Consider the following 144,179-nt stretch of genomic DNA (forward strand, 5'->3'; position numbering starts at 1 on the left):
TATACCTATAATACGCGCTACGTCGTCGTAAGAATAATGCGATTGCAACATCTTACATAAATATAAACATCTAGCGATAATAGGAAGCATTTCAAGTCGCCAATGTGCCCAAATTCTAACAAAACTTTCCGGTAAGCATTGCCCAGAGGAATATACAAGGCATGTCGCATGGCATCATGGGTACATGAGGGGATTGGCCGGCACAAACCATGTAGGTAGACTAATCCCCTGAGAGCGGAAATATTCCGCATTGCCGAATTAACGGCTTATGACTCCCCAGAGAGTAAATAAACTACCGATCAAGTAGAACAAAAGATCGCAATGTTTATGAATATGACATCACCCGTGATATTTGTAGAGCAATCACCGATTGACAGTCAGTTCACACGTACCTCAAGTAAGGTATCTTTCATATGGAAATGATTTCGAACCTACAGCGTTTGTGCCGGGGAATCTTGGCATGTAATTTCTCTGCATTTGCAGGAAAACTGCAGTTTAGTATTGAGTGCACAGTTAATTACAATTTCGCGGTTTTTTTCTCTTCTAAGGACTGTCGAAGTATTTGCAGCTTGTGAGATGAGTAGAGTAGAAAGAATAGTAATTCTCTTTTAAACGTAGGAAAAAAACAATGATAATTCAAATTGCTCTTGGGAAAAATCCATGGTTGAGGGTTACACAGTAGTGTATACTCCTTTACATTATGCAGAAGGTAGTCTGTTGACCCCCAACTTTTTGTCATCAAATAGGCATCAATTCAAGCAAAAATGCAAAAAATTGTTGAGAAATATTAAAAATGTTAAGAATTTATAAAAGTGTTAATGGATTTTTCGAGTGCAGAATCAAAAATGCTTAATGATTTAAAGTAATTCATTTTTTGTGACTGTAAAAATAAAAGGCAGAGCGTACTACTTTATGAATTATGAACGAAGTACAGGTAATAGGTTTCATGAATAAATGCAATCAATAATGAAATCGTTCCATATTTTTGTTCAAATCCGATTAATAGAGCCCGTGAGACAAAATTTTATGACATTAATAACTTAAAAGTCCAGAAAAAAATTTGTATGTGAATGTTTCAATATTTTATGATTAGAAAACTAGTTCTGTGACCTCAAGACAATATTCGCTCAATTTTCTGAACACTTATTTACCTTTCGTGACAATAAAGGTTAAAAAAATAAATTTAGTGTAACAATCATTCCTAATAGAATATTTAACTATGGATAATGGTATATAAAATTCGTTAAAATAACAGATAATAGCACAAATTTATTTATTAAACTTGATAACAATATTTTGATTAAACTTGATCTGTGTTAAGGTAGAATTCGCCTCGGGGACAGATATTCGGACTCTCAAACTTTTATAGTTCTTTTCTGATCTACCACTTGTGGGAGGAGGTTTCATTTTAAAGCTCTTTGTGTAAGAAAACTTTTCACCGCCTTAGTTTTTCGAAATTCGAAAATTTTATTTTTCTCCATAGAGTTAACACAGGGATGGCGGCCATTTTGCATTTTAAATATCGGTAAATCTTGAGTTATGTGTTTCTCCTGTACCAAAATTTGCTCGGTGACCCCCGATTTTTATTCTTAATTTTGAAGGAGAATGGTTGAAAGATTCCTCAAGGAAAGTTTGAGCAAAAGTTTTTAAGTCTTTTACTTTCGAGGCGCATACTACCTTAAAGGCACAAAGTCGCTACGTCTTCAAATTATTTCGGTTATCTTGTTTCAAGTGAGCAACTCATGTTGTTCTGCTCACTTAAACATGATAAACCGTGAGTTGTATTAAAGCTCTCTTCTTTCTATACCTGCTAGTACGCACAACAATGAAAACTTCGATGACATAATTTATGGTACATACCGGAAATCATGCCATCAGTATATTTACCCGTTATTTGTGTACACAAGGCGTAAGTAGAGCTCTGGTGATTGCTAAGTCCACATGTTCCAGTAAGCAGAACAGCTCTTCACACGAAACAAACATAACCGAACAAATTTGCAAAGATGGCCGCGACTTTGTTCCTTCAAAAGAGACTTGTAAATCAAGTAAAAGGTACAGTAAGAACCTGTTGCTTCTATTAAGGTAGTTTGCGCCTTGAAAGTGAAACACTTGAACTTTTGCTCAATCCTTGTTCAAGCAAAATTTCAACCACTTTGTTTCAAAATCAAGAATAAAATCGGGGGAGGCGGGGGGGGGGAGTCACTGTGCAAATTTTGGTACTAGAGAAACAAATTACATTTGAAATCCAAAATGGCCACCTCTATGGCCATCTCTATGGGGAAAAATAAATTTCCCGATTTTCACAAAACCCAACTGGTGAAAACGTTATTTACTCCATAAGCTTTAACATGAACGGTCCCCACAAGTGGTAGGCCGAAAGAATACTGTAAGTTTGAGAGTCCGAATATACCTGTCCTTGAGGCGAGTTATACAGATTCTACCTCAAGATAACCAGCCAGAATGCGTGTACACGATGTTAACCACACAGATGCCTAGCAAGGTTTATCACGGTTTTAAAGCCTATGAGATAACATAAGCACATTTTGTTCCGTCAACTTCCAGAGGTCAATAACCCTGCGAACTTCTCTCGACCTGAAAACGACCCTTTTGTGACTTTATTGAATAGTTTCAGCTCCAGCATTACTTTCATATAGTTTTTCAAATGTGCAAAATGCAAATGAAATGAGCTGCTTGCAGGCGAATTGCTAACGATGATCTCTCCAAACCATAACTTGCCACATTATCCTCTAACAGAATGAGTACTCACGTGTTTCACCGTTTTTTTTTATCATGATTGTGATCAGGTGATACGCTTCAGTACTTGTATTTTGAGTAATTAATATTTCATCGGTTTCGAAAACACAAGACCACGGTACAAAAATAAAACGACGCAAACAGGGACACTCTCCCTTGGACAAGGTAGACGTGTGGTGTGTTTTCTCATAATACTCATAACATTTATATTTCGATTGTTGTTTGCACTATGGAAACCAATTATGATGTCAATTAATACCTTTTGCCCACCTTCCAAAGTGATGTTTTTTTTCCCCCTAACAACGTGGGCCAGATGGCATGCTTCTCAAGCGTTGCTAAAACTTCCGCATTCGAGATCAGACCTGGTGGTCACGTGACTGCCTACATCACCCCCGCAGACCTGCGCACAGTAGCACCCTTTCAGTCTGTATTGAGGAGGGGAACCAGAGCGGAGGTCTTTTAAGGAATACGTCACAGTGACTGCACCTTGTGTGTTACCGCTCAGGACATACATACCACGTGGCAGCTCAGATTTGCGGATTTTTTGCCCTCCAAGGTAAGCAACAAACTCCTCGATTTTTTCACTTCTGAGCGTGTTTTGTAGGTTGTCTGCGCAACAAGGTTTTTTACCGTTTGCTCAAAATCTGCCTCTCTGTTCCGCCATTCACGGTTGAATGTAGCAGCATCTCGGCGAATGAAAGACCACAAACCGAAAGTGCATCTTTATGTTTTTTGCGAATATAGTATCGACATCTCATGCGGTTTCCTAAACCTTAAAAATTTGAACTGCTCCGTTTGTATAAGCACTTTTCCTCTGTCAACTTCGAAAATTCTAAACAAAGTTGTCACTATAAACTAACTCTCTTTATTGACATGACTATATATGTTGGTTTAAAAAATTAACAATCCAACGATTTTAAGGTATGTGTGAACGATGACTTTTTTTAGGAAAGTCATCAGAGATGACTTATTGATTGGCGTGGCTTGCATAATTAAAAGTACGTATGTCCACTTTTGATTTTACCTATCGAATTAGCTAATGCATTAAGTCTTTCACAGAAACGAATCTAATATCACGACGATTCAGAAATTAAAATCGCCAGGATCGTGTTAGATTTGTTCTCAAAAACTTACTTTGCTCGCGCTCACGGGCTGTGACGGTCACGACGCATGAAAAAATGCGAAGATTATTTATTAAAATGAGAGATTAAATCATCGCGAACATTCGGGTCATAACTAATTGCATTTAAATGAGCAATGCGAAGAAGAGCTAGCGTTACAGAAACGTAAACAAAGGACACTGGACTGTGATACTCATAGCATGGTCTATATCAGTTCCAAAGAATATAGTTTGGTGGACGTCAAGCATTTGCATACCTGTCTAATCATCATTTTGTCGACCAGAGTAATCTGCGTGACTGCCCGAAGCGGTTATTCGCGAAACTACAATTACGTTATACTGCATGTGTGTGTGTGGCCAAACCGTGTTGAGTAATCTTCTTGACAGCCGCTGTAACGTCGACAAGTCCCAGCGGGTAGACACGTTCAGCCTGCAAACCGAAAGTGCAATATTTTCTGTTTTATATGTGAGCAATATGAACAGTTACTGTATTCGGCCAGGTGCGTATGTTCCATATGCTTCATGTTTCATAAATACAAATAATTTCAAAACTCCATCTAAGCCGTATGTCGAAATCCGTGTTCATTTCTAAGTGAAAATAACTTCCGCATCGCATATCAGATGAACGTGAATTTTCCCTGCTGATATTTTTGTAGTGAATTGCAACGGAAGCAGTTGCCAACGCAAAAATATTTTAATGGAAAACCTTAGAACATGATATTGCTTTTTTTACGAATGGCCAACAGCTGTAACGTAACGTTCCAAATTATTTTTGTTTTGGTGACGTTATCGCTATGAAACACCGCAGTTTCACTTCATCTCCTCGAGGGTGTGTCGTTGATGTGCAGCGTTCACCTTCCCACGAAGGCAAGCTCGTGAGTCACGCTTGGCTTATCGCTGTTACAAGAGTGTCTCTGGTCAAGTGGTCAAGTACGGACTTGAAAATCACATTTTTAAAAGAGGTATACATTCTGCCATGCACAAATACACAAGGAATAATTGCAGCTATTAAACCGAGCATAGCAGGGGACTCCCGACGCCATGGAGGTGGACCGCTGCGAGTCAACACAAGATCATGGCAATTTATCACAATACAGACTGGCTACTTACCAGGTAATCAAGTCTACACGGATACATATATCAATACAGAATTTCCTCGACGCGGGAAATTAATTAGCAATGGGTATTATTCGTTGACACGACTACCTGTTTCTCACTATAAATCGTGTTAGGCCATGATAAAAAAAAATTCAATTGGTGATGTTGATGTCATCATACCCAGTCTATGTTTTAAATATGCACAACCAGGCATTTCCGCCCGACCCTATCAGACTATCAGACAATGATAGCTCCCACCTGCTCACGAAACACGCATACGCATTCCCACTGCACAGTGGACACATGTTGAGCTTGCAAGATTTGGGAAATGAATTCTAATTTTCACATAATAACAAGAAAAAGGGGAAGAGTTTTCGTACTAACAGCAAATTTTTTTTTGCTTCATCGCGGTGACTTTTCGAGTAATTTAACAGATGTTACAAGATTATATTACGGTAAATGAGGAAAGGACGAAAGGTGTGGTTTTTAATTACTGACGATTAACACGAGAGAGAGAGAGAGAGAGAGAGAGAGAGAGAGAGAGAGAGAGAGAGAGAGAGAGAGAGAGAGAGAGAGAGAGAGAGAGAGAGAGAGAGAGAGAGAGAGACCTATTTGGAAACTTTCAAAATTTAATATATCTGTTGCAAAACAATTTTTTGAATTCCACACGATTGGCACACCCTAGCATGGTTCCGTTTGTTGCTATGGAAATAAGAACGATTCATAATTGAGAGTAGTGTAGCTCAGTGACAAGCTGAAAGATTGATGAGACACACGGGCAAAGCGATAATTGAGTCACGTCACAAGAACGCGTGTGCCTGGCGGCTCCTTTTTCTCTTCAGTGCACCCGCCCTCTTGGTGTTTCTGTCTGGCATGGTGTATATTTCGCAGCGTTCACGATACGTCGACTGGAGATACATTTTGGTTCCATGGGTTCGGTTCACGACAGATGCTTACGATCAGCGGATCAATGCCGACGGCGCGTCATATGCCGACGACTGATGAAACATACACTCTGTTCAAAGAATTCACTCATGTTATATTTGAATTTAGGAGGCCGCCAGTACCCGACTCATACTGGTTACTTATCATTTCCCATTTATTATGCAATACTGTCGGATCTGATTGCACGACCACAATGCATCAGTTTACAGGGAGCCTCCATTGCAACCAAGCAACGCGATATCTTATAATTCAACTTTAACGAAGAACGGGGCAATTGATCGCCTGCCGTCTTGAATCTGACAAGGAGTTAAGCAGACGGTACTACTTTCAACGACAAAAAGTTAATTAAATTTCAACATTATTCAAATCAACATAAACAGTTAATCTATGGACTTACAGACATATTAAAAGGCGATCCAACATATAAATATATTCTTCCAAGATGAGTTGATAAGGTACTTAATTGAGAAGTAAATAACCCACGTAGGTATTTAATTCCATTTTCTACCTTATTACTTGTCGAGATGTGCAATAAGTATTCAATAGGGATCACACGCCTTAGCTCGTAACGAGATTGTTGACACCTTTAACATGAGACGATAAATCATACTGTAGCGCGGTACCCGGGGAAACAGTCCGTCAGTTTTCCAAGCGACATGTATACACATGCGCAACTGTGTATGTGTGTAGGGGTTGGATGGTAGGGGCATTCGGTTGCTCCAAGCAATCTCAGAGGCCTTACGTGGTGGTCGTGTCGGATGAGAAGCAACGCATGCGTACACCAAATACACACATGCGCGCGCGCGCGCGCACACACACACACACGCACACAGGCGTGCGTACACACACACGCAAGGAAGTGAGATTTCAAGACGTAAAACCATTCAAATATATGTAATACCCTGCGTTACCGTAATTTGCCAACAAACCACGGCAGAAACTAAGACCCTGGCTGCATATCTGTTGCTGAGGTCTTTTATACCCAAGAAAGGCAAAGAATAAACTGTGTTATATTATCAGACTGAGATTCCCCGTTTCTCATGACTTTAGCTAGCCGGGTAATTTTGTTTCTTTTTCATTTTTCTGAATAGTTCCACCAACGAAAACCTCGGCTGAGATACTTACCCGTCGCTTGAAAAGGTGTACGCGCACAATTAACTTTGTGGTTTCGGATCTGTTTTTTTCCCCAAACGAATCTATTTTTGCAGTTCATAATTTCAATATGCGCAGAAGGGAAGTTCATCATATTTTGATCAACTGGCGATTAAATCTATTCAGCTGAGATTAAACAATTATTGACAGTTATTTGTCAAACAGACATTGTTGTTCTTAGAGTTTTCTCCTAAATATTTACCCATGGGAACATTTAAAAAGAACTCTGTTGTCACTTCATAAAATCATTGTACTTTCATTCTGTCGGGAATTACATTGGGTTGCGCTTTACATGTGTACCTGTGGGGTTTTTATGGGTTTATGCACACCTACAGGGCCGTCCACGGCATCATTGACCACCCACCAAAACAGACAGCGAGTTTCAGCGAACCTATCGGGGCTTACAGTACCGATTTGGCTCTTCTAGTATTTGCGACGAGTCTCGTCTCGGATTTGCTAACAATGATATCTGTACCAAAACATACCACACGTGTACAAGACCGCCTCGAGGCTCGGTCGTCTTCGTGCACGCTTCGGCCGTCCTCGGGCACTTGACTTCAGCTTGTATAGCCTCGAAATGGGGGAAGGTCGAGGGACTTTTGAAAACGATTAGTACTGACACGCCGAATACCTCGCGACCCTGCGAATGTTGACCTTCAATAGGTCATAATTTTCTCATTAAATATTAAAATTCCACGCTCTTCGAATGAACTCAAGTATCATAAAACTGCCGATGGTATTTCAAAGCAACCGCCAAATATTTTTGTCGAGGCACAAAGTCGTACGACTTCACCAAGGTGCTCCCGCCTACAGCAATTCACTTTGGCGGGATGGAGTGTTATCATCATCCCGCCATGCAGAATGGGTGTCACGTGACTGACAATATTCATAATTAACGCACTTCTCGCGGGTCGCATAGAAGCGGTGACTTATTTGCTCCTTGAGTAGTTTTATTTCTGGCGGGAGAAACAGTTCACAGGTTTCATTTATTGGAAAAAGAGTTGATAAAGAGGAAAAGGAAGATGTAGAGAAAGTCACAGGGCGGGAAGACGAATTGTCCTTCTAGATTTCTTTCTGCGTGTCTTTCTTTTTTCGGGACGATTCACTACCTTAATGAGGCTTTTGCCTCTGGCTTTCTATAGAGTCGAAAGCACACTTTAATTAGGATTAATTTGATCGACGGAATATATACAATGAGAACAAACGTCAAACTTATGCTCCGTGCCCATGGGACGAATATTTTACATGTATGATACCGTTAATCATGGGCAGCCACGGGTTCGTTTTGATCCCAGCCGAGTCGCGCGGCTTTCATAAAGTTCGCTTTCAATCGCGCATCGTTTGATGGACTCGGTCCCGGGCAATTCTATAGACCCTTGGCATTTCGGGGGTTTCTTTGAAGCTGTGCTCCGGTCACGCTTATAGTGGCTGTGTTTACGGTTGGTTTGTTTGTATCCATGGTGACGGACTCGGCCCGGGTTTGCGTAAGTGTGTGTGAAGTTAACAAATAGTGCGAAATCGATGAGATGGTCAGGTACATCATTCTCACAAGTCCAAAAACTCTATCTTTATGAGTCATGAACAAACAGAAACATAAAAAAGACAAACAACAAAATCGCAACACTGCATTGCATTGTATAAGTTAAACGTTGGCTATGAAGAACATCCGGGTCATGAAAAAGAATGGCAGTTTTCCTATGATATGTACTCGGTCGCCCAATCCAGTTCCCTCTTAAGGTACTAGTAGTATACGCCTCGAAAGTGGAGGACTGAAACTTTTGCTCAAACTTTCCTTGAGGAATCTTTCAATCATTCTCTTTCAAACTTAAGAATAAAAATTAGGGTTCACGAGCAAATTTTGGTACTAGGGAAACGAATAACTCAAGATTCACCAATATTTAAAATTCAAGATGGCCGCCATCCCTGTGTTAACTCTACGGAGAAAAATAAAATTTTCGAATTTCGAAAAACTACGCCTTGAAAAGTTTTCTTAAATCAAGAGCTTTAAAATGAACCCCGCAAGTGATATCAAAAAGAATTGTAAAAGTTTGAGAGACCGAATTTGTGTCCCCCGGGCGCTTTCTGCCTTAGGGTTGAGTTGACAAACGCAGAGAGGGGAGGGAAGAATTGAGGAGCAATTTTGTAAACGTTACAATGCGTGTACATGGAAATATTGTAATTACAACTGGGGGAGGGGTTTGGAAATATACCGAATATCAAATTTGTTCTCTTTAAATGTACTTTCTTCGTTATGTAATTTCTTAATAAATTTTAAATCTAGCAAAGCTGAATCCCATAAACTTCAAGTAAAGATGTCAATTTTCGCTATGCATTCTGCAATGTAAATTATCAAAATGCGACATGACTTTTTTAAAATGTTAACTATTTGTGAAATGTTTATCAGCTCATTTCGTCGATAGCTTTTGACGACATCAAATTGTGGTTGGAGGGCGGACTTTACAGAGTAATCCTAGTAAAAGGGAACCGAATGGGAAGTAGAGGAGTAAACATCAAATGTGTGAAATATTTATCAAAAAAAAAAAAAAAAACGTGCTTGAATTAAATCCTGTCGATTATCCGGATAAGCCGTAGCTTTGCAAACATACACTGTTATATGATTTTAATGTCATGTGATTTCTGTAAACGACTTTCGAGCGAAATGTTTTAAATATCGTGTATTTTAACAAACCGTTCTAAACATCCATTTTTTTAAATAATTTATACAAAATACTGTTCATTGGAGCGACTACAACCGATCGAGCTAAAAGTAACGGTAAGCATACTCGTATTTCTACAATTGGACCACTTTTGGTCGTTCACAACAAACCGCGCGGACAATTTCCATTTATACACCGAGCCCAGCTCGGGATGACGTGAAATGATTTTAAGAGGCTAGGGTGTCTAAAATTACTGGACAAGTTTGGGCTATATGATTGTGTGGGGCTATATGATGCAAAGAAGAGACCTGTGTACAAAATCCCTTTTGAGATTGCTTGTGAATTCGGCCTGATGAATTATTTCAACGGACACAGGCGACTGGCCAATGCTACATATCAAAGGGAAATTGCTTTCTTTTACCATCAGTTTATTGTCTTCGTCACCTCTGCTATTTTATTTCGTTCAGTTTTTTTTCGATCTCCGATAGATTTACAAGTCAGCATCAGTGAAGTTGTCTTTTTCTCAATTCAAGTTCCATTCTCGTTCAAAATGAAACGCATTCCATCGACGGATGTCGCGCGCCTACGGTATGGCATAAACGTGTATGTAAATATGTATATTGGCTTCGCACCTCTAATTTACTTTTGTTTTGACGTTTATGACTATTGTTAGCGGGAAATATTTGTTCGTCTTGCGCATAAATATTAAACTTTCTTTGCTTAGGCTTCACAATAGGTGATTATTAAAATCCCGCTCCACAAAAGGACAAACTGTGTAAATTTTATTCAGAGTTGGCATTTCTGAGTCAGCGGAAAACTGGTCCTAGCATAACTAAACAGGTCATATTATATATATATATATATATATATATATATATATATATATATATATATATATATATATATATATATATATATATATGTATATATGTATATATGTATATATACATACATACATACATATGTATATATATATGTATATATATATATATATTATATATATATATATACATACATACATACATACATATGTATATTTATATATGATTTCATGTCGTAGAAAAACGTGCAAGGAATCAACCAATCAATCGATCCATCAATAAACATATTATTACAAAAGTGATTTTTAATGTGTGAAAATCCTCCCATTGCAGGTCCTAGAGACCAAGGCAAGAAAAAGAACCTGAAAAAATTAGAACATAGGATAGAAAACTGTCAAAAAAAAAATTCAAGGAAGAAAATGGAAAGTAGAAGTTGAAAAGGGCACGATAGTGTGAATGGATGTATGTTATTGAATATCTGATTGGAAGCGGAGAGTATAGTCAGTCGGTCACTGGGAAATCAGGTCAAAATTCACTGTCCTCTCTCCTAAGTATATCCGCAAGTTGTTTTGACATAACTTTGTGAAATATAGCACCCTGATCATCAGCGGGTAACCAAAACGAGGCAAGGAGCACGAGTTGTTATGCATGCAGCAACCAAGGCAACCCGAGGCCCGCTGGTATAAGAAGCGAGTGTTGACATTTCACTTAGGTCATTCCCCAACTCCCATACAGGACACACCCGAGACGGAAACAAGTCTTAGAAGTCACAGAGAGATCAAGGCGAAAAAAGGAACAGGGGAAAGAGTCACGAGGTTTCCAAGGCGCGGATCATAGTGTTCCCTTTTCCAGCGCACTCACGCCGAAACCATCCAAAACGCGTCGTACCAAGGTAGGCCAAGTTTTATATGAAAGCGAGGCGAAAGTGAGGGGGTTGGGAGTGGTTGAAGACGAACTGCTCGAAATTCACAGGTCAAAGAGAGCCGACAAACACGGCGTCGCATGTCAGAGAAGTTTTAATTTTTTCACTTCCTCTTGTACATATCTGGAGCCAATGAGCAAAACAGATCTAGTCTACAGAAACACTTGTTTTTCGCGCCAAAAGTAGACCCAGCATGTTTCTCACTACCCTACTCCCGAGATGGCGGGAGTGCCAGACTGGTCGCTCCTTCCCGGAAAATCAGAACAATGACCCCTTTTTTGTACTTGTCATTGAAACCGACACACCGTTTTGCAGAAATCATTGAAAAGAGAACATATAATCGGAAAATACAAAATTATTCATAAAGTGTTGGGAGTATTGCCCCTCAGCATTTAACAGTGATTCGTTCATGAAGTTGTTTTTGGCAAAAAAGGTTCTCCATTTTCTTGATTTCGGATTCAGATAATGTTTGGAAAGCTACCTCGTGTCTAAAAAGTAGTACCATGCCTGAGTACCACATGGGTTCAGATGCCGTTAACGAAATGTGACCAGGAGTGCCCCATGAATTAATCTTCCTCAGATACTATGTGACTATGATAATTTACCGTGACGGCAAATGCGACTGGTCATACATACTAAAACCAACTCAACTATTTTCGTCGACAGAGAGACACTGTTTGCTTTTGTGAAAACATGAACTCATTCATATTTTCAAGTTGTAAGATTTAAAGCTGTCTTAAACGTTGGATGAAAATATAACTGGTTAGGTTAGATATGAGCTCTTTGTAACTCGGTTGTGAGAATGCCAGTTCTGCAACAGGGCCTCGGAGGACGGCGAGAAACGACCTTGTCCCGTTTTGAATTGGGGACAGTTGATGTAAGCTCAAAGGCATCTGTTTAAACCGAAGGTAAACTGGAATGTCTTTGATATTTGAACTCCTCAAGAGAGAAACGATCGGGGGAGAGGTTGCAGTACACCGTACAGCACGTGCAGAGCCAGATTTATTTCCGGCTTAGGATTCCGGATGCGGTTTCGTCGGAGGAATGTCTTTTGGTATCAGCCAGAAGTGTTTTCATCTTCGAATTGATGTGTAATAGTGCAGGTGTGTCGTTTTCTTTGTCTGTCCATCGACAAGTTTTAAGAGTCCGCCTTTTGAACTGACAGAAAAAAAGGGTTGACACGCAGTAGAGTGTGACAGTTCGCATTAAAAGAAACATAAGTTAGTAACACGTATGTCTGTGCCGGTGCTTTCAGAACGTCGTGCACTGCGAGGTCCCGAAAATACCAATTTCTCGAAAACAAGGTTCTCTTTTATCCCTGTCGTGAACTGACCAACGCTTCTCGGCATTTGATCGGGGATGCTGGAAGCTGGTACATACGCTCTTTCGTTTTGTTTTTAGAAGATTCAAATTTCTGACAGTGCAAAGTGGCTTGACCGAGGTGATATCGAGTGCGCCGCTGTTTTTCAAGACGTATTAAATGACGAAAACAGCGAAAGTCTTGCAAAATTGATTAAGTAGGCCTATGTGAAAGTATGTATGTATGTATGTATGTATGTATGTATGTATGTATGTATGTATGTATGTATTTATGTACGTATGTATGTATGTATGTATGTGAGTGCGTGCGTGCGTGCATTCTATTCTAGTCTGTATCACCTCTCTTATCGAATGGTTTATCCCTGGCCACCATGTCGTTTGTCACCGAGGTATGAAGATGGGAGCCAAGTTGCAAGGGTTCATGGGAGTTAACATTCCTTCAGTCTGTGCCGTAGTTACTGCAAACTGATCGGAACTTGCAAGAAGCGAGCATGTTTTAAGTATCAAATTATCTTCCCGAGTTCAGTCAACCTGGAATGCTCCAAAGATCGGCTTTACATGATTTCATTTCTGGATATGCGGGGAAAAGCTGAGAGATATCACGTACGCGAGCTGTAATTAGAACATGCTCGCCCTGTAATGGTTGGAGTCTGTCCCATAAATCGCTTTATTTCCGCATGCTCTACCATTCACAATTAAACTATTCAACTTCTCCTCTTTGAGCGTGTTCACCCGTGCCGACGCACCTCTTTTTGGAAAAAGTAAGTGTGTTTAAGTCGCAACTGTAGATAAACAGCGAAACACTTACGTCATGTCCGGGCCACTGCTGTACCCCCACCTCCTCTGACCCCCCAAATCAGATGTTATCCCGAGTAATGTCAAGGTTAAAAGGCTGACCAATGGGTGACCCTCCAGTCAAAAGCAAAACAACAACCAAACAAACTAACTACAAAATTGTATCCATACATATGTGACACGATCGTCGGCGTGAATCGCTGGACACGCGTGCTCGTTACATTCACCTATTCATCGCTGTTTTTATCCAAAAATCCACGATCAGCCATTTTTGAAATTTCTTGTATAACTGTGTGTAATTCTGGTCTCTAAAAGGTCGAAGAAAATAGCAAAAAATCTCTTAACTCATCGCAAGTCGTGCGTAAAGATTTGGGTGAGAGAGTGTTTGAGGTCATAGAGGTCAACTGGGTGAGACTTCGTGGAATGGTTCAAAGAATGCTTACACTTGTAGAAAAAAAACCAATCATTTCTTTGTGGTAATCACTACCGCTCTAATAATTTCGAAAACTCTTTGGTTGCACCCTTGCAATATCTCCGGTTTCGGCTTTGCAATCTCATAATCTCGTCGTGCAATGCACTTTCCTACACTGGCGAATGAGTTACGAGTCAGTCACATTGAAACGGCCGGGAAAAATATACTGTAATTAAGAATGTGCGAATGGGCGGGAATGCTTTTGCGTGCCTGTTTGAACGATATGTTACAACACTGCCAAAATTTGGCGGCTACCTGTATGACATTTGATGGATGATGGGTAAGCACCCATGCTTTGAGCATGTGATGTTTGTGTATGAGTCTCACCATTAATGAAGTAATTGGAAAGGTAAAAGAGAAACGTATCGGAGGGTGAGAGATATTCAAATTGGCGCCAACAGCGTCTGACAAAACTTTTCAAACAATCGTGCAGGGGACATAAAGGATGCAATTTCGCAAAAACAATAACCAGAACAATAACTCAATAAATAAAAGAAACAGAAACAAAACAGAAATGTGATTTTGTTCGAAAATTTCAAAACCTGATTACGTCATATCGACATAGAATATATCGTCCCGTACCTTTTCTGTATCCGGAACATTACCTAACACGATTATATGACACAGTTGGCGCCATTTTGGACGAAGAGATGGTTGGATTGCTAATGTTCAATTCAAGCCCGGCGCAAAGTGTCTCGGTCCAATGCAGTTTATCGATCTATTTGAACATACTCGTTACATGTGCAATTCGACTATAATTAGTGAAGAATATTAATTCAACTGAGAAGTTAGTTGCTTTTCCCGCGGGGTTTCAATCGATGTTTATGACGCAATTATATGGGAACATCCCTATATAGAACTCATAGAGCCACAGTTCAACGCAATTAAAACATTCGCAGCGGATTCCTAAGTATCGGAGTGAGTTGTTGCTGAGAAGATTTCAACGGCAGGCAGATTGATCATAAGATTTTGACAAAACTAAACAAAGACAAAACTACAAATATCTAAGGCCGAACAAAAAAAGTGCAGTTCAGATAACCCGACCTACGCTATTTTTTACCTGCCGACCCTAAACTTTTTAGAGCTACGTAAACACGGAAGTAAAAACAGAAAGAAAAATCCGTAAAATCACGTGTTCGTTACTTGGCATTCGATTTATGCTTGAACGAGGATGTCTTTTATGTTTTTTTTCCCTTTTATATGTATGATACATTTTTCTGGAAATGTTGTGGTCAGTGTTTAAATTTGGTCGCCCTGAACCTCCTGAAAAATGCACACTCAAAAATAAAAATAGTTTGGAAAAAAATTCCTGCCGACCTACTCACCCTATTTTTGAAAACCATGTTATCGGAACAGCACAATTTATTTTTTTGCCTAATTAAGATAAACGGATCTTCATAAGAAATAAAGTATCCACAACCCGAATCATCCTTACATCTTAACCATTTTCGGTCTCAGGTAGAATGCGCCCCGGGGATAGACATTGGGACGCTCTCACTTTTACAATACTTTTTCGGTCTACAAATTGTGATGACTCATTTTGAAACTCATAGAGCAACTTTAGACTTCAGTGGCTTGTTTACTGGAAAAAAAAAGTGTTATTTTTCCCCATAGAGTTAATACAGGGATGGCGGCCATTTTGAATTTCAAGTGACGGTAAATATATCGCGTAATTTGTTTCTCTTGTACCAAGTTTTGCACCCCTGATTTTTTATTCTTTTTTTCGAAAGTAATGATTCAAAGTTGTCTGAAGAAAAGTTGAGCGAAAATTGGATCAAGGCTTCCAAAATCGAGGGCCGAACTACCTAATCTGCTATAGACAAAATAGATATGCACAAGCTAACAGACGGACATATGTACAGATCAACAGACTGGATGATACTCAGCCTTAGTAATAGTTTCCAATGCAATGCTTTATGTACAGAAAACAAATAATATTTTACACTGCCCTTGTATAAGTGCAATTTTTAGCTCACGTTTGGTATACCAATGTGAGGTAATCGTATAAGCTGAATCGGTTCATTTGCATGCCATTTGCATGTCTGTATGTATGTCTGTATGTATGTATGTATGTATGTATGTATGTATGTATGTATGTATGTATGTATGTATGTATGTATGTATGTATGTATGTATGTATGTATGTATGTCCGTCCACGTCAAAAACAGCTAAACCGCAGCACCTACTGTCTTAGTATTTGGTGTACAGGTGCACCTAGGGGTGGAGATGTGAATTTGTTCAAATGAACATGTCAGTGCCAAAAATATGCAAATGAGGGGAAAAAAGGAAAAACCCTGCAAATTGCTAAAACTCTGTAACCGTCAGTCAGATTGGGTTGAAACTTGGTGTGCAGGTTCCTTTAGGCATTCTAAAGTAGGTGTTTAAAGTTTTTTAGGGTAATTTTTTCAGTTTTTAGTCAAAAAATGTTTTTCTCTGAAACCACTCATCTGATTGCTTTCAAAGTTGGTATACATGTTCCTCAGGATGACCTCAGTCAAGTGTATACAAATTGAATTGAAATTTTCATATTTGTGATTTTGGGGCAATTTTCCAAATTTTTGGTCAAAAATTTTATTGAAAAATTACTGATCTGATAGCTTTGATATTTGGTATACAGGTTCCTAAGGGTTGATCAAAATCAGTTTAATGAATATCGTGAAGATATCTTGAATTTTGTATTTTTGCTGAATTTTTTGGTTATTTTTCTCATTTTAAGTAAAATTTTCTTCTCTGAAACCGCTAGCCCAATTGCTCTCAAATTTGGATTGGATGTTTGCAGGGTGTTACCCTTCTAATTGTTGAAATTACGACAAAATTGGAAATATTACTGTTTTGGGGCAATTTTTGTCAATTTTGGTCAAAAAATCTTTAAAAATATATTCTTTTTAAAGCCCCTGGACAGACAGCTTTTATATTTGATGTACAGATGTCCAGAGATAACAATAGTTAGATATGTGGAAATTGTCCTGAAATATACAAATTTGTATTTTTAAGACAATTTTGTCATTTTTGGTCAAGAAAACTTGTTCTTAAAATTACTTGTCTGATAGCTTTGTAATTTGGTACAAAAGTCCCGAGGGATGTTATTAGATAAATTTTCTGCTCAAAGTGTTGGGAAACCCCCAAATTTTTATATTTTAGGTAATTTTGTTTTGTGACCTTAAATGAACTGAGAACTGTGAACTGAGAGTTTCGAAGGCTGTGAACATAATTTTGTCATATTTATTATCAATTTGTAGTAAAATTTGATCCAGAAAACAAAGCTGAGGTAATTTTTTCATTGCGAACCAATTTTTGCAACCTTTGCATGTAAGACACACAAGAACTGATGAGAAATTTGGATCCAGGATAATTCCAGATGTCGTAATCCCCCCACAGTGGAAGGCATTTCACTATCTGTAACTGATTTAAGTGCTGTTTACATTCGAATGATAGCACTCATAGCAGTAATTAAAACATCCCCAAAGTTGTAAATACATTTCCTACCAGCTGGTCTTATGTAAAGTCAACCAAGGGGTGGAACATTTGATATTCCGTAGGGGGTAGGGGATAGAAGATTGATGAGGTAGCGTTACTTTTTACCAGATCCCTTGTACATGTTTTCCCACTCTTTATTTTTCCCCACTCTCCCACCTTTTCTTTTTGTCAAGCTTCTCTGGCTAATTTTTTGTTGACATTTGCTTATGTATGTAGGATCTGCTTGTCCCATTGCTATAGAAGTTGATATGCATGTTCCTAAAGATGACCTCCAGTACCTAAGTTGCAGACCTTATTTGCGTTTGTCATTCTTGTTTTTCTGGTTTAGATATTTCTTGAATTTACCAATTTAAACCGAATGTGAGCACACTGTCCTTGAGGGTATTTTTTAGATTGGAGAAATACACGTCGTTTAATTTATCATATTCAAACATTAATATTTCCCCCATTGTTGTAACATTTGTGATAAAAATACGTTTCTTAATTTCTTTTAAAATGAAATGATTGCATTTCGCATTTTCTTTTTGATTTTCAACATAAACCCAAAAACCTTCTAAACTGAGGAAAAACTGGATGAATGGTGAGACCAGCATTTTACCTCGCTATGTGCTGCCGACGTCCATGCCATCATCAACTCTAACAATTGTCAAGAATTCGACCGCCTTTCTTGCGATGTTATCATGTACGGCAGACGCGTAAACACCTGTCGACGCGTCGTTGACAACCATTTCATGAGCGTTTGGTGTCCGTGTATGTGCCGTTTTGCGGAAATATTAAAACCCACTCTGTCAGGAGACCGTGCTTGCATGTTAATACAGCTCAAGCTTGGTTAAGTTCAGAATGGAAAGCGAAAGAAATGCGCCGGGGGAAAGGGGGGTGGGGGGATGTTTTCCTCCGAAGGTGGGACAACTGAGATGTAGTATTTACCAACGTTAACTTGAAGACGGTTTCTTGATGTCGATTTCGGTCGCCATGATTCTGTCGAGTTTTCTTAACATCACCAGAGAAAGGTGCGGGCATATAAATACTCGTTAGCGTTCCATTTCACATTATGTTTGTTGAACAATTTGTGATTTGCGTTCGCCCGATAAATCATGTTTTCATGTGATCACTTCGCGGAATTTGATCGATCACATCGTGGTGATTTTAAGGTCGGGCGTGAAATATGTGAGCACAACAATATTTATTAATTCTATTGTGTACGGTCGCAGTAAATTCAGGTCCGTCCTGACTATATTAAAACGATAATATGGCACATTTTTAGTAAGACGAAACTTTTACTTCTACATGATTTTAAAAGAAACCGAACAGCGCTGTTATATTTTGCGGCACATTTACATTTTATATTTGTTTTTCAGTCGACTTAGGTCAAAAGAGCTTCCGCTTAACGAACCAGGATAAAATTTGATAAATAGGTCGCTGGGATGACTTTATTTCATGACCTTTGTTTTCAAACTGAAGGATGTTAGCATATTATTTTTATTTGCGCGAAACCCAGCTCATTTTGTCTGCAGGTGCCTCAAGGCGGCCTATTTTGATTTTTGATCAAAAATACGCCGAAATTAGTAAAAAGTGATTTCTGCGGTACATGTTATTTTTTTCAAACTTTATTTAATTCAATGAAAAAAAAATGAATATCAGCGTCATACGGCGACAGCTGACGGATACATATTTGATTATATATATATACAGAGTGACGCATACAGGAATGGCACAGACGATTAAGGCGTAATGATAGTACCATCACACGTCGATTAAATCTATAAAGATGATTTATTAAAGTCCATCAAAGGTTAAAGGGCCAGTAGCAGTAACTTTTGATTTTTTCCTCACTATTTTTGTTTTGTATGTAAATCGCAAGTTCTTATTCTATTCCCAAATCATATAGAAACATCTTCTGATCAATCTTAGCGTCTGAACGTGCATAAAATGCAATGCTGTTGTTTACATTTGGATTCCAGCCCGGACCAGAATTCAATCGACGACAGTAACAATGCAGTTTACACATTAATTGCAGGCTGAGTTGACTTGCTGAATACTGTGTATCTCAACGTGTTTTGGGCAGTATATAAAGGAACTGTTGTTTACATGAAAAACAAAAAAAAAGTGAAATGTGTCTTCGAAAGTTACAGCTTTTGGTCCTTTTAAGGTATACAGTCATCTGTAATCTAAATATGCCCGTATATGGTAAAAGGGGCGTTCCTTGGTATTCAAAATGCCCACGTGAGGGCGCTGTTTTTTAAAAGCGGCCACCCGCATAAATTGTGTAATTGGTTAGATTTTCTTTTTCCATGGTAACTGTGGCAAAATTGGAACAGGTGACAGTATACCTTTAAACACTTGGAGGGAAATTCGTTGTTACAATTACAAAGAATGACCCCCCCTTAAAATCCGTAGTTATATAATATACCCAAACTTGATGTCATGATTTAAAGGGGTGGTCGTCGGAACTGCGCTCAAAGGTCGCTAGGGACCACTATGAGCGATGTAAACACTGTATCCAAGGTACGTTGGTGATTGATGAAAGTTAAAACATGTTTGTCATAATGTACATCGTAAGATTTAATGTGGCAGCTATTTTGACATGACGCATCTATATATAGTGCATCAAATACAATCTTTGTAAACGAGATAGTCGCACATGCGCAGCTTCGACGACCGCCTTCCTGTAAAGAGACCCGAATTGTCTGCTAAGGCCAAACATTCCACACTCAGATTTTCCCCGATAACATAAAACTAGTGTATGCATACCGTGTAAACTTTCTTGCATGTGAAATATGACAGTCACGCTCCAAGCGACACTACAATTGATAACTAGTCGTTAAACGTCATTGATTAAGGGGCAACATCAAAAGTTCAATATAATAAATCTAACTTAATTGCTTAAGTTTGGCCTCAGACCCCCCACCCCCCTTCTAACTTAACTGACCTAAAATTGAAAAACATTGCGGACTCATACCCTGTACTAATTCTTTCAAACAACGTACCAATGTACCACTGAATTAAATAAAAATTGAAAACCATTATAAAGTAACAAAAATACGGGTGACTGGATCAGTTTTAGCGTACAAAAAACAGCCTTGAAATCGTAAAATTAGCCAAAAAGGCGTTAAATCGTTTTTGACTGCACAGAAATTAATTTGGCCAAAAACCCTCCACCCCCAAACTTAAGCAATTAAGTTTTTTTTCAAACATCGATCTTTTGACGTCGCCCCTAATACTCAAAGCATCAGATATATTTCATCTGATTAGGGAAGTTTCATTTGTCGGGCGCATATATCAAAAAATGTCTACGTGAGCGCCAACGATTTGTCGTCTAGTAAACGATCTGACTGATGTTACCAGCTAAAGAAGCCAGCAACCTAATTTTAATCAAGTCGACTGTGTACATATTTGCCATCTATCAGAAGCGCTCATAAAACTTTGTATTTCCATAAATACATGCATCATACATAAATAATGGAGTTCGACACTTCAGATGACCGATCGCTCTTTCATGCGCGATCAGCGACACGCCGGGCGCAACCGCCAGCTTCGTTGTCGAATCAATTTGGGAACTTGCTGCCGGTGGTAGACGGGGAGTGTATCTTGGGAAAAACGGCGTTCAGGCGGATACTGTTTACAGCGGCCGGGGTTACAAAGGCACGTAGGCAAGGCGACACTTCAAATAGCGCTAGTCGATCTTGCACATTGATACAGTTGATGACGTTCGATGCGTGTTGATTGGACTCAACCGCTACTGTGTATTGAAACTTCAAAGTCAAATTGTGTTAAAACGCAGAGTTACTATGGAAAGCACATTCATTAATAAGAATGCTTACTTACACAGTTTGGTATTTTTGTCGGTCACATGTTCATCGTTTGCATATTTAAATTCAAAATTTGCCAGACAAATCAGACCTCCCTCCCAGCTCCAGTATCAGAAAGCGATACATTCTGTTGTTAAATTGCAATTTGAACTCCAACTTTTAATGGATCTTACCATCGTGTTTTGCGAAGCGCAAATAACAGTAATTTTTGACAATTTATTCGGTTTATTTGTTCCGTATATTGACTTCATTCCCTTAGTATAGTCCCAAATCATTTTGAAACAGCATATATATATATATATATATATATATATATATATATATATATATATATATATATATATTTTTTTTTTTTTTTTTTTTTTTTTCAAACAACCCTGCCCTTTGACCTTGTCTCTCCTGTTTGTATTATCCAAACAAATTCATTCATTCATTAGTCCATCAATCCATCCATCCATACATCCATCCATCTATCCATCCATTCATCTACCCATCCATCTATCCATCCATCCATCCATCCATCTATCCATCCATTCATCCATCCATCCATCCGTCCGTCCGTCCGTCCGTCCATCCATCCATCCATCCATCCATCCATTCAATCATTTATATATATATTTATATATATATATTTTTTTTTCAAACAACCCTGCCCTTTGACCTTGTCTCTCCTGTTTGTATTATCCAAACAAATTCATTCATTCATTAATCCATCAATCCATCCATCCATCCATCCATCCATCCATCCATCCATCCATCCATCCGTCCGTCCGTCCGTCCGTCCATCCATCCATCCATCCATCCATCCATCCATCCATCCATCCATTCAATCATTTACTCATCATCTTCATTCATTCATTCATTCATTCATTCATTCATTCATTCATTCATTCATTCATCCTTCCATTTATTTATTCATTTATCCGTCCACCCATCCATTCATTTATTCCCTTATTCATTCATTCATTCATTCATTTATTCATCCCCTCAATCATTCATTCATCATTCTTCATCCATCCAGCCATCCATCCCTTTATTCATTCATTTATTCATTCATCTATCCGTCCATTCATTCATTCATTCATTTATTCGTCCAGATATTCAAACCTCCACGTCACCTGAGTTTTTTTTAACTCTGCCCTTTGACCTGCTGTTTACATTTTAAATCAACTCCACTGCTGTACTCATTTTTTCATTCGTTCGTTCGTTCATTCGCCATGGTTCGTCTTGCCGTCCGCCTTGCTTCCCTTATTGTTTTCAGTCAAATTCTCTCTAATGTATCAGAATCCGCTTATACCCATCTGCACAATACTTCCCCGCTCAAACTCTGACATTTTAGGTTGTTATCATTTTAAATAAACGTTTTGTTACCAGGCGACACAAAGACTTGTAAAAAATATTTTTAATTTTTCATGAGGTAAGCGCACATAATTTCACGGCTAGGAGAGCATCCACTCTATTCACATATTTTAAATGATTAAATTATACTAGTCGATAACAAACACATTTGTGGAGTTGGAGGTGTCGAAGCGATTAAAGAAATATTAGCAGGATTAATTAACATGATTAGTGGATAGTTCACAGGAAATTAGACTGACGTCAGAGCAACAGCCTGTCAATATCCAGAGCTTGATTAGCATCAACTTTTGATAGAGTCGTGTTTGAAAATACAAGTTTCTTTTTTCACCTCCCTCAAATCACTTAAAAATGCCCATTGTCCAATTTGTAGACACACCCTGCACGCGTCTAATGTCTGACATGGTCGCCAAATGCATTTTAACCCAGACTGTGATTCTGACTGTGCAAGACATTGACTCGAAAGGCATATATTATAAATTCGTTGTATAGAAACAACGGGGGCAAAACAAGCTGTTTTCAAAAGTTACACAAATCTCTTGTGCCTTTTAAAAGACCAGTTCTCTGTAGAGACACCCTCTATTCAATGTGTTCAAATAAAGGTTATGAATATTACGGTGTGTCGTTTTTCCCAATAATATCTGTGCTGTTGATGTAATGACGGAAATAAATGCTCAGTATGCACTATATAATTGAATTGACCGCGGCCATTTTCGCCATCTTTCCAGCTAAGTATTGTGGGTAAATGCCCGGATGATAAAACTTGAAAACCGAAAGTTCAGTCTTGTTCACACATTGTGCAAATAGCTTTGAGTCCCAAAGCTTTTACAGTAATACTAACAATTAGGACTGCTCTGTAATTTTTAGAGTCGATATTCAAATTCTCGTGAGTATTTGAAATTAGTATTAGCCGTCCAGTGGAAAAGTAAATTCAAGTCTTACAAAAAACCGGATGATTAACACTCAATTTTCTTCAGCATTCCAAAGAGCTCCCGAAGAGCTGCACTCCGGTTCTAGTAAATCATTTGCAAGATAGCTTAGAAATTTCCTCAAGGGCATGTCCCGAGAGCGCTTAGGCCTATACCTCAACCTTGAACACAGAGGCCTTCCCCTGAACACTAGGGTACTAGGCACTTGCCTTTCTCTTGACAATGCAGCAATATATTTGACAATCCATCGTATCTCTCCTGAAACTGGTATACAGGAAGTTTGAGTTCATTCTTTATCCTGCTATGAGTAATTTTCCCGTCAACCAGCATTGCACACCTTCAACTAGGAAGAAGTATCCGATACTAAATACCGATGTGTTACGTGCAGAGAAAACGAACAAAAGGGTGAACTCAGCAAATAACGTTTAAACAGAATTTATTACAAAAATAAAACTAATTGCTAAGTCAGGGATAGAGTACAAGCTTTAAAAGTGTACAGACTACTTATCTCAGCTGGGACGGCAAAGCTCCAGTCTCAGAGTTGTAACAGTCAGTCGAATGAATGAACAGTCCTTTGGCTTGCAGGCTTGAAGCTGCACAAAGTCCACAGTATAAATCCAGCGTTGACAGTGAAGGTCTTGAAAAGTCTGAGAATGACTACTGCTGGAGTTTAGTAACACACAAGAGACACGATCCCAAAAGTCTGACTGGAAGCTGTGCACGTCCCTTTTATAAAGGCATGTAAGAACAATCTAGAACTTTTATTGACATGCTAATTACTGTTCTAAAATTATCTCCCTTACACAACAATCAACTTTCCAGAACATTCCAACATGACTAATTGAATTCAAGGTTGTGAGGTCATCAAGGGCAGTGACCTTGGGAATGTTCTAGACTAATTGAACTCAGGTCATGATGAGTGTGGGGAAATGACCTACATAACACACCCCTCTTCAAAAAAGAAAATTTTTCAAAGAAAAATCTTTCTTTTACAAATGTAATCTTGAAAAGGATTTAAGTACTCAAATTTTGTTTTACTCTAAAGTAAAATTTCTTGAAAGTGAACAACAATAAAATTTCTTGAAAGTGAACAACAATAATTTCTAAATACGAGAGAGACAGTCTGCATTAAATTGTCTCTGCCTTTGATATGTCTAATGTCAAGATTAAACTCCTGTAACATTAAACTCCATCTTAGCAATCTCTGATTTTTGCCTTTAAATTTCTGCAGAAAAACAAGAGGGTTGTGATCAATATAAACCACTATTGGCTGATTTGAAGAAGTAACATAAACTTCAAAATGCTGTAAAGCTAATCTCAAAGATAAACACTCTTTTTCGATTGTAGAGTAGTTTCTCTGGGATTTGTTAAATTTGCGTGAAAAATAGCAAACAGGATGATCTATACCATGACTATCCTCTTGCAATAAAACAGCACCAGCAGCCGTATCACTAGCATCTACAGCTAATTTGAATGGCAAAATGAAATCTGGTGCAGACAACACTGGGGCACTTTGCAGTATGGCTTTAAGTGTATCAAATGCCTGTTGGCATTGCTCTGACCAAACAAACTTTACTTTCTTTTTAAGTAAGTTAGTCAAAGGCTCAGTAATTGTGGAGAAATTTGGACAGAATTTTCTGTAGTAACCAGCCATACCGAGAAAGCGCATCAGTTGTCGTTTGCAGTTTGGTATGGGAAAACTTGAAATGGCACTGATTTTGGCATCAACAGGTTTTACCTCACCCTGTCCTACAGTATGTCCGAGGTAAGTTACCCTTGCCCAACCAAACTCAGATTTGGCAAGGTTGACAGTCAACATTGCTTTGCTCAGTCTCTCAAAGAACTTCCGCATGAGCTTGATGTGTTCCTCCCAGGTGTCACTATACAGGACGACGTCGTCAACGTAGGCTGCACACCCGTCTAGCCCGGATATGACGTCGTTGATCATCCGTTGGAACGTTGCCGGAGAGTTCTTCATTCCGAATGGCATCACCTTGTACTGGAACAATCCGTCTGGTGTAACAAAGGCGGATATTTCACGAGCACGATCCGTCAGAGGGACTTGCCAAAATCCCTTCAGTAGGTCAAATTTCGTCACATACTTGGCTTTTCCCACTCGGTCGATGCAGTCATCAATCCTCGGGATTGGGAAAGTGTCTGTCTTTGTTAAAGTGTTGACCTTCCTAAAGTCCGTGCACATACGATAACTGTGATCTGATTTGGGAACAAGTATGCACGGCGAACTCCAGTTACTTTTACTGGGTTCAATAAAGTCATTGTCCAGCAGGTATTTGACTTCTTCCTGGAGATATTTTGCTTTTGTTGGATTCAGTCTGTATGGATGTTGTTTTACAGGCTTACTGTCCCCAACATCAACGTCGTGATAGATGACGTTCGTCCTCGTTGGAACATCTTGAAACAGGTGTTTATATTCATGGAGCAGTTCTTTCACCTGTTGTTGTTGTTCTGGCTGGAGGTGTGCCAACTTTGTAGACTCCAGCTTCTCCAGGATTTCTGAGTTCTGAAGCTTGACCGAGCCCAGCTTTGAGTTTAGAGTATTTTCACTCAAGTCAGTTTCAGTATCACTATCTTCATAATGGCCAGAACTGACTGTACTGACAGGCTTTGTTTTAGTAGGATTATCCCTATCCAAATATGGCTTAAGCATATTTATGTGACATAGCTGTTTTTGTTTTCGCCTGTCAGGTGTTATTATGATGTAATTTAAATCACTCAATTTCTTATCAATTAGATATGGCCCAAAGTAACGAGCATGGAGTGGTTTGCCAGGAATTGGAAGTAGAACAAGAACCTTTTGACCTGGTTCAAACTTCCGTTTTGAGGTGCTTTTATCATATTTGGTTTTCATTGACTGCTGAGATGACTCAAGATTTTCTCTGGCTAATTCACATGCTTTAGAGAGTTTTCGTACGAAAATCTGACACATATTGCAAAATATTCAGACAATCATCATCGTCTGATAGGAATTTCTCTTTAACGAGCTTAAGTGGGCCACGGACTGTATGTCCAAATACAAGCTCAAATGGGCTAAAACCAAGAGACTCCTGAATTGACTCTCTAACAGCAAAGAGCAAAAAATGAATTCCTTCATCCCACTGCTTCTCTGTGTCAAAACAGTAGGTCCTAATCATGTTTTTCAAAGTTTGATGAAATCGCTCAAGAGCACCCTGACTTTCTGGATGATAGGCGGATGACCTATACTGTTTAATGCCTAGCTGATCCATTACTTGTTGAAAAATACCAGACATAAAGTTGGAGCCTTGATCGGACTGGACACATTTAGGGAGGCCAAATAAAGTGAAAAATTTGACTAAAGCTCTCACTATAGTCTTTGTCTTTATATTTCTCAGAGGTATGGCTTCGGGGAACCGAGTTGATGTACACATTATTGTCATCATGTACTCATTTCCTGATCTTGTTTTTGGTAGGGGCCCAACACAGTCTATTAGAATCCTACTAAATGGTTCTTGAAATGCAGGAATTGGCTGTAAAGGGGCCTTTGGAATGGTCTGATTCGGCTTTCCTACCATTTGACATGTGTGACAAGTTTTACAGAAATGTGCTACATCCTGCCTGAGATTAGGCCAATAAAAGTGACTGAGAATTTTATGATAAGTTTTCCTGACTCCTAAGTGACCAGCCCAGGGGGTTTCATGGGCCAGGCGCAATATTTCAGCACGATAGGGCTTTGGAACCACAATTTGATGTTTTATAGCCCAATCGTCATCAACCAAAACGTCTGGAGGTCTCCATTTACGCATGAGAATACCAGATTTTGTATAATAGGAAACAGAGCTATCTGAAGTTTTACCTTCATCATCTACCCTGTCAAACAAAGACAAAATATCTGGGTCTTTGTGTTGTTCTGCAATGAGATTTGATCTAGAAAATGTCTGACTTTGGTCAGCAGAAGTTTTACTGGAAGTTTCAAATCCACGAGGGATAACGGAATGATCCGTGTCAAACACCTGACTGAGAAAGGTGTCATTTAAGTCAACATCTGTGACATTATTTTTGAGAGTATTTTGATTCTCGGAAGTTTTCTTTGACATGGCTCGAGTAATGGCACATGAAGGAAATAAATCGGGTATCTCTTGTTCAATTGGCTCTGGATCCTGATCTAAAGTAGGATTATCAGTCACAAGTGGATTAGTAATGACCTTGTCCCCAGCAAGGTCGTTTCCAAGAAGAAGGTGAATCCCTTCAAAAGGCAAAAAAGGCCTAATACCTAAAGCCACAGGTCCAGAAACAAAGTCCGAAGACAATAGACATTATGGAGAGGAACAGGAATGTAGTCATTACAATCTACCCCCTTAATAAGAACTTTAGAACCTGAAAATGACTTTTCAGAAAACGGCAGGGTATCTGCCAACAAAAGAGACTGGGAAGCCCCGGTATCTCTTAAAATTTTGACAGGGGTAGCGGAAGAGAAATCACTAGAAAGTGATATAAAACCATTATGAATAAATGGCTCGAAAATACCCATAATGCTATCTTGAGAAGAATTGACCTTGACCTCATTAATTGGGGATAAGAGGGATTTAACCTCAGAAAATGTGTTGCACACATTATTAGACTCTAATTGAGTTGATGAAGAAATAAAGCCGGTTGGCTTAGATCCACTTTGACCACTTTGACCTTCACGTTTTCTTTTCAATTTGAAACAATCTGACATTAAATGGCCGTCTTTCTTACAATAATTACAAGAAAGTGTACCGAACTGTTTGTCAGAAGGAGATTGAGACTTGGGATCTGATGATGTGTGAGTGTTACTTAAATTTTGTGAACTGTTGTCATTTGATTTCCTACTTTCCTTTGAGAAATTCTTGGATGAAAAGGAGGAGTTAAATTTACCTGCATTGTTTCTGTATGAAAAGGACTGGGATGGTTTGCTGAGAAATGAAGATTTGTGGGTCAATGAATAATCATCGGCCAAACGTGCAGCAACCTCTAATGTATCTGCCTTTTGTTCATTGATAAACGTCTTGATGTCACTCCGGATGCACCTTTTAAATTCCTCAATCAAAACGAGCTGTCGTAATTTGTCATAATTCTGACTGACCTTTTCAGAAGAACACCAACGATCAAACAGTTGTTCTTTTGTTCGAGCAAATTCAACATAAGTTTGATCCTTCACCTTCTCACAATCCCTAAATTTCTGACGGTGAGCTTCAGGCACCAACTCATAGCCCTTGAGAATTAATTCCTTCACAGAATCATAATTTGAAGCCTGCTCTACTGACAACTGAATGTAAATTTCTCTGGCTTTACCCACCAAAGCACTCTGCAAAAGCATAGACCAGGACTCCTTAGGCCAATTCAGACTCTGAGCAATTTTCTCAAAATGAAGGAAATATTTATCAACATCCTTTTCTTGGAAAGGGGGAACTAACCTGAAATGCTTAGTGATGTCAAACTTGTCTGAAGGGAAGAATTTTCCTGACTGTCCAAGCTCTAAACGTTTTATTTCTACCTGTAATCGCTGTTCTTCCAATTCTCTCTCCTTTTCTCTCTGTCTTTCTTCCATTTGTAATTCTTTCTCTCTCATTTGTAATTCTAGTTTCTTGATCTCCAAATTTGTCTGCATTTCTAATTCTAATTTTCTGAGTTCAGAGGTAGACTCGGGCTCATAATCTTTCAGGGTGGATTCCTCAAATTGGCCTAAATCAACTAGATGTTTGGCAATACGGTACTGTATTTCCCTCTTGCGCATAGATCTTTTGACTTCTACTTTAAGGAAATTGGCCAGTGTTATGAGGTTGTCTTTTCTGAGGGAATTAAATGTGTCCTGATCAAGGTCATCCATAAATTCGTCTGGTTTAAATTCCGCCATGATTAAATTTCGCTGAGTTCACAGTATACAGTAGTTTTGAAAAGGCTGTCAAAATGTTGTCAAACGGCTCAAAATATTCGTCTCCCGGACGAGCCCCCAATTTTGTTACGTGCAGAGAAAACGAACAAAAGGGTGAACTCAGCAAATAACGTTTAAACAGAATTTATTACAAAAATAAAACTAATTGCTAAGTCAGGGATAGAGTACAAGCTTTAAAAGTGTACAGACTACTTATCTCAGCTGGGACGGCAAAGCTCCAGTCTCAGAGTTGTAACAGTCAGTCGAATGAATGAACAGTCCTTTGGCTTGCAGGCTTGAAGCTGCACAAAGTCCACAGTATAAATCCAGCGTTGACAGTGAAGGTCTTGAAAGTCTTGAGAATGACTACTGCTGGAGTTTAGTAACACACAAGAGACACGATCCCAAAAGTCTGACTGGAAGCTGTGCACGTCCCTTTTATAAAGGCATGTAAGAACAATCTAGAACTTTTATTGACATGCTAATTACTGTTCTAAAATTATCTCCCTTACACAACTAATCAACTTTCCAGAACATTCCAAACATGACTAATTGAATTCAAGGTTGTGAGGTCATCAAGGGCAGTGACCTTGGGAATGTTCTAGACTAATTGAACTCAGGTCATGATGAGTGTGGGGAAATGACCTACATAACAGATGTGTATATATATATATATATATATATATATATATATATATATATATATATATATATATATATATATGTATATATACATATACCATCCCCTTTCAAAAATCTAAGGATCCAACGCTAACAGTCCTATGCTTGAACACAGTTGCGGATACCTCTAAACCTTCTCTGACCAAACATAAGTTTCTGTCGCAGTAAAATGAAGGGCTGCATTGTGGGGGCTTGGAATAATCAATGGATAAGCTAAAAAGCCAATATGGTTGTAACAAGTGACGGGCATGGCGCATTTGTCATGAATGGTGATCATTGGTATATCTTCTCATCATTTTTGTATTTTAGGTTCAGCTTTTAAGAATTCTGTCTCCATACGACGTTCAAAACTGGTACAAACTGTCGATATGACTTCTTTGTGTCTGTGTGATGATTTCTCTGTTTGCTCGCTTGGCGCTGTCTTTCTTTTTTGTATCTGTCCCTCTCGTTTGTGTTTATCCATCTTGTCTATCCGTCTGTCTGTCTGTCTGTCTGTCTGTCTGTCTGTCTGTCTGTCTGTCTCTGTCTCTGTCTCTGTCTGTCTCTGTCTGTCTCTGTCTGTTTCTCTTTCTCTGTCTGTCTGTCTGTCTGTCTGTCTGTCTGTCTGTCTCTCTCTCTCTCTCTCTCTCTCTCTCTCTCTCTCTCTCTCTCTCTCTCTCTCTCTCTGCACCTACACATCATGCACCTGTGATTTACACGCACGTTCTGTAAACGAACTTTCTTGTCTAAAGCTCTGGTTACCATAGCAGCGGCAGACACCGACGATAACACTCACATAAATAAGCGAAAGGACCGTGTGCATGGTTTGAAAAAAAAAATTGCCTCGTAAAATTTTCCTCGTTTTCGTGGTGGACTTTCATAATCTTTCCACAAATTCATCAAGATTTAATGACGATAGTTAAGCAGTGGGCATTGTCTGCTATATGCAGTATTTTGTAGAAATCTGTAATAATGGCAACCCATGTATAGTCGTTGAGGCTCGGGTTGAAAATGGAATACCCAGCTAGAGATCGGCAGGTAAACCCTCTCAGTCCGTATCCATTGATTCATTCAAAAATCCTAATTCGTACAGATTTAATTGTGAATCTTTATTTGAAGAAGTAATGGCAGCTGACGTTGATGTCGACATCACAGCGAAAAATTTCTGTAAAGTTTGGACGCAGGCAAAACAGACCTTTCCGCGGTACACTGGATTCAAATTTCCAGCAATCGTGTTTTTTGTCTCCGTTCTTTTGTTTCGAGTGCGTAAGTACATCGATTTATCAAGCCACTGCAAAATAAATACTGTCCTCCTATGGAAACGGTTAGCGACAGTTGCCATGGCGATATGTCAACACTGGAAGTTGGTGGACGTCCAAGTCCCACCGTAACCATCGGTTCCTCGGCCAGAGACACCTGCGGGTGGTCTGAAAATTTCCCAGGCGCTGGTAACACGAAAACCCATCAAAAGTACTCGGTTCTAATTTTGTGTCATGATCAAGGCACATACAATATGGTTGCAAAATCCAATTTTTCAAATATAATTTCCTACTCGCATCTGGTTTGTCGCTGCAGTCGTTGTAATGGCAGAGACGAACAAGCGCGACTGGTCCATTTCATCACATTTTGCAGACAAAATTAATTTCATTAACTTATGCATTAGATAACTCCTTCTTATTTATATAAGCGTCGAGGCAAACATATTTTAATCCTAACAGTTCATAACCTGGCTGTAATGAACCCCTACACACAACAAACATAGCAATGGTTTCGAGAATAAACTATGAGAGGCTGGTGAACAGAAAGGGGAAGATTCGCAAAAAAATCTTGAGGGATTACATATGTAACAAGAGAACCAAGGAGTGAATTAATTAATTAGGCCTAATCGTCAATGGATAATGACCTGTGATGACGTCAATTTTATTTAATTTGGCAAAAAGCCACTGAAAGAGAAATAGCTGTTACCTCTCATTAATTAATATTTTCATTGTTCCTGTTCCACAAAACAAACTCGTCTCCTTTTTATCCTTCTCCCTCGAGTACTTTGAATGAATAAAAGGCTAATCGTCTTGATGAGGCAGTGAGTTGTGTAAAGCATCGTATAGTGTTACTGTTGAGAAGTGAATTTCTATATATTTAACTCTGCCATAGAGCGGCTTCAATTTCACAATGAAACCGGGCAATAAAGGGAGGCAGAGCGTGTTGAACAGCATTTTAGGCGCGATTTAACGAGGAGGTGTGCTTCACAAATAGCACAAAAATAATGAGAAAACACATTGGGTGTTACACAAGATGAAGCCTCAAATTCCGCTGTGGTCTTCCAACGTTATTAAAAAAAAAATCAATCTAATATATGTCAGAGGGAATCAAATTTTAACTCGAGAAGAATCTTTAATGACCAGCCGAAAATTTCAAATAAAACTTTCGCGCGCTTTTTTCAATTGAATTCATATCCAAGTAGGTACTAGTCAGAAGATTGGTATTATTATTCCTGTATAGACAGAAACCGAGTGTTTATGCGGACTGTTGCTGTAACTTTTGATAAGGTATCATTTTTAGGTTCTATCAAACTAGCTGCAATAATTGTAGCCCTTGGTTGGTTGGGATTGGGCTTCTGTCGTGCGGCTCGCGCCTTGCCCCAACCAGGGCTACAATTTCTCCCAATACCTGCTCGTGTAAAAGCTGCAGTGCGGATCTACACTGCATGGTCCAGGCACACACGGGGCCGCATTATCAGAGAATCTCCCCTTACCGTGTGCAAATTTCACCATAATCCTGCTCCCAGATAATGTTAGAGCCCTTGTAACTCCTATCGATGGTCAACTTTACTCCTTGCGGCTGAAAAATGACAGTTTAATGACTCAGGCGCGAAGTCAATTCGAACCTGACCGCCGTCGTTGAACTCTGTACCCAGCCGACTTGTACCATTACATTTTAGGGGTGGCCGACAGGTGTGAGGGAGCTGAATGAGCATGCTTACGGGTAGCCCTACGAGCCCTACACTGCCTCCGGAGCCAAAGCCGGACACTCTTGCCATACTCGTAGGACTAGCTTATGGGAGTGAAAGGATGGGTAATTTTCATGACAATATGTAACTCTTAGTGAATAAAGAGAGATACTTTTGCCAAAGTTCAACTACGCATTTTATTAGTTCAATAAATCCTCTGCTGTATCTTCCCAACTTTCTCAAATATTAAAGTTACGTACTAGTTCAATAAATCCTACACGGGAACGGGTCATTTAAAGCAGTGAGAGCTTAGTGCCCATGCACATTGTTCAGAGCGTGCCTAAGTTAAACTCCATAACTAGTTCAACTTTCACAACTAAGTTCAACCATCCACCTTCATGGTACAACTACATGAACAAGATGCCGCTGTGTGTCAATGTGGAAAGAGTGGTTCCAAGCAAAATCTGTTCGACTAAAAAGGTCACAATGTGTGAAGTGGTGTGCCAAAACGACATTCTTGTCCATGAAGGCGTGACTTTGCACAATTTTTTTAAATCGGATATTTACCATCTAGTATCAAAGTTTGACATATCGACGATTTCGGGATTACTGTGAAATCGCCGATCGACACTGGACGAGAATGACTTGCCTTGTGCCTCAGCACGCTGCGTCTGTGAAATCGCCTATACTTACCGAATATTTATCGGCGATTTCCGGACTCTAGATGATACTACAATGACTAGCCTTGTGCCACGGCACGCCGGGTCTGTGAAATTGCCGATATTTATTTATAGTTTAACTATACTTATACTTTGCCAAATACTTTGCTATTTGTATACTACACGTAGGTATTTTACTGTTTTTGTACGGTCGTAACATTTTTTATCTTAATAAACTCATTACACAAACGCGGATTACATTCCAGGTTAATTTTCTCACAGGACATTTATGTAGTCTCGCTTCGAACCATAGTGAACTTTACAGTGTGCATGATGAACTCAGTATGGAAATAGGGTCAATATAGGAACGACTTCCTCCAATCTGATTAAAATCAGATGTAGAGTACAGCGACGTCTTCTTATGCGTACGCGGTATTCTCTCGCTGTCGCGTAGTGAGAGGCGACAGCGAGAGAGTACCGCGTACGCATAAGAAGACGTCGCCGTACTCTACCTTTGATTTTAATCAGATGGAATTCCTCCATCCGTTTGTTCATGACTACTTCAATAATGCAGTGTTTATCAGTTTAAAATTTCGGCATTTTCTTGTCTGTCAACGTACATCTTTATGACGTAGTAGGCCGGGTTGTATGAGGATTTCTTTACATCATTTTCACGTCTGTGCTTTTTCATGGATACATCTTTCTCTTTGTAACAAATTCCTTGTAATCAGCATGTTTTACATACCTGCTTTGATATTGAGCTCAACAGTTTTTGAATAAATCTAATAAGATTTGAAGCACCGCAACGAAGACTTGTCCCTTTATTATTATTATTATTATTATTATTATTATTATTATTATTATTATTAGTAGTAGTAGTAGTAGTAGTAGTAGTAGTAGTAGTAGTCACAGTAGTAGTAGTATCTAAGCTTCCCATTTTTACACAAAGTTGAGAATGTTCCAGACTAATTAAACTCATGTCATGATGAGTGTGGGGTAAAATGACATACATAACATGATCAAAAACAGAAGTGGACCAAAAATGGACTCCTGAGATACACCACACCAATCGACAAAACATGAGCGTGTACACCTAAAACTAACATTGACTTCTTCCTGTAAGGTATGATCGAAACCACTTCAGTGACAAGTCAGAAAACCTGTACACAGAAAGTTCGCTCAGCAAAATGTTATGATCAACGATGAAAAAATCTTCACGTAAATCTTCATCCATATTCTGTAAAAGTATAGACCCTGGTCAGTTAACTTGATAGACTTGGTTCAAGTCTGTGATTTGTGAATGTTTGAGTGGAGTGAACGCAATGACTTGTATTTTGCTTTCATGTGAAACGCGCGCGTGAGTGGACGCGATGAGTAGGGTGAACGCTATACAGCGGAGTTTCACCCGGAATCACAGACTTGGCTTTCTTGCAGGGTTTGCGTTGCTATAAATTATTCATGAGATGACGTTTTCTTTACTCATATATTATTCATAAGATGACATCACTAAATTTTACACATTGGGAGGAGTTACCAATTGACCCAAACGAGACGTGCATAAAACTCACATGGCGTTGTTGACAAAATGTCGAGTGCGATCACTCCCACAAAAGTCAGCACGACCTCTGTTCTATCACCGAAAACGCGTGAAAATATGTGGTGTTTGTGGGTCCCATGTTACAAAATGCGAAAATCGTGGCCGGTTATTCAAGGATGGAAAAAGACACCGTCCTTACAGTTGGAGCCTGTTCTCTTACGTGCCCGAAGCGATGGAAATCAAAACAATGTGGAGCGACTTCGTATGTCAGTGATTTTCCGGTCCTACTAATTACTGCCCGTCACTGCCCGTCAGGAAATTAGCCTTCCAATTACTGTAATCAGTCGATATTTCAATACCAAAGATCACTTATATAATAGAAAGCTACAAAATAAGAGTCTGTTTTACTCCAAATGCCCGAGTCCTGTCTCAGAACTAACGTGAATATTGGAGCGCTAAGTTCTCTACTCGACGGGCAGTGATGATAGGCAGTGTTCGGACATCGATTACGATCAGCGTTGCCCCTCGTTTGCAAATCAACGTTGTTGGGGTCTGGGACGACAATTTTGATTGGTTGTATAGTAAGTAATGTTTTTGATATGAGATATCAACTGATTACAGTCGTTGAAAGGTAAATTTCCCGACGGCAGTGACGGGCAGTGGTCGAAGGTCGACGGGCAGTATGTATGGCCAATGGTGATGCATGTACGATCACACGATTAGCGTTGCTACTCGTTCGAAAATCAACATTTTTCGGATCTTGGCATATTATTTCGTTCGTTTTTACAAAGAGTAGTGGTCTTTGGTATTAAAATATCGACTGATTACAGTAATTGGAAGGCTAATTTCCTGACGGGCAATGACGGGCAGTGACGGGCAGTAATTAGTAGGACCCTATGTCAGTGATTTTCCGCTGCCGGTTGGTGTGCAGACGAACACATCTTTTCCCTCAATGTAACTCTCAACAAGCTTTCTTTGGTAATCTCGCATGATTAGCGGTGGTCGACCGATCAGTTGTAAAACGCGGTGGATGTACGAACTTGATGCTATTCGCCCAGATATAAAACGTACTCGATGTCTAGCTTTGCACGGAGATGACAACAAACTTTTTAATGCATGCAGAGGTTTATTAGCAAGCGTTCTTCTTATTGGCCAGAATAACGGCGGGGGCTGTCAATCATTTTGTATTTGCTCTACGTCACTGTGTACACAGTCCGTCTCACCGCCTGTACTTTGCAAGAAGTCCAAGTCGGTGAATCCGGCAGAAACTAACTCACTACTGCGCAGACTCAAACGTGACGCATTCAATCGCTGGGAAAACCTGGCGTGAGCTGCCAAATTCCGGATAGGTTTGTACGAAATAGGAGAGACACAAAAGAAACTATTATAAATGATTTTATTTTTTTAAAATTCACCGACTTGAACCAAGTCTATTAACTTGACTAAAGCAATGTGACAAGAGTGATGTTAACGTTGTCTGATGATTGTGAGTTGTGACAAAAAGATTAAATGCATAAAACTGTAAAAACTAATATAAACATGTTTTTCTAGTATTTTAGGTAGAAGAACTGGTAGGAGGGAGATAGGCCTATAGTTGTTGACATCACTCTTTAGAGCCTCCCTTATGAATCGGAACTATTTCAGCACATTTGAAACAGTCGGAAATTGTACCACTATAAGCTTCAAGATTAAAAAGAGTCGCGAATATATGTCAGACATTTCACCACTTTACAGCTTGGCCAAGCGCTAGTCTGGTTCGAACTTCGCTACTAGATGATACTAGAGTTTGTTAATTAGGCGGGTAAATATCCGATATATATCGAAGATTTTATAGCCTTAGAGATCTATATCGTATAGTATAGTAGCCGTAAATATCGATTGGATATCTTATAATTATATTGCGGTGTCCTCTTGTTGTCAGAGCATCTGTATAAAATGACAAAGACCAGACGACAGACTTTGCATGGCGTGAATATCTCTTTCACTTCTTCAGAAATAAAGATGGCAAGTTCTTCAATGGTCACTGGTCTCTCTTTGCTTTCAGCGATAGTTGTATTCTTGCAGTAATTGAAAAGGAGCAAACGGTCCTATGACCTTTTTACAATCCTTCGAAAAGATAACGTTAAAATAACAACTACTGCCACTAGCGCGCTACTGCTAGTGCCACCGTTTTCATTAGTCCCTCACACCTGTCGGCCACCCCTAAAATGTAATGGTACAAGTCGGCTGGGTACAGAGTTCAACGACGGCGGTCAGGTTCGAATTGACTTCGCGCCTGAGTCATTAAACTGTCATTTTTCAGCCGCAAGGAGTAAAGTTGACCATCGATAGGAGTTACAAGGGCTCTAACATTATCTGGGAGCAGGATTATGGTGAAATTTGCACACGGTAAGGGGAGATTCTCTGATAATGCGGCCCCGTGTGTGCCTGGACCATGCAGTGTAGATCCGCACTGCAGCTTTTACACGAGCAGGTATTGGGAGAAATTGTAGCCCTGGTTGGGGCAAGGCGCGAGCCGCACGACAGAAGCCCAATCCCCACCAACCAAGGGCTACAATTATGCAGCTACTATCAAACAAGTGCTGGCAGTTAAATGTTCTTTTCAGTGAAGTGTGTTGAAGTACAACGCAATAACCCTTTCAGCACCGTGTGCTGTGAATAACATGCAACGTATATTCTGGTGCATACTAACATTAAGCTGTCAAAAATAATGATGAAATTTAGTGATTCTGTATTGAAGAATTGAATTCTTGGCGTTTTGGTTCGGTTTTGGCCGTAGGGCAAGAAACAATGTTTTACAAACAGAACAATAACACCAGGAAATACGTAAAAAATAACGCTTAAGGAGCTCAAAAGAAGGGGACCTGGAAAAAATACAATTACCCAATAATTTGGGACGGAAAAAAATCTTGCGTTTAAAGGTCAAACGCTATGTTGTTGATGTGTTTAGTCCAATTGTTTTTGCGGTTCTAAATCGATTATACTTTATATGGGTTTCGAGATGATTTTATTGTAAAAAATACCAACTTTTAATATGGCGAATTTTCTTCTTGTAAATAGTACGGGCTTGCGCATAGGTGCCAAATTGCCTTGAAAAAGCAGGAGTCACGTGACTTGTTAACTCTCTGAGACGACACAAGAGGAAAAGTCACCGTTGCGGTATCGGCACAACTGTATTACTTTCCAGGGAAACGATATAAAAAATTAAATTAAAGATACCGAAAAAAATGTCACCGGGGTATTTCTTTGTCGGTGTGAACACGTGGAAGAGGGATTAATCACAAGTATCGTCCATAAATTTTTGAAACTCCAAATGCTTTGTCCGGAATGCTGTCGCTATCTTTCGTAGAATGACCGCAGGCGAGTTTTGCAATTTGTTTTGAAAGTGTGCGTCATCGATCGTCACCCTGACAACAGTGGTTGCCAGGGCTTTTGTTGATCCACTTGTGATCCACTGTTAAAACATTCTACCTCGTGCACGCCCCTGATCGTCAGGGAAAGGAGCTCGGATATAATGCTCCGTATCCATGATAGGGCAAGTAATTTTTTTATAAAGCGTATTGTACCCCTGCATATTGTGACCCTTGGATCAGTTGGACCAAGTTCTCTGCAGATGATAACAACTTTCGCTCATTTAAAACAACAATTTTCGAAGACATTGTTTTTCTTGAAGGAAGGGAGTAAGCGAGCAGAACCACATTCTAACAGAACCACTCTTCCGTCTTTCTTTTTCAGAGTCAGTAAGTAATTTGGTTGAAACTGAACAAAAACCGAGCATTTCGGATCTCTGACATTCTGTGCATAAAAATCAAGGGAAGGCGGACAATGGAAAATATTGTATCAATAATACTTGCAGGTGAGTAACAATAATGGAATCTTCTGAAAGACCGAAGTTCCTTTTCCATCTTGGAATTAGCGTAATGCACAACTACAATGCAATAAGGCTTCGGGGGAAGTGGAACAGCCACCGGGTTTTCATGGAATTCATTACTATCAATGTATTAAGGTGAATCAATTTGTTTTCCTCGAATTTACTTTTGGGACCAGACAGTGGATGGTTTTAAGCTTTCAGAAGTATTTCCAAATCAATAAATCATGAAATTGATGAAACGACTTGCTCTGACTTGTTCGCGGCATCGCTTTGCATCACGCGATATCGGCTAATTCATCAAGTGAAAATAACTCGGCATTCAAATTATTTCTGAAATATGCACCAGGGCTGGAGACATTTCAACTTGCTTCTAGAGCTTTAAAATAAGATGAAGTAAATTCTGATATCATGTTTCCGATGCATTACCAAAATTTGATATCTAGTTACGTGTACTTGAAGCCTCTAGATGCAGGAGTCCCGCTCTATCTAGTTTTGAAGAGGACAGGCCTGGGATGAAAAATCATATTATGACGAATAAATGATGTGTAGCACCAAACGCCTAATAATTGTAACGCAGTTTTCATTTCCCTTCTTTCGGAAGCTTTAAAATTTGTTTCTCTCAGTTTCGGTTTATGTGCTCGAGTGAAAGCGTGTGACCTTAATTTGTTCGTTACCTGTAGTGCTGGAGGTGGGGGGGGGGGGGGGCGCTTGACTGAGCTTTAACTTCGTACCATTTCTCTGGCTCGACGCTGATTCCCCCTTCCCCGGCCCTCGGCATTTAGCGAAAATCTCGCTGATGAAATACATGTACATTGACGCTGTTACCATATAAAGATTGCGACGACATTCGGCCAGAAGATGTGATGGGTGCGTTTGATAGATTTGCGCAGAGTGGCGTACTTGTAGAAAGTTGAGAAGGACGCCCTCACACAGAATCGAATAATTTTCCTCGCATCATGACGGAACGTTTTGTACACTTATTGCTCTGTGATCGTAAGGGCGAATAGAGTCTCACTTTTTGCGTAACATTTTGGATTTCGACTGACTCCTATACCTATAGTATTTTGCTGTCGCCTCAACTCAGAAAATCTTGAAGGGTTGAGAATTTGTACTGTTTCCAATTGTTGAATCTTTTAACGGGGAAGAAGTGGATGCCAGAACGCGCAGTCACGGAGATTTTCCACTACGGTCGATCCAAGTATTTAATGCGTATGGCGATATTTACCACTGCAAACAAGGACCACCCCCAACGTTCCCTGGTTGGTATATCCAGGGTTGGGTGATTTGTGACAAAACCAGTCTTTGGACATGCCTTTTTAAAACGTCACTTGAAAGTCACCTTATATATATTGGTTAGAACCGACGCGCCGTATGAGCCGAGAGAATGGTCGACATGACGAAACACGGCTGAACTAAGGATTTGCAAATTTCTTGTGTCCACCGTGCAAAATGTGTGCTACAGGGCTGTCAAAAACTTTAACCATTTACGATCGACAGAGAGCTTTAATTTGACATTCATAGTGTGTATATGCAACATTATTTTCCGCGTCGGAAACATAGAGACGAATTGGCGGGAGAGTTGCTAAATATGCCCATGCATCACGTGATGCAGTTTGCAAGTAATTTTACTCCGCAAAACGGTAACGAAATTCGCGCACTCTCGACAAAATTATTTTAGGGACTGGTCAGTTTCTTCGGCCTGGGGGGGGGGCGGTGGATTATTTTTTTGCCGACGTCAAAAAGTGGCTGACCCCCCATTCCAAATTTTGAAAACAGAGTGACCCCCCTGCACGCGACAACTGTAAAACAAAAGGTGGACATAAATTATATATATATATATATATATATATATATATATATATATATATATATATATATATATATATATATATATTATTATATGTTATATTATATTTTACATACATTTATATTTTAACAGTCATTCTGTGTTTTAATGAAATTGTTGACATGTCAGTTGTAAGATAGGAATTTCAAAGTGTCAATCTTTAAGTTTGAATACAGTACATTTTGAATGAGCTGTGAATGTATTTCACACTTTCTATGCTTACCCAGATGTCCTGAACTGTTGTACAGAAATGGATGTCAATCATTAAAATCAAACAGGAAAAAGCAGTAAATCAAAAACTTTGATTGGTGTTAAGACTTCCCAGCCATCCAATTAAATCTCCTGAGGAGCCATAGAGAGGCATTTTAGCCAAATCTGATGTGTGCAGTGTCTGAGATGACCTTTTCTTGTAACATTGAAACCATAAAAGCACAGCTATCTCTAAAATAAGTCATTTTATCAAATATATATTGTGAAATATTTGTGCATGTTGCTTTCTCATGCTGAATTCTCATAGAACAGAAAAGTATCAGGAATTTGTCATGCTTTTCATATGAACTGCAGATTTCATAATGGTACACTTTCACTTAGCAAACATCAAGATATCTCTGGCATATATCTCTTATTTATTAAAGTATGGCGCCTGAAGGGCGCAGAGAAAAATATGAAACATCCTGATATCTCTGATATATATGTCTTGTATATTAAAGTCATGCACAGGAAGGGCGTGCTGAAAAACCTCTGATATATTAAAGTAATGCGCTCGAAGAGCACGCTGAAAAATATTGAACATACAGATATCTCTGATATATGTATGCCTGATATGTTAAAGTCGGGCGTGCTGAAAATACGTGCCCGAAGGGCGCGCCGAAAAATGCAACTGGATGAAATTTGTGGCTGACACGATGCATTTTAGGCAATGATGAGCCTGTGTCGAAATTCAAAAACACACTGACCCCCCCTATTCGGCATTTCAAAAACATGGTGACCCCCTATCACCAAAGTCAAAAGCGGGGTGACCCCCCATGAATCCACCGCCCGCCCCCCGGCCGAAGAAACTGACCAGTCCCTTACCTCTTTTTATTTCTTCGTGTCAAGGAACCCTGTTTGTGATGTTCTCACTATCAAGTACAACAGCGACAACAACGCCAACAGTGACAACGGGAACACCTTTATTGACAGACGGTACTACAGCGACATTGACAGTTTCTACAACGGTAGACGATGTTACCTCCGTGGCAGATACTTCAACGGCCGTAACTACCGGACAGCCCTCTACGGCGGCTATTACAACTGACGGTACCACCATGCAGTCGACAACTCTAGCTGACAGTACAACGCCCATTGCCTCAACGACGGCGACGACGGCTGAAGCGGTGACGACAGCGGCAGCGACGACTTCACAAGCTACGACTACTGATGCAACAACGCAGGCTGCTACGACGGGGGCATCGGGACAGACGTCTACGATATCAGAGACGACGCTAGGCGGAACAACCGATGAGCTGACGACGACCATTGGTCAATCCACAAACGCCGTGTCGACAAAAGTCTCAACAGCCGCTGGCGCCGACACAACAATGGCCACATCAACACCAGCCGCACATTCGACCAGTGCGAACGCGCCAACGACACGGGGAACCACAGTCGTCGACTCGACGACCATGACGAACACTGACGCAACAACCACTTCACTTGCGCAAACAGTGACTATTACCACCAATGGCGATACGTCAGCGGGACCGGACACGACGGCACTTGCCTCAACGAGCAACAATGAGACCCCGACAGCTGCAGACAGTACCAGAACGACGGAACAGCAATCCGGACCCACTGCATCGACATCAGTGACGAATACAGCGACCGTCACGACGAGTACAGAAAATACGACCGATATACAGACGACGCTATCGGACAACCAGACCTCAACAGGCGACACAACAATGAATGCAGCAACGACAGGTAAATGGATAGAAAATTTTATGATCATTTAATCTCGCCTTTTTCACTATGAGTGCACCCATCAAAATAATCTCATTGATTACTGAAGTAAGCTTATAAAGGCATGACAGGTAGGTAGTTAAAAGAGCGTGGGTCTTCACTTTGAAGTGATAATGTTTTCTTGCACAAGATTATCCAATGTTTGGTCCGGTCAACCATTGCAAATAACTTCACTTTAGATGAAAATAAACGAGTGATTCGGAGTGAAAGAACAATATTCACAGACAGTCATTTTGTCTCTATGGTCTCATTTTGTCTCTATTGTCGGATATCCCCCGAAACTCCCTCACAGTTGAAAGTGCCGGATTGTCAGGACATTTTCATCGAAATTTAGCAAGTTCGTTTGCATGGCGAAACATGGCGTCACACTAAATATGGGTACAAACCGCTGGTTGGCTATTGGTTAAATAATTGTTTGTAAACAGTAACATTGGGACATACGTAAGTGACGACCCCCGCCCTTTAAACAGCGTGCGAGTGTGACTGACAGATGCATGAATGGACGCATTAGCTCATTCGATAAATTACTGAACTTAAACTCTCAATATGCGGTTCTCGTCTCGAGCTGTCGATTAGGTCATATCTATGTAGGATCTGCGTTTTCGGTAATGAAAAGCAAGTTAGATGAAAATGACGGGCGAAAACTGGATGCACTAACGGACAAAAATACTGTTAAAGTTTCTGGCATTATTGCCTTGCCTAAAATTTTTCAGCTGAAGACATAGTGCATGCATTTTCCTAAAGCAACGTAAAGTTCTGGCTGTAAGCAAAATAAACATAGCCAAACAAGCAAACATAAACTGTAAGATACCGATGTGTGCGTAAATTATATCATGCACCGGGTGCATCCTGCTTTATAACTTCCCGCACACTATTAAGAGCCACCGATACAGTGCATTTCTCGGGCAATCCTCAACTGGTTCTAATTCTGTGGACCCTTTCGACCATCTTGCCCCTGCATGCTATCAGCGCTTCTGTGATAATTGTACATCTTTACCGGGTAAGATCTATGTTAAGGTACGACCTTGGGGAGAACAGGGATAAGTACAGAGGCAACGCCACTGTGGTAAACCCACTCACCATCGAAGATGTTTAACACGGAGAGAAACACGGATACCACGTGACTTCTTTCTTACTTGTACTGTCTATGCTTCTACAACTGATAATACCACAACAGGGTCAAGGGTTCCTGGAGATCTCACAGAAAGGTCAGATCCTGTGACGACAAAGATAACAACGCCGTTTGAAACAGTGAGGCGCGGGAACAGCACTGCAAGCTCCACAGAAGGGACCAGGACAGGTAAAGAACGTTCCCAATCTCAGTACTTGGAGCACGAGCACAAACACCTAGTTCATCACTGCACGGTGCACACAGTGTGTCATTTCACCTTCTTGTCACTACTCTGCATGAACTGCACCCGCACTGTTGCAACATTGAGTTTGATGACGTAAATTTGAACTCCCTGGCACTCTTGCAAAGTGGACGACTTGCAGGCAAAACAAAAACAGGATGTCATGAAGCTTGGCCGGTGACAGACATAATATCTTTCTTTGCAGTCGTTGTATTCTTCATGTACGGGATTTGAATCATGAAGCACATGAATATTCGGAAAGGTTCAGTATTTCTGGAAAACATTACTTTCAAAGTGTCCGTTGCCCTGCATTTCCTTAGTCTTGCTGCTAGTATGTGGGCATATCATTATCAAATTAGAATAAATTGAAGTTACGGTAATAAACTTCAGCCGACTGTCACATTAGTGGTAGGCTGCTGCATAGATCGTTTGGTGAACACGTTGGCCTTGCCAGCCAGTAGCAGCTGCCATGAAAAGCCAAGCGACAGGGGCCAGTCTACAGCAACCTCACAATCACTCAATTGTTCCCTGCATCACTTTCTGTTGGCTGGTCCCCGCCTCAGTGACAAGCACAAAGAGGCAGGTAACGGGAAACCGCCATGTATCGAATTACGAAATCTGATTGGTTGAATCATGGGGCGCTGTCATTGGCTGTTTAATTTTATTTGGAAGTAACGCTAAAATTATCACAGTTTCATGATGCGAACGTGGCTAGAATTTAACCAAGGATTTAATTACCATTCTTACAAGTTTTGAAATATTGGCAGCTACCAGATTTGACTAAAAAGCACGCGACAAAAAATTTGCACTATGTATGGGCATGCGCAATTAACACCTTCCGGGAGACCAAAAACTGTCTCATTTCAAAATGGCGGTTTGCCGGTATCTGCGTCTTACTACGTGCTGCGTCTAGTCAAGTCACGTGAGACGCAGTGATCAGCGAACACTTTCTGTCGCCTAGACCGAAAGTGAGGCTACGAAGGCCGAAAGCGAGGTCAAATATGGTCGTCTTGCCTCGCTTTCGAGTCTCGCAATGTCGTCTGGGTAACCGATATTTTCACATTCAGACCCACACATTCTGAACAGCGCACATTTCACAAAACTCCCAAATCGCACGCGTTTGCAAATAGCTGGAACGAACGGGCGTAAATACACTCCTCTGTGCGATGCACGGTTTTCAAATACCGATGTGTGCGCCGGGCAAAGTGAGCTACCTGAGCTACATCTTCTCAAGCTCTGTCTCTCGAAACGGCGTTTCATCCCCACCATTTCTGTATTTTCACAAACTTTTCTGCCCTCTTTCCAAAGAGCACGCGCGTACCACACGTGTTTTCGGTCACAGTATCTACATCACATCACAGTACTGGTATTAAGCCGTCACCCAATCTTTATACGTGCATGTTTATTTACAAATTAAAGTCTTTGTTTACCGATGAAATTTCCATTGGAAGAGAGACTGTGCTTTCCGTCTCCGGAGCAGAGAGCTATTCCTTTATTGGCGGTTGATGGATTTTGAGACTAGCTGCTTCGTCATTTTCAATACTGTTACTTGATTGAGAAATTCCTGATTTCTGACGCTACAACAGACGATACGAGTGTGGCAACGGAGACGGGACAACTAACCACCTTCAACACCGACCAAACCACAAAACAGCAGACGATGTGCACTGGTACTTCCACTTGCGACACTGTGACGTCGCCGACGACTTTGTCATACCCATCTCACACAAGATCGACATCTTCTGTCGATCGGGAGACTACAGTGGTAGACCAGAGTACGTCACCCGCAGTTGAAACGAGGGCGACTACGGTGGATGACGTCACCACTAGGCCCTACACCCCTGCAGTTGTCACAACAACTCTTGTAGCTTCCACGACAACTGACGAATCTAAAGCCGCCGGTACCCATGATATACTGAGCGAAGCGAGTGCCAGCAACCCTTTCTCAACATCCGCAACCGAAACCATCGCTACAGACGCGACCAGAGCAAGCGGAGAAACTTCGCCTGCTTCCCATTGTAACGATACCCAATCGGATTCGACGGGGACGAGCACCTCAACCACGGATTCTGCCACCGTCACGCACATCTCACGTGTTGCAAGCCGAAACGCAACATTCGAGGTACAGACCACCAACACATTGACACCAACAGCATCGCCGAAAACACAGACCGTCTGCGGCAGCACTAGCCAAACGGCAGAGAAAACGCCGGTCGCAATCACAAGTAAAATTTCTCAGCCACTGACGGCGACGAAATCTTCCGTAGCGATAACGGGAGAAGAATCGACGCACGTTAAGTCTACGACTCCGTTTGTCACGGCAGGGCACTCCACTCATTACTCAAGCGTCGTGACATCTTTATCACCGAAAGCACGCACAACTATGTCAAACCCATCTCATACAAAATCGACATCTTCTGTCGATCGGGAGACAACAATGCAAGACCAGAGTACGTCACCCGCAGTTGAAACGAGGGCGACTACGGTGGATAACGTCGCCACTGAGCCCTACATCCCTACAGTTGTCGCGACAACTCTTGTAGCTTCCACGACAAATGTCGAATCTAAAGCCGCCGGTACCTATGATATACAGAGCGAAGCAAGTGCCAGCGACTCTTTCTCAACATCCGCAACCGAAACCATCGCTACAGACGCGACCAGAACAAGCGGAGAAACGCCACAGCCGGCGTTCAAATCTTCCGTAGCGATAACGAGAGAAGAATCGACGCACGTTAAGTCTACGGCTCCGTTTATCTCGACAGGGCACTCCATGCATTACTCAAGCGTCATGACATCTTCATCACCGAAAGCACGTACAACTTTGTCATACCCATCTCACACAAAGTCGACATCTTCCGTCTATCGGGAGACTCCGATTGAAGACCAGAGTACGTTACCCGAAGTTGAAACGAGGGCGACTACGGTGGATAACGTCGCCACTGGGCCCTACACCCCTACAGTTGTCACAACAACTCTTGTAGCTTCCACGACAACTGACGAATCTAAAGCCGCCGGCACCTATGATATACGGAGCCATGCGAGTGCCAGCGACCCTTTCTCAACATCCGCAACCGAAACCATCGCTACAGTCGCGACCAGAGCAAGCCGAGAAACGCCACAGACGGTGTCAAAATCTTCCGTGGCGATAACGAGAGAAGGGTCGACGCACGATAAGTCTACAACTACGCTTGTCACGGCAGGGCACTCCACTCATTACTCAAGCGTAATGATGACTTCATCGCCAAAAGCACGTACCGTCTCCTGCACCGATTGTACCGCGGAGCAAACTTCGGACACAACCACACGGGGCGCTTCTCAGTCCCCGACAGCAACACCTGTGACTTCCACAAAAGCGACACACAAGTCAACGAGCAATCTTGCCACCGTCGAACTCACCACACGTGCCACGAACCGGCTTGCGACGTCGCAGGTAATGACAACAATCGGTGTGACAGCAACGACATCACCGGACGAAGAAACTGATCAAAGCATTGCCCCTACGACAGAGTTGACGTCCGTTACCTCAGCTAAGGGCAAATCTGTTCCGCCCTCGACGGTGATAGCAACATCAATAGCTATACCCAGCGCAAAAGCGACTCCTACGACAAACACAAATTTAGCAACTGTAAGGAAAACCACACCTTCCACAGTGTCGCTAACACAGACCGCTGAAGTCACCTCAACGCCCGCAACATCACCAAAAAGGCGGACCGCAACTCCTGCAGTGACCAGAAGTACCAAGGTAACAACGTCGACGAGGAGAGCATCTTCCATTTTCCAACCCAGGACAAGTACACGACGAAGAGTAGGTAAATGTATAGCGCCTGAAATCTCTGATATTGAAAGCCAAAAATGCAGAGTTTAATCGAGGTTATTACAGATTAATTTATGCATGATACGACTCGGAAAGATAGCCTCAACTTTGATGATGCGGGGTAACACAAATTCCGGCGGTCTGCGACAGGTTATAGTCAGCAGGGAAATGAAAAGGTTTGAGCCACTGCGAATATATTCTGAACTGATGTATAAACAGTAATAAACAGTTATTTTGGCTAATGGACATGCGAATGAGTGAGAGGATGCATGAATGTGAAGACAGCGGCAGGATAAAATGTTGTAAAGGTTTCTAGACCAAAAATCTTAGGAGAATCGGGCCATAACCCATCCGTAAGAAGAGCATACTGAAATGCACTTTTACTTTTTAATCTTACGCCATCGGTTCAGAGAAGACCTTTCAGCGCGCTTACCTGATAAGTCGAGACTGTTGTAACGTCTGATTTTGTTGACCGATATCTCATGATCTTCTGACAAAGTCTTAACCTTTCACTAAAACTGATTTTTTTTCTATCTTGCAGGAGTGACGCCTACACTTAAGAACGGGCAAGCCAGGAAAAGAGGGAGCCCTCTGGTGTTGATCCTGACCTTCTTCACAGTCCTCTTGCTAAAGGAACACAAAGAGTGAAAAGCTGTGGAAAGCTCCTCGAAAAAAAGTTGTCAACTTCAAAACTCGCTCGTCTTTCCACCAACCCGCATAGCAATACCGCACCATCCACAATTCACACACTTTGTCGAGCGTCGCCCTTGTTGTTAACTATACAGACAATAAATTTGATGCATCGAAAACGTCGAACTTTCAACGGCTATTTGATGAAATGTAAAATAAACACTATCCAACATATGATAGCTTATACACATCAGTTTGGCCTGTATTTCATTGGCCGCTACAGGTAATAGTATCTTGAATACATTCATCACATCTCCTACAATCCTTTAACTTTGATCACAGAAGAGCATTCTAGAAGTGTGAAAAAGCTACAGAAGCTGTAACTTTCGACAATTTATTTCATGTTTCAAAACGTTTTCTCTTATCATTTACAGCTTCTTTGCATACTTCCTGCATTTTGAAATACTGACTATTTTGCTTGTCAAACGCATAGTGTTAGTGTTATGTGTATTGCTATTGTCGCCAATCGGACCCAGGACTTAAATTCGATTAGGCCAAGAAAAATAAAGTTTGTTTCTCATCCTCCAGATCCGCCGCATCAACCTTTTTTCTGCTCATGAGGAAATAAAATGAAAAAACCCGCAAAAATACGTGGCGATAGTGCATAACACAGTGCTGTATAAAACGGAACTGTAAACAAAATAACTGACACTAACATTCCATTCAGAACTGTACACAATGTCACTGTTATATTAAGCCGTCAAAACTGTGCATCGCTGCACTAACTTGAAAGTCAAACTGCAGAACTGTTGCTATACAAAAATACTAAAGCAACAATGCTGTGCATTTATCTCTGCGTTCACTCCTATGTTGTTTTCATGTTTTTGGCGCGTTCTTGTTCGTTGAAGAATAAAAAAAATGAGGAACAAAAAACCCCCGCGTCGCCGCATCAATTTTGCAATATGTCTAGGATGAGAAACAAACTTTTCATTTTTCTTGGCCTTACCAACAGTAACAACACACCATGCAATCAATGTTGACGAGCTGGATAGTGTAATATGCTGTCATATGTAAGGCAACAAAGTAAGCTGATTCATTACACAAAATCCCGATAAAATACAAAGTGAAATGCAAAAACAGAAAACACTAGAAAATCCATAAAAAGAGAAAAAACGAATACGCATACTCAAATGACGTTGGGGGCGTCATCTGACTGATGAGTACCGGCTAGGCTGCAATGCCACAGTTGCTATAAATTAACACGTGAAGGAATCCCATCAGCACAGAGCAGTTTAAGAAACCGAGCACCAGAATACCAAATAGCACCCCAACGAGGCCTGGTGGTCACGCCAAGACCTCAAATCTCGCAAAATCGTTACGGTTGGTTTTGTAATTCGACATAGCCTCTATGAAAATAGGGTCGCAGAGCATCATGCCTTCAAGATCGTAATCGACAATGAAATTGATTATTTCGACTGGTTGTTTTATTTCTCGGCATTTTCTTTTTCCGAGACTAATTGTCCGCTATTTTATGGTGTAGACAGGCGGATCTCAGTCACAAATTTCCTACTGTGCACTGTTTGGTTCTTCCAGCTAGTTTTCCCATACGATCTTCACCGTATAGTATACTCACATATACGCATATAAATTTTTTTAAGACTCCTATATACATTACAAAAAGATACTGTTTCGCTGGATGAAAACTACTACTAAAGACTTCCACAAAGTATAGACAGACTATTATTGTAATCGGCTCGAAAAAAATGGAGAACCGTTTTCCGTAATTTTGTCTCAATCTCTTGGTTTCTCTTTCTGAAGTACGTACTGTGTGAAATAGATTGCTATGCAATTAATTGTTTCTAGTTTTCCTTATTAAATCAGCTTAAACATTCAGATGCCGTAAGTCATCAGTTTATTTTATACGCGGAATAGTTGATAGACTATTGAATGGCTTTTTACTGCGGAAAATCCACGTCTTTTGGATATTATTAGTCACATTTCAAACACTAAAATTAAAAAATGTCCTTATTTACACGAGCGATTCATTACCGCCATTTGCATTTATTGCCGAGTCTAAAGCCCGCCACCATGGTGATAAATGCATTCATAGGCAGTTCTCTGACGTAACTAATAAATAATTCAGGTCTTTCTGGTGAAACTATATCACACATATTTACCAAGTGACATGCATTAATACTCAAGTGCTAGTGACACATTTTCCTTTTTGACCTAAAATGCAATAAATATTACTTAAATATGACACCGAGTGTGTGCCTGTGCAAGACACCTTATAGAAATACTGTAGCAAAACATGTCATCCTGCCAAAGAATGATTAATATGTTTCTTGTATATCTGTATGTAATGTTCTAATATTTTCTTGCATTGAAAGACAGCTAAGTATTCGAAAAACTTCAGGGCGAAAAATCTCATACGATTTATTAGTTTTTTTTATAGGGTTCTTGCTCTACCTTCCTGACTGCTAACAAGGATTTTACATTTAATATATTATGTATAGCTGTCGTTTTAATCGGGAGAATGCTCTAGATACCTGAAAAAAATGGGCTTATTGGAGGTAAGAGTAATATGCTTCAAACAATTGCCGCGAATGGCCTGAAGGGAAACTCGTCCATGTTTCCACATTCAGGAAGTCCCACCAAAGGAAAATGAATGTAACCGATTGTAAACTTTATCGCAAGTCATCGTGACGTGGCATTGGCCGGTTCAGGAACCTACCAAATATAGTGAATTCGGATCTTCATCATATATAGTAAATTTTACATCAAAATGAGGCTGTGACCTCGACTTCGGCTGTTGCTAAGCGATAATCACTCACCAATATGGCGGCCAGTATGAAACATATTTTCTGTTGATTTCTATCGCAAAATAAATTTATTCTTTAAACATACAGTTCGGATAGTTCGTGCTCTGTTTAACCCATTTCTAAAAAAAAACTATATCTTGTAAACATTCGTCACTTCAAGGCATTTACTGTCTTTAGTAAGTTCCCAGACTTGTAGCCACGTTTGATCGATTCCCTCGTTACATGCAACCGTTCCATAAAGGGCTTCTGAATAATGGTAGAAATTAGGATGAATCAAAGCGATGACGCAACACTTTCTTTACGAATGGATCGGGCCCAAGCAGCGATGAGGCCGGCGTATGTCGGTCTTCAGCGATAAAAAAGTGTGGTAATTCTCCACATGCGAGGAATCAACTTTTTTTATTACGAGGTATCCAGAGAAATGGCCTTCCATTCAGCAAGAACAACTTAAAAAGTATTCTTTGAATATTGTAGTAGTTATACAAGAATGTTTGTAATTAAAGTACTGTGTATTGTAAATATATAGTTATACATTGATTAAGATGAAACATAGACATATAAGAAGAGAATGGTTTTCTAATAAATTTGTGTAGCTCTCCTTTTTACTCATATATTTTACGCAAAGTGTAGTTGTATTAGAGACTAATGTAGTACAACGAATTGACTCAATCTCAAAATTTCTTAGAATTGCAACGGTACGACTCCCGGATGTTGACCAATGACGCATGGCAAAGCCCGACATCGCCTTCACGGAATCCATGTATCGAACAGTTCATTGACACTCTGAAAGGCCTTGGCGGGCATATGACGTCACAATGGAGAGAGCCAGGCGATAGGACCGTACAAGGTTAGGCAGCGCGATTCAGACAACGATAGGGCGTCGTCGCCACGCTCTTCGTTCAGTGACAATTTTTTTTCTAATAAAAAATTAACTTTATTCACTCAAGATGACACACGGTCTGTTGTCTTTGGGTGGTGCTGTCTTTACGGTTAGCATCATGTAAACGAACAATCTTTCAGGAGATGATGATGATAATGATGATGACGTGATGAACGTCACTGTACATGACGTTAGTACTACTTCAGGTTCAAAGGCCAGAAGTTAACATTTTTTGTCCTTGGGTACAACATCACACATTTACTTCAATTCAGTCATTATAAGACTTTGCTGTCAATCAATTAAGTTGAATAAAGTTGACCATAGAGAAGATCGAGAGATGTCTGGCGTTGTTGTGCTTTCTGTTGACATCACGAAGTGGACAATTTGACTTGTATGATTATGTAACATAATTTATCACCTTCATGACTACTGTAACACGGTGTTGACGACACAAAACTTGGTACTCCGCGTGTTGGAAACGGGAGGAAGAAGTGTTAACAGTGTCCCACGGGACACGGAGAACTCAAATAAACCAAATAATTCAAATACAAACGTGGCTTAAAATCTATTGCTAAGGTTGAAATCTAAGTAAAACATTCAATTGAAAGAAATTATTTTTTCCAAAACAGTTATAAATTACTTTATCATCAAGAATGACATCATCCAACTCTACCGTTGTTGTAAAAATGTTAACTTGTAAGATTAATTTACTCAATAAATCAGCGTAACATCGTATCTTTTTTCACTGGCTCTGTCGACGTCTAGGTTATTTTTGGAGGAGGGGCCGGGGGGAGGGGCAGAGGTTGACGTCACCGCCAAGATTACGAAAGCCCTGTGACTGTTTTCTTTCCGTAAATTTTGAAGGCAGGGGTCGATATTGCTTTTGAGCATCCGATCAGGACGTCTCAAGCACAACTGTCACGGTTTAAACAACACAAAGTTTCGGATTAATTACACTTCATACGTATACTGCTACTCAAAAGATCGCCTGTATATGGGTCCGGTTTAATGTTGGTCAATCATTTACCGAAATTCAACAAACCGCTGATTGAAGCTCTCTCAAGTACATGTTTGACCGTCGCCTCGTTTGGATCATTCGACTATGAGTGAGAGATTATTTATTGAGACTTAGTATTCTTATGGAAGCTAGTGTTGAAACAATCTTGTGTTTGAGAAGTCTGGTGGTCTTACAGTTAAAGCGTCAACGTCACTGTGCACGTGTAAGCAATACCCATGGTCCGAAATTCGCATTCTGCATAGTACACACGAACGAAAAACAACCGGATACAAACCAAATATAGAGAATATTAAATGAAAAAAACGCTTGATTATTTGCCTTTGTCTGCCGGACTGGACATATTTCGCAGAGTTTAAGTTCAGGTCTTTTGAATAGCAATCGAGTAGACCTTAGGGAAAGTCCATTACTGCGTGGGGATGGGCAAGTCATCATTAAAAACTCTTCTACTGAGTAGAAATTGCTATTTTTTGATACCATAATTCCCCTTTTAAAAAGGTCAAACGAGGGTCAATCAATAAAGGAAGTATAATTTTGAAATTCGAAAAGAAGTGATTGCCCATTATCATCGTTAATATTGATGAATCTGAGAAAATGACGATAGCTATGGAAAGTTTAGGCGGTTGTTCGTCGGAGCAGACGTGTGCGTATGGACAGGGATTGATAACACGTCCTGCATTACGTCAAACGTGAGTCTTTTCCTGAATATAGTGTATATATATATATATATATATAATATATATATATATATATTATATATATATATATATATATATATATATATATATATATATATATATATAATTTTCGGGTTAAATATAATGAATAAATTGTTTTCCGAGATTCCGAGATTGTTTTCCGAGATTCTTTGAAGTGATGAAAGAGTTCCTCTTTGCTGTCTCGACGCATTTCGATTTAGGGTAGTGCAGGAACATGAACTGAATGCGACGTCCAGTGAATTTTTCCACGAGGAATGTTTCCATATTTGTATGTAAACCTGTTTTTTGTCATTGATAAGATGTGTCAGAAGTCAAGGGCCTCCCACTTAGTGTGCAAAATGATGGACTCAATAATTACTCATCATTTCCCGTTAATACCTGTGTTAGTATTATGCTACGTTAACGTTTAGAATACCATACTATGTGTGACGGACAAGGTTACGATTAAATCATGCCCGGATGAGGCTGAGAGGAAGCTTAAGTTTATGTTTTTTGTTAGTGTTCTGTTGTTTTGACTCTGATTTCTATCACCGATAACAATTCGCACAAAACGGTATATTCTCAAAATATCACCTTTCCGTCTTCCGACTCTGATTCCACCACTCCTGCATCCTGCAATGATTGTTTCCGTGACGTCGCTGTTGTTTACCTTAGTTACAGGCAAACAAAGTTGCGATGGAAATCTCACCGTTGGTCGCCAGCGCTATCGGAGAGTGGCGATATGCGGCGATTGCGTAACTCCAACACGTTTCATAAGATCGGGGCGTGATACGGTCCTTGCTGACTGTAGATAAAAATAAAAAAAAATGAAGTACGTCTTGTATGATTTGATCAATTTTGATACTTTAACTGTTGAAGCTTCGTGTGTCATAATTTCGTATCAAGGCGAAAGTCAACGTTCACGCACAGAAATATCGAAACTGTTATCCAGAGATCCAGAGAGTCACAATAAAATGTGATGTCACATCAGTGATACCCAAAACCAATCAGAGTAAAGTTGGGTGTTTGAGTCGGGGCCGTTGATAGCTTACGCCACCGACTTTTGTTTACTCGTTGCTATGGCAAAGGTAACTATATAGAATGGCTTATCTCGGGGAGGCAGTGCTATCGGCCCGCATTACGAAAAGTCGCAGATCGGAAGAAGGTTTAATCGACGGAGACTGCCGGCATACGTGAGCGGAGCCGCTGGATTTCGAAGTGGTGACACTGCATTAAAGGTAAGCCACTTAACTTTGCTTTCCTTGAAGTTTTGAACTGGTAATGATCAAAAGATGATAGTTCACAAACTTCGAATTGAGCTTTTGTTTGCCAGTTAAAGATTTTAAGACTTCGTAATAAAACAGTTTGTAAGTGTATATTGTCGGTGACAAAACTTAAAACTATAGGAACGAGATCTTTGAAAACTTATGAAATAAAAAGTCGCTGTAACATACATTAACGTTACGGGTCAGCCTGCACATCCTTTTTTATAACTGAATGAACACATGTTTGTCAGTCTGTCTCTGTTAGCTTGCTAGTTGGTTTACAGAAATTTTGGCATTCGCACCCTGCAGTTAAACGTTACTGTATTTTAGCACACAATGTGTCCAGCACATTTCGGGGGGGGGGGGGCAGCAAACCAGCCAGTCAATTTTTAGAATTTGTCGCGAAAATGAAAGATTTTTTTGCGTGTGCTATTGTAATGTATTTTTAGTACGATTTAGATTTGGGCCGGGGGGGGGGAAGGGGGGCACTAAGAACTGTCCGCAGCTGGCCTCCACCAACAAGTTGCCCTTTCCCTTCTCCCCTCTCCCACTAGAATATCTCCCCGTTTTCCTTCCCCAAACTGCAAGTTTTTCAACCCCCGTCTCTTCACCACGTGTGTTTACCAGTCCTATGACAAATTTCCGAAAATAACCGAATCATACTCAGTCCGTGCCTGTTCTTCTAAAGTTGCCCGCCGAGCAAAAAATTCCCCGCCAGCCAATGAGAATATGAAATACCAACCCGCCCGTTCTACCCTTTGATACAACATACAATTTCACGATCGTCGGCCGACTTGCCCAAGAAATCGCTTTTAATACGAACACCCCTGTCATGAACAAGTTTTCTGGATTCTCCAAACTGTAGCATTGCAATTCTGTCCACCTGCTGCAGCTTGCATCTTCCCTTCCTTTAGTTATGTCTACTGTACAATGACTTGATTGTCGTCTCCCTTCGATTTCCACAATTGTCTGACAGGCGCCAAATCGACTGGTCTATTGCTTGTCTGTTCATCCACATTTTGTCGTCCCTCTTTGCACTATTCAGCTTCAGTGGTGTAAATTATTAAAACCGTAAAACCACGTCTGCGATGTCGATTACATCATATATTTATCTATTGACATACCTGCATCTAATTTGAAGCTCTTTTACTTTCCAAATATTTGTTTTTCACAAAAATTCCGCGCCAACACGAGAAGGATGCAATCTGTGTACATATATTCAGTAAATTGCATTTAACGGCACAGGGAGACAGACGAGCAGAAAGCCAGCTCCATATATATTATGACCTTTGAACTGGGACCTCTGACGTCTGCGCATTTGATGGCAGTGCTGTTTTCTTTTTCCTCAGATCGGCTACCATGATGTCTCCTCTCAAACATCTCCTCGCATTTGTAGTAGGTAAGCGAATTCACATTTCGATGGTCTGGAGCTAGACACAAGCCTGGAAACTTGCTGGAAATTGTAAGACAGAATTTTCATGAATGGGTTTTTTGATTGTTGGACGCAATGGGTTGAATTTGTGGTGTCTCCAAAGAAAGTCTTAGCATTGTACGAGGTCGTGGGTGGTGATTTTTCCGAGAAATTTGTGTGTGTTAAAGTATGCATACATTAGCAATAATAGATGGATTGTCCATAATTAAAACTTATTTTCGTATCCATACTGGTGACTGGTATTGAATTTCTTTAGTTTACATCGCCTAAAATGTACCTCGACGTGATGGAATGTTCGTGTGTGATTTGAAGACCTCCTCAGTTACGATTACCCCTTCCTTATCAGCTGCCCTACTCGAAGGACATTGACACGTATTTTGACCCCAAGCCGTGTTTCCTTTCAGTTTGCTCCGTTGAATTTGCCGTCGTCGACGGGCAGAATACAACCCTTGCCGTAGACAATTCCACGCTCGCCATCACAACCGATGCAGACAATTCCACAGACATTTATACCACAGACATTACCGTGATCGGAAACTCGACCGCCGTCGTCGGAACAACGCTGGCAGACGACAACAGTACCGCTGTGACCACCGACGCAAGTCTCACCACCGTGGGTAGGTACCCCCGACACGAGAGTCGCGTCATATTGGGAAGAATGTCAAGTTTTGAACATGAATGAAAGCATCATTGAAGAAATAACTGAGAGTATATCACACTGGCTATTTGTCACGTCAAAGTGCGCCATGCGTGTTTTAACGTTCCAGCTATTTCAACGCCGTGCACACTTCACAGTTCCTGTGTGACATTCGAAGGCCACGATTCGCCTCTTGCCAAAGCTTCCTATTATGGTATTATGATGTTGCAAAGCTATAAAATCTTACGTTTCAACAGTCCCAGCCCCCTACAACACATTAAAGCCCGTCCAAGTACAAAACAGCGGAAACGAAGAAACAAAAAATTGCATGTATTGCGGCGGTCTAATCAAAGGCAGATGATGTTGGCGTTGAAAAATGATAAGGGATATGCCAATAAGTCTTGGGTGGGTTTCGTCAGGATTCAAACACGCAGTTTGTGTTCGTATGCTTACACTTTGCATTTTTTGTTTTCCATCGCTAGACATCACACTCTTTCCCCAAATATTCACATTTTTCAACTGACCCTTATGTGAATATTTATTTTCCAAAACGTCAGCGCGGCTGCACTTTGATAAAGCAAGCCTTGCAGAATTTGTTTTTTATTATCACTACCCCTCCCAGGACCTAATGACCTGTCCCTAAGTCTGCTCCTTGCAGCGCCTCCACGTACCACTGCCTTGTTTATTCAACAATATGTAGTATACCGTTGCAAAAATACCATAATGCTCACAACCACAAATTGTACCAGCCTTTTCATCGACATCAGAATGTGTAGACAGAAAAGATCGTGACTCGATGATTCAATAACCTCAACAAATAATAAAATCAACTCAAAATAAAATAGCAAATGAAGGGCCGTGTACAATGCCTCCGTTGCCAAGTTGCTATCTAGAAGGAATTGTTTTTCCTTTGTGTATGATTACGACAAGTCCAAACACAGATGCGCTGTCAAGCATTGCGCAGTTATGTAAGAACGGACCGATAAGGGTTATCCTATAAGAACCAATGGACGTAGTAATCAGTGAACGGTGTGTGTATTTGATCTTTCACAACACCTAAGCCCCCCCTAAAAAAAGAAATGTTTCTGGTCAGACCTTTCTTTAAAAAATGATGCGGCGACGCGAATTTTTTTATTTTTTATTTTTTTCCCTCAAGGGAGGAGGGTCAGTTTTATTTATATTGGTATTGACTGAAAGTTGCCAATCATGGAAGAACTCACGCTACTCTCTACGGGAAAATCAGAATACTCCGGCTCCAGGACAAATCTATCGCCAGAATTCAGAACACCCCTGCTCAAATCGTGGAAGAGTGGTTTATAGTTTGATTTAAAGCTAGCTGAAGCAGTACGTAGTTTGCCGCGGCAGCCGGCCACAGAACAGGAAAAAAAGGGTGACGCGCTGTTGTTCAAGTGACGCGCGCGCTGACCAGAAACACTTCTCTTTTTTTTGCCTAATGTAGAGGGCACACTGTATATGTGAATGCCAATGACTCTCAAGCCCTGTTATGATGATGATGATGATGATGATGATGATGATGATGATGATGATGATGAATTGTCTGATTGATTGACTGATCGATCGATCGATAATTGATTGATTGCTAACGGTCACTGCGTACGCATGCGTCCCCACTTGGCGTGGACGATCATGTCGCTTGCACGTCGTTGATTATACTTCGAATACTTGTTAATAATATCGCACTACAACCACCACTCTCACCGCTGTAGACTAGCCACCATCACCCTGTCCCTGGCGTAACGGTATGCACACTGCACGTTGCATCATTGTCAACTCACTGTCATTTGCCTGTCACTCCTATAAATACCCACGAATTGCACTCATACTAACTTTTTTGCTGGTATTTCTACATGACTTCAAGGCAAGGAAACAGTACTGTCGCCTTCCCTACTTTGTCTCTAGATCACAAACAACCTCATGGCCACCATCCACTCATTTCCAAGCCTCCCACCCTGAGAACACAGCTCTCTCTCTCTCCGTCACGGACGAAACCACGAGACGATTTGTATCATCAGCCACACCGGTGGCCTGACAAAGATGACTGAAAAGTCTCGTTTCCAGAGATACGGCATCTATCTCGACTTTCGCCCGACATTCCACCGCAACACGGCCCTAAATTACTACCAAACGATCTGACTTCCCGCCTGCCAACAACACAGTACAATTCATAGCAATTACTTTCACCATCGCATCCCGAAGATCACAACACAACACAATTCAAGGGTACAATGCCCGGTAGCTACATCTTTTCCGAAATACCATCCAGTCTTTCTCTGCAAGTACTTCCCAAAGGCAATTTCATCTGCGTCATTGTCAATAGTACCATTCCGTAATTACGTTTGGCCGCCACAAGTATCTGTATCCCCACCTGAAGCCTAGTTGTAGTTTCTAAACTATCTCCATGCGCTTTTTTACAAAAGACTTGACGGAGATGTTTTAGAAGGACCTGTAACTATACGTCCTAATGTTGTGTTCCCCGAGCGAAAATATAACGTCAAGTGTTAAAATACAGTCGTGACATTGCAGCCAAATTTCTTCATGAAAGCAGATATATTATATGTACGTGCAATTTTTACCAACACATTCTTTGTACGAGCGTAATAACAATCAAATTTGCCGAAACGAAATCGTTGAGAGAGAGGTTCATGCAACTACCGGGGCTTTCACAGGCTGTTGTATCTAACTTATTGCAATATTTATGTATGCCCTGCGTTACTTATAGATTCATCTATTATATGTTATGTCTGTGACGAGAACAACGACCAGGACTGTGGTACGGATCTCTCCTCAACCGCGGACTACAACGAGACTTGCCAGTATAACTGTTGGGTAAGTAGTTTGCGACTTTCCATATACAATGCAAGATGAGAAGTATATGAATATTCCACATTGATAAACAAACTCATTGGCATAAAATTTTAATATCGTGACAAATGCTTATTTGTATAATTTGCATATGGATACTAATCCACCTCGCATCTTGCACTAAGAGACTTTGCTATCGATAGGTTATTGACTGTTTAACCTTGACAAAGGCCACGTTAATTGCACCACACATGGTCACCGGTCAGATGCCATCAAAACGATCTTTCAGCGACTTACCAACGACGGTGGATCTTCAAACGACGACACAACAATATTGGTGTTTTTTAAAGATAAATTTATTCTAACAAAGTGGCAAATGAAACAAATCTACATAACTGTGAATGTGTCAAGCGTTTGAACAAAATTACAATGCAAAATGACTGAAAAAATAGTAATTTAATTAAGAAGATCATCATATAAATGCATTCAGTATTCAATATTGGTGTTCATATTTTTCCTGCAGTTGAAGCGCCCTCTTTTTGCAACGATTCAATGGAATGCAACGCGTTCATTTGTTAGGATATCGAGGGCAGAACGTGTGACGAAATTTTGCAAATTTGCTCATACAATCAAAAAGTAGAGAAAAAGTTAAGGTCTGACACCAACCAGTGAACGGTGTTGCAATGTAACATTTTGACTATTCGCATTTTTCATGGTTGTCTTTTTTCATTTTCAAATTTTAGACGATTCTTGACAGCAACGGTAATACCTCCAGAATTTGTAACGACACTTACGAAAGTGGGTCCACGTCCCTCTCCTGCGACGCAGCCTCGTCCCAAGTGTGCATCGATTCATCCGGCGTCACGGAATGTTTCTACTGCTGCAGCTCCGACTACTGCAACTCAGAGACCCTGTCAGGATCCAGCAGGCTGCCCGTGGCGAGCTTCATCACGCTCCTGGTCGCGATTGTTGTGAGCGCCACCAACGTCAGTTTCACTGACACTCTCTTTTGTGTCTTATGCGAAAAAAGTAAATGTAAATATAAATGATGTAAAAAGTTATTCTTAATCTAAAGCGTTTCTCTTTTTTTTAAGATGAAGCCCGAAAACTTTATTCTTATAACACGAGATTAATAGTAAGTAAAGAAAAGATCCTCTTTTTTATGATTATCATTAAAAAAAAATTTCAGAGAAAAAATGATATACCAGGCATTTAACATATTGTGCAAATATCGTTTCCTTCCCGAGCTCTCGTTTAACAAAATAACGGATTTGTTCTGCCACAGCCATAGTTGTAGACATGTGGAACATTAATGTCCTTCAAAAATACAAGCAAGAAATTTCCCAACTTTAAAAAATAGCATTCCAATTATGTAGAGTTCTGATTATTTTAAATCTCTTTAGTTTCACTGTTTGGCCAGAACCCGACTACTGCGATAATTTTGTACTAAGCTTGATGGCATTCAACATGCCTATGCCACTATTTAGTTTTTTTATTTTTGTGAGTTTTGTGTACAGCAATTGTACGGACTGTGAACTTTCTTCGACGAAAATGGCAATGACCCGAGAGATGCGACGTCAACCGTTGCACGGAAAACTGACCAATCACGGTCGAGGAACTATGACCATCACTCGGCGATGCCATGGCAACGGAGATACGCTGACATTGATGACGGTCGCGGACGTTACAAAACAAACAAACAAACAAACAAAATAAGCGGCCCTGAGACTTCTTTTTGAGGACAAGTCAGCCGTTGTTTAGAATCGTTGAAGAAGGGCCAACACAGGACTATGCATTTGTGGGACAAAGTGACTTAGGCGATAACATCGCCGAATTCAAGATTGTCAACAATTTTGGATTTTCCGCTATTTTTATAATCGAAATAAACGACCCTGTTTCCAAAATAGGCGATATTTCGGATTGAGTACGATTGTCATTCAAGAAAACGATTTCATGTGAAACTTGTTACTCAACTACAAAACTGATCCGGGGTTTGTTTTTGATTTTCTTTCCGTGGTGAGGTTGCTCACATTCCGAGCGAAATGAAGTAATATGCATGAAGTGGCACAATTTTTACGATTTACAGACATGCGTTTTGATAAGAAATTTTACTCATTCGACGAAATCCTTGTAACGCGATATAAAAATGTATTTTTGGATCTTGAATGACGGCGTATATGGGTTTGAGAAAATATGTGCTCGACCGAAAAAAAAGACAGAAAACTTGCATTTTTGTACATAATTATAAGAATAGGCTACAGTAGATTTAAAAATGATCTAAGTTTGAACCATTATGAAATTAATAGTCACAGAAAAAATGACAGCCACCGTGTAAATAATGATTTGCTCATCGTTGGATATTGATACAACATAACAATTTTATACAAATACAATAAAATTATATGATATCAAATTTATCTTATTGTAGGGCATACGTGTTCATATGCACAAATCTTTAACACACAGTGCATACACATGTGCACGTACGCGCAAGCGCTGCACACCGACGCATTTCAAGTTGCATGCTCGCGAGTGTTCCACCTTGTATATTTGGAAATGGTGCATCGATTTTGTACTCGCCAATTATCAAGTATTGTAAATAAAAGAAATTTTCATAATCGTTATTAATGTGTGCGTGTCATTCGGGTATGGACTAACTAACATAGACAGATGCGAGTATGCATCCAGTTGCAAGTTTTGAAAATGAAATACAACAGCTTTCCGGAGTAACCATTAACTACCGGAATTAGGTTATGAAAAGGACATCAATAACGTTCATCAGAACGCACCATTCCTCTCCCATGCTCAACGTCTGCTCTGTTTTGTAACCGTAGATATGAATTGCGCGCATTCACAAACAAAGACAAACCCACCCTCGCTGAATGCCGGCGCATCATCGACTGGATTCGGAATGACAATTACTTCTTGTTACTATTTGCTACGTCATCAAGTGTATTGAGGACCTTTTCCCTGAGTGGTCCAACAATCGCGCTTGAGCAACTTCCCCATGTTGATTTTCCCTAATTGAAGCTCGTTAGCCCGCTTAGGCTTCTAACCATCCAATCGGAGTTGACTTTTCGGAAGTTGGCAATTTGAAAAACGAACCCTTTCCCAACGGTACAAGGTGGCAATTATCTTCGGTGCGGGAGTTTACCGATATCCGCTTTCTCCCCTCTCTGCGGTTCCCGATGACAGAGTAGAGAGCGGAGCGATGAACTCTGTGACGTCACGAATGGTGACCTATGACCCATCTGATCATGCCCCGTACAATTCGCTACCAATTTGTTTTAATGGTATATATTTTAGTTCTGAAAAAAAATTCTGTAGGCCTATACCTACTTTCATTTCGTCGATTGATAAGAGAAAATATCAATACAAAGCAAAAAGAAAAAAAGAAATAAAATTGCTTTAGAACTTCTCATGTGCGTTAGGTGCATAAAGCTTAAATTTCTAAAGATAATATTGTGTGATGATGACCTGCGTTGGCAGCTGAATAGTGAATGCCTTTAGAATCCACGAACTCTCTCCTAATCACCCGCGTAAACAGCGCCCTCGCCGACAAACCAAAGTTTGTTGAAAATTATACTTCGCGTGTACCATTGAACGGGGTGTGTGTGTATGTGTGTGTGTGTGGAGAGAGAGAGAGAGAGAGAGAGAGAGAGAGAGAGAGAGAGAGAGAGAGAGAGAGAGATTTTTGAAAATTCGCTTAAAGTGACGCAGGCACAAAATTGAATAACATCTATAACAGTTTAGGCAACAACTTTTGAAAAGTTCTCCTATAATGGAAACCTGCCTAAAATCCTCTGAAAATAGGCTCCAAACTTGCGTAAAGAATTTGACCCTTTCAGAGCCTTGACAGGCAGGCGGGAAAGACGATGGCGCGAAGTACGTGTCTGTCACTTCATGGACGTCCACTGTTCAAAAAGTGCAAGTGACGTGACGTCAAACAAGAACATGCATGATCATGGCTCGTGTTACGCCTTCTCAGTAAAGCTGAAACTGATTATATACTTTTGATAATAAGCCGAAGCGAATTTACCGAGACCAGCGTAAACTTTCAGCTAACTCGTCAACGAAAGACTGGACGCTGTCCACGGGTAGGAAAGAATGCTCCGATCTTAAGTTCGACGCATCGAAGAAAATACCGCCATCTCGTCCTCTCCAACACCGCATTGCGACAGTCGACCTTCGCAATATCATAACGCCAAACGCCAAATTGCTCTCGCTCTCTCTCTCTCTCTTAAGCAGCCTTCTCAGGCACCGTTATCTCATCTGATACTAGAAGCAAATTAATGGTCAGCGCACAGAAGCTATGTAAATCTGACTTCAGCGATCGTTTCAAATGGGCGCCATTTATCACAGAATGACCTTCTGCAATGGCAGTTTATTGTTTAAAGGCAAAATGCGCACGATACAGAAATGGGTGATTCATTTAGTACTTATCTTGTTTTGAAGATATTAGTACGGCACTGAATGATCACAAATATTCTAAGCTGTGAGTGGTGTTATTTCAAAATACTTTGTCACATCACTGGAAAAGAAACCGATTCGCTTCTAGTTTAGTTTGATTATAGTCGTTTTGCCATGACTGTTCTCTTTTTTTCCCCCGCGACGCAGACACATTCGTGACATAACGAAGTGTTCGTGAGTGGTGTGTTAAAATTGAACAGATTTGCTATGACGTTGGAGAATCAGGTCTCGCTGTAATTGCAACACACAGCTCAGTGATAGAAAGGAAACGCATTCAAGACCGAGTGAAGATACAATATAGGCATACACTTTGTGCCAGAAGTTATTGTCGCGTCGCCTGACGCTCAGTTGAACCATGGAGACTTCTTAGAGCACGGATTGCTCGGTAAATTTTCATTGAATGTGTTTGCCTGCCCAACATTTTATGCCCGAGAGAGTTTCTTTGTACGTTAAGCGAAGAAGTGTATTTGACGATTCCCCCGAGTAAAAACATTTATTCAGCGAATTAGAATAATTGTAAATGGCCTCAGGTTTAATGTATATAGAAGGCCTGCACTCTTTAAGTTGCACGAACGCAATATTCCATTATGTACGACAGCAAATTTAGAGTAGGATAAAGAGCCTCGCGACAGCACAGAGAGAGAGAGAGAGAGAGAGAGAGAGAGAGAGAGAGAGAGAGAGAGAGAGAGAGAGAGAGAGAGAGAGAAGAGAGAGAGAGAGAGAGAGAGAGAGAGAGAGGTAGGGAAAGGGTCAGTCAGACAGACAGACAGACAGACAGACAGACAGACAGACAGACATAACAGAGGACAGACAGACAAACAGAGAACATAGACACAGAGGACATACAGACACAAACAGAGCAGACAGATAGAGAAACATAAAGAGAGACAGAGACAGAGACAGGGGTATAAAAGAATAAGAATAATGAACATTGGGAAGAAAGTCTTAGGTATGTTGGAGTCAGTGTCAGACCCAGAAAAAGAGAGAGAGAGAGAGAGAGAGAGAGAGAGAGAGAGAGAGAGAGAGAGAGAGAGAGAGAGAGAGAGAGAGAGAGAGAGAGAGAGAGAGAGAGAGAGAGAGAGAGGGAGGGAGGGAGGGGGGGAGAGAGACACAGGCAGACAGAGACAGAGGCAGACAAACAGAGGTAGACAGACAGAGGTACAGAGATAAAGGGGAAGAGGTTAAACAGAGAAAGAGACACACAGACTGACAGATGGAGAATTCGCAGTTTGGAGACTGCTCTGTGAGCGATGGTGAGTGGACAGAGTAAACAGACACAGGCAGACAGACCGACAGAAAGCAAGACAGAGACAAAGAGATAGACAGAAGAGAATTTGAGCTTACAAATCTTATAAGATAGACAGACGAGAATTTGAGCTGACAAATCTTATATCCGTGAGATATTCTGGACCATTTTCTTAGACACGGACAAGATTCCCAGAGTATCAGACGAAATCTCTGATGGGAGATATTGATCTGCGTATTCGTGACATTCAAGTCTGATTAGAGAGAAAAACAGTCACTTCAAATTGTGTCTCGGTCACGTTATTTGGAAAGATCGAGACTTCAAATTGGATCAATTGTACCAAACGCTGACTAGCCCATGGTGTCTGCGGGAACTCAAATAAAATTTAAAATCTTACCGACTTTGCTTAAATCGTTAGTGTCGTCGTCCCTTCCTCATTATTTATTAATTTGGCCGCAATTAAATTGATTGACGCGACTGATTTGTGTATTCTGTTTTTAGATCCCTGCCCAGACGGGTAGATCCACATGGTTCCGCCCGGGGTTCTGCCGTGTTTAGTACCGGATTCGCATAAACCCTAGGCTTAAGAATAGTTTTTCGTACGTGCGAAACGACAGCTGGCACGCAAACATTGTCGTTCGTTCTCAAAAGCGGCTGAAACCAATCGCCTCTCAAATATGTTGATTGCTGTGTTGCTTTCATGTTGTCGATGACACTGTCTTTTTCATTTGCCATTTTTTTTCACACGTGATTAATACTTTTGCGCTAAGACAACTGTTACACATTTTGTAAACATTGATGGAAAACATGTAAGAAACAAACCAACAATCCAGGTAAAACATGCAATGCTAGAACAACTGAAACCAAAGAACCTGCAACGGCATCGACGTCCGTCAGTACAGCCATTTCTGGCTATCCTCTCTCGTCTTAGTCCCTCTGTTCAATAAACATGCGCTGCTTCCTATATACAGTGTGGTCCAACGGTCATCTCTGTCATTTATACGTTCTCAATCTCAAACGAGATTTGTGCCTAGAAAACCCCCAGATGGATCCGGAACTATGGGTCACATACGCTCACATATACTTGGGCGTTTTCGTTGTCCTGAGTGTGGTCTCTCCCCAGTCGATAGGGATGTACATCACATTCCTGATATTGTTGGGGCAAAACTTATACCATATAGTCGCCAGTCGCTATTTTGAGGTTTTTTCCTGTGTCATGAAATGACTTCTGAAAATCAGAAGTAAACTCAAACAAACAAACAAACAGACAGACAAACAAACATTCAAGTAAGTAAATAATTAAATATATACATAGATAAATAAATACATAAAATACGTAAATAACGCAAACATAAAACCTGAAGATCATGAATGACAAATTGAAAAATAAATTTCCATTCTATGAACAGTCCCACCGCTCCAGGGACTGTGTCCTTCCGTATGCTGGGATTGTCATTAGCATAATATTCCTGAGAGGTACGAGAAATTACACCAACGTTTTCTCTATTTGAAGAAATTAGTCAACATTCGAGGTGTTTTTTTAATAGGACAAAATTAACAACATTGATGTCAACAAAGGAGCGACTTTGACCTTCAAGAAGTTGCAGAGGGAAGCAGTTCGGAGAGCTGAGAGGCGCGGAGAGCGATTGACATGAGCAACTGCACGAACGCGATAAAGTGACTGTGATTGGTCGATTTCTCCAATCGATACCTACGAGAGCCGCTTCTAATTATTTTGCGCAATAACATGAAGATACTACGACACGGTCGTTAGGAGGCGCCCAAAGGCATGCGTAATCTGCCCCATGAAACCGTCGCTGGCGATCGGACGTGACCGCCAAAGAACCCATCGCCCTTCTTTATGGTTCTTTAATTCTATTACGGCCGAGCCATAAATTCGCGGCGCATTAGCCACGAACTCCGAGGGAGTCGTTAAGCTTCTGTGATAGAAGTTAAAAGATTGTGGTAGTGACAGATAGCATTGTCAGAAAAGCCATTGTATGGCGCAGTCACCTTGATCACGTGACAGAGTACTTCATTTGGAGCAAAGAGGCCGATTTATTTATTTCGCAGTTTCATCAGCGCACACTTTAACAAGTTCGGTGGCTATTTTTTTCAATATTTAAATTTAATCCGCAGTCACGTTCATGTTTTCTCGCGAGAATATCGTCGGAACGGACAAGGTTTTGGGGGGAAATGCAACACCTTAAAGCACGTTTGGTTTTTTATTTTCTCCATTATATCTATCTTTGGACCATTTTCCTTATAAGTTGGAAGACGATCAAATAGTTTCCACACAGTCCGCGAGTGAGAAGTACATAGGCGTAGCATTGTTCAATGTATAACTAGTATGCACTTAAAAAATAATCGAAGTCCTAAATTTTATCGATATTTTACACAATGACGAAAAATATTATCAGTGCTATTTAATTTGGACTTTTGTTGATTATTGTGACGTCATATTAGCAATAGGGTTATCCATTTTTGCATCTTGATCAAATACTCAACCTATAGAGGGGCAAACAAACCGTGCATACAATGCGCCTAAGACAGACAGACAGAGTGAATAAAGATAGTGCAAATTTCTGGTACCGGCAGATATCAATGTATACGCTAACGGGATGACAGTCGCTATGACAACGGCAACAAAGGACAGTCACTGTATCATGTTGGACGTTAATTTGAGTTCATGCCCGACACTGATTCGGGTTCATTCTTTGTTCTAGTGAAAGATTTGATTTTTTCCTCCGCACAAAACCATTGCTTGAAAAGTAACTTTGTCCCAGTGAGACGTTCTCTGATATTGGCAGAAACAAACGTCAAGCTCGGTGGCGCAAAGATTTGAAACAGAGTGATAAATTAAGTCAAAATTTCAATATTTGAATTTCATAAACGCCACAAATTTAGGACACTGCTTCCTTTAAAAAGCAAATGCTGAGCATTCAGACTTTGATAGCAAAATATACAAACCAATAAAAAACAAACGAAACATCGAGCGCACTGTTGGAAATTGAAAGATGTAGGGATCGTTCATTAGATATCGGGGGAGTGGTAGAAAGTGCGGGGTGAAAAAGTCTGAAGAATAAAAAGTTGCTAAAAAATGTAGCCATTGCATGTTGCTTTTTGAAAACAAAATACAAACGTGAAGCGTGAAAATGTGGGAAACAAATATTAACGCCATGCAAATTTTGAAATAAAAATTGTATATCGGATAAAAAAAATTCGCATGAACATTCTTAGCACCCTCTCTTGAAATCTAACTGCCCGACCCTTTCTGGGAATTTTCTCCTAGGGGTGCAGTCTATCTTATAGGTCATCGTCACTGCGATGTACATCACCAAACGCACATTATCGCTGAAGTAGCTTGGAACTATTCTCGTTCAATCAGAGCACGATAAACGCGTATCTATTTTTCCTCTTTCTCTCTCCATACCCATTTTCATTAAATGGACGATGCGCCGCAGATGAGTGGGACAGCGGAAGCCCCAGTAATGGAGGCAAGACAGTAAGCTAATATGTCGGACCAGAAATAGGGGTTAATAGTGAGGCTTATCTCGACACAACTATTTCATCCTCGGGCGCGTGAATGTCGCGCAACGCTGATACGCCTACCACCTCAGGGTCCCACGTTTCCATGGGAACAAGTTCAGGCATCTTATCTGAATCCCTTAGCTATGCCAGATGTATATTTGGATTCTTCCCGATAGTTAAGTCGATAAAAAAGAATAGGTTTTATTTAGAGTATTCTCTTATTATTCCTATTTATCAGGGTTGCGTGGATTTTTTTGTATTCGTCAGTGTGTTTTGATTTATTTTGATGATTTGAAAAAAAACAAACAAACATGTCTCCTTTATCTTTCATGAATAAACACAACTTACCTCTTTCGATATGAAACAGACATGAGAAAAGGACCTGGAATTCTTTCTCCTGAGACTGCCCTGTGACAAACTTGCCGCTCCACTGGTTTACTCAATTTTGAAAAAAAAAGTAGCAGAACCAGTTCAAGTACCGTTTGATAACCTTCTAGTATTTGAAGTCAAAAAGATATTTTGTGGCTATACCCCCGGCAATTTTAGCACCAGAGGATTTAGCCTGTCAGCACACCGTATCGATACATGTTCATACGGCGCTCTGTTATGGACGTTGAATCCAACTTTCAATTGAAATTTCAATTGTCGACAACGAAAAATGTACAGACTTTGTTGACAAGCCGAATACTTGTTATTTCCACACGCTTTATAAAGTTGAAAAGAGCATCACTGCAGCTGTTAGAGAGAACAAACGAGGGAGAAATGTTACGGTTTTAATGCTGCAGTGGAGTGTAAGTGTGGGGTACAAGTGTGTTTTTTGCCTCCGTGATGACACGGTAATTAGACCGCTCCCGGGTACATTGGACCAATTAGATCCACCAGCAAGGATAGTTCGGTGAATTTTGTGATTTATTACAAGAAGACATATTTCCCCTTGAACTGCCTCGTCTTCGAGTGGTGTATCACGGTCAATGTCGAGGAGTAGCGCTGTGACGACATTTGTGAGTGATTGGATACCCTGATCCTCAACCCAGTAATGTACGGCTCTCAACTTCCTCATCTGCCCACTCTGGTCGCCTCTATGCACCATGTCAAGCAAATAAAGAGAATGCATCCAATTTACGGTTATAAATATCGTCGAGCCATTTCTGCCTGCGTTAGGTACTGTTTTAGGCAGCGTCAGACCAAGAGAGAGAGAGAGAGAGAGAGAGAGAGAGAGAGAGAGAGAGAGAGAGAGAGAGAGAGAGAGAGAGAGAGAGAGAGAGAGAGAGAGAGAGAGAGAGAGAGAGAGAGAGACAGACAGACAGACAGACAGACAGACAGACAGACAGAGAGAGAGAGAGAGAGAGAGACAGACAGACAGACAGACAGACAGACAGACAGACAGACAGAGCGGGTGATCTGTTAGAGAAAGGGGAGGGAAAGGGAGAGAGGAAGGAGAGAGAGAAAGACAGAGAGACAAAGAGGGGGATTCGCGGTTGGATTGGTGGTGGCTGAGTGGAAGTAATGTTAAGATTTTATTACATGGCGTCTTCAATCCACGGCAGACCAAGCTGCTTGTTCAGACAGATAGCATCTATACAAGACATCGATTGTAGCACCGGTATCGCCGTCTCTTAACTTTCATAATCGAACAAGAAGCAATTGTGGATGTTACGGACTGACCTTTCCTGATCCCTCTTAAAGTTATCTGACGTAGACACGGATGTAACTGTTTGTGAAACGATGTTTACTCAAGTAATGTTGGGCAGTTGATGGCTTCAGTGGAATGTTATCGCGTAATTGTCATGCAGGTGGCTGAAACTGGTATTTGCTTTTTTGCAAATCAAATGGCAAAAATTGCTTATTGCACCGATTCTGTCCAGATATATTTTGGTGTCGATATGTTTGTTCAGGAAGAAAAACTATTCATGCTAAATGTCACATCATACTGATCGAGCTGGACTCTCTTCGGACTTGTACAATGTCGGTGCAAACTTGTCTCTGTCCTCTGTGTTGCTTCTTGCAGATGATTGGCCCGGCGGGGGAGCCAATTTGCATGCGATTATAAATTGCTTTTGGCCGCGACTGGCCGTCCATTCGCACTACATACCGAAGGAGCCTGAATCGAAAAAATAAAGCATATACTTATACTTTATGATCATTCACGTGTTTATAGAGAAGTTTGCACAAAGCGAATGAATGGCTTTTCCACTACGCCTGTGGAGTCGTAAAAATAACCGTTGCTTCAACCATGTCTTTTGCAACAAATTGAGGAACAGTTCGCTCAAATCACAACTTGGAGTAGTATCTCTTGACTATTGAAGCATTATTCCTTGCTCATCAACTCCAGCAACTACCTCTTTGATGCGCATTTCAGCTTTGATTCCAAAACATGTTAGATATCATTCCTCGCTTTGAAATTTGTGATACATTTTTAATTTGAATTAAACTATGTCATCAATCATCATATTTATTCAGTACGATAGGCCACCGGCCTTAATGTACAATTTTCACATTGAAAAGTTACAGTCACTTGAGGTTTCAAACAAAGTTATATTTCTAGTTTCCATCGCCAAGCAGACGCTGACGCTGTCTAAAAGCATGGAATATATATTTTGCCAGATTTTCCAAGATGCTTTCATTTTCAGATTGCAGTAATCGATCCCATTTGAAAGCAGGTGTGTAGTAAAATTGAGGAATGAAGCGGGCTCTGATATTTTCATATTGAGTACAGACCAGGACAAAGTGAAATTCGTCTTCTATACAATTACAGTTAAATGGACACAATCTCTCTTGAAACTATGTTTAAATGGCGAAAAAAAGGATTACACAAAAGACCTGTACAGAAAATTGGATGCAAAAGAGATAGCCGTGTACAATCCATGCATACATACATACATACATACATACATACATACATACATACATACATACATACATACATACATACATACATACATACATACATACATACATACATACATACATACATACAATGATAGGCAGACATGGAAGAGGGAAACAAAATCGGCGTTGCTGAGAAAAAAAAGCAAGATACAACCCCTCAAAAGTGATTGAAATGTACACGCTGGGATAAGTGGAAACGATGAGACCCACGTGAAATGCACACTGGAAGCGATAACCCTTACATAGTTTTTTTTGTTCGGTTCCCGTGATGAGTGTTGATAACCAGATATGTCATTACATGAAAGATGTAGAAGATGATGAATTGAGTCAACGTGCAACCACGACAAGACGACCATATCCGAGAATTGATCACGGATCTATCGACCGGCGACTCAACACAGCGGCGAGGTGATGGCCTTGTAATAAATCGGCATGAAGATGAACGTCAGAACATCGTTACACATTTTGTATGTGGTTTACTTGGATGAGGCTGCTGCTTTGCAAGAGTCTGGAGCGTAGACGGAGAGAGCTCAGTACGCTGTGGAAAGTTATAAATCGAGGCCAGTCTAAATATTTGATGCCAGTTGCTGTATCTATCACAAGTGATCCGAATAGGATGCAAGTCATCGCTATCTTATTATTTGAATTCAAACATTATTTTCCTCGGGGCTCACGGTCGATTCACTCTTCATCTCTTTTCTACCGTCGGTTTCTGGTGCAAACTCAAAAAGTGGCTTACATGACGCTCCGTCTCGCATGGGAGACGTAAGCAAGATAAAAATTAACAAAATTGCCATTTTCATGTCCCCCATGTGACCTGACATCGTAGTGTTTTAATGGTACAAGGTATTTAAAAACCCTTTAGCTTGAAAATATTTATCCTACGGTGCAGTTCAGAATTCAGTGAATTTGATTGGCTGTTCAACACGGACTGTTTAATCCAACTTTCGGATTAACAACAACGAAAATACAGAATGTAAGGTCATTTGAAGGTCATGAAGAAGGCCAGTGCTTCGCTCTTGAACGCCAAAGGTAAAAGTCGAGTGTGAGTTACAGCCCCGTCAAGATTTGATGGTATAGCTTTGTTCGTGGTAATTCCAAGGACAGCTATCATGGGAAATGTGTTCATGATACTCCCGGTCCGAATCCCTAAAATTAATGCACTTCTTAAAATGAGCTCACAGATACAGTTGAGATAGCGATCAACGAGGGCGTTTTTTCCTTTATTAAACCCAGCTGTCACAAGTAGATAAAATTCATCATCATTTTAAGCGAATATTTCAAAAAATCGCCGAAGTGTTACTACTATTTCGACATTGACCCCTGGGAAATTATGGCACACAGTTAGCCTGTTCTGACGCATAGGTGATATTTCATCGGTTTTTTATAGTTGCAACCTACACGAAGGCAAACGGTATGCCAACTTTAAACTTGGAAGTGACCTAAAATAGGAGTTGTACAATTTTTTTCTCTGACTAATTATCCAATAGTTCACGGAGACAGAGGTTACAGGGTTTGTCAACACTTGCCGTGGCAGTTGTTACAGCCTTGGTTGATTTTTAAAAACACACAACAAAATGGAATCTCGGGACGACTGCGCGGTTGAATTTTAAATTAAGGTAGTGTGCGCCTCGAAAGTAAAAGACTTAAACTTTTGCTCAAACTTTCCTTAAGGAATCTTGCAACCATTCTCTTTCAAAATCAAGAATAAAAATCGGGGGTCACCGTGCAAATTTTGGTACTAGAGAAACAAATAACCCAAGATTTACCGATATTTAAAATTCAAAATGGCCGCCATCCCTGTGTTAACTCTATAGAGAAAAATAAAATTTTCGAATTTCGAAAAACTAAGCCCATAAAAAGTTTCCTTTCACCAAGAGCTTTAAAATGAACCCCCACAAGTGGTATATCAGAAAAGAATTGTAAAAGTTTGAGAGGCAGTATATCTGTCCCCGAGGCGCGTTCTATCTTAGTGAAGCTGTTCGGCATATAAATACAGCGAGGCACCCAAGAAGTTTATTTCCAGAAACTGTAAACAAGGGCGTCTGCATACATGATTACATAATGCAGCAAACTAGGCGCTTTAAGTTAAATTTTCAATTTCAAAGCGAAAGGTGTTCGTAACTGCCCCCATCTACAGTAAAACATCACTGCCGCCTAAGTTTTCCCACGCCAGGGAGGAAAGAGTATAGCACTACACTGCTGATACGATAACAAATGCTCGTCTGCTCCCAAGAAGCTGATTTTAGGTGAACAGCTGTATCGACTGCCCCTAATCGATAAACAACGCCGATTTGAAGTTCAAGGTAAAGTCAAGGGAAGGTTTCGCTGGGAGGATATATTTCCTACAAAGATGCCACCGACCAATATCGCGTCGTTCTCATTTAGAACATAGCACGTATGCTTTATGAGAGCGAAACATTTGTTAATAGTTCCGGGGAACTGTAACTACCTGATGATCCAAAATACGCAGGGGCAACTTACAAGGCTATTCGGGGGAAGGTGTTCGCCAGAGCCTGACGATTTTTTGTCAGTCGGCGAGCTCCTTATTTGTGCAAGAATGGAGTAGAATCCGGGAAGTTTTTCCTCGGGTTTGCAAAGGGGTTCACTTTATATATATATATATATATATATATATATATATATATATATATATATATATATATATATATATATATATATATATATAGTTACAATTTACAATTTTTGAAGTCGCTTGTTCACTGCACCCAAATACATGACTATTAAGATTTTAAGATTTCGCATTATCAGAATCTGATTGTAGTTGATGAACGCTATCCCATGGCCAACTTTAACGCTCGTCTGACGATTTAGGTATTGCAATTCGGTGACGTCCATCTGTCAGACAACTTGAACTTAAATCACCAACTGATTGAAATATAAATGAAACGCTAACGAAAAAATATTTGCAGAAATACGCGGAACGGGATAAGGACAAACCGATCATCGATTAGTTGGACGTATGATTATTTGAACTTATCATTTCCATTAGACCAATTAAGGCTTTTATCCTATTCTAACTGCGATGGAACTTTGGAAAAAAACGCAGATGATTGAAATATGTCAGTGGCCCTATTAGTGAAACCGAGGCGGAAATCACCCGCTTTTCGGTAGAACTCGCGCTCTCTGTTCGGACTCTCAGAGCCGTCCATCGCCGATATTGTTCCCGCGGATTGAGTGAAGACGCCGAAGGCAAACATAACACAACGAAGGACTTAAATCGGGCGCGCCGATATCAAAGCGATAAGACATTAACAATTCTAAATTGCCTCATATCACCTTTACCAGACAAGGCGTCTGTATCAAATGAAATCCATCATCGTATTACAGTCTCAGCAATTTTCAGATAAACTCGTGAGATACACGGACTATTAATTAAGACAAACAGTGGACTTTAGAACAAGGCACGGCGCTAATCTCTGTCTATTCCACTTCAAACACTGTCATCCATCGGGATATTTGAATGTCATATTTTGACAGGCAAGCATCTTTTGTCGCCTGTGATCTGCGTCCCTCTCCGCAATCTATCTTACACAACTTTTGAATTACTGCTGTATGGAAACACATACGCATCTATCTGCGGCTGTGATGACGAACAAACAGGCGCTGGTTGTGAAAGGCCAGTTGCAATATTTGTTATCAAATTTACAGGAGTGGTCGTACGGTTACTCGGGTTTCCCAGATTATATTACTCGATTTCCGCATGCGCGGAAATTTCAGCCCCAAACAGTCTTTTTGCGGGTGCGCCTTAATTTTGCACGGTAAATTTACTCGGCGTTCATCGTTAATGAATGCAAACATGTCAGTTATCGTTCCCCTACCTTGTCTTCTCGCTCTTTGTCGTTGAAGTAGCAAAATATAATCATAATTACAAGTTCTTTTTACATTTCTACTTCAAGAAAAATACTAGTCCGCAAAATCGACAACGAGCTTTAAACGATGTCAGTGAATGATCATGGCATCATGAATGTCAAAAGATAAACTTCATGTATTTTATCCCGATGTGTATTTCCTGACTAAGGTCTGTTGGCTTACATTTATCTATGAAGTCGCTTTCTTTTGTCCGGAAGCGGAGAATCAATAAAAGTGGGTTTTGCCAACCGCCTTTCGATGTGTCTATGGTGCCGCCCATAATGACTGACTTCTCAAACAATATAAAAACGTCAAAATTAATATTCCTGAAAAGTGTATTTGTTACCGATAACTTCCAGCACTACAATACTTTGCATTGCTTTGTCTTCATGGTCGGTCGTGCCATCGCAATTTTTATATAAAAAAAAACTTCTTTCTATAGAATACTAAAATAAAGTTCATCCACAAGCGATGTTTACGTTTTGATGTAACTTGTCACACAAACACGCTCATTCTATAGGCTTCTGCGACATCTTGAAATGTCTCGGGAACATTCGTAGGAAATCTTACTCTCCTTGGCAGAAAGAGCGGGTCGCTGTGAGCGCGCGGGATCCTGAGCAAATATCCACAATTATTCTCATAAGTGGTGATGACGTCACACAGTACAAGCGCAGACAATCACGCTGGCAATCAACCTTGTTATTTTCTAGCGCAAAGCATTACTCAGAATCAGAAAAGATTGAATTAATACCGGATAGTATGGATAAATAACCACAGCAAACATTCAAATGCGCAAACCATTTGTTGGTAAATACAATTTCAAAGCTCTTTCGTCATGGTCAAAGGGAATTCAAGAGCAGGTTTCCATCTCTTGTGTTTTAGGTATCTGATCGTCAAACTGATAAAACGATGGTTAAAACGAGGCTTTCCATGAATTGGAAACCGATTGTTGATATCCAATAGTTATCGTTATCAGTTCCGAATTTATAACATTTAAGAAATTGCTCAAAATGTTACGATGACGTGTCGAACGCCAAGGGGTGGGGAAAGCTTTCAACAGGGGGCAAGGCTACGACCGTTACCTGGCGGTAACACGTGGCTACATTTCCTACACCATCCCTAAACACTATGGAGTGATTCTCATCGGAGTAAGAATGTAATGATGGACCCTTGTATCATGGTATATGGTTCAGGTGATTTGTGTAGGGCATATAAAACAACAGATAATTGCCATGCCTTGTGGGAAACTGGGGCCGCAACGTGTTTTGGGAAAAAAAACCCACAATTGATATGTTTCGCTTCTAAGTGCTTGTTCAATATTTTTTAAAATGATGAAAATCGTCATATCAACGCAGATAAAGATGTTAAGTCACTTATCGACAAACCCCCTATAGAATTTACGTTCGGATATGTCACATTTCCTTGTAAACTTTTCCACATACAAGTATGAAAAACCGCGATGATCGTAAAAATATATTCAACTGAGAGATAGCTGATGCATCGTCGCTTCCCAACTTTCGCCAGAAGACAGCCAGTTGCCTCTTAAAACTAGTAATGCCCCCACTTGCACGTGATAAATCCATCATTTTCAGTTAAGATGTTATCATTAAGTATATTTTCATATACATAAAAAAAAACTGTTTTCTTCCCTGAGGTGATCATTTGATGAATTCACTTCTTTTGCTCTCCGCTGAAGACTCGCCGAGTGTGTGTTTCCATGGTTTCAACTCTGTTCTCGATCAAGTAGATAGTAAAGCCGCTCCTTCGCTTACTTCAGGATAGATGACGCAATGAAGGGGGCTGTCACCACTCACTGACGGCGTATACACGCACAAGGGCAGGTAACCTACCATTTGATGGCCCTGATGAAGTGATAGCGATTCTATCTTTACAGTTCGCTGCTCCTGCTGACATTACGCGCTCTAAATTTATACAAATGAAAGATAAGAATCCATCTTACCTTGCACAATATCATTGCATCCCTATTACTATTACGAAACTAAAATTTCCTCTGGATGTGGCGAAACCTCATTATCAAACTTTACAGGTGACTGACAAATAAACTATTTAATTGATTATTTAACTTCACATATATAACAAAACTAGAAGGTGAATGAATAGATAAATACATGAACAAATAACATCAATTATTGCTACAGTTTAGAACTGTAATATTTGCAATGCTTACATTTTGATTGCATGAAATTACGAGACCAATCACTAAGATATAAAATCATTATACAAAAATAGACACAGTACTATCTGGTGGTGGCGAATTCCGCGAATAACCAAGATATCGATGGAATACACAGCCGATTTAAACTTACGCAGTGCCTGTTTGCTTTGTTGTTTTCTATAGTAGTAGTATTTACTCTTAACTTTTTTCGAGGTGATGGTACAGTTGCCACGGGAAGTGCCTTCTTCCCATATCATATCATATCATATCATATCATATCATATCATATCATATCATATCATATCATATCATATCATATCATATCATATCATATCATATCATATCATATCATATCATATCATATCATATCATATCATATCATATCATATCATATCATATCATATCATATCATATCATATCATATCATATCATATCACTCTGATCAAATCATGTCTTATTATTTCATATCATACTACACCACACCATACCACATCGCATTACATCACATCACATCATATCACATCACATCACATCACATCACATCGCATCACATCACATCAAATCGCATCAAATCACATCACATCACATCACATCACATCACATCACATCTAATCCCATCATATCACATCACATCACACATATCACATATCATATCATATCATATCATATCATATCATATCATATCATATCATATCATATCATATCATATCATATCATATCATATCATATCATATCTTAACTTATCATATCATATCACTGTGATCAAATCATGTCTTATTATTTCATATCATACTACACCACACCATACCACATCCCGTCACATCACATCATATCACATCACATCGCATCAGATCACATCACATCACATCACGTCGCATCACATCACATCACATCACATCTAATCCCATCATATCACATCACATCACATCACACATATCATATCATATCATATCATATCATATCATATCAAATCATATCATTCATATAATATCAATCATGTCATATCAAATCATATCATATCAAATCGTGTCAATTCATATCGTAGCGTACAGTAGTTATTGTAGAGTATAATTTCGTATCTATCGTATAACAACACATCACTTAACATCACACCGTATCGCATCACATTACGTCACGCACGTCATATCATGTCAAATTGCATCCATCATGTCAGGTCAGGTCATGTAAGGTCACATCACATCAAATCAAAGCATAGCGCGGCAAAGTATAGCATAGCGTGTTGCTTCTCACTATTGCGTATACGCGTATACATTTCGAGGTTTACAATGAACGATAACCAAGCAGACGGACGGACGGATATATAGAAACAGACAGCGAAATAGGACAGTTTTATGAGAGAGAGAGAGAGAGAGAGAGAGAGAGAGAGAGAGAGAGAGACAGAGAGAGAGAGAGAGAGAGAGAGAGAGAGAGAGAGAGAGAGAGAGAGAGACAGAGAGACAGACAGACAGACAGAGAGACAGACAGACAGAGAGACAGAGACAGACAGACAGACAGAGACAGACAGACTGACTGACTGACAGACAGACAGATAGACAGGCAGACAGATATAAATGGATGAACAAGCCTTGAGAGAACGAATTCGAAGAAAATACAGCAAGAAACGGGTAAAGGCAAACCGAGAAAAGAGACAGAGAGAGGCGGAGAAAAATATAGCAAGAGATAAATAAAACCAAACAGGCACAGATCAACACGGTTTGAGACAAAACAAGGGATACGATGCAAAGACTTGGACGTAGATTAGAAAATGAAAGATAGACAGAAACGTAGGAAGACAGACAGAAGGAGAACTCTTTCATTTTCAACAGTGAGGGTAGTTCTGTCTGGTCAAGCAAAATCGGGTGTGTCATGACTATGAACACAGGTGTTGAGTGATGTAAACGAACAGTGAATTAAAGCTTTACACAATTAAATGGTGGAGTGGGTGAAAATAGCCCTAAAACAATGTCTTACACTGCGCAAGCTCAGCAATGTTTAACCCTGCGGCGAGTACGCACTACAAGCGCATCAATTGAATGATTGCTCAATTAAAAGCTGGCGTTTTCTACTGCTCTCAGAGGCACGTCGAATGAAACATCGTGATTTATCGCAACCTTTACACGGGCAGAAGAACAGGACACGTGACGTCACGCGGAGAGACGTTGGAGGGAGAAGGCGACAGTCTGATCTCATTAATTGAAAATTTTGTTATTAAGATGTACCCCTCTCCTCGCAAAGTTTGACGCTCAGGTTAGAGTAACACGCGCTGCGTCGTCTCTCCGAGATAGCATGATATGAGTTCAGGTATTATGATGGATGTATCTGTCTCTTTACATCGAATGAGCAACAGCCATTTCCTTCACGGGCAAATTGAAACCATATAAAGGTAACGTGTTAGTGACAACTCACAACAGACATGAAAGTGCCCGTTTAATGGCCAATGCGCATTTCCAATGATCAGACAACGACCGTGAATTTTAAAGGTTCAGAATATTTTTTTTCTTTAATTTGAGTACAGTGCGGGGAAAGCGCCTTCAGGTGTGTGCTCACGCTTCCGTAATTACTTACAATTTATTTCACCAGGATAGAAGAATACAGGTTGCTTTGAGCTCCCGTGTCCAGAAAAGGAAGTGCAGTCATACGGATGTCTGTCTGTCTGTCTGTCTGTCTCGGCGATTATGTCGATTTTTTGGATATATCAAGAATGAGCCAATCATTTGCGATGAAATCTTGCACTATAGATGCCCTGTGAAAGTGGCAAGAAAGTATCTGAATTTAATATGGCCTATGGCTGGTCATAAAATTCTCAAGGCCGAAATTTTACTATGATAATGGCACCCTTGTTGTTTATCATTTTACTTGCGCATGGAAAATAATACCTGTAACACGTCATATATGGCAAGGTGTATTCTTACTCAGCACGCATATTTTGATGTGATACGATCCGTCAGGTGTTGCAATTTTAAGTTCAAAGCCACCACGTAGACATGCGAGCATACTATATCTTTCAAAGTTTCCACAAAGAGAGTACGACATAAAAACACATTTTGTTTTGTCATGTGATTCACGATGGATTTGTCAGGTTTTTTTCATGTTTAACGCCACTATTTAGTCATGCCTCAGCTAATTTGTTTTGCAAATTCAATATGGCGAATGAGCTTTGTTCTACAATTTAATGTACACAGTACACAACCTACATGGCCGATATGCTCTTAATTTGACAAGTTATACCTAGAGCCAATACACAGGCATGTCAGGGCCGAACTCACTACAAGTTGGCACAAGGATAATGTACTCTTACATACATACATACACATATTTTGGTTAACTTGTATTTGCGATACAATCCAATGCGGCTTCGACATAGCCAATCTGACAATTTTTGCATATTTTGAGCTGTCAATGACACAAGCTAACTTCAGCCGGTCTGTTTCTAACTTGGCAAAAGAACATTGACAGTCACATGGCCATTTTCACAGGGAATGTCAGATTACGTAGTTCTTTGGAGTAAGTGTCTAAACTGCGTCCGTTTTCTTCTTAAACGCCCGGGGTAAACATTGTTAGGTTTCAAACGTTCGTGATGTCAAATTCAAAAGTCCATCATCATAACCGCAATTGTTTGTTGCGATTTCATCAACGATGTCACCACAAGGAAATTTCATCTCTTTAAATTCACACAGCGCTGGAGCAAGTTATTAAAAGCCACGTTTTGCCTTGAAAATCTTGAGCGTTTTATCTCATATTATTGTTTTTCCCACACAATTTGACCTTTTCGACTTTACAAGTTCTTCAAATACACGTTGCGGTGTAACATTATAAACAATTTAAAACTACAAATCAAAGGTTTGAAAACATGGTAGAAATTATACTACCTGTGCTATTATACATGTCTTGATCGCATTATCCTTTACGCCACACTTCGTGACTGTCGCACACGCCGGATGAATAAAAAGGGTTTACAAATGAATATGACACGCATAGGCGAGCAAAAAATCTGACACGAAATACTAGATACGAATACCAGTAAAATGAGAGCTAAACGCTGAATTTACATTTTAAGCACTCCTGAACTACAGCAAGATCACTCCTCCTTCCTATGCATCTCGTTTCAGTGGTCTGTACGACAGACCATCAAGTCGGTAACGACGATTTCTCGTCATTAGCTATGTCAGAGCTCTGAAATACTAAAAAAGAGGCAATCTGGAAAATACATTAACAGAGAACGAAAAAAATTGTGGCTCGCTTGAAAACTGCTCCCCTAGGAAGGCAAAAATGCCAATATGCAAACCGTTGGCCTTGCAAGCACAGCCGAAAAAACGTTGCCGTCGACAAAGCTTGTAAGCCTGTGTTTACAAGTAGGTGCTAAACGCAAAATCGCGTATAAGCTCATACAGAGGTGATATTTCCGCGGGGATTGTCGTGTCTTCCATAATTCTATTGATTTATAACAACGGCGCTGTGAGTTCTCTCTTTATGCTTGGGCAGATACCATCATTTATTACTTTTCTCTATCACTTAATCCGGACCGATCATTTCAAATTTGGCCGCCCGAGTCTGTGTTGACATCTGATCAAATGGACCATATTTTTCCTCAATCGCATTTTGTTCCGTAATTTTAGCTCTGCCCGTAAAATGCGCCCATGGGGTCGTTAGTTATGACTCTGTGTGTAGGGATATCGATTTTCATATCTGTTTTAAATCAAAAAGCGCAGGGGGATGCGGTAAAATGCCACGCTCCACGCAGCAATTTGTGAATGGTGTGACTCAAAGGCGCACGCGCATTTAGCGTTAGCCAATCACAGAGAACGACACAAAGAGGGGGGGGGGGGTGTCAGACGAAGCATGTCCTTTCAGTGATTCCGTGCTGGGGATATCGTAAGTGTCTATGATCTACAGTAGACTTGAAGGTTTCAAAACCAAGCGGCATTGGAACTCTTAAGTGGTAAGACCTCAACTATAGGGCGTGTTAATATTGAACTTGCCTCAGTGGGGGCTACCGACATAAATGACGAAAGATAAAACACAAACAAACAAAACATGGCGGTCTCTTAAAGATATTGTACTGCACTTGAGCCAGTATGTACCTTTGCAAGTGTGAACCTATTTTGAACAAGATGGTTACGCATACCCCTATTCTTATTTGAACTTTTTACAAACCACGTTGATCGGTTATATCAGCGCTCGATGCCAAGTGCATCTAAAGTATTTTGTGCGGTCAAATCGGAGATTCGCGGCTGTCCTTTTGAAATATCTGTAAGAAATGGTCTTTTAGCTAGTAAATTGAAATGCTATTATTATATCTCTCATCAATTTTCAATTTGATTGTTATTTAAGGTAGCGGAAAAGGCTAGGGGTAAGGCAAAAATTGACCAAAAAACAAGCAATTTACTTTCATTAAGATGTTAATAACACAAAATTTAGAGGAAGTGGGTGCCTTCAGCAAAAGTAGACATATTACATACAATATTCTAATTGAATTTGCAGATAATTTATTGGCTAGGGGGTCCTTCACAACTTTGCCCATTGAGGTGTTTGTCCTGCTGCCTATACCCCCTAGCGTGATTAAAATTATTTTCCCAAACTCATCAATTCGCCTCCGAGATCTCAAAGGAAAACAACTTCAAAACTATGCACCGCACAATGAAATTGTGCCACATACAGTTTAATGTCCCGAAGGAGAGAAAAATGAATACTATACATGAATAATTATTCTTAATTTTTTGCATCACATTAAAATATCATTTTCATAAATCCATGGAGAGGTAAACTAAAAGATTAAGGTAGAATCCACCTCGGGGACAGATATTTGGACTCTTAATTGTTTACAATTTTTGATCTACATTTACCACTTTCAAGGGCTCATTTTAAAGTTCGTGGATTAGAAAAAAATTACCGTCATAGATTTTCGAAAAATAAAAAAAATTATTTCCCATCAGAGTAAACGCAGGGATGACGGCCATTTTGAATCTCAAATATCGGTAAAAATTAGGTACTTTGTTTCTCTAATGCCACACTTTGCACCAGGACCCCTGTTTTTATTATCGATGGTTATGTGTCAAGTTCTATACAAAGAACATTTTATATGAATTTTGAAGAAACTGTCTCGATTAAAGGTATTCGGTCACCTGTTTTTTAATAGCCAATCACAGATTTTCCGCGGGTGGCCGCTTTTTAAAAGGGCGCCCCCGCACGACCAGCCATGGCATACTTAGCAGCGTCGTCTATATGTCCTTTGATGTATCAAATATGGAGGACCGACAGCTACAGGTGTTAGTACGGTAAGCTCCGCTCCTTTACCATATATAGAATATGCAAATTTATGGTGACCATGTGCCTTTAAAGTAACTAAACTGCCGTTTTAACATCCCGAAGAATCGGCACCAAAATAACCTTTACCGCTACATTAAAAGGAACGAACTCTGACCTGCCACGCCTCCATCCCATGGTCAATGTATTGAAACCCTTTATGCAAATCAGTTTACGGTAGTCTGTGTATAGCTTCACTGACTTGAAGTCGAATACAAACTATTTTTATGTCCGCGACCTTTATGTCACGTCTCACGACTGGAACTCTTTCAGTCAATTCTACCCCAGAGCATTATTATAAACCTGGTTCTTTTTGTTTCAAGGTTGAATAATTTATTTTGCTTGACACAAGAAACCAAAATGATTCAATGATCTAAAAATCGTGTAAAAATTGCCGGGAAATACGAGCAGCACGTGCACGGTGATGGAAAGTACCTTTTGAATCATGTGTCGATAAGGACTTGAACTGCGACAACAATGATAGCAAATATGTAAAGAAGTTTGGTGTTAGGGATGATGTTGTACAGACTTTGGTAGCTAGCGTTTCACAGAAAGAGTGTTTCTAAGATTGTCGTGCACGCGAAACACGAAACATCTTGACGGTACCCACTTGCCAATTTCGTTGGACTGTTAGTCCTAGCCATGAAATCGACAAGGATGCATTACCATGGCAACAGCTTAATCTCTTTAACAATCTCAACCCGAGGACTGCGGCGCACTTCGAAGTTTACTTTTGGTTTCATTGTTCCTTCTGTTTATTAATAAAATTTAATAACTCATCCTATTTTTGTACACAGATAGGATTTTTATATACTTGACTCAAAGGTACAAACAATACAGTATCAAGTTGTCGTGTGATTTATTGCCAGTTCAAGTTCAATCCATTTTCAACACTGGGTTTATCAGGCTGTTGTTGAGATGTTAGCCGTCTTTGCATGCATGTTTCTTTGCACAAAACACCGAGTGACTTACTTATCTGCCCCCTCCCATCCCCGTATGCCCGAGGCAGATGATAACAGATAAAGTGGTGATGAAGAGATGCATGATGGTACAAACACAGGGCCGGTAAAGACAGGATTTTGCGCGGCGAGGTTCAGATTAGCTGCGCAGAAATCTAAACCTAACGCAATATTATCATGAAATGTGTCACAACAAAGACATTACCTGATACTGTTTTACACGTTATGACGACAGGCTGGTGTTTTTGCAATGAGAAACGATCATTAATTATTACTCTCAGTTCCTTTGTAAAATATTTAAATAATTATGAAAGCTTACACCTGTTGGTTTGGTTGTGTTTGAAAAAGAGTAAATCAGAGAATGGCCTTCTTAATAATCAGACACTAACACTAACGTTGTGGTGATAAAGAGGCGACAGAAGACAACAATGAGCGCATGGATACAGAACTGAAAGGCGCTTAATAAACACCTGTGACTGTCACTCGAGGCGAACTTCCGCACATCAGTCCTGAATTTCACGGCTGCATTTTGCCTTGATTAGTGTCAATTAAATTCATAATATGGGTAAGGTGATGAGTCCCATTCGACTACTCGATCCTTGCAGAGTGCGTTTTCCGTAGGGCAATCCAAAAGTTGCCACGCGCCAACATGGATAAATTTGGTACACATGAATAAAAGAAACCAAACATTTTCACGGAAATAATGAGAGATTTTAATATTACTTGATGACGAAAAATCTTGAAAGTGAAAGTAATCCTGCGCGACGTATGAGTTCTACAATTGTTCAATTACTTCAAACTTGATGAGAAAACTCTTATGGACAAATGTAAGCATATTTACGTCAAACGTTCGCGCCTTTGCCCCTTTTAAAGTTAATCTGAACAGAATGGAGTTATTTTTACATAATTTGTGTTATAGTGCCCACTCTAGAGACTGCACTTGAACGCATTTTTAGACTGACAGACGTCAATTTCCCTTTTAACAGTCGGACGACGGACACAAGAGTGGCCCCTTTACATCGACAAGATGGAGTTGAAAAACTCACTTACAGAGAAACTCTGGGGGTTAATTCATGTAGTGACATGGAGGAGCACTTTTTAACGACGGCTGAGATGCACGGGAACACTCGTAGAAATCTCCACACGTCCATCACGGGGTCATGCTTCGCGGGTGCCGAGGAACGTCTGTCAGAGCAAAGGCTGCTTCAATTAGTCCGCCGAACACGACACCTTTTCTACGGTAGCGAGCAGCGCGCAGTCCCGTTGGACGTAGAACAATTCATTCCGTTTCACTCGCACAGGCTTCAAGGCCCGTCGCTCCACTGCGTCATCGCCGTCATTCGCGCCGTGGAAATCATTTCTAGTTATAAAAGAAAACAAACGATGGAAGGTTTCGATTTAATGTAACCCCTGTCCATTGATTCAACCCCGTTCCAATTTTGTTTCAGTCCCATCAGAGTAAACACACCACTTCAAAGGGGTATTTTCATTCAGCGACGGCCACTCCGTCGAGAAACACGAAAACCATTACGCGACCTTTTGCGGTAAATTGCTTTAATGCAGAAACCGTGTCTCGCTGAATACGGGAGTCTCATTTTAACTCTCGTCAGCGCGACAATCACCGAAAATCTTACGGAGAGCGAATAAAAACAACCGATTTACAGACCCTTTGTCGAACAATGTTTTGCAAATGACTTTTATTCACTCAGTGCCGTTCGTCGTCCGAAAGGTCCGCTTTCAACTCAACTGCTTCGTTCAAATCGGCGGTGCTACCAAGACGACATCAGGGGGTTTGATTATTAAATTATTGAAAAAAGATCACGATTTAAAGGAAGTTATTTCACTATTACAATAATGTAACGTATTAAGCTCACAGGTTGGTTACTTATAGCTGGAGTCTCTGAGAGGCGAGTGACAAATAGTGTTCGTTAGGGGGTGTACCCTCCGACACTGGAGAACTGGTATCTTTGCAATATTTTACTCGCCATTGTAAGACTACTATAGACAGCTGATGAACCTATTGCTGAGAAGGCAATAAGTTTGGCAATTGACTTGCCATTTAAATTGTGGTTTCTCCACTACGGTAAATGTTAAACGCATCTTACACCTGTTGAGTGAATAAAAAGCTCGAGCAGTGCCATGTTGTTAATTTATCTTTTGTGTCCAGTGAAGAGATTTGTCCACAGTGTAATGCAAATCTCGTCAACGGTTGAAATTAATTAAGGTAGAATGCGCCTCGACTTCAGATATTCGTGCTGTCAAACTTTTTCAATACATTTTTGGTGTAACGTTGTTTGGGGCTCATTTTGAAGCTCATGGAGTAACTGAAGTTTTTACCGGCGTATTTCTGTGAAAATAAAGTTGACACAGAGATGGCGGCCATCTTGAATTTCAGAGTCGGTAAATATTCGGAGTAATCTGTTGTTCCAGTAGCAAACCTTTGCACAGTGACCTCCTCATTTTTTTTCTTGATTTCGAAAGGGAGTGATTTAAAGCGTCCTTACTGAAAGTTTGAGCAAAAGTTTAAGTGTTTCGATGTCAAGGTGCGTACTGCCTTAAAAAAAGAGGACGCTTTGCCACAGAACACGCGAAGGTGGCCAGCTTCGGAATGGAAGCCTGCGTCTTACAAATCAATATCACTCGGTCACAGCTCACGGACGTAATAAAACGTAATGAAACAGCAGTAAAACACAATCAGCTAATTACACCCGTGAGATGTTTGAACTCTGTGACACTGATGGAGAAAGATGAAGACAGCCTGAACGCCGAAGAGGACAGAAGACAGAGACGCAAGTAAAATTGGTATCAAGTCGGTGAATCTAATTGCCGAAAAACCTTAACAAACAAACAAACAAACAAACGAATATGGCGGACAGAAGGTCTTGGCGGACAGAAGGTCTGACGTTCGGTGACACGGGCTTAGCGAGAGGAAACGATAGCAAACGTTGTTTCATTCAATTACTTCACCTTCAAGATTTGGAAAAAACTCGTTAGAACACCTCACAGTTTGCATTGTCAAGGTACTTGTCCAACAATCAGTGAAAAATATCACTCTTTTTTTTCGAACTGTGTACCGAAACATCCATCACAGGACGCCATGTAGCTTAGCTCACTGGAGGAAGGGCAAAGAGAGATCTTTGTCAGCCTTCTTCGACACCGGAGAAGGAACGATGATGATGTAGCAACGTTTCTTTTCCTTTGTCGATGGAACCATCAGAGTGTATCTCGCCCGCGCTTCCATGATAAGGCTCCCCTTCATTTTCTTGTTAAACATCAGGCTGGTTTATTTGAAATGATGAGGGGAATCGGACACTAGAGGAATACGAAATTAGCGATCCTCGGGAGTTCATATTTCACCTGGGGCACTACACTGGAAAGACCTTCGAAACAGGGAGACGTCGAACGTCGCCATTGTATCACAACTGCGGTTACGCATGTTATATGCACATACAGTTAATGCACACGACGTACGTAAAGACAATACTACACAAACTCGCATACTGAAGAAAAGGCCTAATACGGGCTATGTGTTTCAAGCCTCGGTCACCGTGACTCTTCGCGGTTAAATGGGTTACTATGCTGTTCACCCCCCCCCCCTTGTGACCCGGAGAAATGTCCCCATCGTCACAACGGAACAGTTTGAAAAGGGCCATGCTTATTTCACCCTTAATATATGATGTTGACGTAATAGCGTCCGTCCAAATATTGATGGAAACGCTTCAAATCACAATTGGTCCCGGGAGAGAGTGGCCGGTGATTACCTGCACAGGGTTACTGTTTTAACAAACCTCGAATACATGTCGCCCTCGGGAGGTGACAGGTCACGCGAGAGTTTGTCTTACCGTTGATTTGTGCACAGATAACGTCTGAGATTTTTGCCTCGTTTGTCCTGAAACTGACGCATGCGTCAAAATGTAGACGCTCCCGCGAGTGTGATGCTGCTTGCTTGGGGAGTAATTAGTTGCCGGCTGGAGGGATGTCAGTTGACGAGAGACAGAATTTGGCGTGCCTGCTGGCATGGAGTTAAAAAGAGAACTCTGTGTGGTGTCAGAGTGCACGTTTGTCCTACCCTTTAGGCCCTATACCTTTCTACAGCCTAACACGTATGATATTCAGTGCACGTCTTTTGGGCATCTCAGTAGCGGGAAAACATAGAGTGCTCCGCAAATTTGTATCAATTTTTGAAATTGCTTGGACAGTCAACGATAATTGTATAATCTGTTATGTTGACATCCTGACTTAATCATTTTTGATGTAGAAAACATGTACTGTTTCTAAGGTTGTTTTTAATTTTAAGTATGCTGACAAGCATGAACATCATCCTTTCATACAAAATGCATTATGTGCATTATTCACTTTTGTCGCTGACAGATGAATACTACTCTCATACTTAAAGGGACAGAGTCGTTGGAACTGCGCTCAAAGGTCGTATGGGACCCATACGACCAATGTAAACACTGTATCCAAGATACGATGGTGATTGATGAAAGTTAAAACATGTCTGTCACAATCTACATCGTATAATTTAAATGTTGCAGCTATGATGATGAGGTGCATCTAGATATCGTGCACGAAATACATTGTTTGTAAACAAGAAACTCGCACAGGCGCAGTTCCGACGACTGTTTCAATTTACATTCAGTAGGCCTGAACAAAAATAAAATTGGACCTTACGCACAGAAAGCTGTGTTTAACCTAGACATTTCGATATTATTTCAGGAGCAGAACAAGAATGGCGTTCCAAACAGAACAACAATACTTGAAAAACGTTAAAACTCACAGGTACGGATCCGAAGTTTTAAAAAGTCTAAGACTCTCGTTAAAATCTCCACGTCATCGTTCAGAGCTATGTTTAGTAAAAGCGAAGTATAAGAGGTTGGGAGCAATACACAATTTTCTCAAGACAACGTCACGATAAACTATACCATTGTAATAGGTAGAAGCTTCTTTTAACCTTAAAAAAGCCCTCCAGCCATTACAAAACTCGATTGACCTATAGATCGACCTATCAGATGGCCTCATCTATATAGATTATTTTATCAACCAATTAATTTGGTAACTCTCACTTTGGTCTGACCCTGTTCAAGTTGTCAAGTCTGTTGCTTCTGCCGGCGCCTTGCTTATTTCCCTAACTAAAATCCGTCGCGTTAAAGGGGACAAATTCGATGTTGTTTTTTTCCCGCTTTTTTGAAGTCAAAGAAACACGGGTCAATTTCCTACAATTCAATTTCAATAACGTCGCCATGATAAATACGCCATCCGATGGGTTTCTTGCCCTTTGTCAGATAAGCCATACCTACATGTAGTTAACATTTGCCTCTGATAAATACAAATTATGGTGTCAATTTGTTTTCTCAATTTACCCGTCCATCATATAGATAGCTGAATTTTTTGTCGGCTACACGTTTAGAGCCTTTCAAGGTGCCAAAACAGTTTGTAAAATGGCGCAAAACCGGCATACATCAAATCATTTTGTCGGCAGACGACCTGCTTTCTCTTGATGTTACTGCAGATAAATTAACATCTGTCAGATGAAGGAATGCTTAGTTTTTCACGTGGTATCTAAAGCTTTCAGTCAACAACGATTGAAGTTTTTTAATTAACTCTTTTTTGAGGGCAAATATAAGCCATAGCTAGTGCAGTCTACCCCAAATTTACATATGAGCATTCCACGTTGTTAACACAGTGTACCCTATAAAACGTATGTTGTTTCCAGGAATCCATGCCGATACGCGTGGCTCTTCCGTTAGGAGATAACAGGATTATCAATGGGCTTAACACGATGAACTGATACCCAAAGTCACGCTGTCCTTTGCCGATAAGTCATCTCAACATGATCTGCCAATGTGCGATAATAGACTTTATGAGCGAAGCAACGACTCCACGGGGTAAATTAACGCAATCTACTGGAGAAATTTATGTGCGCATGCTCTTTATCCGTTCAGGACGTCTTCTTTCCCCATACATATCTTTGAGAGGGCGAGTTTCTGTCACAGTGCGAGAAAGATATCCACCTTCAATGTGAACAGTTAGTGTTTTTCGACTGCTTACAATTTTTAGAAGCTACATTGGTTGACAGCGTGAACCGACGGACGAGGATGGGACGCAAAGATGACTCTGGCTCGTACTTCCGGTAAATAAATAAATAAATAAACAAATAATAAATAAACAGTTGAATAGATTTTAAAACCAAATTAATAAATGAACAAATTCAACAAATAAATAAAAGAGTAAATGAATAAATAAATAAATAAATATATAAATAAATAAATAAATAAATACACACTCACATATATGTCTCAATTGATCAGCTGTGCTTTTAGTATCGAGCTCTATAATTTCCCATGACAGCATCTCTCTCTCTCTCTCTCTCTCTCTCTCTCTCTCTCTCTCTCTCTCTTCTCTCTCTCTACATATATATATATATATATATACATGCATACTCAGGTATCTCCCCTTCGCACCCACGTAGTGTGTAAAGTATAAAAACGTGTTCTCTTAAAACAACGATGGTTATTCGGTACTTTCTCATCAATAAACGCTGTTTTCTAATCGACGACATTTTCATTGAGAATAGCAAAAGTCGATGTGAGCATTGTTCATGACTTCGGATAAATGCAGCTGAATATGGATCGGTATCACATACAGAGCACGTGATGCCTTGATCTGTCAAGGTAGCATTTCTGTGTCTTATAAGACCGCAATCCTACTGTTCGGGATGAATGCTCCCAAGGTTGTATGCGCCTCCAAATAGAAATATAAGGTTTTGTTCAAACTAGGAATGTTTGAACCATTCTTTTTCAAAAGTGAGGATAAAAATCGGGGGTCGCCGTGCAAATTTTGGTACTAGAGAAACGAACAACCCAACATTTACCGAGATTAGAATTCAAAATGGCCGCCATCCCTGTGTTAGCTCAATGGGGACAATGAAATGTTCAGTTTTCGAAAAACTAAGAAGATGAAATATGTTCCAACTCAAAGGGCTTTGAAATGAGTACCCCCCCCCCTCCATCTAGCAAGCTGTACACTAGAAGAGTATCGGAAAAATTTGACAGTCCGAATATCTAACCCCGAGGTGCATTCTACCTTAATTTCAGAAGGAGGATTTCAAAACAGACAATCCATAGAAAGCGTGACAGTGTAGACCTACACCGGAAAGAGTAAGATAATTTAATAAATGAATAAAATGAAAATCAAACAATTTCAGCGGAAGGTATAAAAACCTGCGATATCATTTCACTGGAAGTTTGGAAAATGACAAGAATAAATCGATGCTAGCTGTAGATGACGGATAAGATTATTACTAAATAAAACTAATATTTACAATAAACATGTTCGATCGTGCATTTAGGTTTGGTTTAAGCTTAAAAGGTCACGTAACGGCTTTGACTTCAAATCCACAATGACGCCTCTCCGCTTGAAAGAAATCAGGAAATTTGATAGATCTAAGATAATCCATGACGTCAACGACTATTTGCTAATGAGGGATCTCTGTGCCTTGATCTTCCAAGATGACACAGTGAAAGAACATAAACTTTTGAACTTGTAGCAGAATTGCAATAAACTTGAGTTACGTACAGACGTTGTCCATATATATATATATAATATATATATATATATATATATATATATATATATATATATATATAATATATATATATATATATATTTATATATAAATGTGTGTGTATGTCGAGTTCAATATATTTGTATACATCGTGTATGTATACAATATGCATATACGTGTAGGTATGTGTAGATGTATTTATATATAAAGGAAACACATTATACATACATACATACATACATACATATACATACATACATACATACATACATACATACATACATACATACATACATACATACATACATACATACATACATACATACATACATACATACATACATACATACATACATACATACATACATACATACAATTTACACCATATGAGTAGCCACTTGTCCAGCCGAAAGCAAATCCTGGATTACTAGTCTCTGTCATTGCCGTACAAACATTTTCCCTCCCAGTCTGTCAAGCTAGATTTCGAATTGCATCCACGATTATCGCAGCTAATCGTCTGGAACGTTCGGTAAATGGTGATTGCGGAGACTAAGGTGCACAGGTTGGGTGTTCACTACCTCAAATTATACCGTTTTACAAGTGTGTGCAAATTCTCTGTGGACCTCTGCGACCCAGAAGGCCAGTATCCCCGGTATTTAGATTTCTTTTATGCGTCTAGGGGACAGATATTTGGACTCACAATATTTTTAATCATACCTTTCGGGTCGATCTACTGGTTATGGGGCTTATTCAAAAGGTCTTTGAAAAAATAAAAGAATCAGCGTGTTATAGTTTTAGGAAATCGAAAATTTGATTTTTACCATAGAGTTAACACACTGGTAGCCGCCATTTGAATTTCAAATGACATTAAAATGTTAGATTATTTGTTTCTCTGGTACTAAACTTTGCACTGTGACTCTTGATTTTTATTCTTGATTTTGTAAGAGTATGGCTGAAAGTTTTCCTGTCAGAAAAGTTCGAGGCGCAAACCATCTTAATATGACTGCTAAGTTTGTTTGTAACCATTATGGAGGAACGATTGCTCCGGTCGGAGTAGCCGTTGTCAAACTATCCAGCCAGGCTGTAACCATACAAAGGCTCTTGCCAGGTAATAATGTACTGACATTATTTGAGGTTGTTTCGTCTTTTATTTCGCTCTGCACGCGTGCGGTCGCGTGCGATATTTTGTCACGAGACTAAATATCACACTGTGACAATAGCCCAAACTGTAATTAAGGTAAGTCGTGATGGCGTCACGGTGGAAAAACTGCCGACCGCGGATTTGAAAGAATTGCCGTGCTAGAAAGTACGCAAAACAAATTTATTATTAATCACTTCCCACCTTTCCTCGTTCGAACCCCTGACGGGACAAATGTGGTATTATTACTTAATTATATGCGATATTGATTTTCAAAAACGCCCTCGACGCCTAACACCTTTGACTTATTACTAATTGAATAAAGCTCGATTTGTAAAGTAACGCTAAATGAAGCCAACTTTTGACCGATTTGTATTGCCGTAGTTACATCATTTAGTTTTAGAAAATGTTCACATAATAGATACATACATAGATACATAGATGCATATATATATATATATATATATATATATATATATATATATATATATATATATAATTATATATATATATATATATATATATATATATGTATATATATATATATATATATATATATATATATATATATATATATATATATATATGCATACATATATACCCCTTACTATTCAAGTTTTCCTTCCTTCTTGCAGCATGTCGATAGATAGATAGATACCTATAAAGTTCGGAAATTTTCACGTGTAAAACAGTAATCAATACCTGTATGGCAGAGCGATTTACGGTAAAATTGATAACAAGTAGAAAACAGCACTTACGCGTTACTCAGAGTTTCACGCTACATGTGTTCTCTGATGATCGCTACAGAGAACACATGTAGCGTGAAACTCTGAGTAACGCCTAAGTCCTGTTTTCTACTTGTTATCAATTTTTACTGTAGATAGATAAATATCTAGATAGGTAGATAGTACGGCGCGCCAAATGTTTCAAAAATATTTATCGATTCAGTGCAAAAATAAACCGTCAATTCGGTCTCATTAGGAAGGAAATAAGTAAGAAAAGTATAATTAAAAAACAAAAGACAGAAATGTCATTTAATACTTCATTTTAACTTGAGAAAAAACCTTTTAGGCGTAATTAGGAAATAAACAATTTTCAACGATTTGAAAAAGACAACATCCATACTTACTGACATACATACACGTATTATAGTTCGCGTAAAAGGTGCAATGAGTGCTGATTTTACCAAAAAAAAGAGAAAAATATGTTTTACAGTGGTACGTCCACAAATTCACAAGAAAATCACTAAAAATAACTACTACCACTCTAAAAAAATAGTACAAAAAATAAAAATGTGAACCACATACAGAAAATCATTATAAAAGAATCAGACAAAAAAAGTCATGCTTACATAAAATTATTTATATACTTAAGAAAATTAAAAAGCACTACGTCTCATAATAAACGTATTATAGATAATCAAAATATAATATGAATCACCAGCCGCTTTGACGGTAAAGAGAGAAAATCGGAGAAAAAATTCGGCAGTGATGGCTCTAGACAAAAGTGGATCTCATCTACAAAAAAATAAAATAAAGTAAAATAAAAACGAAAAAGTAAAAAACGCCATGAACAGAGATACAAAAAAAACGCGTGGGCCTGTGAAAAGAAAAACAAATGAGGACTCGCCACAGCAAAAAAAAAAAAAAAAGAAAAAAGAAAAAAAGAAAAATAAAAGGAAAAAAACGAGCACTCGCCACAGACAAAAAAGACAAGCCCGAAATTACAATTATTTTATTCAAAAAACTCATGGTTCACGTTTCCTTCGATCGATGAATCCTAAACAGCGGGGAATCCGATCACCACATACTCGTATGTTTGACGAAATATTAATTGAGCATTTCAGTGATAACGTGACATCTTGAAACCTAGCTCTGTTTGGCTGGGCCCTGCTTTACTTGAAACCATACTTGATGAAAAGAAGTGGGCAATATCACCTAAAGGACGTCGAAGTTAACAGTGAATAGTTCCAGAGAGTCAAGTTAACTGAGCCAATTTCAGGCAGTCCACAGCTCAGATCACGAGCGAGACGTACAACCCATGACCCTTCATAGCAACACTGCGAACATATCGATGCCTAATTAGGCGCGGTATGGCATGGGAGCCCACGGCAGGCCTTCCACCGAGCTGAATTGTCATCGCCCTTTGGCCTACATTTCTACACAGTTTTATACGTGTGGTTCGATACATCGCGTTCAAATACCATGACAATAAACCACCTCGTTGTTTGGTTATTACTCGTCTATCCTCAAGGATCACCCAAATCATGATAAATTGAATGGTTTTGAAGAAATCTGCCGCGTATTGAGAGAACGTCCATCGTTTTCCGTGTTCGACAAGACGAGCAACGCAACTGTACAAGCCTTACGACTACGTGTATGGCGAGAGTGTCCGGCCTTCGCAACGCCAGACACTCTCACTATACTCGCAGGGCTAGACCGGCACATACACGACATGTCGATCCCCATTGCAGAAATCTTTATATCCACACAGTCCAATATATGGAGCTACAATAATTGTGCAGTAGCCTATACATAGCTCTGGGTGGCAGGGCTGTGAGTTACCGACTCATAGCCTAGCCCTGCCACCCAGAGCTACAGTATACAGAGAAATCGCGGTTGCTTGATCAGTGTTTGTCAAGTCGGGCGCGTTCGCGTTCTACATGTACCAGTGAAAACGTTGCCTCGAATTTAAACGGAGTGTTTCAGCCCGAGTATTTTTGCCTTTGCCACACTCCGTTTAGAGGCTAAACCCACGAGATACGTGTGTGGTTCGATATATAGCCGCCCTGCTAGCTCTGCATGGCAGGGCTGTGTGTTATACGGGAGGCCGTGTCACGCCGGTAACACAAAGCCCTGCCATGCAGAACTAGGCCGCTGCGCGCTGCGTGGTATGCAATTTTACTATGCATACCCACACGGCGGCCGCTGTGTATCGAACCACAGGCGTACGGAATGTTTCCTAGATCGTCGTCGGATGGGAAGTGACGGACACTGCATGCACCGTGAGGCCGAAGGCCGAACTCGGTACTGTATAACATTACTTGTTATACAGTACCGAGTTCGGCCTTCGGCCTCACGGTGCATGCAGTGTCCGTCCCTTCCCATCCGACGACGATCTAGGAAACATTCCGTACGCCTGTGTATCGAACCACACGTAACCGTGAGCTAGCGGCTAGCCATCGTTTTGTTGGGGTTTGGGCCCGGGCACAGACTGTCTATGGTTTGGGAGAGGCGGCCCTACACTTTACAGCGAGGGGATCGCTGGTTGCCGGCGTGTAGGCCTACTGTACTAGCGACGGGACCGCCGACCGCTGGCTTACCATCTCGAGTGTACATTGGAGCGAGGGGACCGCTGGCAGCCGACGAACCACCACGAGTGTTTTGTCCACTTTAACCAAAACTGGTAACTTTTTAATATAGAATGGGACGTGTCGGTAACTTGGACGTCCATGAGATGATATTGAAGACTAGAAGATGAGAGTTATTGCTGAAATACCCCAAATATCTTGTCCAACATCCGAGTGTGATAATCCAAAACCCTCTGGCATTAAACTGTAACAATCATGACGTTGACAATTATTCAATTTTCATGTTGGGCTTTTTCTGCGGGGTGTCCCACTCTGTTTTCTTTTCTTGAACAGGCCTCCTTTTTTTCTACTGAGTTATTTTTTTTTTTTTTTTTTTGTAACCTCTTTTTTTTTTGTAACCTCGCTTTGGTTTTTTTTCCAAGCTGACCTCGTTTTGGTTTCTTTACAGCCTCAACGCCGGAGCGATCTCGGTCGACTTTTCAATTGTGATTCTCTTTCTTTTTTTAGTCAGACCTGATGGTGATTCATTTTGTTTTTTGGTATTAATGTAAGTACTATTTGTGGTTTTGTTTTTAATCATTTCAATATTTTTTGAGTGTGTGCTTGATTTTTTTTCTTTATTTCCCTTGTAATCAGCATTCATTGCACCGTTATTTCAAATACACGTGTATGTGTACGTCAATAAGTATGGGAGTGTGGTATTTCCAAATTTTTGAAAAGTTTATCTTCTCATTACCGTAACGGTTTAAAGAATATTTTACAATTAAGCACTACATGATATTCTGCCTTTTTTGCAATAATACTTTTCTCGTTTATTTTCTTCCGTAATTCCATCGAATTTTATTTCAATCAAGAAAGATGGTTGCACGTCATCTTTATCTGCACAGACACATTCAAATAAATGACTCGTATTTTCAAATGAATGCTATTTTTATGAAAAGGTACATTAATAAAATGCAATGATATGGACGAAAAAACTTTTTTCTTTATTATTCATACATGTTTAAGACTTTTTTTAGAAAGAAAATTTGACAGTTTATTTTTACTCTATGACGATAAATATTTTTGAAACATTTGGCGCGCCGTATAGACAGACAGACAGATAGATAGATAGATAGATAGATAGATAGATATATAGATAGACAGACAGACAGACAGACGAGACAGACAGACCTTCAGATAGATAGATAGATAGATAGATAGATAGATAGATAGATAGATAGATAGATAGATAGATAGAGAGATAGATAGATAAATAGAGAGATAAATAGATAGATAGATAATCATCCACATACTGATAATCATCCACATACTACGCATACATTATTCACATAACAGATATAAATATGTATACATGCATAAGTAGAATATTACGTGTTAACAGCTATATTGAATATTTGATAAGTGTGAGCACGTTTTCCAATCATGGCACCTAGGTATGGGTGTATGTATATACATTGTACATTTGTCTTGTGTGACATAAGCTTTCAATTTTCATTTTTTGTCCATGGTTTTCGAGGTCATTGGACCGTGTAACTCTATGAGGCCCAAAAAATAAATTGTGCAGTTCCGATAACATGGTTTTCAAAAATAGGGTAGGTCGGCAGAACTTTTTTCCAAAACATTTTTATTTTTAAATATGCATTTTCCAGGGGTTCAGGGCGGTCAAACACTGGCCACATTTCTAGAAAAACGTATTATACATATAAAAGGTAAAAAACCATAAAAGACATCCTCGTTCAAGCAAAAATCAAATGCCAAATAACGAACGCGTGATTTTACGGTTTTTTTTCTTTTGTTACTTCCGTGTTTACGTAGCTCTAAAAAGTTTAATGTCGGCAGGTAAAAAATAGGGTAGGTCGGGTTATCGGAACAGCACATTTTTTTGTTCGGCCTGATAATGACGACAAACGAAAGATGTTTGACGGAGATGATTGCCGCGCATGTGTGCACTGACGCTGTGGCAGATCTCTGTGTTGGCGAAGGTGTCAAGCACCGGATGAAATGAGCACCTCGCATTCTTTCCTGAATGGCAGATTTGAATGCTGGCCGGACAGCTGAAGGAATATTAAATTACAATAACATCCTGAATTCTAAGTATTGAATTTTTTAAAAATTGATGTTGACGGGCTAGTGAATTTGCAAGTCGCAGTTCGGGGCTTTTGTGTTTGCTGGGACATGAATGCAAAATAAAGCTAAAATGGAACAATTTCACCGGTTGGTGAGAAAAAAAAATCCACTGCACCTTCAATCAAATGTGCTGCCAAAAAGGAAGGGGGAAATGCGGTTCATGCCAAATGAAATAAGATTGGTGAGACTTTATGAGATCGACAAATTCGATGTGATCTCTTCAATAAATCATAGTCATTGCGGGCTCTCGGTAAGAGCTTGGCAGCATTACAGAATATCCCGTCCGCAATGAGTGAAGATTACACACGTCTAAACAATGTTTACTGCGCCGTTTGGCTCTCGTCACAGGTCAAAAGGCGTCTTTTCCGATCTCCATGGGTGATTGAAAAGATCACACGAAGGTTTTAGTGTAAAGCGGGGATGGCATACATACATACATACATACATACATGTTTACATACATACATACATACATACATACATACATACATACATACATACATACATACATACATACATACATACATACATACATACAGACAGACAGACAGACAGACAGACAGACAGACAGACAGACACAGACAGAGACAGACAGACAGACAGACAGACGGACGGACGGACAGACAGACAGACTGATAAACAGACAGACAGACAGTGACGGAGAGCAGGACAGAAGGATTGACACAACGACAGACAGACCACAGGGGCTCATAAGTGCCTATTTAAGTCAATATTACAGCGTTTTTCTTTCTTTTTCAATGTTACAAATAATCCAGCTGAAGAGCACAACACTTGTGTAGCTGTCTTTTGTGTAGCGTGTATTGGCATGTATAGTGAGTCCTCGTAAATGTGACCTTTAGTTCCGTGACCTCTAGGCCCGGCTCTAGCCATGCCTACTTCCTGCCCTGCCCTCGCTATGGTTACTGTACTAATTTCAACCACAGTCCCTCCACCAAACGGTCGGGAAACGCCATGTATTTCTATTGTCCTGATGCGCGTTGCGCTTCCGTTACACTATTTATTAGCGTAAAGAGATTATAGCGACTTGGTCTAACATTAGCATAAACGATGACACCATTTTTACCTGACATGCAATGAACTAAAGGACAATGCGCGTGCGTACATAGGCTGTGTTTCGTATTTACACGTGCTGGTTGCGTTTGACTGGACTACACTTGCAGTCAACACCAATGTAATCATTACGACCATGATTTCATTTCTCTTGATGACAAGACATCGATTTCAACACCATTTCAGAGGAACAGAGTGAAGAGGTCTACAGTGTTCTGATTGTATAACTTTCAGTTTAAGTTAAAACGAAGTTAAAACGAAGTTCACGTGAAAACGAGTGCAAGGAGCCAGCGATTTTCGAGGACAGTCATAGGACATTGAAACAAAAATGACCTTTCTTTGATGTAAATTTTCCTATTCGTAGCGGCATTCGTAGCGGCATTGTTTTACAGCTACCGCGGGAGACCTGTGTGACACATCAAGCACATGGCTCGATAGGGCTTCATGACACGCCAGAAAAACCGCAATGGGGTTGAATCAAGACAATATTTTTCACGTAAAATTCCCGCCAATGGATACGTTTGATCACAAAAATTGCGTCGTCAGTGTATTTTAAATGGTGTTATACAAGTACAAAATCAAGAAAATCTACGTTAAATACCATGTAGTACGCAAGGCACAGCGATCAAAAAAGATTTCAAAGAATCAAACATCGACTCTGCGAGGGTCGCAAAAACAAAATGGCGTTCGGCCGAGTTTGGGTCATCTGCTTTTCTATCCTTCCCTTATACTTCGACATGCAGTTATTGAATCGCTAAAATAAGTTGAAATTGCTTTCAATCAGATAAATAGGTCCCAATCGAACTTATTTGACCAGTCATCAAAACGAAAAACCATGAATATTTCGACTCTTCACACAACGCGAACACAGATCGTCAGTGGACGCCATTTTCTAAATTGCAGAGCAAAGCATTACACAATAAACTATCAGTTTGCGTCTCATTATAAACCTTTATTCAAAAACTGGGTTCGTCAGTGTAATTTTACGTATACTTTAATCACAAATACAGACATCAGAATGAAACAGACCGTCATAATTTTGCAGTGTAGAGCGAACAAAAATTCATGTTCTCCTGACACATGAAAGACGCAATTCAATGAAAATGACCTACACGCGATAGCGAATACAAACGCCGATTTAGCGCTGAAAATCGATTGGGAATAAAAAGATCACCCACTTTCCTTATCAAGAAATATTGCTTATCGAGAATATACTGACGTTTCAAAATAGCTGTACACTTTACGGCCGATTCAGGCTAGTTTCTTCGTCGAAGACGACACCACCGTACCCACTCTTTGAGGGGACGCTACAGCTGGTGTGACGTCATCAACAGCGAACGCCAGCGCAACGCGCATCCTACCAGCTAATCCCCTCGTTCGCACGTTTTGACAATAGCGTTTCCCGACCGTTTGGTGGAGGGACTGTGTTTCAACACAGCGACGTCTGTACACGTGTCCAGAAGGCATGGCCAGAGGAATTGGCTAGAGGTCACGGAACTAAAGGTCGTATTTACATATGATCACATTCCTCATTGAGGGCGCACTATACATGCCAATACAAGCTACACAAAAGACAGCTACACAAATGTTGTGCTCTTCAGCTTTATTGTAACATTGAAAAAGAAAGAAAAACGCTGTAATATTGACTTAAATAGGCACTTATGAGCCCCTGTGGACAGACACAACGACAGACAGACAAGATATACATGAATCATTGTTAGACAGACAAAGCTAACTGCATAGGGAAAAGTTCGAGTGTCTGACAAAACCCACACTCTGAAATATGATTAAGGTAGTATGCACCTCGAAAGTAAAAGACTAAAACTTTTGCTCAAACTTCCCTTAAAGAATATTTTAATCATTCTCTTTCAGGAAAAAAAACGTTGGTCACCGTGCAAATTTTGGAACAAGAGAAACACAAATTACTTGAGATTTACCGATCTTTGCATTTCAAAATGGCCGCCATCCTTATATTACCTGTACGGAGAAAAAAATAAAATTTTCAATTTTCAAAAAAACTAAGCCGGTGAAAAGTTTTCTTACGCCAAGAGTTTGAAACGAACCCTCACAAGTGGTAAATCAGAAAAGAATTGTAAAAGTTTGAGAGTCCGAATATCTGTCCCCGAGGCGCGTTCCACCTTTAATATGAAGTAATAACAGCCCGCTGCTTTTGTTGCAAAAAGAGTGTTACAGTATCGTCTTATCGATGATACAGGACCTCCTGCAAATCAAATTTGAGAAATCTTACACCTTATGCAAGAACACCCCCCCAACATATAATAGCTACTTCGGTCATTAGCGTGCACAGTAAGTAGTGCTCTACTCGAGAACGTGCCGGTTTTCAATATCCGCTATCTCGAGAAAACGTTTTCCGGTACCTCTCCTTCTCAAAATGATTGAATTAGCTCAAGACCTTTCTTCTGTCACAAAATTTTAAGGTAAGCCGAAATTTTTGACAACAAAGCCTGTTTTGATCGATCGGGAGAACTCTTCCGAAATGCCGGTCTGGTTTTCCAAGCCCGAGTTAGCGCGCCTTTTTAGTTTACCTTGCGGCGTCACCCGCGAAAACATGTCACGTCGGTTTCCGCAATTATAGGCTGCGGTGTTGAGAAACAACTGCGTAATCAGCTTCTATACCATGAATTTTATTCGCAATGCAACGGGGACACAAAACCTTGCAAGAACTAAACTTCTATGCCTCCCTAGAAATTTTTTGTTGCGATTTTGAGCCACAGAGTAAAATCGATTCCTCAATTAGTGCATGCCCGTAGGATATTTTCGTCTGTATGAATCGTCGTCGATTATCGGTTATTGACCTTTGCCTTTTATAGCGGAATAATGAACCTCACCAAATATAACAGTAAACATGTAAAATTTTCAAAGTATGTAAATTAGACTGGTTGAAGTCCATTTGGTTGGGTTTCAGATGAACAAGTCAGAAAATATCCATGAATAGAACATCGATATTCTTGCATAATACGCCCGAGGGACAGATTTCAGAGAATCTTAAATCTCACAGTTCCTTTCTTGTTCGTACCCTATGTGGTATTTTAAAACTTTTAAGATAAAATTCAGTTTTCACATCCTTGTTTTCGTAAAAAGGAAATAAAAAAAAAAATAAATATAAAAATATAAAAAAAAACACTTTCCCCTAGGCGATAACACAGTAAATGTACGTCGGCCATTTTGAAATTTAGGCACTAATAATTTTACCTCAGATGTGATTTACTGAAGATCGTAGTCAGTTTAGTTATGCTGACTTTAATTATTGATTATGAAAGAGAATGGTTGAAAGTTTCCTAAAGAAACAATCGGCGAAAGTTCAATAATTTACGTTTTCAGGATGCGTACCACCTCAGGTCAAGTCCGTACCGCGTATACGGCCACCATCCTTCATGCAAATTTTTTTTCTAACGAAACGCCACACTTTCAATCAATTTGATTTGTCTGAAGCTCACGCTTCGCGAATTGAATAACATACACGTCTATCTTTCGGTAAATGCGGGTCTCCTGTCCCGTTTGTTCTTCTCGTCTTTGGGTGAAAATCAAACACAATTATCGGGCGGCTATAAATTTGTCAACTTTCAGGTCATTTAATTTTAGGATTTTGTCAACTTCGATTTGGATTTCTGTTGCCATATCGCACCGGAGAGCCATTACCGGAGAAGTATTACGTTAACGCCTTATTTTTTGTTGCGATGGCGCCAGAGCAACCCCATTATATGATCTCCGCGTCGTCAATCCAGCAAAATCGTAACGTCGTAAATCAAAGCGAGCGTCCCATCTCCGACACTCACTCGTTTGCGGCACGGCCGCATCGTACTGAGTGTCGGAATCGCCTTTTCTGTGGTAAGGTAAGACCCGGCAATTTCTTCGTAATTTTGGACCGGTAAATCGTAATTTCCCACAGGCAAGGCGAACTCCGTATTAACTCGTGCAATGCATCGGAACTACACTTCTTTCATAGATACTTTCTCACTTAAACCTGTTTTAGGATTGTCCTTGAGTTTCAAATTCGACGTAGACCGGGCACTGCATGCAGCGCCGGGGGAGCTTCGCGATTCAAATATTTCCTTTGTCATGAGAGATATGGAGCTCAATAGATTACACTGTTGTAATTAATGGCTGTCGTTCTCGGGGTCATTCCGGGCAAGTCGTCTGATTATTCGTGAATGATCACCTAGGAGATCGCGAATATAACGGTCATAATTTTTGTCTCCTTCAGCCAGCGAAATGGCCGTCATACTTCTGACTTCTGAAGGCCAGCATTGCGAGGCGCACTACCTGAACGGATACGCTACAAGATACACTGCTCTTTTTGAACTCGGCAGATGATGTCCCGCCATTGTAACATGAGGACAAAATATCCAGTCTATCCGTACAATTTCAAACCTAAACTTTTTTGTTCGGCATCCAGCTTATTTTTGAATCTTGTCAGAGGTAAATAATTCAAAATTGATGAAAACTACCTCCGTAATTACAGTATTTTGGAGTTGTATTCAAGCGCGGAAAAAAGGAGAGAGATTCTGACAACGGGGACGTGAGTGATGGGTGCGCGTCGTCACCAAACGATCAGGAGAAAATAATCGGCAGATTCCCTAGGCGATGTTTCACTCTAGGATTGGCTACCGAGTGGTCATATTTACACTTCCCTAGGGGGTCCTGACAGAAGCTTGCCGTTCCTGCCTATACATATTTAGTATTTCTTTTTCTTGCGCACGTAACGGACGACTTAAATCCGAACAGAAACCGTTTGTGAGGTTTACCTTTACAAAAAAGTGGAATTCTTTCAAAGAAGGACCTGACTGCTTTAAGATAGTACGTTCGTTTTCTCATCGTGAGCACCATCCAACAGGTAGGTTTATGATTCTCGAATTTATCTTATGCTCATGTTCATTCTAGTGACATTTTTCTGTTTTCGACAATATAAGAAAGGTTCTTGCGAAGGATAAACGAATCTGCCACGCTACGCTATTGAACACCAACTTCGTTCAAGTTTACAATGATCAATAGCGACTGAAAAGACGGCGATTGCGAGTCAATATTCACTTTAATTTAGCAATTTTCTCTCCGTCGAGTAACATCTGGGGGACACTTCTTCTCACAAACAGTCTATTAAAGCTGCTCTAAAAGTAAAGACACGAGTATAGAATAGAGCCAAGAGGCTATAGGACACTTTTTACACAGCTGGTCGCAACGCCTCGCAGTGCAGTTGTCGCCTGGCTCACTTGCGAAACGCAATACTGATTACGCGCGCTTCACTTCGAACCAGTTTAGTGCCCAATGATTATGTAAAATATGTCAGAAATGGCGGGAATGTTATGGCGCGATATTAATAAAATATATTACTGATAACAATTGAGTTCATAAAAGGGAGTATTAAGTCTAATATTTGGAAGGTATTCATTTTGAAGAAACTAATATAATTTTAATGTTTCTGCCGTTGCATTGAGATAATTTTCAATAATAAAGATCGAAGGAAAATTGTACAATGAAGTTATGAATGTCTATTTATTGCTTCTTTCGGTCAAATATACTGTTTGCCTTTTTCCAACCTAGATACACGCCAATAAATACAAATTACATTATGTCTGCGCGTCTCATCCTTTGGGGAAAATGTTACATCAAGTTTGTCGTGTACTCCGTTGTGGATAGATAGTGGACATTTAATATCGGGTGTTTTTCGATGTACAGATGCCAGCTGCTTGTAGATTAAACCTAAAAAAAATGTTTACAAAAAACTAAGTAAAGAGACGCATACATAAGCGAGCATCGGCATGACGGGTACGCATATTACTTTGCAGGTGCGACAGAAGATGGCGGACACTTTCGCTCGATGCTGTTTTCCTCAAACGAACTTGCAATAAATGATTTTTTTTCCAAATTTCGACGATTATATTTACGATGTGTCATTTGCAACTTATTTTGAGTATATTTGCTTTATTCGAGTGTTTTATCGATGGGTAGTTTTGTCAGAATTTGATTTCGAAACAGTGTTACATTTGTTTACGAAACTGAGGGGAATATCATCGACAGTCTCTGATGTCAAAGAAAAGGCGAATGTCAGAAGACATCACTCAACGATGATTTCCGTTCTACTCACTTTCGAATTTGCAGACGACCTTAAAGTTCAACAAAACTCTTACTTTTGAGATGCAAAATCACAAGAGAATAAAGCGCGTAAAAGATAAATTGATGTACGATCCAGTGATCACCGAACGACATGCTTCTTGTCCTTTTGATTTATTTCGAGCCCATTTTTGGCGCTCTATCAAACTGTTCTGCAGCTGTATACTTCAAGGGCTTGGGTCGAACAGGAGCATGTGCGAGACGAGTCTCGCAAAACCACTTGCACATCTCGGCGTTGACAGCTAAGTTCTATCTAAAAAAAAGTTCATATTCGGCAAGATGTTTTGAAAGGTGTAGCTTCGAAATGCAAATGAGTGAGGTCACTGTTTGGTTTAGCCAACTACTTCAAATAGCTCCACTTTGTGCGTGAAAGAAGTGACCGAAAGAGTTAAAGCACTGTAACAAACTGGACAAACAGGCATGATTTTGTCTCTGTTTAATTTTGTCTCTGTTTACACCATCTCCTCACTCCCGGGGTCAATGGAGACGAATTTGTGGCAGGAGCGGAATTGGCCGACATTTTCATCGAAAATAAACGGAGCAACTTATTTCGTTGGAATGAAAACTTATGCTAACACGGACTTCGTATAGATACTGCTAATTGCCCGCTGGTAAATAATTCTTTTCTAAACAGGAAAACAAAATCTGAACATGCGCAATTCATGACCAACGCTCTGCGAGACGCGTAATGACGTATCGCGTGACCATTATAAGGAGGCGGGCGAAAGGGGGGGGGGGGGGGCTTTGACTGAAAACATGAGATCTTCTGATTCCGTGGCAGCGTATCGCTGGAACATAATGTATAGCTAACGCAGATGCCCTCGGGAACGATCAACTTATCCGTTATCTTATATTTCCTTGTCATTATCAATAGCCGTGACTGCGTCTCGAGCTGTCACGTTCAAAATCCCGCTAAGATGCTCAATACTTCAACATAGTTCAGCGGGAAATCTCGCGCTGAAGTAATTGGAGCGTGATAAAACGAAGATTTGCGATGGTGAAGACGATCTGGTCCTACTCGACCTCGAGACAAAATAAACATAGCGAACAGATTTAACGTTGAAATCGATGTAGGGGGAAATCAAAAAGACCTACACTGGTTGTGAAGTTATATTGTTGTCACTCACAGACTCATCAGAGTTTTTCACTTTGTGAGCAGTATGGGAAATGCAAACGGGAGACAATATCTAAGGTAACTTGAAAAAAATTACTTGCGTGCACTTAAATTTAAACTTGATGACTTTTTAAGGGGATTTCGTTTCCTCTTGTCACCAACGGAACTAAAAGAGTGTTTACACGGGTGCTTTCAGGTGGCAGTTGCAACGCTCTTTCTCGAAATTCGCAATCTTTATACACTGCCGGGCATTTCAACGCCCTCTGCGCCGGCGCAGTACGGTGATGAAAAGCATTCTTTTTTATGTGCGACAGGCGATTTGTCGAGCCGTAACTTCGCGGCTTTCTGCCAAGCAATTTCACGAAATAGAGATGCGCTTTTCTCAAAGTTAAAGTATTTCCGCTTGCTGCCCGGATGTACGTGCGTAATCCCCCTCTCTCACGCATTCACATCATAGTGGCACGCGTTGTGAAAAATGGAAATTTTATAATAACTTCTTATCAGAAATTTACACGGATTAATATTATTTGGGGGCTTTGAAACGCGTCAGCGACAGCTACAGCTAGTTGAATATGCATTGTGATGTCATCTCGGTTTAATTGTATTTTCGCAATTGTGTGAAAAAATGCAATGAGTCACTCAAAGGCAAGAAGCAATTCCTTCAACCGGATTTAACATAACAAGCTTTACGGGAGAGAGAAAAAAATACCGCGTTAAATTTAGGAGCCGTTCTCGCTGTCATTGAAAAAAATAGTGCATTAAAAGAAACTGTTTAATCCGGTATTTATTTGAGTGAAACGAGCCCTGCGTAACGAGCCCACTTCTACGACATAAACACACTGGCGACGGAGCCTGCAAATAAGTAATTATTGCTCAATGCTGTATGGAGGTTTAATGAACCATCCACGAAACGGTCCGTAGGCGATCACATTTGACGGGCGGGAGGGAAGGAGGTTTAAATTGGACTCATCGACTGTAAGTTGGAAGGATAGTCGTCCTTCGATCAGTGTAAGCCGAAAATGAACTTTTAATATCGTTTATGACTATCGACCAACGGTGTAACCTGTATTGTCGCGATATAATTGGATGAGTCACTCTCGCGTACTTTTATTATCCCGGGTAAAAATCACCGCCGGTCTTTTTTTGTATTCTCTTGTCTGATATCCCAATGACGTAGCAGTCAAATATCAACTTGTAGTTTGTACTGTAAACTCACGGGGTTTCGAGAAGAATTTGGATTCAGAACTTCATGCCTCTGATCGCATTTTCAGGGCGCACGCGTACCTTATGGAGAGAGAGAGAGAGAGAGAGAGAGAGGGAGAGAGAGAGAGGAGAGAGAGAGAGAGAGGAGAGAGAGAGAGAGAGAGAGAGAGAGAGAGAGAGAGAGAGAGAGAGAGAGAGAGAGAGAGAGAGAGAGAGACTGCGAGACTGAGACAGACAGAGAGGGACAGACTGAAACTCTCAAGGAGAGAGAGAGACACCAAGAGATAGCGACAAAGAGATACAGAAACAGGCAGACAGACTGACTGGAAAACAGACAGGTAGGTAGGCAGGCAGGCAGACGGATAAGGAGTCAGGGAGGCAGTCCGGGAGGCAGACATAGAGCGAGATATCTGTATTGAAAATAGAGCATGCTATGTTAGAATTGAATTACACACACTATCTGTCTCTGAGCTCAAGAAGACTTAAAATCTTTGCAGCGTAAATTTCTAAGAAGATGGATAACGTTAGAAGTGAAGGTGATGAGTATGTTTTCGATTAAACCGCTGTAATAAAAATAAGTCAAAGTCAACTGTGCAACGGCACTGCTTTTGGAAAATGGAGGACAGGAAATGTTTGATCCAAATACATCAGATCGAAGATGGAGACAAAAAATTTCGTCATCATATTCCACATTTAGAAAAGAAATTCGATTTGTTCCCAAGGTTAACGTTTAGTCGTGATCTTTAAGTGTACTGAGGCAATATCATATCACCACTTGTCAGGCTTTGTTTAAACAAGAGTAGTTCTTCATTTTGCATGCCGCGTCTCGTCTCCTCGGTATCTCCTGATCTGCATGCCTGTGACGGCGTCTACGTGTCTCCCGCCTAGTTCTTCCATTTCTTTACATATGTTGGCTTACATGACGCTGGATCGCCAGGGATCCGATGGTTCTGATCACGCAGGGCGAGATAGCTATACTAGGTGAACGAAATGGAACCATGCTATGTTGTACAAGACCTAGATAACGTATTCTACATGTTGATAAAATCGCCTTCCTGCATAAATGAGTGCTTGATCAAAAATCGACCGGTGTGACATCCTTAAAATAACATCAGCTTGTAAGTTTGTATAAATTGACAACGTTGGCTTAAATTTGCAGAGCTGTGCCTATTGCTGTCGACCGACGCACGTGAATAATTCACACCTCGATTGTGTCCAGTAATTATTATGCAAAAGTCATTTCAAAGAGGCGTCAAATAATATCAGAGAAAGTGTGAAGCAATTCTTTTGCGTAAATTTTTCCCCGCCTTAACAAGTGGTGGAGTTCGTCTAAATATTAATTATACACGAGTGGGTTAATAAAATATGATTTGTAACACCTGCCAGTGCAGAGTATACTGTAACCATAAACATGCAAAAAACAACCACACAAACCGAATGGATTCTTTGGGGGAATATAGTGGAGGGGCAAAGGAGATTTGTGGAGCAGCCATAGGCCTCGGACGAATTCGAAATCGCGAACTTCGCGCCACTCTCAAAGCTTACGACACATGTGGGGGTCCATTTTAATTACGAGCTTGTGCAGTGTGCACGGTTAGATGAACCGCTACTTCCCGAACGCCAGTGGGGTAGCTATCCGATTTTAAACATCATTCGACGAAAGCAATCCGTAAAGAAATGGAAGATAGTAATATCCTATTCAAGCTATCATTTTTATGTTCTGTTTACTGATGAAACCGATAGCATTTTATAACGTTTAATAAAAACATATGTTGTATTAGCCTCCTGGTTGCCAAGGTTTTATGGAGGAATACGTTCGATTTTGATATGTTATTCCTATAATGACCGAAATCAGCCTGTACAATAAATACATCAAGCTGGCTGGCTTCAAGCCAAGCAAGCGAAATAATGATGTCCTGCGAGATTTGAACAGTGTGGGCAGGACCAATAAGAGCAGACCTACCGCGCATAAAAAGGACTTAGTCGAAGCGTCGATAAAGGAAATACAAATAAATGAACAGCACTTAACTTTCCTCAATGAAACTTTCAACCCCCTCTGTTATATACCAAATCAAGAATAAAAATCAGGGGTCACCGTGCAAAGTTTGGAACTAGAGAAACATTCACCGAACATTTTCCGATATTTGAAATTCAAAATGGCCGCCATCCCTGTGTTAACTCTAGATCTGTAGGGAAAATAACATTCGATTTTCGAAAAACTGAGACGATGAATTGGTTTCTTGTTTTTCCCAAGAACTTTAAAATGAGTTCCAAAAAAGGTAGACCAGAAAGGTATTGAAAAAAAATTGAGAGTCCGATTGTCTGTCCCAGAGACGCATTGTACTTTAAATATAAATTGGAATTTTGGTCATCATTGTGTGAGCCTGTGCAACGAGGAAACGAGAGGGTTGGCTGGGAGGGGGGGGGGGACGTTGTCTCTCCCAAAAGAATTTGTTACTCACAGAAAAACCCGGCATGCCAATCATGTGTTGAAACTATCGTTACCGTGTTTGCTTACCCCTCCTGGAATCCTAGCGTATCGACTTGCTCCGACTCAAAAGAGGTGCTGGTTTTAGACTTAGGCCTGCCTGAAATTTTCCGCACTATAGCTGCAACTTTTGATAGCATTTTTATTGTCTTTGTTCTGTAGAACAAACACCCATGTTCGTATTCTCCTCCCTAAAAGTATGTTAAAAACAAAACCAACATCGCCGGAACAGTGCTGTTTGTACAATATGCACTGATATTCTTGACAAGTATATACTAGTCAGGGCCTGGACTAAAATTCAATTGTCATCGATGACATCTGGCATTACACGTACAGGCAGAATTGATATGTTGAACACTCGGCCTTTGAGCACGGTTCAGGGAATGAGAGGAGCTATATTTTACGGGCAAGGCAGATATACTTGAAAGTACATCCATGTCAAAAATTGAAGCCCATGGTGCTGTAACACAAGACCTTGTGTTTTGCTTTTCTAGTTGACTTGAGCGTTACCGGTCAGAAAATGGGCGCCAAAGTAAGCCATCTTGACAGATACCAGCGCCCTTTTACAGGTTCATTTCTTATTATGCAACAATAACTTTACTAATCAAACGAGCAAATGTTACACCTATGAAGTTCTGCCCAACTTGCGTAGGAGACACAAACCAATTGCGTGGGTGGATTAGCAAATATTGAAACTGTCGAGACGCCGTGTATCAAATCGTGAACGTGCCTTTAACGGCTTCGACGCGTCTTTAAACCGGTTATTTTCGAAAGGCGAGGCAAAACAAACACACAGGAATCATTTCAGAGTGATTTTCTTTATCCCTGGCTGTGCTTTTCCATCTCCAGCTGATTTTACACTAGACAGACGACACTCCTAATTTTGGTGACTGACACGAACTCCAGAATTTTCTAGTCAAATCATTAAAATTTTGAATCAAGCGTTTTTTCCGAACAATATCACTTTAGATCCCTTAAAACCTAATTGGGCCGATGTCTCCAAACCGTGTGGTGGGTGATCGATTGAAAGTCGACCAAAAAAGCAAATTGAGCATTCTTACAGAAAAGGTCAGATTTTCCTTTGAATTCAGTTCCCGCCCGTTTAATTGATTCACGTTCCATGCTCGTTCGTGCGTGCATTTGTTATCCGCGCAAAAGATACTTTAACCTCTATCAAGTTATCCAACGAACAAACAAACAGGTCCGCAAATCAATTATTCACCGCATGACCCTTTTCACGAGCCTGGTAATGACTTCACAAAGTTCTAGGTAATACTGCGCCTTACGCGGAGTTATCGCTTTAGAGTCAGGCTCATTTCATCAAAGCCGTCAAATAGCTAGGGCAAATGTAAAATGGGGGTATCCAGATAATAAGTGGACCCCTGCTCAGAGCATCATTAATTTTTGTCTTCGCATTTCTAGGATGGATATTCTCAAATGACGCTCATTTTACACTCATAAACAAAAAAATCTTACTGACTGAAAGAAACTTTAAAGACCTGTCCACACATTTTCAGGTCCCTTACCCGCAAGTAGCAAAAATGCAGTGAAGCGTATGTCTTTTTGCTCGTTGTGGGTTGTTTAATAACGGTATCAAAATAAATTTTCCTATCCCAGTCCTATCGAAAATATTGAAATATTGGGTCTCTTGTCGTTATAGAGCTTGTATTCAAAGTTTACAAATTTGACAAGAGAGCTTCTGGAAGATTTGAAAATTGAATCTAGTTTTAGAAAACCATGTCGGTACACAAGGAATGCACACAAACCATAAGCAAAATGCAAACTCCATTGTAGTAATTGTATCCAATCTATAATTCCACGAAGAAAACTATATTGAAAGAATACTCAGTCGCGAACACTGAAAAAACACCAAAAGTTCATGGGGACAGCTACAGATGATGAACGCCATCCATTCAAAACATAAAACACATATGCGATAGTTTCGGACTGTTTACAGCGTTTTAAATAAAATGCCGGAGTCAGCGTTGCCGAAATAAGCTTCAGTTTATTTGTCAAATCAGCGCACGTTTGTCATTTCGGAACATTCTGCTCTGATAGTAATTCCGGTTATTGCTGATATTTTTAACGTTTTGATGTTCATATTAGGCTCGTCTTTATCCTGATGCAATTCCACGCTGTTTACGACTGTCAATTTTTACTTCCCATTTGTGATGTTCAAACTGATATGTAATTTTCGCGGAATAAATGTTTTCCCGCGCTAACTCTTTGCTCTAATTTGTTTTTGTACTTTGCCAAGTTTCTTTGGTCGTTCAGCGTTCTGAATTCGGCGATTTTCGTCAACGCTCATTAAACTCTTTTAGTTTTCAGGATGAGCAAGCGACCAGTCGACAGTACAGCGTGGTAGCAACGATCTTCGCACAGAAATCTCAACTGCATGCACGACAAGATTGTCGCGATTTCTCGATAAGCGGGAACGAGACGGTTTCTGACAGGCACCACACGTGTCTGATCTGTGCTTTCACACAGTGATGCAGCTTTCGAATGTCTCACCTATTGCGTTATCTCGTCGTTATCTCTTTGTATATTCTATCAACGAAACGTTGTACGCGACGAGTTTGACACAGCCCCGTACAGTGGCTGGAAACTTTAGGCAATCGTATACAACATGATATTGAACCAATTTATGGGTACATCAACCTGTGTATCAGCTTCTATGGCGACGACAGAGTGAGATCGCTTGAGAGTAAGAAGGTTCTATGAAGAAATGTACGATACGAGCAAACAAAGTTCAAACATTAAAGCGAGGGGACGCGGAGCTGAGCCCGAAGGTTGTGTGGGACCCACACGAACATGTACACACTATATCGAAGATACGTTAGCGATTGATGAAAGTTGAAACATATTTGTCATAATGTACATCATAAAATTTAGTTGTTGAAGCTATAAAGACGTGATATATCTAGATATCGTGCATGAAATACATTGTTTGTAAACAATAGCGTCGCACATGCGCAGATCCGACGACCCCTCCCTTTAAGGAAGAGGGGCAACTTGTAAGATGCTGTCAAGCATACACTGTACTTTCAGTCCGCTAAAAGACAAGAGCAATTAACCTTAAAAAGATAAAAGTGCTGAAAGATGAAACGAACCTTATTTACATAAGTTTTAATACCAATATGGGAATAGCCGCCATGTTTGCAAACACGCAACTTTCTACTGAGACGAGGCAGACGATCTATAGCGTCGATGAGCTATATCTTGTAGAATAAACATACCGATGCAAACTTTACATCGATATCCCGACATCTGCGACTATACATGACAAAGGCGGGAAGAAAAATGAGAGTAATGAATAATTACCTTGCGGCCATTACCGGAACATTTGTGGTCAAGCGAGCGACATCTATCTGTATTTTTTACTTTTAAAATCTAAGATGGCCGTCGGCGACAGTCAGAGTTAGCAGTATGACATTTGAAATAGCCTTAAAAGACGGAAAAGGTTGTCAACTTAAAGCTTAACCTTTCTGACATTTATTGTATAGATATACTGCAATATGATCAGCGGAAAACACATGAAATTTTAATACTTTTGAATGTATGTAGCAGCGATGTTAATAAGCACGCAAAAATTGCAACAAATGCAGAATCTGAAAGGCATACTGTGGACCAAAATCTTGAATTATATAGGTATGACACCGCAATACACGTGACGAATCTTTCACTTGGCCTGTGTAGATCAGCCGGATCGTGAATACAAAAAATAAAACGTTTTAATTCAGATACGTGTGCGTCATTAAGGACGACAATGCAGTATGGCACCTTTAAACCGTGCAAATTATATCATGTGGAGATGACTTAAGCGGGAAAATTGCGCGCGCTTTCACATTTCCACAGACTGAACACTATCGACAACTTGCCAGGCTTTGGACCTCACGTCCCGGAAAAACCTTCTCCAGGAGCGAGAGGAGACACTTGCTGTTCAGGTTGGCTAAGTAACGACTGGATTGATTTACCAGCATAGGGTTGAGCTGAGGGAGTTTTCTTTACTTTTCCCAACGGTCCAATTTCACGTCGCATGATCTGTGGCTTGGCCAATAATTTACATTTCTTACCAAGCAGAAAACATTAAGATGAATCACTAAAAGTCTATTTCGGTTCACCTGTCTCGCGTATTTCTTTTTTTTTCAAGTTCTTGCCCTCTCTTCACGGAAGGCATCGTTTATGCATTTTTCATTAAGAGCTGGTTCGTTTTATTTACAATAATTGCAGGAGTTCTTTTACCTACATGTACCGGGATAGGATAATTTCTTTTCCTGTTTATTGAAGGGGACAAGTTCAGTACTTTGGCAGGTATTTTTATCACGGAAAATTTAAGAGCTCTAAAATCAACCGTGAACTGAAATGTATGAGATATAAGTAGTGCCAAATACAACCTCGTTGTACTGCACAACGATAGTAGCAATTTTGTAGAGAAGCTGACATCTCATTGGTCTAGACTTTGGGTAAATACCAGAGTCTGGTCAAAGGTCATTTGCCATGCCAACCATACTTCCTCCATTACTACTGTGTCAGCATGCTCAAGACAACTTGGTTGAATTTTTGATAATGCTATCCAAGGAAAGAGCGACTCTGTGCCTTTAATGTTTGAAACTGGTTTGAAAGTAACAGTCTTATAAGCTTTCTGTATATGTGGTTCCAAAACCCCAAGCCCGTTGTGTATTTAATTCAACTTCTTTTGCTCTGTTGTGTTTTGGCAAAAGATCGATTCTAATAAGTTGATGAAATATAACTTTCTCTAAACTGAAACGTTTAACGATGTGGTTAGTATTTGCCGAAGCTTTACATTTTATTTGGTTGGTTTAGGAACGCGCTGCGTTGCAAAAAGCTTACGGGCATGTTCCGGATAACTTGAAGTTAATCGCCCGGGACTTCGAAATCGTCCATCAGTTTCGACTTACTGCACAGCAGAGAGAATGCCGACTTTGCAGAGGGCCTGGGATTTACCACAGAGTTGTATGAGAAACACGGTCCCCGTGTGCGTTGTTAACGTCTTAACTGCCAAAAACGTTGTTTTTGTCTCTGTCAAGATGACCAGTCGTGCACTATCCAAGGACGATTAAGACGGTTCTCAAAGTATGTTGACCGTAGAAACGCCCGCAGATATGCAGCCGGATTAGTCAAGCTACAATATGTACAACTGATGTAGCCTCAATGATGTTGACCACTGCAACTTGACTGGACATATCCTATACAACATCCCGGGCCATTTACTGACAAAATCGCCTTCCTGCAAATCGATTGCGATTCGGCGACCGATAATGAAACGAAATTTGGGCCAGTCACCGTGGTTAACGAGCCGGAGAAGCAAAGTTCTGCGCCAGAAATGACGTTAGATTGAGAATCCCGTTCGGTCTTGTATCTGCCACTGTCCTAAAACCCCCGCAAACACATCGATAACGACAAAGGTCGATCTCCAAGAGAAAACGAAAATGGATATAAACTAGGTTATTTTATGGAGCACCTGAGCTTGCCAGCGCATGACTTGGTCTTCTGCGCATTTCACAGGAAAGAGTACAGTTGGTCTGGCATTGCGCAAGCGCAATGGATGTAATTCTGTTTGAAGAACAGGGCCATAATGAAGGAAGTCCCTCCTGTTTAGGGAGGGATAGAGTCAAAAAATACCTTGTGATTAAATCCAGATTCAGTAAGTTAGATGTAGCGGGTAACTCGAATATTAAAACGTAGTAAAGTACAGTACTTTTTCGGTTTTTTATAATAAGCCAATATTGGTCACTTTTCCTGTTCAGGTTGTATTTTTACGCAAATGTACATCTACAGCGTACGCTCGGATCATAAATACTACCAGACTGAGCGACCATAGCTGTCAGCAGATGCGATCAGTGGCGCCTGTCATCAATAGAGAGACTGGTACTGGAGCCATCTCTTCACCTATCATAATTTTTACGTACCTTTCACACTGGTACACATTCCTTGGAAAGTCAAAATTACTCCATATGTCGGAACACTGGTGATAACCATCGGCAAAGTGCAGTCACTTTTCTTCATCGCATCGATCGTCGACAACTCTAGTATTACCCCTCCCCAGCGCGGTTACTACCTTGCGACATATATATATATATATATATATATATATATTATATATATATATATATATATATATATATATATATATATATATATATATATATATATATATATATGAAAGTTTGACCAACAGTTTAAGTCTTACACGTTCGAGACGCGTGTTACCTTAAAGGGACGTGTGCAGCTGGGAAATTAAACGAACAGGGACTCGGAGAATACTATACGGTAAACTACCACCAAAAAACGCTCCAGAAACTCTAATTTGCCCATAAATTGGAAGGTTGAGAACCAAAATAACTGAGCAGCGAAATGAGCCCAGTCTTTTATATGTATTTGTACATGTATTTACGGTTTGAGGTGTAACATAGCAACAGAACTATATCAAACAGAACAGCAAAAGGATTATCTGCTAAAGCAGACATTGAAAAGTACTTGGCACCCACTGGTGATCATAATAGAGGTTTGTCGGACACCGACAGTGGGGATTGCAGTATGCTGACTCTGCAGTGGACAACTTTTTGAGTTTCGTCAGTTGCGTGCTGCCCTCTCAGTGTGGATTTCTGTGGCTATGTCCATGCAGCTGTTGTACTACAAGAGGCGTGAGTTTTGAAGCTGAAGTGGGCCTGGAAACACCGGGAACCATGTGGTTTTATAAAGACTGGAGCCCCCGGAGGCACGGGCTGAAATATACTGGACGTTGCATGCTGCACTGGAACAGTGCAACGGAGAGAGGTAGTCCTGTTGTCTTTCTCCGTATTTATTCTCAGTCAAAGTGCATATGACGGCTTGGTATTGCAACTTTGAACGTAACTGAAGGTAGTTAAAGCGAAACTATGAGATCTATATGTAATATAAACGTTGGTGATTAAATGAAAGAAGTAAAACAAACGTTGTTTAGTCTAGTACATCAATAGAACTTTTCAACTTATGAAAATTACTTTCTTGAGGCTGTTACGTATGGGCGAAGTCTGCGATTGTTTTTCGTCGACAAGGTAAATTCATAGCACCTTTAAATGTGACTTTGCACTTAAGTGAGTAATAAAAGACTCAGGCAGTATGGCGGATTTCCATGGGTAAATCACATTTGGTTACAGGAGCCAAAAGTGAAGTTTAAGTTACATAAAGGAATTCATAAAAGAAAAGCCTAAAAGATTCATTACATGCAGAGTTTTGCTGTACAGAGCTTCCTGCCATGAAAAACGATCACATTTGCAATGAACGTATTTTACTAGAGCACCAGCTCAAATCCTTGCTTAACCACAATGCATTTCAATATCCCGTAGTTTGACCCCTCAGCACAACACAAAAGCTAATTGCAGCAGCGACTTTAAGGTGTTATGCGCCTCGAAACTGAACGATTTAAACTTTTTCTCATTATTTCCTCAATGGAATTTTCGACTGTTCCATACTCTTACCAACTTAGCAAAACAAGAATAAAAACCAGGGGTCACGATGCAAAATTTGGTTCTAGAAAAACAAATTACCTAACATTATCATTTAGTTGACAGATATTTGAAATTCAAAATGACCGCCTCCCTGTGTTAACAGCATGGTTGAGAATTGAATTTTCGATATTCAAAAAACTAAGACACTGAAATCTTTTGTTACTCAAAGATCTCTAAGATGAGCTCCCACAAGCGGTAGACAAGAAAAGTATTTTTAAAATTTCAGAGTCGGAATATCTGTCCTCGGGGTGTAAGCTATCTTTACGAACGCTGAAGGAGCGCTGTTGGAAAACACTAATGAATTAAGCAGCTGTCTTTCCTTGTTGTGATTTTAAGCCCGAGTATATCCGTCACGTATTTCTTTTGTACAAAGTCGAAAATCTCCTCGATTGAAGTCTTCGAGGAGTCGAGTCAAGTCGCTTGTCGTGTATGCGATCACGATTGGTTGCTTCGTGTACACAATAACGAGGCTCTGCGTGGGCACTCTCGCGTCGATGAACCCGCGTACGAACGCTTGCGTTGACTGGGTACTAATGTAAGGACGCGACAACGCAGCGAGCCCTGCATAAAAATATCGAGTCCCGCTCTTGACCCAAGGGCAACACAAAGCGCCCTTGAGCAATGAAAATACACTCAAGGATTTTTACCCGGCGCGTTAAGCACAATCACAACTTTTGTCAAAACAAGCCAAATCCTCGAACGCTCACATTCCGATGACGTCACGATCGATTCGAAACACAAAACACTGTAACCAAAAACAGTAGTCGGTCGAGTATTACAGGCATTTGGTCTTGATTACGTCATCCGATCAAATAAAAACATGGCAAAGGATGACAATCAAGTTTACCCAAAGAAAAGTGGCCGTGGTTCAGTAGGCGTGATGACGTCATCCCTGACGCACACTTTCACGACCAATCACGTTGATTCATGATAATACACGATCCAAGTGAGCTTTGATCGCTATCGCTGTGAAAAGTAAAGGAAAGATGGGGGGGAAGTAAACTGCGCGTTTTGCTGCCGGAGCTTTTCCCTTTTTATAGGAAGACTGCCAAGTACCAACTGTAAAAGAGATTGCGGCACTCTTATATAGGTATATATCTTTCCGCCATGTGTATGTAAACAGCGCACGCGTTTGAGAGACCGTTGCGGCACACAAGCGGATCGTTAATGCACCATTTCCTCCCGCTCGCTTTAGCTTCGAACCAACAGAGAGCCAGAGAATGCAATTATAACTTCACACTAATCTGAGAAAACATACCTTGTATTGTTATATGGCTATACAATTATTCCCATCCCAGGGGGAAATAGGAGGAAGATTACAGGATTCATTAAAACCCGTTTATTAAAGAAATAATAAGCGTACAGTATAATAAAAACGCGTAAATATGACACGCTGGGAATGAACGCAGTCGGGCGGTATAATCGAATTGAACGCCTGTCTGATGTGGACTTTTTTCTTTTACTCCTGGCCTTTTTTTGTGGTCGTTAAACATTAGGATGTCCCGACGGACGTCCCGATAACAAAGTCAGAAATACCGGATTTGCGTTGTCAACATGATTTTGAATCGTAGACGCCGCGACCTCTTCCCTTACGGAGTACGTTGTATTTTTTTTTTGCTCGATGTATTTTTACATCAGTGGATTTTAAGAGGGAAAAAGTAATCGGGGTGATCGTTCGCAAGATAATTTGGAGGTACGTACGCGCCGATATGCTTTAAATAGAAAACGGCGGGTTGCCTTTTTTGGGTGGGGTAGCTTCAAACGTACGTTTGTTTCGAATATAGGCAAGTGCCAACCGAGAAAAAAAAATAGTTGGGCCTAATGAAACGTTCCGTCCGGGGGTATTTCGAATCTGAAAAAAGCAATAATAAGTGATATAGTGTACGCTGATGTCTAGTACAAGCGAAATCCATTCCTTTCAATCAAGCAGGAAAAAAAGGATCGGGAATCATCATGCAAATTTTTGAATTAGTTAACCAAACATTCAGTTCAATATTATATGTGTTGCAAATTTGTATTTCAGCTGTTCACCGCGCGTGAACGATCAGCGGAGAGAACACTGTCTATTGTTCGTCGGTATTAAAACTCGATGCGATACTGCTACAAACCAAGTATATAGCTAGGTCTTGAGAACATCCTTCGCATAAAAGAAGAAAACGAATTCGAATAACACGATGCATCGTTAGCGTGGCATGTCAAATGCCGGGTAAAAGATCATTTCTATGGCTCTAACATGTTCCAAAACCCCTTTCTATGTTCCATGAGATCTTTGCGTCAGCTATGGCAAAGTTAAATTTCCATTCATTTGAGATGCATAATTGTCAAGAACGTTTTCTCCACGCATAAAATGATGCAGTCCAGGAGTAAGAAGTTTCAAAATGGCCAGGTCGTGGAAATACACTAATATAGCTTGACATTTCAGTAATATCTGATGGCAAATAAACGTTGTTGGATATCACATTTCCAGTCATCAAACGTTTCGCCGTAAGGCAACTGACAACATGTTACCTATTTTTTTCTGCGCATGGTGCACTTTTGTTTTTAATTTAGAAATTCCCCGCTAAGTGGTGTCGGAAAACGTTAATACAGTTATGTTTCTCCTTTTTATGGCCAGATTTGATTCGCATTTTTCTTTTGTCACAGCTCAAAAGATGTCTTTAATTCTCGCAGTTTAAAATACATTGTCACTGAGTCGGTTTTCCTTTTACAAGCAAGCTGTAATTGATTCTGGAAATGCAAAAAAAGTGACAACCGTTTTTGTGGCTTGACAGGCTTTGCATATACATGTACGTACTAAGCAAGACTGTGATTCATAGATTCTCAAGCCAGATTTAAAGCCGGCCGCCTTATCAGCAGCACACCACGGTGAGGCAGCTTCTATCCACGGAAAAAATTTCGGTAAATGGGAAAAAAAACCATATAATCATTGGTCGCATTGAATGCCCTTGTTGCTCGCAAGCACTTGTCAGAGCCTACTAAAGTTTTGAACTCTCGTATTTTCCCCTTTTCCCAACACGCCTTCGTCATTTCACCTCTCTGCTCTGTAATCTGTTACTTTCTATATGAATTAGGCGGGAGAATCCCAAGAGTTTTGCCCGCCAATTCTCAGAGGGGACACCCGGAATTACCGCCTGCAATCTCCGGCAATTCGCGCGCTGCAGTTCGTATGCAGAGCTCAGAGCACTAGTACTTCCCCAATGTTGACATCCGAAAACGAATCTGCATACTCAAATGGACGAAGTCGCAGCTGCACTTCCCCGCCGACAGCAGGGAAAGTCAATATTTTTATCATGGATACTCAATCCTCGGTCGATTATTTGGCATGTCAATTTCAGATTATACCCAGGATACTGACGCCGCAGTGGACTTAGCTTGTGGCGAGAGGGACCAGGTTTCTTAACGCTGATTGCGTTCCCGCGACCGTACTCCCGAGAAACCTCCTATTAATAGCCCATATCAATTCTGCTGAAACTCGCTTCGTGCGTCAAATTTGGCGTTAATAAGGTCCCGTATTTCAAACTGATTACGCTATTATGTTTGAATAAAGATATTTATGTCAACATTTAAACGTATGGCGTTGTGAAAGTTGCATGCATTATTCTCATTTCCTCACGCCGCACTCTCATTTTTTGCGGATACACATAAGTCATCTCTTACATTAATCATTTTTTGTGTGTCACCTGTACCTTCCCTTGCTTTTACCATAATCGTCATACTACGCTCTCATTCGTACTTAAATCGCAGAGTGTTCTTGTGGCGAGAGAGAGAGAGAGAGAGAGAGAGAGAGAGAGAGAGAGAGAGAGAGAGAGAGAGAGAGAGAGAGAGAGAGAGAGAGAGAGAGAGAGAGAGAGAGAGAGAGAGAGAGACAGAGACAGACAGACAGACAGAGACAGACAGACAAAGACACACAGAGAGAAAGACAGACACACTGACAAACCGATAGGCAGGCAGACCGATAGCAGATGCAGAAAAAGTCTGAAACAGAGACTGACACAGAGATAAAGACAGACCGTGTCAAAGAGAAACAGAGAGAGGGAGACACACTGCGAGAGAGAAACACGGAATCAAATGATTGCCTCCAAATATTTTAAAGAGTTCTCAGAGGAACCGGCTGGGCAAAATAAAATAACGGAGCAGTTACGGTTGAGATGTTCACCGACCGATACCGAATCCTTGGTATTACTTAACCGTCGTCCCTCGAGGTCACAAATGAATCGCATTTCATTGAAAGGTATAAGTGTTCATTATAAACCTATTGGGCCGCCTTCAATATCGTCTCATGAAGTGCTTCTCCAGCTCCTTTTAAGTTTGTCGTCATAGCAACCGATCGACGCGTTTCTCTCATATCCACTTGTCCAATTAACTCTTGGACTAATTTTGGAAAGAAAAAAAAAATACATTGAGGCTTTACAGTTCGTCTCTTCGTCTCAATGACTAAAATAATCGAATAAATCAGGTCTCACATTTCTCACAAGGGCTTATAAAGAATCACTCTAGTATTACAAGGCTATTCAAAAATGTCGGAGTTGACAAAAGTCAAGATGACGACCTTTTGTAGTAATCGATAAAAATATGAAACAAATATGGTACAAACAGAAACTCGACAGAATCAAGTCATTACTGGAAGGGTTTCCTCGAGGGGGGACGTTTGCTGTGTAGAAAATCTAGTTGAAGTATTCCAAGATGAGCTCACTGTAAGCAGTACAGAAAAAAATTAAACGTTAATGTTAGATGTTTTGCCTTGAAGAAGTCCCAGTCGTTTGTTCCCCTTTACTTTAATACTTCTAAAGTTACACATTGCTTTTGGTCTACATTTTGACCTGCGCTGATGTACAGTTCAAAAGGTCATTCATGGTATACATAATCAGTAATAATGCATAATGGGTCCTTTTTCTTTTTGAAAGTATGAAGATTGTAAAGTCGCTGCTCAGTCTCTGAAAACACAGAACTGCATCATCTGGGATGAGTAGAATAGATGAAAAATATCACATGCGCCAAGCACAGTATCGCCAGTTCGGTGTAGAAACACAAATGCAGCTTATCATTGACATGTCCCTTGGTTCAAAGCGAGAGAGTCGGTTTTGTAAAGAAAAATATTGAAAAAAGAACAATTTCACCTTTGCGTATGCTGTTTTGCTTCTCGCTGGCTCATCGCTCGACTGCTTAACAGAGTTAACAAAAAATAACTTTTGCATAAAAATTAATTAGTTTACAATCAACACTCTGAGTCAGTACTTTGGCTGAACATTGAACAAAGGGTCACGTACTTTTTACAAAACGTCGGTGATGACCTTTCTGTCGGATTTTGTCAAGTGACGTCACCTGTCGGGTCAATGACCCCTGTCCTTCTGGCGCATCTGTTGACACGTTAAGGCGCTTCGGAGCGATTTCCGTGAGTCCGTACCAGGAAGTCGTACAAAGACGCACTTTATTATCGCTCAACTTTCCTACCTGTTTTGAAGTACACTTGTACCTATGCCATAGACATTAATTTGACAAGTGACCCTGTCCGCCTGTTTGCGTCCGGAAGTTGATTTCCACACTGCGGACCTTCACCATATATCGACCAATATTCACCGAAAATTCCAATTTTGTGCTCCGGAAACGGATGCACTTATGACTGTGTGTGCGTGAGCACCGATCTATGAAAACGCTCCGATATACGTACACGGAGGCGTTGTATAGTCGTTTTACTATAGAACCACGGGAAAGAAAAGTTCGACGAGAAAACCAGAGCGATACATACATTCATTCGCGTCAGTTTACGCGGTTCGTCTTAAAATTGCAATTTCATTTTTACCCGTCTTTCCAAGTTATAATTTGAAAGCAGCTTCGGGTAAACGTTTCTCCGCATTTCCTTAAACCGACGCACATCTCTGAGTAAAAGGGGCACAATGGCAAATTTGAGCTTATCAATCAATGCACCGGAAAGGTAACGCGATTGGTCGACTTGTTAATTCGAAATTTCAACTGATACACTGTGGTTCGATCAATAGACGCCAGTTGACAAAATGCGCGCCATCAGCACACAATGGAGCTCTGACGTTGTCTGAAATGAAAAAGAAGATTCTTTACAATGATATGTATTGATTTTCAGTCACAATTCTGATTCTCATCAAACTATATTCTTTTTCCGTCTTATAGAAATTTGCCAGCTATTTTTTTTTCTTGGCGCGGGCATGAAAATATCATAAAAATGTCAAGATTCAGATAGCGCAAATCCGCGGTTCACAATATTGTACATTTCTCCCTGTCTTTTCATCTCGATCTGCAAATCCACCAAAAGTGAAGAAAATGTTTTCTTTGTATGTGTGTACAATAATGACACATAAAGAGATAGGGGAAAGAGGCTCTCTAAACTGTTAACGGCGAGGGAAAGAGATCGATTTGTTTGAAACTCCTTTTCTGAAAATATCAGTTTCCCGCCTTCGCCGCCTACATGACGGTTGGGAGGGCTAATGAATGGCTTCGAACTGCAACAAATAGCCGTAATTGGGCCGGCTTTGCTCCTTTATAACCCTGGAAAATACGTTCAATTAGAGTAAATTTATCTTTAAACGGTGGCGGGCGATTACCCCCGCCGCCATCATCATTATCAATTATATACACCAAGACAGCTCGTAGCTTCGCATCCCGGCTGCTACCCAAGCAATTTCTGTTTGTCGTTTACGATACTTGCGTTTCGTCGGCTGGCTGGCGGATATTAGATGAATTGTTTTTTTATTTTCCCTTTAGTCATAGGTGCTAGCGTTATTGCGCCTGGTACTGTTTTGGCGCTATCTTTTCGACTGATGCGTTTAGCGACCGCGCGAACGAGGGTGCGCACGCGTGTGAGCCGTCAGGGCTGGGGGGGGGGGGGAGCATGCGCGCCATTCATCTCATAGTTAGTTGTCAGTTTCCTTCGGACCCGCACAAAATATCTTTGGAGAGATTAGACACTGCTCGAAGTCTTACAGGTCTGCTCGACGACACAGGACAGTTCTTCAGGTTGGGTGGATAGATGGTTAGTTTGCTATTGACAAAAATCAAGCTAATTAAGGAAAATATTGCAAAAAGGTCAAATTGCTCATGAAGGCCACTTTCCCTGATAATGACTCGGGCAATTCCAAGAGTATAAAATGAACGATTGAAGGCAAGACTAGTTATTCAAATGAAAAGAAATGCGCCATCGAGAGCCAATCACAAAATAAGACCACTTAGTTTATCGTTAAGAGAAAGCAACACTTCAACCAATGGCGTTGAAGTACGTCACGAGCAGACTTGAGGCTCGCCCAATCACGAGCCGCTCGCCTCCTCTCCGTGCTTGGACGAGAAAATCGTCCGCCCCCGACAAGACAGTCGAAATATAAAGTTTTGCGACAAGTTCCGCTTTGAACATTGGAGTGCACGATTCCGTTCCGTTCTCATCGGTCTACAAGTCATGTCCAAGTCAAGCCGTGGAAGTTGGGAACTGCCCCTCTGTTTGAGATCGGTAAGTGATATAAAAGCCGAATTTACGTCTCCGGTGAACGCCTCGTATGAACGTGGCATGCGCGGGATTTAAGTCAAAGTCCGCTCCGAGTTTTTGCTCGTCTTAGCGATCATGTAAGTTTGATAGGCACACGTACTCTGCTGTAGGTCAGCGAATTAATATAGTCGACACGAGTATTTAAATCACAACGAACTTTTAATAACACGATATAATCACGCCACAAAATGAATAACTAAATAGGTTTCCACTCTTTACTGTTATAAAATAAAATAGGGTAAGTCTGGGTGATAAAGTTTTCATAAGTACGGAGTGAAAGTCCGCCGATGAGATAACGAAAGGAAAACGACTTTGTGCAATCCACACGCTTTGACTCGCCCGAGGCAACATAATCGACTGAAACGGAAAACGAGGAAATTCAGCGTTTTCCAAATGTGTGAAATAGTTTAATATTCCCCGAGGCCGCTCCAGTCTGCATCAACCGTGACAATCACCGTTGAATAACGGAAAACTCAAATCGATACACATTTCATGTATGTATACCTACCATCAGATTTTAAATGCATCTCCGCCACCCCGAAAGTGTTAACAAAAGCTCGACCTCGTAAAATAGTGATAAGATCTTACATTGTTGCCATGGTAACGCATATTAACTTGTCATTGTGGAGAGATTTAGGTTTTAAACGCGCGAAGGAAATTTATGTAGACGCGGAACGACTGCGCTTTTTCTCAAGCCGGAACATATGGTTTTTACTCATGAGTAGCCTGCTTTATAAGTGATTTAACACTCTGTCCTGTATGGCATTTTGCGTTTAATTCGACGAAAATTCTGAGCTTTCTGCATTGATCTTTGATTTTGGTACATCTGGTATTCAAATCCGGCGCTGAAGCATAGTGACTTCAACCGCTCCGTATTTCACCTCATTGTAACGGTATCGTACATATCTTAACATCATGGATTTAATGTAATTAAATTACATTTAACAAAGGCCGATGATGTCCGCATGCCGTGAACACCTTCTTGTGTTTTGCGCAAACAGATAAAAACACGCTTGCCGAAGTTGCCCGAAGTCGCGAAGAGGACAGTAGCAGCGTGAAGTTTGACATGATCAAATCAGACCGAAGTCTTTTGAAAGAGATGCGCTTTCCCCACAAAGGGATTTGGTTTACACCACATATTCGCACGTTGGCTTGCAAATTTTGTCTTCCGTTTTCTATATTTATAACAAGTCAACTATGCCTACTGTAATTTCAAAACAACAGAAAAAATCATATGTATTGACACAGAGTGGCAATGTGGGCAAATAAATATAGTCCGTTAACTCAGAAATTATTTGACTGTCCTGTCAGAATACTGTAACTAATTATTGCATTAATTAATGCAATGGTATATTCTTAAACCTATTTAATAATGGAGTATCCCTGTTATCTTCTGACTTGGGATTTTTTTTCCTCAAAATTTCAACGCTTACTGGCATTCCTCGCTTACTCCTGTTGTCAAGGTAGCGCCGCGATTGCTGAGAACCCGACTTCAACGGCAATCGATAAAAAAACAAAGCTGCCAGCCGACGTTTAAAGAAATCACACCCGATCATTGAACAAACCCTGTCTAGCTTTCTGTCATTATCAACCCATCGATCTGAACTGCCTCGCCGTTTATGACTTCCGTCAAACCGTGTTTGGTCCAAAGAAACTGTTGAAATAACAGTTACAGTGCGTCATTAAATTATCAGAGGACTAAAGATGTTATCGCCGTTTATATCGTGACACTCGCACCACTCAGATTATCGTGTCGCTCAGTCCCACTCGGTCCATTTTACTTGATGCAAATTATTAAAGATCTTTGGCGTTATTCTATAAATTTTGATTTATTTATTGGGAATAAAACCATGAAAGAGAAAATGAAGGCCATTGTCTATTATCCCAATGATGCCAGGTCAACAAATCATCGGAATGATAAGGTGTCACTTCCTAGAATTTTATGAATCTTGGAAACCTCGAGTTCAATAAGTGAAGTAGGCAATTAGTGACCGCGTGAATTACTTCGTAGTCTCATAGGTTTCATAAACAGTATATCTAACTGTTTACAAAATGTTGGTTATGTTCAGTATCAAACAATAAGAACGCGATATGTTCCTTTGTGTGTTCGCCTATTCAGTTTGACAGCTCGATGCCTGTATGTGAGTTTCGATACAAACCCCGGGTTCCAGCTCTCGTTCCTTGTCTGTCTGTGTCTGTGCATGTGTGTCTGCCTGCCTGCCTGCATGCCTGTCTGTCTGTCTGTCTGTCTGTCCGTCTGTCGATTGGAATAAGCATGCCGAATATGTCTAAGAGTCTCCATACGTATATCGATGGCGCGAATACAGCGATGTGATTGGTCGAGAAAAATGACAGTGCTGTATTGTCGATAAACAGCTGAAACGCGCTCGAGCTCTCAGTTAGAGAAAAAAATCCTCCCTTTTGTAGCAATTCATATCAGAATTTAAATATCACTATACAAAATGTACTATGATATTTAAATATCACAGCAATAGACCACCTCTGCACTGGGTGTACCACTCGAGTTTGACTATTTCACTTTATTTATTTCACGACTCGTAAAAACATCGTGGTACGGTATACCCATCGCTTGGCGTGGTTCACTGCAGCAGATTTCATGAACTATAGTCTTCTATTAAATCCCGCTGAATTATGACACACATCCCCCGTAGTGTCTGTCAAAAGTAATTCCTACCATTTGGCAGCCGCGTCGGAGTAACGATATTGTCGCATATTGTACGACACTTTTTTATAGAAACGACGATGTGAAAATAAATTACCAAGCCCCACACTGAGTAGTTCGATAGATTATAAGTATTATGTAAAATTAACTATTCCTTAACGGAGCATGTGGCAGCACCCTCAACAATGTCACAGAAACCAAACATCATCCTGATGTACTGGTTCGCATATTCCACAGGAAGCCAGCAAAATAGTATACTCATTAGGTATCTTATTTCTGAATCGTTCCTCAAGCCACAGTCCCTCTAGAGGGATAGAGGGACCGTGGGTAAGCGTCGAGCCTGAATCACATGTTTCTTGTTTCTAAGGGTCCGGGTCAAGGAAGATGAAATGCTCTTTCGACATTAAAAGTGAGATTAATGAGGTCACGTTTAGGCATGAGATGTTCAAAGGCAGACAGATCAAGTTCACGTGGATATAAATGAAAATGGCGTTAACGCATGGATTCAAAATTCACGTCCTGCGTCGCTGTTAATTGAGTCAAAGGGACGACAAACATGGTAAACTTCTTTGAATGAATCCCTCCGATAAGTGTCTTAACTCCCATCTAGTCTGATACAGCAGACATGACGATCCGTGTAAAATTGGCACACTGCCAGCTGACATCAACTGTATAGTCGTTTTAATAAGAACAGGTTTGCGTTTAAATAAAAGAGAAGCTTCTCCATTCTTTCCGTCGTGAGGTTCAAATACTTTTTATTGTGTTTACCGCCAACGGATGTTTGAAGTTGAGTTTCGGATTGCGTGACGTGGCGTTCCAATTACTCTAGTTAGACCTTCGCCAAATCCCACAGAGATACTGACGTTACCGACCTTTTATTAGCTAAAAAGTGCGCGCCTTTCAGAGGCACATTTCAGATCTCTTCAGAAGTAGTCTAGAGTGCCACTTGCCATTTCCCCCTGTATCTCTACCACTCACTTTTTTCCCCAATTTCCCATTTCCCTGTCCGTTTATGACGTCACTGTTTCGAAAAAGCCAGCAAAAATTGATGGAAACAGATTCAAAAGTTCCATCGCTTTGCCTCGCCATAGAATGCTCAAGGCACGCACCAGCACGTTAACTAGGGAAAGTGTATCATTTTATTCATTCATTAAGATATCGGAAGATACTTCAGTACAAACATTTCAATTCCTAGACCTCGACGCGCACAACTCGTTAGATTCTATATTTTCGCCCACGCCATGTGCATGCGTCAAAAACTGAACTACCTTTCTATGATAAACTCGAAGGCGTGCATCGTCTGCACGCCACAATATCTACACACAGCGCTCAAGGTGAACATGGTATCTTAAACAAGGCAAGACAATGGATGGGTTGTGCGGGGGAGAAGGCGCGGGCGGCCGAAGGGGCAGATGCATGGCCGTTGTGGAAGGAGGTGGACAGTCGTGGGCGTCAGCACAGAACCGCTTCGGCTTACGAATCCTTTGACTGAATCGACGGCGGATGCAGCGAGACAATCAATTACAAGCCTCGAAGAAGTCGGCGGAGGCCCTTCATAGGTTACAAACACAGTTACGAGTGTAGTGGTACATAGCGGCCGCCGCGTAGTATGCATAGAATTATTCTATGCATACTACGCGGCGGCCGCTATGTATCACTACACTCGTAACTGTGGTTACAAATGACTATGTATGGGTGAATTGAAGCCACCGTATGAAATCAAACACACATCTCAAGTGCCCCCAGTTGTGATACAAATTATTGGAGGAAAGCGTTGAACTCGATAACATCTCCTTCGGGTGAAAAATCACTGACAGTGAGATGATGGGATAGGGAGTCAAGGAACATCGATAGCCGATGGTGAACAGTCGGACGGCGTTGTACCATCCGGGTACGATATATCATCTCGGCTTTGTTTGCAGTTGTCAGACACGATTAAAAACCATATTTGTTTCTTGGCGGCACACAAATGAAGCTTGACACGTATACAAGCTGTTTACGACATGTAACTTGGTGTTTTATTAGCCGTTGTAAAACATGGCAGATGTACCTGTTTACAGGAGACGCATGATCGGGCAACAGAGAATATTAAATAGTCCTTTTCATCAACCATACGAGATAAATATAAAAACCGTAGGGAACGATAGTTAATGACATACGGGAGAACATTATAGTTTGGGACAATCAATGGCGTACCTAATTTGCATAAAGACGCGAGGCCTAAAGTAAGATGGCGCCCGGTAGAACGACGCAAGCCATTGCCGTGAACAACTAACACGCCAATCAATGAATGTCATGCTTAAGTAACATTAACGGTGAGTGCAAGTATATTTAACTAAGTGACAGGTCATCTGTATGAGTTGTGGTAAAGTGGTGAACACCATCAGAGATTCAAGTACGACCATCAACGACAGACAATTCAAATCAAGATTGGTGAGAAAAAGGCAAATTGATGTCATGTATTTTTTACCTTGAATTTCAAATATCGGTAAATCTTAGATGATTCATTTCTCTAGTACCAAGATTTGCACGAATTCCCTGATCTTATTCTCAATTTTGAAAGAGAGTGGTTGAAAGTTATGTTGAGGCAAGTTTGAGCAAAATGTTAGTCTTTCGGTTTCGAGGCGAATACTACCTTAAGTGGGAGGCTGTCCCTCATGGAACAGTTACACTGTGCAGGCAAAAGGATTCTTTCTGGTATACGTTTACGTCAACAAATTAACCGTATGTGATGAAATCGGCAATCTTGTCGCAATTCTAGATTCGTCATCATATATTCGTTTACTCTCAAGAAATCCATACTCATTACAAACACCGGACAAGGGAACCCCCCTAACAACAACATCAGAAACATTAAAATACATTAAGGACAGGTATTGGCACTTCAGGGTCATAAAACAGCAAAACAAATGACATTGGTTATTTCGGAAAGGGTGAGCACATCTATGTGGAACCCGATATATATCATCAATCGATATAAACACTGGATGGAAAAGCTGCACACAACATCAGAAACATCACAACCCATTAAGGAAAGGTATTAGCACGGCAAGGTCATGAAACAGTAAAATGATATCAGGTGTGTCGAATTCAGTGAGCACATCCATGTGGGACACGACATATATAAATCGATCAATCAATATAGGAAATGAACACACTCCACAAAGGCAAATAAATATCAAAGACGTAAACGGACATGACTTATCGTTTTTTGCCGAGTTATCAATAGCATCTTTCAACAAATCGTTGTACATCAGCTAACCACTTAAAAGAGCCCTACAATAACTTTAAAATCGGAAAACCCCAGATGAATTATGGGTATCTCAAACAGTACAAAATGTGCTGATAGACGCTGTTCAATATTCGTAATAGTGTACAATCAGTGTTTACTTGAAACAATGAAGACTTTTAAAGATGGAATGCGCGTCGGAGACAGATATTCGGACTCTCAAATTTTTACAATTCTTTTCTGATTTACCACTTGTGAGAGCTCATTTTAAAACTCGTGGTGTAAGGAAAATGTTCACCGTGTTAGTATTTTCGAAAATCGAACTTTTTATCCACAGAGTTAACACAAGGATGCATGGCGGCCATTTTGAATTTCTAATACCAGTAAATGTAAGGTCATTTGTTTCTCTGTTACCAAACTTTGAACGGTGACCCCCGATTTTATTTCTTGATTTCATTGATAGACAGTATGGTTGAATGTTTCATTGAGGAAAGTTTGAGTGAAATTTTAAGTCTTTAACTGTCGATGCGCGTATTGCCTTAAAGCCTCCAATATTAATAGTGTGAAGAGCCATTTCCCTACAGGACAGTAGAACACGTTTTACAAGCAACGGCTATTCGTGCCCAAATTTAGTAGATGTATATGTAGAAAAGTATTTGGATGGTTGGAAAGCACAGCAAAATATTACGTAGATTACGGGGCAACTTTGCCCCCGGAATGGCGAAGTTCACCTTACTAGAGGATAGCCGTGACCTGCATATGTACTCTGAACGATTTCTCCCACTTTGGAAATTGTGCCCAAAGGTATGCAACGTGTATATTTGTACTTCAACAAAGCTGAAGTCATAACATAACCGCGGAAACACAAAACTGAGTATGACCAGAATATTCATCCATCGACCCCGATTGTAAGTCATAAGTCACACAAATGGCATAACATTGAAAAATGATAGGTAATAAAACACTGACTCCCGAGGCAAACGACTAAACAGTCACGAAGGGCACTTTGGTAAGATGATAATATCTTAGATAGATCGTCCCAATTTCCTAATGTGAGCGTAAAAAATGACGTGGAAGTGGTTTGAACTGACAGCAGCACTTTCATTTGAAAAATCTGGGACTGATATTCTGCATGTGGTAAAAAACTTCATTAAAAAACCGTGTTGCAATCGGATTTGGAGAAAGCCTTTCCACGGGAAAAAAATTCTCTACAATAATAATGGCAGTTTTATATCCCAGTTAAGGTTCTGGTGGCGAATTGGTCTCAAAATATTATGGTAACACCCCTTCGTTCTCGACAACAATGGCATTCGTAGTCTACCCAAACGTGCAGGAGTACCACTGGACCATTTTCCGTACATAATCTCGACACAGTCAGAAAGCCAATGGGTGAAGAACTGATTGTGCCAGAATAACGCGTGAAGCATGACTTGTTCCGCGTTTAACTGAGTATCCCAGTGCACTTTTATTCTGCTTGTGGAATCAGACACCAAGGAAATATTTGAAATTTTATCTGCACTATATATATAAATTATAATGAGGCTTCTGTAGCGTGGAATTCTACGTTTTTCAGAGGGTCATTTTAAATCCATTGTTAGGCGACATTTAGACATAAATAGATATCACTCAGTGCCGCGTGGCTAGTCCCACCTTGCCTAGACTTCAACCTGCTGTGATTACAAAATCTGCGATCAAAGACACATCTCTTTATACATATCACAAGCCCTTCTAAGTAGATCATATCTCCATGAGAGAAGGCACGAGCCGGATCATGTCTGGTGATATCACTGACTTCGATCGAGCGACAGTTTCTTTTGATAAGAGATTGAGAGTGAGCCCAGGTGGTTTAACCCTTCCTGCTTTGTATAGGCTCAGATGTTCAAGACGAACAACACGTAGTACTTAGCATTCGAACTCGCTGGCTATTCACCGAGTTTACGTCAACAAGATCTCACCGCTAAGCCTGATCATATCACCGACTGCTCTCACTCTGACGATGTGCTCAAATCCCACCCTAGGGGCTCAACTGAACCTCGATGGAGTCTGTCTATAGCGCGAATGGTTTTTCTGAGGAGACTGAGTGGCTGGTAAGGAAACAAGATTGAGCTAAACACTCTGAACAACGAGACCCCGTATGGATTTCTCTTGTTCTCGAACACGACCAGCGAGAGTGAAGTTGGTTTCGGTTCTTCCGGAGCTGAGAGCGTACATTAAGCACAAGGAGTAGCATGGTTCCAGTATATATACTTAATACAACAACGCACGGCCATGTGACTGTTCATGGTGAGCACTTTTCTTCTGAACAGCAGCCGTGCACCAAAATCGAGGGCCTTTCTGGAGTCTGGCGAGTCAGCGTAATTTCAAGTCCCAGAGGTATGACTCACTCTGTAACCACTATAAAAGCATGGCCGGATATTCTTTAAGAACGAAGGCGGTCTATTCTGCTCCATTAACGTTCCCGCTCGATTGAGTTGTACGGCTTGACGAACGTTTGTGGGCTTCAATCCATCCCTTTGGATTCACTGGCGAGGCTCTTCGCCACACTATAAGCATTTCAACAATCCTTCCCAGGAAGTCGCAATGCCAGATTTTTTACCAAGGTGGCGTGTTGAAATATGTGTATGGCATGCTGACAAATTTTCACGCCCGTCTGAGAAACATCTGGGTAAAACTCTAGCTTCCAGACACGACAATAAGAATACAAACCCACGCACACAAAACAAAAGCAGGGGACATGGAAATCTTCCAACGTGGATGACCCTATTGCAATAACTTTTTACTTCTTTGGCATATTTTGTTACGAGCCCAGTAACTCCTGTGTGTAGCCTTCAGTGCAAGGCCGCCCTCATTCCCGCGCAAATCTTAAATTGCAAACTGAGCAGACCAAACTCGCTTGACGTGTTAGCAGATTTATAGGTACGACCAGCATCCGGTTTCACATATTGCGACGTGAAAATGTCAAATCAATGTGCCTGACACCCACGGAATAAGTTTAAAAGTCATTTATTTTGGGTACTACATAGTTACATGTTTTGGTAAATAAAGTGGTGCGCCATCGAACTTCCTTGCCTACAGTTGAAGTGACACATTTCATCATAGTTTGGCGCTCAAATCTGTTCTCAAACGTAGTTTGTGAACGCGCCATTTCGACTTTGCTTTCGCTGATATTTGACTTATTACAATTTTGTCTGACAACGGTTTTATTGATGGTAATATAAAGCAAATTTGCTTATGTTTTTTAAACGCACCATTTCGCTTCCCTGCTGTTTTCCCCCGACTTTATTTGAAGAATGACAGTTTTGCCTGACACAGTTTTATTAATGGCGCATTAAACAAATCTACTGGTAGTTGTCGTCTAGTTGCTTCGTAGAAATTCAATATGCACTGTTATTCACAGTGGCTTCAATTCGCATTGGCTGAACTATTGCACCTCAGGATTTATCTACTAACACATGTGTTTCCCTGTTTGAGAAGTTGTCACTTATGGGCTCGCGCTTTCTCCTTCAGAGAATACCAGAAGAGCTTCACCTTTCGGTAAGATTTCGTCCACTCATTTGTAACCTTGACCATGGGCTGGCCCAGTATTTGCAATAAGGAGAGTCGACCTCTGTGCTTGTATATTTAATTTAGCTTTGAACATATTTGCGTGACTCGTATATTATACATATAAAGACAAACACAAACACACATACATACATACATACATACATACATACATACATACATACATACATACATACATACATACATACATACATACATACATACATACATAATATATACATTCGTGCATAGTACATACATGCATGTACACGCAGACAGACAGAGAGACAGACTTCAGGCAACAGATATACATACTGACATACATACTGACATTTTCCAATTTCATAAAATAAGGCTCAAAATATACATGTAATCCTGAATGTTAGTTCATCTCAGCCAAGTCCATGGACACATCGTATTTGTCGATTTCAATCGTTGGGGGAAAAACACATATTTGAATATGTGAGGCAAAACCTTGACTTGCCAAATTTTGCCTTGTTACCTTATTCACATTTTGGACAAATGTCCCTCCCGCAAACACGTGAACAACTCCAAGTTTTAACTGGGGTAAAGACACGCGCTGACGTTCTTTTCTTGTCATATTTGGAATTTTGCTAACTGTCCAATGGAGTGATCGTGAGGTTGAACGATGTAGGCAAGACAATACTGTATTCACGGGAGGTCGTGAATAACTTTCGGTGTCAAGGTCCCTTATGAAATTATGAAGGCGATGGCAAACTTAACACACGACCAGCTTGGAAGCATTGGGCTACGACACGGAGAAATGAAAGTCACTGGTACCAGGTAGACTGGAAAGTCAACAGATATATTGTGAAAGGGACAATAGCTGAAGTGTCACTGTTGATAACATTTCCGGTAATTTTTTGTTTTAAAAAACAAATACCTTTTGTTATTGGTCTTTCAAAAGTTTATTGCAGTACAAAAGAACAGCCTTTCAACACAACGCATTGTGTACGCAATACGATTTTCACCACAAATTTCACATGTCGGGGTTCAGGCTCGACTAGCTACCAGCTATATCCTGTTTCCCCTTTACCCAGAGCTAGACTTATTCTAACTTCTTTGTTGCTACCTTTGATACTGTATTCTGATACTGTATTTTACTTTTCTGGGTAATAAATACTATGTACTGTGGACGAATGCAACTCCAGTCTGGACTGAGATGTCGGCTATCAAAACAACGCCTGATCAGGTCATTACACACGTCATAATTGTGTACAGGCAGCGTTGACAAGTCAAAGGCAAGCTAGAGTTTAAGGGTAGAGCATGAAATTATTTTTTAAAATTACAACAAACATTAATGACAAGAAGTTGTGAGTTCTTGACTGCTTTTTATTATGTGCTTGAAAAGCAACTTGGTACGCATTGTACAGTTTACGTTACGCCGTAGGGTATGCCTAATATAATATGCCCGGGATGTCGTATGATGACATGAATGTCACTATCTGTCAAATATAAAAAAATGACGAATCATATCAATTAAGGAAAAATTAAAGGTATTTGCAGTGAAATACCAACTGAGGTGAACGGTGTACGAGCGAAGGCGAACGCCACTCAGGCGCACTAGTAACGCAGGGACGAGAGAATACACATGATTGTGGTGACGTGTCCGCTTTCGTTCCGTTTTCGGAGAGAGGCATCGGTGGAGGTAGGCCCTATCTGTAGATTTCATCATGTTTTACGGTGTCAAGGCAGGAGAGATCATTGGCAAAAGGGGTGTCGCAAAAAACCCGACAAGATGGCCAGACTGACAGACGGACTAGAAGGCAGACTTAGGTACACGAAGGCAGACCGTAGGACACTTTCACCGATATGCGGTTGAGTCATCCAGACTGGAACGAGGTGCCTTGCTAGCTCCATGTTGAGCTTTTATACATAGTACGCAGCGTCTGTCTAGGTATATGTGGTTGATTCATGGAACGCTAAACGTCACGCTCAGGACGTGTTTAACAACGGAGTCAGTGAATGATCATCACTCGTGTATAGCTACGGCAATATGCCACATGACAGGGTTTGAATGATATCTTCAAAATCACCGTCTCTCGTCCCTTGACAGTACGAATTCCATTCGCCTCCGGTAATAACTCCAAAATCAAGACTTTTATGCTGAACAAATCGCTTAACACTTTTTTTTCCGAATCAGCTTCATCTCGAGACGCGGCTACAGCGGAGTGAGATATTGTATATCTTTTAGTTTTAATTTGATTTCTACGAGCACGGGGACACGGCTCAATTTGATTTCTATCCAGCTGACGAATTGCGCGCTCATTGCAAATGTCACTCCGTGCGAACAGAGATCACGGGGTGTCGAAATGTCGAGGTACGGTGTACCATTCGGTGCTCTGTGGCAAGTCCGCAGAGAGGCGGCCTGCGCTGACACGGGTGAAATCAACATGCATTAATCGGTACGGCTCAATGGCTTCGCAAAGGTTTTCTCGGAACATGAAAGAACTGTAATTTCAAGCGGCGCTCTGTCCGCGCTTAATGCACACAGGTTTTATTGAATACCCACATAATTTTTCGGCTGAAGAAAGACGTCAGAAAGAAAAAAAACAGGTAGCTGAGACGATTTATACACACTTTGGGTGATCGAGTGTGAAACAGTTTCATGCCTTTTGTCTTCGGCTAACGGGTAAATGGACGCGCCCGAGAAATAGTCCTGTGGATACTTTAAGACGATTCAGAACATTGAGTAGTCGGTTGTGCAGTGGAATGTTGTTTTAACCTCGTGTATTCGAGAAAAAAAACCCGATAAAGCTTGCACTTTAATTTCGTAGAGTGCGGAAATTTATTCCCATGCTTTATCGTGAAAGAAACCTCTTTATCAAAACTAAGCAGGACATCGACAACGTTCAAGCTTCCACTTTTCAAAAATGAAGATCGCGCAAAAAATGGCAAATGCACAGAAGACTTTGTCCATCAAAATAGTTATACGAGATAATGGAACAGTTAAAGGTGGAATATCCGCATTAATCACCGATGACGTCGGGATTCGTTAGAGTGAGGGATAGAGCGCATATAACCAGAGACACACACAAAAACTTCAGTGTGCGAACGTTTATGTCCACCTAAATGCACTCACAAATATTATATACATATATATATATATATATATATATATATATATATATAGAGAGAGAGAGAGAGAGAGAGAGAGAGAGAGAGAGAGATAGATAGATAGATAGATAGATAGATAGATAGATAGATAGATAGATAGATAGATAGATAAGGATGCGTATCTGTCAAATGATAAAATGTCCTCGTGGGATATTACAACGCTCGATGCAAAAAGCAGAGCGTATATATATATATATATATATATATATATATATATATATATATATATATATATATATATATATATATCCTCTTCCATATTTGGTAGTTTTCAAACTCATCAATATTTAATTGTTATTGCATCAAGGTTGATTCGAGGTAATGTATATTGTATATGCATATTGTATGCATTCACTCTAAAGCTTAGTGTTTTTACGTTAACCGTCAGAGACGATAAAGGTCGTTTTAGGAGGCTAGGACCAAATCCTCGCTAAGACTTGCTCAGGGATACGTGGCTGATGTAACGTCCAAAGATTAACCTGGAAAAGTCGAGATGCAATGAAAGTTGCATAAAGCCCGCGCCGTAGACGTGTTGATCGGTGATACTGAAAGCGCAAAACAAAAATCCGTGCCCCTGGGTCAGAAGAGCATTGCGTCGTCAATAGAGCGGCGCGATAATGATCGGCAACGTTTTAGGTACGAAGTGTTACCAAATGACACACCAGGTGTCAAGCACGTTTGTTCAGAAAATAATGAACAAGATACTATTAACTCCACGCTTGCAGAGTATTTCCCCTACGAGCGACAGACACTATCAAATGTACGTGATATCGTCTTGTATGTGAGCTTTTTTACCTCAACTGTGCAAGCCATTAAAAACGCATCCGTGAATTTTACGGCCCGGAACGACATACAACTATGGTGTCCAATCCATGCCAAAATTACTACTTTGATTTTACAACACAACATGCCATTCCGAATTCTATTTTCCAATTCAACATGCTATTTCACAACACAACATGCCATTCCGAATTCTATTTTACAATTCAACATGCTATTTCACAACACAACATGCCATTCCGAATTCTATTTTACAATTCAACATGCTATTTCACAACACAACATGCCATTCCGAATTCTATTTTACAATTCAACATGCTGTTCTGAATTTCATTTCACAACACAACATGCCATTCCAAATTCTATTTTACAATTCAACATGCTATTTCACAACACAACATGCCATTCCGAATTCTATTTTACAATTCAACATGCTCTTCTGAATTTCATTTGACAACACAACATGCTCTTCCGAATTTCATTTGACAACACATCATGCCATTCCAAATCCTATTTCACAACTCAACATGCTCTTCCGAATTTCATTTGACAACACATCATGCCATTCAAAATCCTATTTCACAACTCAACATGCTCTTCCGAATTTCATTTGACAACACATCATGCCATTCCAAATCCTATTTCACAACTCAACATCCCATTCTAAACCTAGCTCTGCGGAGCAGGGCAGTGTTACTGGCTATCGAACAAGATTCAAAATGGCGGACGCGAAATGGTCCCCTCGCACAGAGAGAGAAATGCGAACTTTGCACAAGTCTAAAAACGCAGCTTAGCACATTGTGTATCTAAACAAGATGAGCGTGCTCGAAAACTAGGATCGATCACGATTTTAAATTAAAAATTGGCTGTTTTTGGAAAAGAAACTGCGCGCTGCAATCAGCAGTTTTGTCTATGGTGCACCGTGCGTGGGAGGCTTATCGTGAAAGACCGAGATTTACTATATGGCGTCTGATACGGATATGGTCCCATCGCATAGAGAGATGAAAGTGGGCTTTGTGTAAGTTCAAAAGCACAGCTTAGCTCATCGTGCATCTAGACAAGTTGAGCGTGCTCAAAATAGGAGATCGATCACGATTTTGGGTGAAAAAGACAGATTGTTTTCGGTGGAGAAACTGCGCGTTGCAACCAGTGGTTGGTTTTGCCTATGGCGGTCAGCAAGGCTGTGGTGGGAGGCCTTTAGCCAGCAAGGGGTGGACCATTGTCAGTCAGGGGTTTCATTAAGTTTTGAAGAAGGGGCTAGAATGGAAAAGTAGGCGGCTTGCAGCTGCCATGACCACAAAGTGGTCGTCGTCGGGGGAGGGTCCAGGAGGGGGTGTTCCCCCTCCCAGCCGAAGGCCGGAAACCCTGAAAAATGAGCTAAAATTTACTTTTTACAGCTTACAGTCACTTGAATTTCTAGTATTTTCAGGAGCAGGGCAATTTGTGTTCATATTATAAAAGCCATTTGTCTCGGAGATTAGGCCTAAATATGATAATTCGTAATTAAAAATGATAAAATGTGGTAATGTTGACGATAATTTGAACAAAGAAAACAAGTCTTTAGAGCCTCTATGCTTTTAGGAGGTAAACTATAATAATTCACTATTATTAATTATATAAATTTGATATGTAGATAATATTATACAGTGTTACATCTAGACAGGGGGATAGGGGATTCCCCCTCTGTTGAAATGTTGGCACCCCAATTAATTTGTCAAGGGGACCACTCCCCCCTTCCATGAAATGGTGCCAGTCACACCTTAGAGGTACAAGTAGAACACATGAACTGGTGAAATGCCCCCCGAAATTTTCTGGTAAAGGGGAAAATCCCCCTTATTGATGCCATCCTGGATGAAACACTCATAATGTTATGCTTAAAATTAAGAACTCTGATGTTTGGTATGGAAATCTGTAGATGAAGAACTTTGATACCACTGGAGAGGTAAAAAGGATAATTTATATAGCGAATAATGATAAAAAATGACAATCATTACCATATTTCGCAAATAGAATCAAAGATCCTCAAAGTTATTTGACTATATGGGTATGCAAAGTATTAAAGAACCTTGATATAGGATACGGAAATTTGTACGTTCAGAAGCGCACATTTGGATTTAACCTGACGATCGCTTTTGAAGTGAATTTAGAGGTCTGATCGTATTTTAACCACTCTGGGCGACGTTCTTAAGTGTTGGCGTCGGTAGACCAAAAAGCACAATTAAGCCTACTGCAGTGCAACGCACATCGGCTTACTAAAATTCCGACTGTAATCGGAAAGTTTTTCGTGAGAAAAAAAATCAGGTCATTGCCTTCGAAAACAGTTTAAATCAACGTAATTATCCTTCTCTTGTTTCTTGGTCCACTTCAAAACCGAGGATCGTACAGCGAAGCTTGACCTTGCGACCACTTCCGTCTTCATTTGTTCTTCGACCATTTTGAGTTGAGCTAACGACGGCCGACAGGTGTAGTATGAACGTTTTCATTACCGTATATAAAGGTCACCAAATAGGAATCAGCAATTCAGGTAGCCAATAGAATCGTAAATTGCAATTCGGATTTTTATTGAGGCAGTATACGCAAGACCGTGCTGCATCGAAGTACAAGGCGATCGTAGTAGTCGCTCGTCTTCTAAATTTTGTTTCACATAAAAGCCGTTGAAAAGTTTGATTATACAGCTCGTGAAACTTGTCTGTATCATTTCAGAAGGTAAAAAATATTTCAGCGATGAAAGAGTTCAAATTTCCAAAAAAGTAGCCTGCGAAATCGTGAGAGTAACCGGTCAATTTCGCCGGCTGCCGGCTCTTAATGAAACCCCTGTTAATTGGGGAGTGGAAAATTTTCGAAAAAAAAAATTCCCCACAAATTTCAATAAAAATAATCAGCCAAAGAAACTTGAGAAAAACAGATGACGCACTTAGGTAAAAGAAAAAAAAATTCCGTCAAAAGTTACTTTCTGAAACACATTTTTATTTTAGTCTGCATCAGATATACTATGATTCTTTGGCCAAGAGGAGGGGGGAGGGGAGATCTGAAGGGTATAATCGTGGCCAGTAAATGAAGTAACTTTTTTATTTTATAACTTTTTGTTCTGTTTATCACATTTTTTCTTTCACTGAAGTTTGGCATCGTAAAGTAATTCGAGATATAAGATAATATAAAAATCATATCTGTGATATCGATTGTTAACAACTGTATTGTGGGTCTTTACACTATGATTAATTAACAAGAATTCAACAATTTAGGCAGCTTGCATCGGTACATAAAATGGGAAATATTCACCAACCATATGACAAACAATCAGTTTCCCACCACAGCCCTGCTGACCGCCATAGGCAAAACCAACCACTGGTTGCAACGCCCAGTTTCTCCACCGAAAACAAACACATCGGTTTTTTTCACCCAAAATCGTGATCGATCTCCTATTTTGAGCACGCTCAACTTGTCTAGATGCACGATGAGCTAAGCTGTGCTTTTGAACTTACACAAAGCGCACTTTCATCTCTGTATGCGATGGGACCATATCCGTATCAGATACCATATAGTAAGGGGAGAACCATTTGATTTCTGGGGGGATATGGAGGATTTTGAGGAAAAGAAATTTGTCACCAGGTGACAGAGAAGAAAAAAAAATTGATCCTGTCATGGCCTGAGAAAAAAAATTGTCATAACAGACAGAAGAGAAAAAAAAAATTGTCACAATGCACCAGAAATAAGCAAAATTTGGAAACCTTATTCTCATGTATTCTTTGCCGGCGCGCCGCCATAGGCGGCGCAAATGTTTTACCACAAGTAATTCTTATGT

The 144,179-nt window shown here is 40.4% G+C and overlaps 3 protein-coding genes across 6 annotated transcripts in view; all 3 read left to right on the plus strand.

Annotated features, from left to right (window-relative positions):
* The first annotated feature begins 3,152 nt into the window (after window positions 1–3,152).
* LOC139151449 (mucin-22-like) lies at window positions 3,153–52,855 on the plus strand. Of its 2 annotated transcripts, XM_070724269.1 has the most exons (7): window positions 3,153–3,310; window positions 11,283–11,439; window positions 39,039–39,159; window positions 42,119–42,982; window positions 44,199–44,321; window positions 45,960–48,182; window positions 48,729–52,855. In XM_070724269.1, the coding sequence occupies exons 3-7, from the start codon at window positions 39,129–39,131 to the stop codon at window positions 48,833–48,835; spliced, it is 3,348 nt and encodes a 1,115-aa protein (XP_070580370.1). In that variant the 5' UTR covers window positions 3,153–3,310; window positions 11,283–11,439; window positions 39,039–39,128; the 3' UTR covers window positions 48,836–52,855. The 2 variants fall into 2 exon arrangements, with proteins under 2 accessions (XP_070580370.1, XP_070580369.1); XM_070724268.1 differs by lacking the exon at window positions 11,283–11,439.
* A 2,210-nt stretch (window positions 52,856–55,065) lies between these two features.
* LOC139151452 (uncharacterized) lies at window positions 55,066–63,013 on the plus strand. Its single transcript, XM_070724276.1, has 5 exons — window positions 55,066–55,470; window positions 56,847–56,896; window positions 57,334–57,546; window positions 60,307–60,413; window positions 61,133–63,013. The coding sequence occupies exons 2-5, from the start codon at window positions 56,857–56,859 to the stop codon at window positions 61,436–61,438; spliced, it is 666 nt and encodes a 221-aa protein (XP_070580377.1). The 5' UTR covers window positions 55,066–55,470; window positions 56,847–56,856; the 3' UTR covers window positions 61,439–63,013.
* A 41,853-nt stretch (window positions 63,014–104,866) lies between these two features.
* The window catches only part of LOC139151436 (uncharacterized), a 56,352-nt gene continuing 17,039 nt past the window's right edge, over window positions 104,867–144,179 (plus strand). The window contains exon 1 of one of the 3 annotated variants that reach the window (XM_070724240.1): window positions 104,867–105,907. Coding sequence is in view for 2 of the 3 variants with exons in the window: in XM_070724238.1 (XP_070580339.1) it covers window positions 126,918–126,968 (51 nt within the window). In the remaining variant the exon portion in view is untranslated. Of the gene's footprint in view, window positions 105,908–126,816; window positions 126,969–136,308; window positions 136,451–144,179 lie in introns of those variants that run through there. The other 2 variants (XM_070724238.1, XM_070724239.1) reach the window with 2 other exon arrangements.

This window comes from Ptychodera flava, chromosome 15 (genome assembly GCF_041260155.1).
Source record: "Ptychodera flava strain L36383 chromosome 15, AS_Pfla_20210202, whole genome shotgun sequence".
Taxonomy (NCBI): domain Eukaryota; kingdom Metazoa; phylum Hemichordata; class Enteropneusta; family Ptychoderidae; genus Ptychodera; species Ptychodera flava.

Coding starts and splice junctions, on each gene's coding strand:
- LOC139151449 (XM_070724269.1), top strand. CDS start 39,129: ATGGAAAATATTGTATCAATAATACTTGCAG. Junction 39,160..42,118: donor TGTATCAATAATACTTGCAG/GTGAGTAACAAT, acceptor CTTCGTGTCAAG/GAACCCTGTTTGTGATGTTC. Junction 44,322..45,959: donor CACAGAAGGGACCAGGACAG/GTAAAGAACGTT, acceptor ACGCTACAACAG/ACGATACGAGTGTGGCAACG.
- LOC139151452 (XM_070724276.1), top strand. CDS start 56,857: ATGATGTCTCCTCTCAAACATCTCCTCGCATTTGTAGTAG. Junction 56,897..57,333: donor TCTCCTCGCATTTGTAGTAG/GTAAGCGAATTC, acceptor GTTTCCTTTCAG/TTTGCTCCGTTGAATTTGCC. Junction 57,547..60,306: donor CGCAAGTCTCACCACCGTGG/GTAGGTACCCCC, acceptor CGTTACTTATAG/ATTCATCTATTATATGTTAT.